The 136405-nt window shown below is 52.3% G+C and overlaps 11 protein-coding genes across 26 annotated transcripts in view; 6 read left to right on the top strand and 5 right to left on the bottom strand.

The window, feature by feature from the left end:
• CSAD (cysteine sulfinic acid decarboxylase) overlaps positions 1–3668 on the bottom strand; it is a 25203-nt gene extending 21535 nt beyond the window's left edge. Inside the window, exons 1-3 of one of the 6 annotated variants that reach the window (XM_061206342.1) lie at positions 3596–3668; positions 3442–3509; positions 3099–3236 (exon numbers count right to left, since the gene is read on the bottom strand). The gene's annotated coding sequence lies outside the window, so the exon portion shown is untranslated. Of the gene's footprint in view, positions 1–2764; positions 2967–3098; positions 3404–3441; positions 3510–3595 lie in introns of those variants that run through there. The other 5 variants (XM_061206340.1, XM_061206341.1, XM_061206335.1 and 2 more) reach the window with 5 other exon arrangements.
• Positions 3067–12329, top strand: ZNF740 (zinc finger protein 740). 2 transcript variants are annotated; one of them, XM_061206343.1, is made up of 7 exons: positions 3067–3204; positions 4037–4351; positions 6309–6458; positions 6821–6910; positions 7501–7624; positions 7932–8050; positions 9041–12329. In XM_061206343.1, exons 2-7 carry the CDS (start codon positions 4343–4345, stop codon positions 9128–9130), a joined length of 582 nt encoding a protein of 193 aa, XP_061062326.1. In that variant the 5' UTR covers positions 3067–3204; positions 4037–4342; the 3' UTR covers positions 9131–12329. The 2 variants fall into 2 exon arrangements, with proteins under 2 accessions (XP_061062326.1, XP_061062327.1); XM_061206344.1 differs by having other exon boundaries at positions 4037–4551.
• Positions 12330–12853: 524 nt separating this feature from the next.
• Positions 12854–22045, bottom strand: ITGB7 (integrin subunit beta 7). Of its 2 annotated transcripts, none has more exons than XM_061204385.1 (14): positions 21845–22045; positions 19786–19987; positions 19526–19696; positions 18353–18594; positions 17616–17774; positions 17209–17304; positions 16961–17050; positions 15767–15919; positions 15280–15473; positions 14706–14929; positions 14241–14460; positions 13899–14107; positions 13420–13580; positions 12854–13141 (listed from the first exon to the last, which is right to left on the bottom strand). In XM_061204385.1, the coding sequence occupies exons 1-14, from the start codon at positions 22043–22045 to the stop codon at positions 13061–13063; spliced, it is 2403 nt and encodes an 800-aa protein (XP_061060368.1). In that variant the 3' UTR covers positions 12854–13060. The 2 variants fall into 2 exon arrangements, with proteins under 2 accessions (XP_061060368.1, XP_061060369.1); XM_061204386.1 differs by lacking the exon at positions 21845–22045 and adding an exon at positions 20243–20274.
• A 6518-nt stretch (positions 22046–28563) lies between these two features.
• On the bottom strand, positions 28564–48871 carry RARG (retinoic acid receptor gamma). Of its 5 annotated transcripts, none has more exons than XM_061204756.1 (9): positions 48665–48871; positions 44271–44602; positions 33356–33504; positions 32997–33138; positions 32172–32332; positions 31794–31970; positions 31197–31401; positions 30644–30802; positions 28564–29865 (listed from the first exon to the last, which is right to left on the bottom strand). In XM_061204756.1, exons 2-9 carry the CDS (start codon positions 44452–44454, stop codon positions 29666–29668), a joined length of 1377 nt encoding a protein of 458 aa, XP_061060739.1. In that variant the 5' UTR covers positions 44455–44602; positions 48665–48871; the 3' UTR covers positions 28564–29665. The 5 variants fall into 5 exon arrangements, with proteins under 5 accessions (XP_061060739.1, XP_061060735.1, XP_061060736.1 ...); XM_061204752.1 differs by lacking the exon at positions 48665–48871 and adding an exon at positions 47847–47867; XM_061204753.1 differs by lacking the exons at positions 44271–44602; positions 48665–48871 and adding an exon at positions 37686–38111.
• An 8246-nt stretch (positions 48872–57117) lies between these two features.
• LOC133101569 (sperm mitochondrial-associated cysteine-rich protein) lies at positions 57118–57630 on the top strand. Its single transcript, XM_061206535.1, has one exon. The coding sequence runs from the start codon at positions 57118–57120 to the stop codon at positions 57628–57630; it is 513 nt and encodes a 170-aa protein (XP_061062518.1).
• Positions 57631–62920: 5290 nt separating this feature from the next.
• MFSD5 (major facilitator superfamily domain containing 5) lies at positions 62921–65275 on the top strand. Of its 3 annotated transcripts, none has more exons than XM_061205186.1 (2): positions 62921–63074; positions 63668–65275. In XM_061205186.1, the coding sequence occupies exon 2, from the start codon at positions 63686–63688 to the stop codon at positions 65036–65038; it is 1353 nt and encodes a 450-aa protein (XP_061061169.1). In that variant the 5' UTR covers positions 62921–63074; positions 63668–63685; the 3' UTR covers positions 65039–65275. The 3 variants fall into 3 exon arrangements, with proteins under 3 accessions (XP_061061169.1, XP_061061168.1, XP_061061170.1); XM_061205185.1 differs by having other exon boundaries at positions 62921–63082; XM_061205187.1 differs by having other exon boundaries at positions 62925–63001.
• Positions 65276–70863: 5588 nt separating this feature from the next.
• ESPL1 (extra spindle pole bodies like 1, separase) lies at positions 70864–91199 on the top strand. The gene is made up of 30 exons (XM_061204761.1): positions 70864–70944; positions 71127–72185; positions 72470–72574; positions 72733–72853; positions 74822–74958; positions 76010–76203; positions 76508–76747; positions 76971–77115; positions 77225–77363; positions 77557–77696; positions 78644–78778; positions 79856–79975; positions 80471–80642; positions 81044–81172; positions 81307–81463; positions 82687–82796; positions 84206–85194; positions 85629–85977; positions 86175–86336; positions 86702–86915; positions 87017–87207; positions 87783–87910; positions 88035–88157; positions 89058–89213; positions 89322–89492; positions 89618–89722; positions 89906–90021; positions 90183–90266; positions 90435–90599; positions 90905–91199. The coding sequence occupies exons 1-30, from the start codon at positions 70864–70866 to the stop codon at positions 91104–91106; spliced, it is 6339 nt and encodes a 2112-aa protein (XP_061060744.1). The 3' UTR covers positions 91107–91199.
• A 1055-nt stretch (positions 91200–92254) lies between these two features.
• PFDN5 (prefoldin subunit 5) lies at positions 92255–95594 on the top strand. The gene is made up of 6 exons (XM_061205067.1): positions 92255–92394; positions 92602–92704; positions 93018–93049; positions 94112–94186; positions 94285–94390; positions 95391–95594. The coding sequence occupies exons 1-6, from the start codon at positions 92323–92325 to the stop codon at positions 95465–95467; spliced, it is 465 nt and encodes a 154-aa protein (XP_061061050.1). The 5' UTR covers positions 92255–92322; the 3' UTR covers positions 95468–95594.
• Positions 95595–95633: 39 nt separating this feature from the next.
• MYG1 (MYG1 exonuclease) lies at positions 95634–104523 on the top strand. The gene is made up of 7 exons (XM_061204851.1): positions 95634–96099; positions 96276–96388; positions 100077–100236; positions 103439–103591; positions 103729–103851; positions 103969–104150; positions 104303–104523. Exons 1-7 carry the CDS (start codon positions 95881–95883, stop codon positions 104499–104501), a joined length of 1149 nt encoding a protein of 382 aa, XP_061060834.1. The 5' UTR covers positions 95634–95880; the 3' UTR covers positions 104502–104523.
• Positions 104524–104798: 275 nt separating this feature from the next.
• On the bottom strand, positions 104799–118404 carry AAAS (aladin WD repeat nucleoporin). Of its 3 annotated transcripts, none has more exons than XM_061204596.1 (16): positions 118160–118404; positions 115695–115822; positions 113242–113297; positions 112839–112930; positions 112597–112643; positions 112240–112338; positions 111774–111917; positions 107048–107168; positions 106580–106704; positions 106332–106392; positions 106089–106179; positions 105767–105860; positions 105612–105679; positions 105381–105462; positions 105188–105272; positions 104799–105057 (listed from the first exon to the last, which is right to left on the bottom strand). In XM_061204596.1, exons 1-16 carry the CDS (start codon positions 118280–118282, stop codon positions 104830–104832), a joined length of 1644 nt encoding a protein of 547 aa, XP_061060579.1. In that variant the 5' UTR covers positions 118283–118404; the 3' UTR covers positions 104799–104829. The 3 variants fall into 3 exon arrangements, with proteins under 3 accessions (XP_061060579.1, XP_061060580.1, XP_061060581.1); XM_061204597.1 differs by having other exon boundaries at positions 115695–115789; XM_061204598.1 differs by lacking the exon at positions 115695–115822 and having other exon boundaries at positions 118160–118284.
• A 4853-nt stretch (positions 118405–123257) lies between these two features.
• SP7 (Sp7 transcription factor) lies at positions 123258–129423 on the bottom strand. The gene is made up of 2 exons (XM_061205838.1): positions 129399–129423; positions 123258–124697 (listed from the first exon to the last, which is right to left on the bottom strand). The coding sequence occupies exons 1-2, from the start codon at positions 129417–129419 to the stop codon at positions 123423–123425; spliced, it is 1296 nt and encodes a 431-aa protein (XP_061061821.1). The 5' UTR covers positions 129420–129423; the 3' UTR covers positions 123258–123422.
• Positions 129424–136405: the final 6982 nt, after the last annotated feature.

The following is a 136405-nucleotide window of genomic DNA, read 5'->3' as shown; positions in this document are numbered from 1 at the left end:
AAATAAAATAAAAATTAAAAATTAAAAAAAAATAAACTGCAGCTGAGATAAAGACATAAAACTGAAAACATACAACCATAAAAATACCAGAAGTAAGTACAGGGAAATATTTCTATAATCATGAGGTAGCATATCACAAAAACCCAAAAGCCGCAGGCAGATCTGACTACGTAAAACTTTTAAAATTCTGTGTAAAAAAAGACACCATTAAAGTGGTTAGGGACTTCCCTGGTGGTCCAGTGGCTAAGACTCTGCGCTCCCAATGCAGGGGGCTGGGGTTCAAGCCCTGGTCAGGGAACTAGATCTCGCATACCGCAACTAAAGATCCCGCACGCGGCAACGAAGATCCCATGTGCCACAACTATGACCCAATGCAGCTACATAAATAAATTTTTTTTAAATAAATAAAGTGGTTAAAGATGATTTATGGCTTTATTTCCCCTCCCCCACCATTATTTTACCTACTCATTGCTTTCCAAAAATGGTTTTTGCTTTCCTTGCAATTTTTCCTTTCCATGCAGATTTAAAAGTCAGCTTAAGTTCCATGCAAAGTCCTGTTTTAATAAGAATTTAACCTAAAGTAAAAACTGTGTCTCTGCAATATTAAGTCTTCCTATTCGCGGACATGGTAAAACTCTCCATCTAATCAAGCCTTTTGGGAATTCTCTGGCAGTCCAGTGGTTAGGACTCAGTGCTTTCACTGCCGTGGCCCAGGTTCGATCCCCGGTCGGGGAACTAAGATCCCGCAAGCCACGTGGTGCGGCCAAAAATAATAATCAGCCCTTTTTTTCTTCCACTAAAATAATCTGATTTTCTTAATGCATAATTTGCAATTTCCTGTTAAATTTATGCCTATAATGTAACATTTTTATTGTGAATGAGACCTTTCTATGACATTTTTATGGTTGATTATTGTTCTCATATCTTATTTATATAATTTTTGTTTGTTAATCGTATATCTGGCGATGCTGCTGAACTCACTGGTTTTAGTATTTTGTCAACTGATTCTCTTTGTGGATGGATATATCATGTGAAAATGAGTATAAAAATATGAAAATAATAATGACTTTTGGGTGGCCAGTACCTCTAATAGAATATTAGTTTTGATTGTAAACATTCCTGTCTTGTTACTATTTTCATAGGAATGTTTCAAATATTTTCCCATAAAGCATAACTTTCACTCTAAAAAAAGTTCAAAGATAAATGAAAAACGAAGAGAAAATATTTTAAAAGCATATGACAAATGAAAAGTTAATATAACATAGAGATTACTATCAATCAATACGAAATAGACAAATAATCTTTTTTTCCTTAACAGGCAAAAGATGTGAACAGGCAGTTTACAAAAACAATTAAAATGGTCAAAAAGCAACAAGAGATGCTCAACTTCACTATTAACGACATGCAACTTAAAATAATGAAATTACTATTTTTCACCTATCAAGTTGGCAACTGTACAAAAATTCATAGCATCCAGTATTGCCAAGGTTGTAGGAAACGGGGACATTCACACATGGCTCTGAGTGTGTAAATTGTCACAAACTTCTGAAATTCAATTTCACAGAATCTATTAAAATTTGAAATGCACATATCCTACCTATGAATCTATCTAGAAAAACAAAAAGATAACTATATAAGGATGTTCATTACAGCATGGTTTATAAGACAAAAAAGCTATTAGTAACCTAAATGTTCATCAGGATGGGTCTAGACAAATTAAAATGGTTGGAATACTATGCAACAATTTTTAAAATGTGAAATGTCTAAAATACACTTGTGTGGTCCATTGTAGGTGCTCAAAAATATGTTTTGGATGAAATAACAAATTTATGAACATAGAAAAAAGCCTGGAGGTATATACACCAAACTTGTAAAAGTGACTACCTTCAGGAGCATGGAATAGTAAATGGCAAAATATTTTTTGCCTTTTAATTCTTTTCTGCCATGTGGACTTATTAAAATAAGCATGAGCTAATTTTTTTAAATTAAAGATTTATTTCTGATGATCTCGCTCCATTTTATCTGTTCTATGATGATCTTAAGAGCACAAGGATTTGCTGTCAATTACTCAAAAAATGGAGCGCTCAGGGAAATGAAATCTGTGTACAAAAAGTGGCTGGCAATTCTTCTTTCACAAATATTTTTTTTTCTTTTGGCAGCTCCGTTAATTCTCCTAAACTCACAGTCTGACACACCTAAATAGAATCGACATTTCCTTCCATCAAGTGCACTAAATGCATGGCCCATCTTTAGCAGAACCCCTCCCTAAAGTTGGGAATAGAATTTAAAGAAAGGCTCAAGTTTTCCTAATGTAGCCGGTCCCACGGGCCACCCTGCATCGCTAAGTCTCCAAAGAGATTACATTCTCCTACTGAGGGGAGTCCTATGGCTTTTTCCAGGCGAGGAGGCCAAGGTTAGATGCTGGACGGTCTGGAATAAAGGCGGAAGCGATATAAGAAAATCAGAGGCTTCGGGGTGCGCAGACCATGTCAGGGTATCCGTTCTCAGATTGGAGTCGAGTGTACTCGGCAGGAGCGTGCAAAAACAGTTAACTCCCCTCCCAGCTGACGCGGCGGCCCTCAGAATCTGCAGATCTGGGCCTGATGGAAAGGTCGGGTAAAGATGACCTCGACCGAATTACGTGAAAAACCCTGGGACAAAGTATTCTGGCTTTATTTGGGGCTCCAGGCTCAGAAGCAACAGGGAGACCATCTGGGAGGAAGGGAGAGTGATGGCGCTTCTTCAGGAGTACTAATCAGCTCACCTAGCAAAACCGCTCAACGAACATTCACCGTACCAACATTTCAGGGCCCTCGTTCCTTCCCTGAATCAAGATGGCCGCCGAGGCGCGCCCCCACCACGGCGCAAGCGCCGTACCTCCGGTCCTCCCTCTTCCCGTCCTTCCGCGCGCCGGCACCGCTCACTCGCCAGCTGCACTCCCTTGGTGAGCCCTCAGCCTCACCCCCTTTCTGTCTGCCCCCGCCCGTCCAGGGTCGCGAGCCCGGAAGTGGATAATGCTGCTCAGGGGGGAGAGGACGAGGGGGGAAGGGGAAGTGCTTCCGGGGAAACGGGTCCCGGGTTGGTGTTTGTAAACTTGCCTCGGTTCCGGCGGGGGCAGCGGTGGCCACAGGGTTGGCACGGCGTGCTGCGGCCTGGAGGAGGGGCCGCGCGGCGGGGGAGACAGCAGGAGGCCGCGCCTGGCAGGTAGGAGCACGCCCCAGGGAGCGCAGCGTCGTCTGGGCAGACGGCAGCGCTTCAGCAGTTCGCAGGCCGTGGGGCGCCGCGCGGGAAGGGGGAGGGGAGGGGAGGGGAGGAGGGGCGCGTGGCGAAGGGAGGGCGCTCCCGGGGAGGGGTAGGGGCCGCGCGCACACCACCGTCCGGCCGCGTCACCGGCTGGGCTGAGGGGGCTTGCTCGGAAGGGACGCGGGCGCGAGCACGCACCTTGCGCGCTCCTCGGCTCTCTCCGGGTGCGTGCGGCGGGCGCAGCGGCTGGCTGGCTGGCTGGCTGGCTGGCGCGAGAGAGGGAAGATGGGAGGGAATGCACAGAGTTGGGCTTCGCCTCCCTGCCTTCCACCTCCGCAGCGAGTTTACGTACCTTCGGGCGGACACGGAGAATGCGCACGTGTGGGCCGGCCCGGGCGCGTACTGCCGGTTCGGTTTCTGCCTGCTGCCCAAGCGCCCTGAGCTTTTCTCTACCCCACTTCTGGTCGCCTTAATAGAATGCGAGCTTCGCGGGCCGGCCCGCTGGACACAAAAGCCCCAGAGGACCTCCGCCCCCTTCTTCCAGTTCTAAGATGGCAAATCCAAGCAGTTGGCCTGCTGCAGTTCCTCCACCAGAGGCCCCAGTTACTTTTGCTCCTGTTGGCTGCCCGGAGACCAGTTTCAACTCATGACCTAGAAAGAAAACTCTGCTTGACTGATGTCTTCTTTTGGAGTTGCACAGAGAGTGCCTGGCAAAAAAAGAGTTCACCTCACTGCAGGTTGTATGGCCTGAGGATGTTGCACCTAACAGCCCCATCTCCCTTTCTGGTTTCAGGTTTCTGAAACAGATCGTGAACTTCATCCAGAGAATTCAGCTGGAAAACCAAGACTGGCAGACTCTTTCTTCAGACAGTAGGCAGGAGCCAGGCAGAGATCAAGGATTCTTGGAACATCTATCTTCCTTTTGGAGGACACTAAGTTCTGTTTGAAGACAAAGGCAGTTCAGTATGGCAGCAGGACTGAAGGGACACGAAGGAGTTGTTACAGTGATTTGGTGACAGTTCTTCAAACAACAGTGTCTTAAGGAAAGGTGGATCGAGAAACTCCTGAACTTTTGGGTTGCATTAAGTGAGAAATCAGCATGGCTCAGGTAAAAAGCTCTCGAGTCCTCCTCCTTCAAGATCACTGGGAAGCGTGTTTGCAATTTCACTCTTGAATGCTGCCTTAGTCAACATATTGACCAACCCAGTGAGCGAAGCTCTGTATTAAGCACCAGGGGGAGATCTAGAGGAAGGAAAGGAGACAGGCCACAGCCCCTGCCTTCAGGGAGCTTCCAGTCAAATGAAGGAGGTAGGCTATACTGCATCACAGGCCCTGATGGGACATTTGCAAAGCAACATGTACTCAGTTTACACTTGGTACATTAACTGCTGAGGGGTATGAGGGAGTGAACAGTCTGGTGAATGCTTCATTTATTTTTTTCAGCAGGAATTTAGTGAGCTCCTGTTACATGCAAGGCATTGTGCTGGGAATACAAAGATGAATAAAATTGTCCCTGTCCCCAGCAAGCTTCCAGGCTAGTTGGGTTGGGGCGGGGGGAGATGAAGAGACACTCTATTGTTTATCTTTATATTCACAACACCTTGCCTAGTGGCTGGCTAGTAGTAGAGACGTAGTGAATCTGTTGATTGAAGGAATGTGCAATAATAGAGGTATGTACACTGAAGAGGAAGGAATGATCCTTCTGCTTGGATGAAAAAAGTTGAAGCTGGAAGGATGCATAGGGTTTTGCTAGATAAACAAGCAGAACAGGGCATTCAGACAAGGAGAACTGCATGGGCAGAGGCTTAGAGACATGGAAGGATGTGATGACGTTAGGAGTACTGCAGGTAGTTTGCTAGTTAAGGAGGAAAGGATTTAAGTGGGGCATGGTTAGAGGAATATGGTAGATAGTGATAGATGGGAACGTTAGGGTAAGGGAGTTGTTTCCTGGAGAAACAGGCAGAGTGTGACTGAAGGGCCTTTTATGCCTTGCTGAGGAATTAGTCTTTATTCTGTAAGGAATGGGAACTCTCTGAAGAATGTTAAGCAGCAGAGTGACGTCACATCAGTGTATTTGGAAGGTAATTGTCATTGTGGGGATACAGGATGGGTAGGAGAGACAGGATGACTTGATAGGTTATTGTAGTTATTTGGGTAGAAAAGCTATATGCAGGCAACCCCAGAGCTGCTCCCAGCTTCCTTCCAGGGACCCTCCCCTACCAGTCTCACCAGGATGGCAGCCTGATTACAGTATATTTGGCTTTCTTCCAGCTGCATGCATAGCTTCCTCCTTTCCACGCAGAGTAGGAGCCCTTCAGTTTCTTCTTCCTTTGTTTGCAGCCCACTTCACAGCATCGTGTTCACTCTTGCTTAAGGCATTTTTAAACTGTATGTATAGCAGGGAATGTGAAAAAATATGGATATGTACACATATAAATGGTGGGCCGGGAGGGGGAGAGAAATTGTATATTCAACTCCAGAATCCTTCCAAGTGGTTTAATTTTTATATCTGTTGTAATTGGCAACATCTAGGGAATTTAAAATCTAAAGGGAGAAATTAATGTAACTTTACTGATAAACATGTTTGTAGGACCTGATAGAATGTACATTTGGCACCAGTGAGGTCTGCCAATCATAACTGGGCTCTGTGAAGCTGAGTGTCATCAAGAGTGGAAGAAGGAATTTCCCCTAGAAATCTCCCGTGTCAGTGGGTCAACAGGAGAGACCCTCATGCCCACACACAAGGCTTAGAAATACTTCAAAGTAATACATAGACACACGCTTTACCCAGCACAGTGCTAATGACAGAAGTGTCAGTGACATTTGATTATTCACTTGGTCTGTATCTAAATGCTGACAGATGACAAAATGAGTAGTTCCTGGTGAGATGAGTTAGGGAGGACTCTTGAAGGAAGCTGGGTTTTGTGGTGAGGAGGGACGCTCCCTAGAGAGAAGCAGCATGTTAGTAGCTGGGTGTGAAAGGTAGTTCTATAGAAGTTGGCAGTCTGTTTTTGCCTTGCCCTGCCCTGCCAGGTGACCTGACACCTCATCTCCTTTCAACTTAGGCAAGTCTCCTGGCTTGTGAAGGCCTAGCAGGTGTGAGTTTGGTTCCCACTGCAGCCAGCAAGAAGATGATGCTGAGCCAGATTGCCAGCAAGCAGGCCGAGAATGGAGAGCGGGCAGGTAGCCCTGATATGCTGAGGTGCTCGAGTCAGGTACAGCACTTGAGTCCATTGCGGCACCTGGGGGTCGGGTGGCCCGAGCTCTCTGCCAGAAGATGCCTAGCTTTGATTCCTTAGTGCTTCTATTTAGGGAAGTGGGAAAGGGGACCCAGCTGGGGAATGAATGAATGTGGGTATTTTAGAGGATACAGAAAAGGGTACAGAAAAGGAAGGTCTTTTCTGTACAACAGCTTCTTAAAACCAGGGTACTTGGAGAGGAAATGAATGCGTACTTTCTCTAAACCTTTGGGGCAGGTGATTTACTCTCATTTATAAGTTGTCTCAAAGCAGCTTTTTGGCCTCCTGTCTTGTGTTCTGAGATGGACTATGAATTTAGATTTGATTTGTATTCAAAGAGCCACCGAAAAGACAGCGATAAGTCCCGGAGCCGCAAAGACGACGACAGCTTGGCTGAGGCCTCTCATTCAAAAAAGACTGTTAAAAAGGCAGGTAATGGGGAATTCCCAGCGGTCCAGTGATTAGGACTGGGCGCTTTCACTGCTGAGGGCAGTCCCTGGTCGGAGACTAAGATCCCACAAGCCATGCAGCACGGCCAAAAAAAAAAAGAAAAAGGCAGGTAATGGGGTAACCCCCAAACTGGTCCAGTTTGGGAATAGGGCAGTCCTCCTCTTTGTTCCCTCTCTGGCTCAACCTGGAGCTCTCCCTAGATGTTTTGCTCCCTCATAGCCAGTGAGTGTGTCACCCTGATTCCATCCAGAGACGACTTTGGTATTTGATCTCTGCCCTCTCTGGAACATCCTTGGTAAGGGAAGGAGGGTCAGGGGAGCATGAAATTCTGTGGCAAAGGGGCAGGCAGACTCCCCCTCAGGTCAGTTCAGAGTGTTGGGTTTGACAAGGCAGATAGCTTGCCCACCCTACCTCCTTCCTTAGAAGGTCTTTTAACTCTAAGGAATATGGGAGGTGACAGCATCAGAGAGGTTACTTTGTCCAGCAGTTGGAAATAAACCCACAGCAGAATGGGGGCAAGAAGGGAACAGAGGGATAGCCTCATGACATACCTGACTCTTGCCCCCAGGTGGTGGTAGTGGAACAAAATGGTTCTTTTCAAGTAAAGATTCCCAAAAATTTTGTTTGTGAACACTGCTTTGGAGCCTTTAGGAGCAGTTACCACCTCAAGAGGCACATCCTTATTCATACTGGTAAGTCTCTTGCTCACATTCAAAGGGGGAGAATAGTCCATAGTTTGTATTATATTTGTGTGTAGCTATTGTTGAGTTTATTTTAAGGAGTAAGTATTAGGAATACTTACTAATAGAGAAAGAAGGTAAATGAATGAGGCAGAGAGATTGTATGTATCTGGTGTCACTGAGACCAGCAGCTTTGGGGAGCCTTCCCCATTAGGTGTCTGCACATTACTAAAAGTTAAAGATTTCTGGGAAAATACCTGGAATGAGGTCCCTGCCATGTATACCTCCTGATGTTCGCTTCTCTCTCCACCTGGGCTAGGTGAGAAGCCATTTGAGTGTGACATATGTGATATGCGCTTCATCCAGAAGTACCACCTGGAGCGTCACAAGCGTGTACACAGTGGGGAAAAGCCTTACCAGTGTGAACGGTGTCATCAGGTAAGCTCACGTGTCATCCATTCACGCCCACACACAAACTTTCTTCCCTAAGAACCAGGGCTTGCCGCCATTCGCTGCCTGACAAGGGGCCACCTAGCATTCCTGGCCATGATAGAGTTAGTACCTCAGGGTGATGTATATCTCTTTGGCCTTATGCAGCTGATCATGGGTAGGGGCCATTAGAATAATTGTAATAATAATAATAGCGTTTCTTGGGTACTTACTCTGTGCTAGGCACTGTGAGAACATATTTGACATTACTTTGTTTAACCTTCACATTAACTCCGTGAGGAAGCTGTGTTGTCCTGATTTCACCCATGGGGAAATTGAGATTTAGAGAGGTTGAGTTTCCCAAGGACACAGCAGATCCGGGACAAGAGACAAATTGAATCGAACTTCAGAGCAGGTGTGCTTTGGAGGAAGAGATAAAATCTCTGCCCTGGGAGGTCAATATCTGATCTGTAGAGAAGTAAGAGCCAGGACCAAAATAAGACAAGAACAAGAGATGAGAAACGATAACAACCAACACTTCCTGGATGCTTTGCTGGGTCTCAGGCTTTGCTCCGTGCTCTTAGGTTGAATCTGCAAAACACTAGAATGAAAGCTCCAGGAGGCAGAGACCTTGTCCCTCTGGTTCTCCACTCTGTCCTCAGCCCCAAGAACTGTACCTGCCTTGAGATAGATGCTCAATAAATGTGTGATAAATGAAGCAGCCACTCTGTGAGTAGGTACCTTTAGCCCCGTTTTACAGATGAGTGTACAGATTCAGGGCTGTTAGATAACTTGTCGAAGGTTGCACGGCTACTAAGCACTAGGCCAGAATTGAGACTTCAGAGATTGCGTTCTTAACCACTGTGCACTCATGCCGTCTGTGTATGTGCCAAGGGGGTGTAGAATGGGATGTGTGCCTCTCCCGTGTGGGGAAGGCAGCTCTAGCCAATAGTAACTGAGTTTCTCCTCTCAGGCACTTAACCCTCCCTTTCTTCTCAGTGTTTTTCTCGGACAGATCGATTACTCAGACACAAACGGATGTGCCAAGGGTGCCAGTCCAAGACTTCCGACGGGCAGTTTTCTCTATAGGCGCAAGGGGCCCCGGGTGGTGGGAGTGATCAGAAGATTCTACCGAAGAGCGCACCCCTCTGGTCTGATGGTCCCACCACCACCCCGTCTGTACCTGTCCCCCTCCTGGAGGAGTGGACCCAGGAGACCAGAAGAGTGCATCGGGGACAGCGGGCCCCAGAGCTTCAGCTCTGTAAATAATCTGAGACTATGAGTATCTCGGGGAAGTTCCTTCAGCATTCCTGGGTAGGGAAGCTAGTCCCTGGACCCTTGTCTGAGGTCATAGGTGGGGACTAAAGGTACAGGACCAAGACTGAAGTGTGGCTCCCACAACCTTGGACTCCAGCTGGCAGCTGAAGTGGAAAAGATCGGGGAGAGGGATTTGTTTGTTTGTTCTGTTCTTGTTTTTGTTTATCCAAAAACAATTTCAGCAGGTGCACTGTGGAAACAGGTAATATGGAGGTATAGAGTCCTGGTCAAAGTAGGGACTGTGGCTGGTCCAGCCCTCCCCCAAAATTGAGTTTTTAGTTGCAGTTGATCCTCAGTGTTCCACAGCCCTGTACCTCATCTCCTGTTTGAAGGAGAATAGGATCAGGGATGGCAGCTGAGCTTACTTTGGTCTCCTTATACACTGTAGGGACAAAAGGAAGAACAGTGACAGGAGCAGACAAGGGCTGGATCCAAGAAGAGTGGACAGGTACCTCTCATTTCCTTCGGGGAAGAGCAAGAGTTGTGGCCATGGCTGTTGTAATGGCCCATGCCACACTGGTACCTAATGGGGTCAGCTCAAGTGCCTTCTGGAGGAAACTTGGGTGAGAGTGGCCCGTGAAGCCCCTTTCCTTTCTCTCTTTGGGCAGTTGGTCTTGGAGATAGTTTTTGGCTACCTCGCTGATATTGACTCCTAAGCCAGACAGATGTTGAGCAGGAAGTCATGGATGTCAAAATGGGTTCTCTCTCCTTGTGCCCTCTTAGGAGCAACCCAAGACTAGCCCCAAGTTGGGTAACAGCTGTTGAAGAAACGAAAGGAATTTGGTGTCCCCTGACATGACTGTTGAGCAGTGTGAGCTGCTCTCCCTGCCCAAGTCCTATCACTGTATTCAGGTAGAGGAGATAGGGGTCTGGCCTTCAGTCCCAAAGAGCAAGGGCTTGGCTTCCTTCTTGATGGCCGTCCCTACCCAACCAAGAACTGCGGGGGGTGGGGATGCTGCGGAGAAAAAACTGAGGAGGAAACCTAACGTAGGTTTTACTCTTAACTGTACTCTTTGCTCCTCTCTGCTCCGACCCCACCACCCTGTCCACCCCGCAAAAAGCGATCAGGGGGGTGTGTGTGGGTGTGTGTGTGTGTGGTATGTGAGTGAGTGTTTTTGTATGCTTGGAGATGGCATATTATTGAGCCAAACCCTTCTCTAGCCCTCAGCTCGGGAGGATGAGCATAAAACAGCCTCTCCTGACCACCTCCCCCCCCACCAAACAAATCTGAAGGGTGCTTGAGGTCCCAAGAGAAGCTGAAGAACTCATCGTAGGGGACTGGAGGGCTTTGTTTTGGAGGGGTTTTTTTAAGATTGATTCAACAGACTGGTGGTTAGGATGTTTCTAACCCAAACCAGGGCTTGTGAATATGAATTTTCTAAAGTGAAATAAAAACCCTGTCTCTTCCTGCCAAGGAAAGGATCCTTATGGGAGGTTCTAGGGTTTGGTTGACTCCCAGGTTGTGGCCTGCCCTGACCTGTGGGGAGGAGGGGTGAGTAATTATGGAAGAATCATGGAGACTTGACTTGGTGAACCTGACCGAGCTGTCAGTGGGGATCTGAGATGGCAATCTCCAGGAAGTGGTTTCATTTCCCAGAAAAATGTAGGCAGTAGCAGCAGCAGACTCCTGGCTGTTACTTATTCTGGAGGAAATGGCGGGGTGGGGGTCTCCATACCTCTGAGATGTGAGGATTTCAGGGAAAAAGAAAGGAGGCGTGGCACCCTTTAGATCTTCCTTGACAGCATCTGAGATCCTGTGGGGGAGACGCTGGGGAATGTGTTTGCTACCTGTGCTCTTCTAGTTCTGTGCTGGCACTCCCATTTAATGTGGTCCAGAAACTAGACCGCGAGTCCTTGGACCTGCCCTTGGTCTCTGCAAGTAGGGCATCTTTCTGCATGTGATCCAGCCCCCTCCCTGTTAGAGGGCTCTGCTGGGGGCTGGGATTTGTCTAGGATACATTTAGAAAATTCTGTCCTTCCAAACGCGCTTTTGAAAGTGGGAGGCTTTGCTTCCTGTCACCTGCGGCTAATCTGTTTATGGTTGGGGTGAGTTGGCGTATGTGTGGAGAGAATCACACGAGTGATCTGTGTGAATGTGTGTTTACGTCCAGATGTGCCCTGGCTCTCTGCAGACCTTGGCTTCCTGCCTGGGTGGGCGGGAGAGAGGGAACTTCGAAGCGTATGTGCAAAGAGCCATACCAGAACCACCCCTGCCGAGGACTGGGTGAGGGGAAACAACAGGAGCAGGTGGTTAGCTCAGTTGTCCAGGTGCTGATGTTCTGGGGCCATGGATGTGTGAGGAGAGAGGAGCTGAGAGGCCAAAGGAGTGATTTAGCGCCCAGGGAGCCCAGGAGTCCCACTTACACCCCAGGGAAATCACAGACCAAGACCGCTGCAAAGGCTCCTGGGCCCAATGTTCCACCCCACTGCTGGGTGGGGTCTAGCACTGGAAAGCCGCCTCAGGTGTGTCTGGAGTGAAGGGAGAGGGAGGTAGGGCCGGCTCTTAAAGACCAGGACATGGGATTCAGGGACCTGGGAAAGAGTAGCGCCAGTTCCTAGGTGGGCTCCTGTACCAGGTCCCACCAGCCCTGCCCTTCCCAGCACCCCAAGTCTTTTCCGTCCACCCCCCCAATAGCCTCTTGTCATCACTTAGCTACTGATTGTGCCCCCATGGCTTGACATTGGAGGGTTAAATGAGGCGTGGAGTCCGCCACAACTTTTAACCCTCTCCCCAGATGTTCTTTGCCTCTGTGTGGCCCTGGGGCTTTTATCTTAATCCCTCCTACCCTACCCTTCCTCTCCATCCTCTTTTTTTTTTTTTTTTTTTTAATATACTTATTTTGCTATTGGGGGAGGGGAATATCAAATGAACAAGATCACTTTTAAATGGTAGTTTTTATAAAATGTTATAAACTTGTATCTTTTTACCATTAAAGTGCAGTGTATGTTCCTTCGTGATATATTTAGGATATTTAAATAAAAAGAAAATGGGGCTTTTGTACATACTATCTCCTCTTTGGGAAGAATATCCTTGGGAGAAGCTTTTTCACTGGGGCCAAAGTAGTTTTCTTTTTTTTCCACCAAGTGTAACCAACCACCCCACGACTTCCAGCACCCTGTAAGCTCCCCTTTGCAGAGAGCAACAAGTAGAATAAATACAGGATACCAATTCAGAATAAGGAAAAAAAACATGCACAGCAGGACAGAATGAGGCCAGACACCAGCAAAGGCAGTGTTTCTCCAAGCGTGGTCTGTAGTTCTCCTACGTCAGCATTACTCGAGGATTCACTAGCCCACCCCAGCCCACTGCTGCTGCTCCCCAGGCAGCCCATACTGTGCAGTCTGTTCTGCACTTTAAGTTTGAGAACCTCTCCTTGCCCTCAGGCGGCAGGAGGAGGAATGCACAAGAGCCTTCCTGAGGCCCAGGCTCTACAACCTGCTCTGGCCTTGGGGTAAAGCAAACTGACAGGTGTGCTCTGAGGTAAGACTCTTTATTGTATACATGGGGGGTAGCCCCCACTTCTGAGGTAGGGAAGCAAGGTTGCAGCAGAAGGTAGTCCTCTCCGGTGTCACTCTAAGAATGAAGTATGGGTGACCACTCAGCAGTGGATTAGCCCCCTACCAAGCTGCTGACTGACAGACCCCATGCCCCAATTCCCTCCATCCCAGAGAAGAGCCCTGCAGTGAGTGTCCCTCCCCACTTCAGAGAGGGGCGCTTTCTGCCTCTTGAAAGCAGGGGTTGACAGTGGTCGTGATGGCGCTCTTGTACAGAGGATTGTTGTCCTGGGGAAAGAAGTTGGAAATGATGAGGAAAAGTCCCAGGACTCCGCTTTTATCTAGTCCTAAGAGGCCAGCCTAGAACTTGAGCAGGAGGACCCCAAGAGCTGATGGAAATTAGCAGAGGAACCAGAGTAAGCCCACAGAGGAGGGCTAGGCCAGCGGGGGGGCGGCTAAGTAGACCGAGTCAGGGTGGAGGGTGAGACGGTGAAGCAGAAAGCAAAGCCCCCCTAACCAGGGGAAGCAAGGAAAACCTCACCCCGTGGGGTAGGCGGCAGCCTCACCTGCTTCCACTTGAGCTGCTGCTGCTCCTTTTCAAAACGACTGTATTCTCGGCGGTCGTAGATTTCCACCGAGAGCCGATAAGCCAGGACCAACCCCAGTCCCACTGCCACGATGCCCCCCACACAGCCCAGCACGATGATTTGGGTGTGGTCTGCCCCCTCTATGGGAAAGAAACGAGAGACTTCTGGGGGCCGGGGCCTAGGAATTGATCACCAGTTACCCACAGTGTGTCCAGCCTCATCCAGCTTCCCCAGGCCTGCCTGTTATTGAAAACAAAGGGAACCTCCACAGGGTCCAAGGTTATCCCAGTGCTCAGGGCCTTAGCCTTGTCTGTTTGGTCCAGCACCTGCACTTTTGCCTGGATTCATTAGCTCTGCTTCAACCCCCAGCCTGATTTCCCATTGTCTTTACCTCCAGAGTTCTGAGGTAAACTTCCAGGGCCCCATCTGGCATGTCCACAGCATCCCTGCCCACTTACTTTCCGGGGGCCTCACTGTCAGCATGACCCTGCCTCTGGCTTCATCCTCTGCCAGGAAGAAGAAGAGCTGGTTGTCGTGGGTCCTCTCTTTGCACCAGCCATCGTCCAGAATAGGGGCCAAAGCCAGAGTCACGTTGGCATGGGCACACGCCAGGCTGCAATTCTTGGCCAGAGGACCAGTCCCAAAGGCGCCACACTCTGCGCAGTCCCTGTCCAGCGGGTGCCAGTAGGTTACCAGCTGGACAGATGTCACCCAAACCACATGCAGAAAGAGCAGGTGGGTGGGAGGGGCTCAACGAGCCCTGTGCCCCTGTTCCCAAGGCGCAAGGCCTGAGGGCTCACCTGTGTCTCTCGCATGGCGTCTTGCAGCCTGAGCACTGATCACATAGGGCACCGTAGTAGCCGTCCAAGCACTGGCAGCGGTTGCAGGTGCAGTATCCACGCCCATTGCACAGCCCTCCCTCGGGACTGACACAGTTGTCTGTGTCCCCGCTGCATTCGCATGCTCTGCCCGTGCGATTGGCGTGACAGTGACACACTCCACATTGGCAGCGGCCAAAGCCTGAGGCAGAGCCACACGCAGGGTGACAACCGTCCTCCCCACAGGCATTGGATATCCCATGCCACCACAGGCTGCCTAGAGCTGACCTGTTCCTGTGCATCCACTTCCCTCTCAAGTGTGCCGGATATCCTCCAACCCCTACACCAGAATCTTTGATTCCTCCCCTTAGTGCAGAGAAGTTCCCAGAGCCTGAACACCCTTGGGGAAGCCACTCTGACCCCGTCCTCCCCAAAGTCTCCAGGTACCTCCACAGAGGATTCCCTCATGTCGCTCACAGCTGGCATCATCACATTCACACAGACGTCCAGAGCTCTGTCCGCTGCAGGTGCAGCGTCCACACTGGCACCGTCCCCTCCCACTGCACAGGGGCCCTGTGCCATTGGGGGCTCGACACCCAGATTCAAGATCCAGGGAGGACAGCTCAGCCTCAGAGCACTCACAGAGCCGACCCAGGTGGCCAGGGACACAGCTGGGAGGGGAAGGCAGGGGAGGGAAAGGGGAGTCATAGATTTTGACCATGCCTTGACCTGCCTTTCCCAGAATCCTCTAAACCCAAGATCTCAAGATAGTTGGAGAGCCACCAGCGGCTGACAGGAGGCCAGAATATAATGGAGCACCAAGGTGTATAGAGGGGGTGGGGGGGAGTTCTGGTGGAGGGGAGGGTTTGGCATTTCTGAGAAGCTTCAGGAGGTGAAAATCAGGGTGGAGTCTTGGGATGTCTACGAACAAGACGTCTAGAGACGCCACTGGGAGGAGGGAAGGCAAGGGAGGAGGAATACAGGGGAGCCATATAGGTGAAGGGAAGCAGGAGGCCCTCACCTGCACACCCCGCATTGTAGGTGCCCCTGGCCGTCACTGCAGTGAGGAGCCTGGAGCTGGGTGTCACTGCAGTTACAGTCACACAGTGTGTGCAACTCCACAGTCAGCTCCTCTGAGAAGCCACGGGCTCGGAACCTCAGCAGATGGGGTTCTGGGAGGCAGTGGGTAGCTTGGAGAGTAACCAGAAAATTCACCTGAGGACGGGGCAGGCGGAAATCAAACTAAGATCATGTGCGCTCCTGTATGTGCACGGACACACACCAAACACACTGGTCATCCAGAACCCTACTTCCTAGTAAACGAAGGGATAGGGTCGTGCTAACACCCATCTCCTAGAAACGCTCTTGAGGAGGCTGCTCGTTAAAGCTCCTCAGAAAGGATGAGTGGAAGGCTACCCCATGCTTCTTGCTTTGCTTCCTGGGCTTGTCTTCCATCTCTCCCTGCCTGCTCAATTTCCCACTCCCACCCCCACGCTCTTCCTTCTCACTGTCTGGTTGATTCGGACGTGGTTGCACTGGCCCCTGTCACCAGCCTCATCCTGTCTCTTCTCAGGACCCCCACACTGAGAATCGTAAGAGATGCGGACCCCAGGAGGGAGTAGAGAGCGTTCATGTTCAAGGGTCACAGTGGATGATAGGCTCTGTGGAAAGGGAGAAAGAGAGAGTAACTATGTGAAGGCAGGACTCCAACTCCACCTCATGCCCTCTCCAGCTGTTCCAAATCCTGCCAGAAGCCTGCCCTCAGCCCACCTGGGGACTCCTTCCATTCTGCCCAGTCAGGAGGAGTTTCTGCAGGAAGGACCTGTGATAACCTTGAGTGAGAACACAGAATCCAGAGGCTTCTAAAACAGCATTTCAGTGCAGCTGCAGCGAAGGCCTGCCGGGGGTCAGGGGCTGGCCAGCACTGTGAACGTGCAGTGGCTATGTTTTTCAAACCCCAGATCAGGACACATAACCGGTGTGCATACAAGGTCTAAAGGGCAGATTCTTTCAATTGAGTTTGTCCTGGGAAATTTGATGTTGTCTCAAATTTTCTGGCCATGGGTTTAGAACATGGTCCCTGTTATCAAGAAGGCTACAGTCTAGTTGCAGGGATAAGACCTAAACGCAAGAAACACAAATTTTTATGGTTCCTTCTACCTGTAAAATTCTATGGTTCCTGTGAAGAATATCTCCAAATTATTTAAAAGCTTAGTGAAGGCAGTCTCCAGATGTCACATTCTTTATGTACAGACTGACTGGGGGACAAGTGCCAGCCGTTCCATCTGTTATCTCTGTGACCTTGGGCAAGTCACTTAGCCTCCCTGTGTCTGTATCCCCATCGATAAAATTGGAACACTAGTTTCCAAGCAGGGGTTTTAGTGGGATAAATGAGACAGCAAACTGTGTGTGTACTCAGGACAGTGCTTGGCATGAAATAAAAGCTCAATCAATGTTAATTCCCCTCCTTGCCCAGAGCAGGGCTCCATGGTCTGCACAAATCAGGCACTTAAGATTTATGAATGCAAGACTGACTGAGTGAATGAGCTATTAATGACAGCCATATGCAAACTGTAGGTAGGAGCTGTGGAGTGTTACACAAAAAGTGATCGTCCCCTTTTAGTTCTGCCACCCCACCTGAGGGTCCCTTTCCACCTTTCCCCAGCGCCCACCCTCCCCCTCCCCCCACGCTGGCCCCTCACATTATAAGCATCCATGATGAGCTGGACCACATTGCTGGAGTCCTCACTCAGCTCCCCCACTGCGGACTTGGGAATCAGCTTACTCAGCTCCTGCGACGTGAGGAGTTGAGGGAAATGGTGGGTCACAGCTCTAGGGAAATAAGCTTCTGGGGGTCTGGAAGGAGGGCATATGGGGGAAGGAGAATGGGCCTGTGAGGGAAGTGAGAAAGGCTGGGAGTGGGAGGGTTTGGCATTCAGACAACTCTCACCTGGTAGACAGGCAGTGTGGCACCAGTGACAGCAAAGATGGGCTGGATGTTTGCCGCAGAGAGGGCCTGGGCTACCTGACCCACGGAGGGGTAGTCCTGGAGCAGGGAGTCACGACAAGGTGAGCGCCCCAAGTCCCCCTCACAACACGCAAGGTGCCCTCAACCCAGGAAATCCAGGGTTCCACCAGCTAGAAGAGCCCTGGAGGCTTGGCAAGAAGGAGGGAAGGGCCAGGGAGTGGAGTGACTTGGGTTTGTCTGAGCAGTGGGGGGACATGGAGAGGAGGAACTTCTGGGGAAGATGGCAGGGTGGTCATCACCCGTAAGGACAGTGAGGCTGGAGGGTGGGTTCCTGGGAGGAGAGGAGGTGTGGCTCTGATGGAGCGGGGCAGGTGAGGGTGGCGACTCACAAACTCTGGGCTGCGACTGTAGAGGCCATTGCTGTCCAAGTGGCAGTGCCCGTCGCTGGGCATGAAAATGCCACCCAACTTGCCATCCCCAGCTGTGTGGAATGTGTCATCTGAAGTGAACACCAGTAGCCGGGACACATTTCTCCAGCCAATCTGCTCCTGGGGTGGGATGGTGGGTAGGCTGTGCACTTGGGCATGGATGGCCCTTGAGCCACCCCCGCCTGCTCTAGGAGCAAGGATTTGGCCAGCCTTGTTCTGGTCAGTTTGTCCAGCCCCTTGTCTCCAGCTCCCTGCTTCTCCCCAGCCCCTCAAACAGGGTTGCTGCTAGTGGAGGCCTTCTTGTGAATTAGAAAAACACGCCTCGGGACTTCCCTGGCGGTCCAGTGGTTAAGACTTCGCCTTCCAGTGCAGGGGGGTGCAGGTTCCATCCCTGGTTGGGGAGCTAAGATCCCACATGCCTCGCGGCCAAAAAAACCAAAACATAAAACAGAAGCAGTATTGTAACAAATTCAATAAAGACTTTAAAAATGGTCCACATCAAAAAAAAAAAAAAAAAAACACACCTCTTCCTCAAGACATTTTACTCCAATCCACCAGCAAATTGTCAAAATAGATATGCAAACTACAGGGACTATAATACAAAGACCACCCCCTAGAATTGTGAACTGCATAACCATAGGTGGCCATCTTGGCCCCAAGCAGCCCTTCAGGCTCAGGGCCCCTCCCCGCCCCCTCACCTGGCAGAGGGCAGCCTGCAGAATGGCATCAAAGCCACCTTCAGGCGAGTCCAGGTTGCCGGACACGCTCTGGCGTCCCACCTCCCGTTCGAAGGCCTTAGCATCCCCGGTGAGGGATAGCACATGGTGAAAGCTGAAGGGCGGCTGGCAGCGCTCCAGCCGGGTGGGGCAGGGGTGGCGAAGCTTGGAGGGCACTGTGCTCACGAAGGGCAGCACCATTTTGTCCACGAAGGAACCAAAGCCTGGGAGGAGGAGTCATGAAGGCAGTGCCAGAAGTCACTGGACAGCAGCAGGATGCAGGGCGGGGTGGGGCACTGCTGAGGACTCAGGAGGGGAGTCCCTGGGAAGTGGGGGGGGGGGACAGTCATAGCGGAGGTGATGGGAGAGGGTGCTCCTAGAGGGCGGGGACCCAGGACCCAGCAGGGGCAAAGGGGTGAGAGCACAGGTTCAGGGAAGTGGAGGATGGAGATGAGGAGGAGGGCACAGCGGTGGGCAGGCAGGGGGTTGGTTAAAGCTGGGGAAGAATGCACGGGGGGGTGTGCGGTGTAGCAGCAGCATAAGATGAAGGAGGGGATCTTGAACGGGAGGGGTGAGTGCAGAATGTACAGCAGGGATAATGGCATTTAGACCTTGTCCAGGAGACACGGGGCCTGAGAAGTGGCATCAGGGCAGTGTCCAGGTGGGTGCATCTAGGGCACTGTCTGACCCTGGGAGCTGTCTGAACACAGTCTCTCCAAACTCAAGGCCTCAGTTACCCTTCCAGTAAAATGAGGGGTCCTACTGGACAGTCTCTTAAACCCCCTCTAGCTCTGACCTAGAAGATAGATGTCTTTGGGGAGAGATGTCAGGAACCCATGGCCTGGCCAGGTCCGTTAAACACGGGGAGAGGGCACAGTGAATATTCTGCCCCTTCATTTCTACACCCCACATAACTGGCTGGCAAAAAAAACTCAGGGCAGCTACTCACCTGAGTCTCCCTGCTCTTCCCTTGAGAGCATACTTTCACTTAAGTAAACCCTCGCTTTACTTTCCTGAAAAAAAACAAACAAAAAAAAAAAAACGGGAGAGGGCAGGTGGGGCCCTTGTGTGTCCTAGACATTGGCAGAAGCTAGGGTGGCGGCTGGTTAGAGGCAGAGGGCCAGCAGGTGCGGAGCAGGGCTCCGCTGGGCTCACCAATGCGCACGGAGTGGGTGACTTCCTGCAACCTCACCAGCAGCGCGTGCCCAAGCTGGCGCACGCGCTCCAGGTCGTCCTTCATGGAGTAGCTCAGGTCCATAAGGTAGTACAGGTCCACAGGGTATCCCTCGGCTCGAAGGAAGCGGACCCGGAGCTGCTGGGGCTCTCCTGGGGGTGGAGGTAGTGGGGAGGTCGGTGGGGCGCGGTGGAATCCCAGCCCAGCCCGGGGCCCGGCGGCCCACCACCCCCTAACTCACCCGGCCGCAGCGTGACCCGGACCCGCTGCGGTGCCAGCTGGGTGGCCCCCTCGCCGCGGGTGCCCTGGCTGAGCGGCTCGTCCTGCAGCACCTCCTGCCGGCCGCGGGGCTCCTCCAGCTCCCCCGGGGGGCAGCCCCGGGCCAGCAGCTCCTCTCGCAGGGCGCAGCGGCGCACCTCCGCCTCCCCGGACGCCGTGAAGTTCTGCGCCGCAAGGGGAGGCGCGTCGGGACCCTAGTCCCCTGGACCCCTCAGCCCTGCTCCCAGAACCACCCTGGCATCCCGGCCACTTCCAAGCCCTCCCCTGTCAGGCAACTCCCCGGGCCCCCCCGATTCCCTCCCCTCCCTTCCACAGCTACCCTTGAACGCCGTCCTTTCTTCCTTGTCAGAGCCCACTTCCTACAGCACCCCCCCTTCTCCTACCCTTATCTGGACGCCCCCTTTCCCCAGACACCCTACCTCTCCACTCCCCCAGTGCCACAGACTTCCTGTTGAGATCTCAGGGACCTCACTGCCATTAAAAAAGGAGGAGCCTGACCTCCTAGTCCAACCTCCCCTGAATGCTCAGGCCAAAATGGGAAGGGGGTCAGACTAAGACCCACAGTCCCTGGGAAGGGGAAGGATAGGGACAGGAGAGAACCCCCCGCTCCCCCTCAATGTGTCTGGTACCCCTGGCACTGGCTGGGAAGCCACAGGGGAAGGAAATGGTTAGAGTGGCTTCTCGGCTGACCCGGGTGCCAGCCTCTGGTCGGGGGATTGGAGGAGACAGACATACCCAGCTGTCCCAAGAGTCCCTGCCTGGCACCTCTGGCCTCTGCCTCCCACTGACTCTGAGTCTTCCCCCTCCCGGCCTCCCAGATTCACTATGTGCATTTCCCCTGGACCCACTCAGTTTTGTGGCTCTGCCTCCTAGTGAGTGTGCCCTCATTTCTTATCTCATCTAACTCTCCATCTTCCTGTGAGAGAGACAGTTCTGCCCACCCTCCAGTTCAGGCGCCCCTCATGCTCTGCTGCACCATGAGCCCTGTCTCTTTAAGGCATAAACAAAAGAACAGCCTGGGACTTCCCTGGTGGTCAAGACTCCCTGCTTCCAATGGAGGTGGGTGGCGCTGGTTTGATCCCTGGTCGGGGAGCTAAGATCCCACAAGCCATGCCGCATGGCATGGCCAAAAATTAATTAATTAATTAAAATTTCCCAAAAAATTAAAAAAAAACAACAGTCTTGTTTGACCAGCCAGGGAGACACCCTCTCCCCAGCATCCTTCTTGTCACTTAGGTAGCTCAAGCCTTTCCCCCAAAGCCCACAGGCTTCCAGCTCCTTCCTTTCTACCCTCCCAGTCACAGGCTGCTACATACCTAGGAACATGCCCCACCCCCAACACAGATCCAGAGACCCAATCACATACTTTCTGCAGTGGACTGACCCCCAACATGATGATATTTGGAGATGGGGCCTTTGAGAAGAAATTAGGGTTAGATGAGGTCATGAGGGTAGAACCCTTATGAGGGGATTAGATCCCTATAAGAAGAGACACCAGAGAGCTTGTCCGCAGCCCATCTGCAAGCCAGGAAGAGAGTTCTCACCAGGAACTGAATCAGCTACCACCTTGATCTTGGATTTCACATCCTCCAGAACTGTGAGAAATAAATTCCTGTTGCTTAAGCCCCCTAGTCTATGGTATTTTGCTATGACAGCCCAAGCTGACAAATACACTTTCTCACAGGTACACCCACAAAAGATCCCTCTCCCTATACACAAGCATGAGTTCCAGCAGGAACATGCTTCCTCCAAATTTATGGTCACAAGTCTTCTCCACATATACACAAATACACAGATACAGACATAAACATACATGCGCAGGAAACTTGAGTGCATGTATATGCACACACACATACACACTCATACAATCACAGACAGGAGTCCTATGTGCACAAACTCAGTCACACACAGAACTACAGAGTGCACCCAGAAAGTCACATACGTGCCCACACAATCACACTCGTATATCCAGGCTGTACACACACATACACTTGGTTCAAAGGCCACAGACCCATCTTTACCAGTTGCTTGCACCATGCACAGCTCGGGTGTGAGAGGATGCACTTTTGACAGGAGGGAGCTGGCTGGCAGGACCCTGGTAGGGACAGCCCAGGATCCCCCCATTCTGTGGTCTCCTGTGGGGATGAGATCTTGGTGTCCAGTTCACTTTCACCTCTGCTCAGGGCCAGCAGGAAAACAAGGACCATTGACAAAGCCACCATGGTCTGTAATAGGACATAAAGGGGGACATGTGGGTCCTCAGCGAGGGCCCCCAAGCTCTCAGCCCTCTAAACTTAGCCTGTGGTTGTCCCTCTCAAAACTCTACCCCAACTCTTTATCTCTCCCCATAGTTTCACTTCCCCCTGTGGATTCAGCAGTTTCTTCAAAATGGCAGGAAGGGGCAGATCCCAGGCTAGGGTAGGAGCCTTGGAAAAGACCCAACCCTCCTGCGTGCAGACTTCATGAGGCCAGAGTGGGCAAAATAGCCTAACTAAGAGTCTGGAGAGTGGACCTGGAGGCACTAAGGTCTGCACACAGGTCTATTCACCAAGATTCCAAGCCATAGTGGAAAGAGAACCAAACAGGAAACGGACCAGGTCTGGTCCTGCCTCAGTCACTCACTGGCTGGTGTCAAGTCAGATTTTCTCTCTGAGCCTTAGTTTCCACAACCGTAAAGTAAGGGAGTTGAAAAAATAATCTGACAGCCCTTCTAGCTTTCATAACCTTGGATTCTAAAGGAAGAGGGTCAGGGGCTCTAAATAAGGGGAAAAAGTCAGGGATTAGGAATGAGAGGAAATAAAGCTGGAGCAGATGAGGGAGTATGTGAAAGAGGCAGGGAAAGTCAGCTGTAATTGACTGACATGGTAGCAAGAGGAATAAAGATTAGACCATCAGAAGAACTGTCTAAAGGTCTGGGATAATGGAGGAAGGAAGGCCAGGTTTGGTAAAAATTTCTCTTTCCTGTACATTGCACAAAGGGGATCTAGATTAAAAATTTGAATAGGCAATTTATTACCATGCTTCAAAAATCAAAAAGTTAAATCCCAATGGCCGTTTTTATAGAAATGGAAAAGCTGATCCTAAAATTCACATGGAATTGCATGAATAGCCAAAACAATCTTGAAAAAGAAGAACAAAGTTGGAGGACTCACACTTCTCACTTTCAAAACTTACTACAGAGCCGCAGTAATCAAGACAGTGTGGTATTGGCATAAGGATAGGCAAATAGATCAATGGAATAGAATTGAGAGTTCAGAAATAAATCCATCCCTTATGGTCAGCTGATTTTCAACGAAGATGCCAAACCATTCAATACAGAAAGAATAGTCTTCAACAAATGGTACTGGGATGACTGGATATCCACATGTAAAAGAATGAAGTTGGACTCCTACCTCACAACATATACAAAAATTAACTGAAAATGGACCAAAGACCTAAGTATAAGTTCTTAAAACTATGAAACTCTTAGAAGAAAATATAGGGATAAATCATCATGATTTTGGACTTGACAATGGATTCTTAGCTATGACATCAAAAGCACAAGCAACGAAGGAAAAAATAGATAAATTGGACTTCATCAAAATTTAAAACTTTTATGCATTAAAGAACACTATCAAGAGAGTGATAAGACAGGCCACAGGATGGGAGAAAATATTTGCAAATCACGTATCTGTTAAGTATCCAGAATATATTAAAGAACTCTAACAACAACAAAGAGAAAAACAACCCAGTTTTAAAATGTGCAAAGGACTTTGACGTTTCTTTAAAGAAGATAGACAAGTGACTAACAACAGATAAAAAGATGCTCAACACGATTAGTCATCAGGGGAATGCAAATCAAAACCACAAGATACCACTTCACACCCACTAGAATGGCTGTAATCAAAAAAAAAAAAAAGAAAATAAGTGTTGATGAGGACGTGGAGAAAATGGAGCCTTCATACATTGCTGGTGGAAATGTAAAACGGTACAACAACTGTGGAAGACAGTTTGGTGATTCTTTAAGAAGTTAAAACACAGAATCACCCTAGCACTTGACAATTCCACCCCTAAGGATATCCCTAAAAGAATTGAAAACGGGTGTTTAAACAAACACAAACTTGTGCAATACTGTTCATCGCAGTACCATGCACAGTAGCTAAAAGGTAGAAACAACCCAAATGCCCATCACCTGATGAATGGATGAATAAAATGTGGTATATCCATACAAAGAAATATTATTTGGCCATAAAAAGGAATGAAGTACTGATACATGCTACAACGTTGATGAACCTTGAAAACATTATGTTAAATGAACAAAGCCAGTCATGAACAACCACATATTGTACAACTGCATTGATATGAAATAGCCCACCTAGACAACTCCATAGAAACAGAAAGTAGCTTAGTGGTTGCCAGGGGTTGGGGAGGATGGGGAGTGACTGCTTAATGGGCAGTTTCCTTTTGGAGTGAAGAAAAAGCTCTGGAACTAGATAGCGGTTATGGTTGCACAACACTGTGAATGTACTTAATGCCCCTGAACTGTACACTTAAAATGGTTAAAATTATAAATTTGATGTGTATTTTACCACAATTTAAAAAACCAAAAAGTTAAGATGATAGAAATCTCCCACTCCTATCCCCCATCCACACCAGTTTCCACACTTAACTTCAAATAAATAACCGTCATTTATTATTATCTTTTGTTGCCTATAATCTTTCTAGAGACTTTTAGTGTATATACAAACTAATATGAACACATATATACTCTTCAAATGATAGAATCAAACAATAGAATTCAACAAATGCTAGAATACTTTACACCCAGTTTTGCATCTTACTTGGTCAGACTAGTTTTCTTGGAGTTCCTGCCACCCAAGAAAATAAAGAACTCCCTTGTTCATTTTTACAGCTATATAGATTTCCACTGCATGGATATGTCATGTTGTATTTAGTCTCTTGTAATGGGAATTTATGTTGTTTCTAATTGTTCACTATTACAAACAACGCTGCAGTGAAAATTCATGGATTTATCATTTCACATGTGTGCATGTTGTAGGATAAACCCCTGGAAGAGGATTTGTAGGGTTAATAAATAGGTATCATTTGTAATACTGGTGAGTAGTGCCAACATAACTGACATGACCTCCTGAAGGGCTGCGCCAGTTCACGTCCCCATCAGCAGTGTATTTGAACTAACTCCTTGTCGGGAAGCATCTGCATCCTTCTCAGCCTGGGCCGAGACTCAGTACCAGATGATTTGCACGGGGTGTGGCGAAGGGGTGTGGTGCCAAGTCGCTGACCGCCCCGTCCTGCTTCCCACCACCTGTAACCTCAGGCGTAGTAGATATATATTTAACAGAGCCTCCACCCTCCTGTGAGAGGCTAGCCCAGGGCTCAGCCTCAGTGTAACCTCAGCCTCGTTGGCTCTGCACGCCTGTGGTCGGCGAGGCTGGGGATGCTGCAGCACGGAGCCCAGTTTTGACTCATCTCTCACAGGTGGGGCTCCGGGCCACACTGTCCCCCAGGATAGGACAGTCCCAGAGGGCTCAAAGGAGTCACTCATCTCCCCTAAAGGGGGCCCTTGGACTCTCCTCCCCAACCCCCTTCTCCCCTCCTCAGGATACATGACCTGCCACCTGCTTCTCTTAATCTGTCTCTCCCTTTCTCTGTCTCCCCTTCCTAGTCAGAAATCTGATTCCATCTCGCAGCTACTTTTCTCTTCTCCACTTCTTCACAGTTCTTTGTTTTACTTCCTTTCCCACTCTGATCCTAACCGTAGAACGGCAAAATCTTCTATTTCAACCCCCTCTTTTTGCAGATGGAAACCTGAATCCCAGAGTGGTGAGTGACTTGCCCAAGGTCCCCCAGCGAACTACAGCAGAGCAGGGACTGACACAGGCCAGGCCTCTCGCTTTGTTTGCTGCTTTCCTCCCCTCCAACCTGGGCACCATCTTCATGGAAAGTTGTGCCTTCTCCCCACCAGCCCCAATGGGCTCTATCTGATCCCCTTTCTCTTTCCTTCTGGCCTTCCTCTATCTTCGCTTCTCTCCCTCTGGGGTTGTCCATTTTCCTGAACTTAATTCTGACTCCAGTACGTACCCCACTGCCCCCTGAGCAGCTGAGAAAGAGAGCATCTCCCCAACCCATCCAGATCTCCCAAGTCAGGAGGAACCCTCTGCTGCCCACTCAGAGTCACAAGGAGGGGACAGAACTGAGCCGCTGAGCCACAGTCTTCCAGGAGTGTGGGATCTGTGGCCAAGGTACCAACCGGGAGGAGGCCTGAGCCGAGCACAAGGCATCAGGCAGCAGGGATGGCAGCTGGGGAGTAATATTGGGAGAACCTTACCTCGTCATAATCCGTAACACATAGCCGGCAAGCAAATGATAGCACTCATGCATCCCCTACCTCCTTTTTCTCTCTCCAGTTCCACTCTTGGGAAACCAACACAAGAGGGATGGGTGGGGGGAGGGAGGGCTTGTGCGACTGGAGGAGGGAACAGGAGATCTTGGGAATGCAGAGAGGTCTTCAGAGCCTTTCTCAAGACTCAGTTGAACCCTGGGTGTCTTCAGGTCAGAGCCCTCTTCCCAGGAGGTTAGGACCAGGTGGGGCCTGGGCGGGTAGGAGAGGAGGCAGGAGGGCTGCTGCCCTGGTACTCACAGGTGCGTGCGGAGCAGCCCTTCCTCCCTCCGGTGGTAGCAGCAGCCTTTGTGTACTGATCTGGGAGGCTGCAGAGGAGGAAGTGACACGCCCCAGGGTGGGGGAGACTTGGGGCTGGTGGTGGTGACTGACCTAGGAGAAGGTGGAGCAGATAAGGGTGAAATTGGGCCAAGGGAGTTGATGATACAGGGATCTGGAAGAAGGAAGCAAGGAAGCTCATCTGTTGAGCACCTATTATTGTACTGGGTGTATCATAATGTTACAGTTCATTCTCACAGCAGCAACCTCATGACATAGGTGTTAACCTCCCTCCAGCCCCCTAATTTTACAGATGTAGAGGCTTAGAAGTACAAAGTATTTTGCCCGAGGTCACATAGTTAGCAACTAGATGGTCTGGATTTAAATCCAGGTCTGCCTGCCTCCCAAATTGATGTTCTATTTCTTCATATAGGAACATGACAGGAAGGAAGAAATATGGAGGCAGTAAGTAGTGTCGGAGGGGGAAATTAGTGACTGTTGTTCATTCTGAAAACCTGGTGCCCACTGTCTTACAGTGTGTGCTTAACTACACGGGCTCTGGAGCCAAACTGCCCAAGTTCAAATCCTAGCTCTATCATTTACTAGTAGTGGGACCCTAGGTAAATTACTTACCCTTCCTGTGGCTGTTTTCTCATCTGTCAAGTGGAACTCATAGCATTATTGTGAGAATTAAATGAGATTATTCGTATCAATTGCTTAGAGGAGAACATGGCACTTACTAAGGGCTCGATAAGAGAGATAATCAGTGGATGAGAAGTAATGCAGGTGGGAGGCTTTGAAAAATTCAAGGACCAGACAGCTGGGAAGTTGGAGAGACAGGCACAGGGTCAGGCTCAGAGAATGAAGTTGGGGGGCCAAGGAGCCAAACGGTGCTGGGGCCTGGGACGTGGGTGGAGGAGGCGAACTGTGCAAAGCTGAGCACAGGCATGGCAGCTGGAGCCGGGCAAGGACGAGGCTGCAGGGAAAAGAGGCTGAGGCCCACACTTGACCACAGGGAGTTTTGAGAAGGAACTGGACGTGACGTCTGTTCACAGGTCTGTCTCCTCCACCGGCAAGGGACTGACTGAAGCCGCAGGGTCCGTCTCCTAGCAGGTGTTCAGTGAACATCAGATGGGTCGTAGGAGGAGCAACTGGAGAGAAGGGCATCCTCCTCTGGGTGGGCTTCAGCCACCGGCTCTCAGACCTCTTGTCCTTCCCCCACAACCAGGGTTGCCATGGCAATGACCCCTCCTTCCCCACAGGCCCTGTGGTTTCCTCTAGAGTTTCTTTCACTTTCTTCTTCTGCTTTCCCCCCTCTCCTCTCCTCCGCCACTCCCACATCCTCAACCTCTCTCTCCCACATGCACGGGTCATCGGTGAAGACAGCCAGGCGCAGGTAGGCAAGGCACTGTCCCAGGGAAGAAGGTGGGTGGGGGTGGGTGTTAATGGGGAGTCACAGGGGGCAGTGGCAGAGGCCAAAGTCAATGGGGCTGAGGTTGGGGTGTTGCAGAGGTTAAGGCATGCAGGGGCAGGGAGAGGTATTAGGACAGAAGGTAACAGTGGGGTCGTGGAGGGCAAGCAGGGTCACGGGGAGAAGGGTGGGGGCAGAAGGAGTGACTCAGAAGGTGATAGTGGGGTCGCAGGGTAGGCGGCTTATGGGGTGAGGGGCTGGCATAAAGCAGAAACACTGTAACTTAGATGTACACCGTGGTTCTTTTCTTCTGGGGCCAGGGACCCTCATGAGAACCAATTGAAACTGCATCGACCTCCTCCCCAGAGAAGGGCAGATGTGCATGTATACAGAACTGGGGGTGGGGATAGCCTAAAGACCTCTGAGGCCCAGGACCTTACTAGAGGTTCACAGAGTCCAATCAAAGCTCCAATACCTGGTGACCATGGAGGCCCAGACACTCAGGACAGGCCCCTGTGGACTCCCTTTCCGCCACCTTCCCACCACACCCAACCAGATACATTTCATCCTATTTCTTTAGTTCCCCTAAGAAAGCTGCAAAATCCACCCTCCCTACCCAGTCCCTCTGCAGATCAGCTCGTTGCTTACCCCCTAGAGGGAGCCACATCCCATGAGTTTCCATCACTTTATTTGCAAAAATAGAAAACTCAGCAATATGCGACACAGCGGGGTGGAGGGGAGATGTAAACAGGGGAGGGGACAGCACCCTGACCCCCCCAGAGAAAAAGGGGAGCCAGTGGGAATCTTATTTGGCAGCTAAATACAAACTGGGGATTGGAGGAAGAAGGGAGGGGTCACAGGGGCCCTGGGCTCCCCCTCCCAAGACCCCTGGAGGAAGGGGTCAATTCCAGGGTGTAAACAAAAGCTAATAAATAAATAGAGGCTTCCTCTGGGTAAGGGTGGGATCAGCTAAGCAGTGCCCACCCCCCCTCTCCCTGGGCCAAGCTGCTCTGGGGGTCACGGGGGGAAGGCACTAGGGGGAGAGGGATCCCCTGGCCCCTCTGTAGTGTAGGAGGGTTCCTGCCCCATGGCTGAGATGGGGGGCAGGGGGAGCCCAAGGCACATGACAGGACTGGGGGAGGGGCTTGTAACTGAGGGCACAAGGTAAACTCTGGGCCCAAGCAAAGAGGTGCAGAATGGACCTGCCTCTGTCCCTTTCACCCTCTGGCCCCCCACAGAAATGCAGGGCCCGACCTGCCCCACCCTGACCTGGCACGAGGATGGGGGCACAGCGGGCAGCATGCACCCGGCAGTTGCCTTACGCAGCATTAGGCACCAAGGACAGGGGCAAGAGGGTGGGCTCAGCCCTCCCCCTACGCTCCCCCCTTTTGGTCTCTAGTGTTCCTATTTGCTCCCAGAGGCCTAAGCACCCGGCAGAGGAAGGGGCTGTGGAATGGCAGGGTCTTCCTCCTGCCCTGGGGAGCCTGGGACCCTGGTGTCTTAGGGGCAGTGCTGAGATTTTAGAGTCCAAACCCAGGCTCACCCCTCTGCCCTCTCTCCTGGAGGGAACAGGGCAGGCTCCCAAGACTGGAGAGGGAGCCGGTTAGAGCAGGAAGGGGATGAACACGGAGGCACCCCTGGAAACTTTGGCAAAAACAAGGAGCTCAGTGGAAGGGGTGGGGAGAGGGCAGAGCAGGTCCTCCCCCAGTCACTGGCGGTGTCTGGGAGATGGTCAGTCTGCTGCCTGGAGCCCCCAACCCAAGACAGGGGAAGTCAGGGGCCCTGGTCAGGGTGGGGGCTGCGGCCCCCTCTGCCCTGGCCCCCAGGAACCTCATCCTCGCTGGAGGCCTTGGGGTGGGGGCCAGGCTGCGAGGAGTCGTCCTCAAACATTTCGGGGTTCTCCAGCATTTCTCGGATCAGGGGAGGCATCGGGCCCGGAATCTCCATCTTCAGGGTAATGGCCCTTTCCGCTCCTGCAATGGAGGGACAAGGAGGTTCGGGGGGGCTGAGGTACAGCCCCTAAGGCTGACACCTTAACCTTGCTGGACTGCCCTCTAACTCCCCTCTGGGGGCTCCCAGCACAGGCCTGCCACCTCTGTCACCCTCTCCCTATTCTAGGGTTCCTGGGGACTGCTCCTCTGCCTGGAGCCTCTGCCTGTCTTCTCTGCCAAGCCTGCTGCCCATCCGTCCCATCCTTTCAGGCTGTCTCCTCAAAAATCACGTGGTGCCCAATTCCAGCCCCACTCCCTGGACCCCCCCCCCAATGTCCATAGCTTGCCAGTTGTTCCTAGGGCTGTTCTTAATAACATTTATAATTAGAACTAATATTTATCAAACACTATCTGCCAGGCATCCTCCTAAACCAGTATTGTCCAATAGAACTTTCTGTGATGAGGGAAATATCTCCTCTGTCCAGCGCAGTAATAACTGGCTGCACAGGGTTACTGAGCACTGGAAATGTGGCTACTGCAACGGAGGAACTGAATTTGTAACTCAGTGCAGTTCTAAGCCCATCGTGTGTTAACTCGTTTCATCCTCACAAAACTTAGGAGGTAGGTGTAAGTCTAGCCCAGTTTACAAGCAGAAAAACAATAAAAGAAAGGCACTTGCCCAAGTGTCCCCACTAGCATGTGGCAGAGCTAGGATGCTCGCGTAGGCTGCCTGGTTCTCACCCACTCTGTTCTTGTCTCTGCCTGACCCAGGAGACCAGCAGCTCCGGGAAGAGAGAGGGGAGGCTCGCTCCCGACTAACCCTTGGTGCTGATGCCCCGGAGGTCAGTGATCTTCATGAGCATCCTCGGGAACATGTAGGGCTGGCTGGGCCGTCGCCGCCGGGCATAGAGCCTCAGGGCTTCCAGCAGCGGCTCCTGAAGCTTGTCCACTTTCTCAGGCTCCTCCAGGTCCATGCGGTCTGTGGGGAAAAGCACAGGGGAGTGAGAGAGGAAGAGATGGGGAAGACAGTGACAAGTGGCCCTGCCCTATGGCCCTCCAGGCCCCAAACTTTGACCATGAGCCCCACCCAGGACATCTCCCCTGTTCCAATCCCTTCCCCTCCTCTGGCAAGAGGTTTTCTCTGGTAAATCGCTCCTGCCCAGACCTCTATGTCAGCACTAGTATCGGGGGTCTCCTCAGCTCCCCCTGGCTCTTCCCCTCTTCTTGTCCTTTGTTCCAGGCTGCCAGGGAGTCTGTACTGGAGCTGAGGAGTCCGTGGATGGGACCAAGGTCTCCCGCCAGGTGGGAGATCAATCAGGTGTAGGGTGTGGTGGGAAAGTAGTCCGAGCAAACGCCAGGGGGCGCCCCCGCACCTCCGCAGATGAGGCAGATGGCACTGAGCAGCCCTGTCTCTGTATCATCCATCTCCAGTGGCAGGAGCTGCCCAGCAAAGGCAAAGACGAGGTCTGTGAGGGGCCCGAAGCCAGCATTGTGCATCTGGGTCCGGTTCAGGGTCAGCCCGTCAGAGAAGGTCATGGTGTCCTGCTCTGGGGTGTACCTTGTGCAGATCCGTAGCATCTGGAGGTAGGCAGGGGGCAGGGTTAGTGCTGTCTCTGGGAAGGAGCGCTATGGGGGTGGGGAAAAGAGGGAATGAGGTGCAGGTGGAAAGTGAGGAGGTTAGGTCCTAAAGGAGGGCCACCTGAAGCAGGCAGGGGGAGCAAGGCAGAGAGATGGAGGGTCTGAAGTTGGGGGAGGGAAGAGAAGTCAGAAGGAGGCAGGGCACCCAGAAGTCTAGGATCAGATCTCAGGGGCAGAGATGAAGACAAAAAGAGCTTGGGTTTCGAGGAGATCTGGGGAGTCCCAGATTGGAGGGGGGGAAGAGTGATAATGAAATCTCTGTGTGGACCAACTCCTTGGTCTCATATGAGGGTCAGGCTGTGGCAGAAGACAGGCCATGGGTCTTAACTTACTAGGATGTCCAGGCAGGCAGCCTTGAGCAGAGTGATCTGGTCAGCAATGCTAAGCCCTGTAAAGCCGGGCAGCCGTTTGGCAAACTCCACAATCTTGATGATGCACTTGGTGGCTAGCTCGCTGAACTTATCCCACAGCCCCAGATCCAGCTGCACCCGGTGGTCTGCACTGGAGTTCTGCAGGAAGGTCCGGTTAGAACACAAACGAAGGCCTATCCTGGGGGCTGTCTTCTTTCTGCCAATACCCCAGGCTCTCCCTTCTGCATTCGGATGCCCTCCTTGTTTGTCAGCACCGGACCATGGCCTCCAACACAACCCCTACCCATTCTCCAAAGTCAATGGTCCCCTGCCCTCACTGGGGCCCTGCCCACTCCTCACCGTGGTGTATTTGCCCAGCTGGCAGAGCGAGGGGAAGGTCTCCTGATGGGCTTTGCTGACCTTGGTGATGAGCTCTTCTAACTGGGGGCTCAGCTCATAGCTGTCAAGTGACCCTTCTTCCTTCACCTCTTTCTTCTTCTTGTTCCGATCATTCCGCACAGCTTGGGGGTGGAGGCGCAAGGAGATCAAGACCCTCAGAACCTCCCTCTCGGTATCCCCTCTTACCCTAATTTAATGTGCTCCTGAGCATCCCTTCCCTGGGACCCTGGGCAGGGCCTCAGTTTCCCTATCTCCTACACTAGCTCCCATTCCCAGGCTGGCTCTCCCCAGCCCCACCCAGGGCCTGCAGGCCCTGCTCCCTCCCCAGGCCCTTCGGCTCCATCCTGCCCTTCCTGTCACCCTGCAGGAGCTGGGGAGGGGGGGCAGGATATGCAGGCAGCAGGATATCCACTTATAGCCTTGGCAGCACAATGGTGCAGGGGAGGGGGGGCACCCCAGATCCACCTCAGGCTCAGTCCTGGGAGCAGGGGAGGGGACTGGCAAGCCCCCCTAACTTCCCCATGAAACAGGGAATGTGCACTGGTAACCCCCATTCACTCATTCAGAGGAAGGGTTAAGCTCTGAGAAGGGAGAATGGGAAGGGGTGGGGTCTCCTGGGTGAATGGAGCTAATCAAATAGGACTGGCCAGGGAGGAGGCACAGCACTCCAGGGCGGCTGGAGGCTGGACTGCAGAGGTCTGGAAAGTGGGGGTGGCCAGTGGGAAGAGGGTGGCAACCACAGGCTGGGACAGGAGCACTCCTGCCCAGGCAGGCCTAAGGGCCTACCTTCCTTGGACATGCCGACTTCAAAGCACTTCTGTAGCCGGCAGTACTGGCAACGATTCCGGGTCACCTTGTTGATGATACAGTTTTTGTCGCGGTGACATGTGTACACCATGTTCTTCTGGATGCTGCGGCGGAAGAAGCCCTGGAGTTGGGGGTAAGGGAGGAGGGTCAGTGAAGCAGGATGTTGGGAGTACCAGCCTCTCACAGGCCTTGCAGGCCTGAGCCAATCTATTAACCACCTCTGTGCAAAGCAGCCAGTCCCCTCCCACCTCAGAGGGATACCCACCCACACACAGTGAGTCTCTGATCTCACGCAGGTAACTGGGTGCCCAGTGCGCCCGCCTCCACCACGTACACACCTTGCAGCCTTCACAAGAGCTGACCCCGTAGTGGTAGCCAGAGGACTTGTCATTGCACACGAAGCACGGCTTGTAGACCCGGGGAGGTGGAGGGGGTGAGGGCGAGCTGGGCACCATCTCCTCTGAGCTAGTGCTCTGCGTCTCCACCGCTGCGGGGAAGCAGTGATGTGAGGGTCAGGGAAAAAGGACCCCTCAGATCTCTAGGCATCCTCATCAGATACACACTGCCCCCCCATTCCCACTTCTTCCTCTGGCTCAGCGGTGACAACACCATCGCCACCACAGTGATTTAAAGTCCCAACAACCCATATACAGCCCCATAGTAAACATGTCCAGAAACCCCTAAACGACCACTATTACCTCCCAGTCTGGCCATCTCCCCCTACAATAATGCCCTACGGGACACTGCTCAATTCTCCAAATTCTAGGTCGAGGCCATCCCAGAAGTTAAATTCTCTGGGCCTCAGTTTCCCCAGCTACAAAGTAGGTGTGTTACGTCCCGTGGCTCTGAACTCTCTAGTCACTCCCTCTCACATCGGGTCCCTGCCGGGTAGCCTCCCTCCTACCCTTCTCCTCCTCATGAGGCCATAGATCTGGGTGTGAGGAGGCAAATTCCAGACCACCTGTGGCTAGCACCTGGCTAAAGGACCTGCCGGGAGGCTCAGGAGGTAGAACAGAACCTCATTTTCTCTCAAGCAGTACAGGGTAGACAATCCTTGAGCTTCTCCCCCTCATATCACCCCCCAAATAATCGCCGGTGTCCTTTTCCCCAGAAACCACTGAGACAGTGGAGGAAATGGGACACAGGTATTGGGAAGGTAGGTTAGGGCATATGCAACAGCCTTATTTTACACCCGAAGAAACTGAGGCCAAGAGAGAGAAGCGATCAGCCCAGTGCCACACTGCCAGTTATGGTGGAGCCAAGGCTCTCAGGTCTTCTAACTAGATCTACGTGACCTGGCCAGGAGTTAGAGAAGTTGGGAAAGGGAGACAGGTATTTCCTCAGATTCTCAGGTCTAGAAGCTGCTGGGGGTGTAGCAAAGCAGAGAAGTCAGGCGACAGTGGGTAAACAGGGCTGATGGGGGAGGGGAGCTATCTCTGGACCCTCTGTGAGCCGTGTCTTCACTCCTAAACTTCCCCTGCAAATACCCAAACACAGCTCAAAAGAGATCTCCACCCATGCCACGCACAGTGTGCCGGGGAGGATGCCCTCTGTTTGGGAGGCTGCTGAGTAAACCTCTTTTGGGTGTGTGGCTGATCTTCAGAGGCTTGAAAAAAAATCTGTAAATTAAATTATTCAAACTGTAGGACCAGTTGCCCAAACCTGGAGGGCCTAAGTTAATGCAAGAAAACCCTAAGACCCTCCCTAAGGAGTGTCCCTTGCTTGCACCCACCTCATGAACACCTTCTTCCTTCTAACCTGCTGTAGCCCACCTGGTCAGAAGTCCACCCAGGCCACCAGAAGGACAGAAGGAAGGCCCGGACGCCGGGGTTCGGGCTAGCTCCACCCTCCCCACAGGAGGAAAGCCCTCCCCACCCCCCGACACACACAGACACTCAATTAGCATAAGAATCCAGCTGGAGTGAGATTCCCCAATGAGAAAGGAGAGAGGAGGGGAGGAAAGGAGGGTGCCTGGAGTCTATTCAGGACCTGGTGGGAAATGGGGGGGGGCGGCTGGTGCTGAGAGATGGGGGGCGGGCTGGAATGCCTTTCAGGATGGTCCCGGTGTCCTCTGAGGGCACATGTGCTGCCCACAGTCCAGTGCGTGGGGTGGTGCTCACTCGGCGCTGACGCGCTCCCTGCCCGCAGAGCGCTGCCTCATTTCCTCTCTTGCAAAAGGGCCTGGGTGTGGTCAGACTGGCATGGGCCAGTGCCAGCCAATTATTATGAGACTGGGGGTGGCAGGGAGACTGGCCCAGGGGCAGCTTTTCTCACATGCGTGGTACTGTCGCCCCTTCTCCGAACCCCTCTGGCACACTCCCGTCCCTGAACCCTAAAGCGCAGCCCAGTAGCTCTGGTCAGTCTGGGAGCGAAGGGCGCAGGAAGGCTAATCATTGTCACTCCACTGAGATTCCCTTCTCAGCCCTGGGCAGAGACCCCAGCACCAGGGGGATGCTGCTCCTGGCTAAGCAGGGGCCCCTGCAGGGGAGGAGGGGGGTGGCTCTGGGGTTTTCTCCTTTTAAAGCCCAAATTGCTGAAATTGAGGAAATTCCTGGCCAGGCTGAGCGGAGCTTCAAACAAACTCTTTATAACCGGCTGTAAACACTCCCAGCTGCGAGGCCCAGGGCCGAGAAGCCTGGACTCACAATCTGACACACACCTCCTTGGAGACACTCTCACACGTCAACAACACACGGGGCACAAAAGCAGGCACTTTACCAATGGGCTCCTATACCCCAACGGGACCCTGGCACAGAAGAACACCCAGGCGGGCACAGAGGCACACTCACTCCAGCCACACCGTGGAGCTGGATGCACAAGTCATAAGGAGGACACACAACACCCAGCGCTCGCTTCACAGTTGCAAGCGAGAAGCTCTGCCCCCAGACAAACACCCACGGCCTGCCAACGCAGCACCAGGACACCTACGGTGCCAAATACAAACACACCAAAGGACCTCTTTCCTTCCCTGGTTTAGACACACAGGTCTAAACTACTTTCTCTCTGAAAGTGTGTGGAGCAGGCCTGAGGCCCACCAAGACCCTAGAGGCCAAAATTGTTGGTCCAAACCGAACTGCAAAAACATACTGCCAGCCAAGTCCCACGGGCTTCCCTGGGCCTGAAAAAGACGGGGTTCCTGCCCAGCCCCCACAAAAACCCTTCCTGGGAGATTCTCTCCATCTCAGCACCCCTCCCAACATACCCCATGTCCCCATCCCATTGGGCCATGAGAGAAGGTTAAGAATTCACAAGGATTTGGTGCAAGGCAATAGTTCATGCTTTCCCCGCCCTTTAAATGCTACGCTTTTCATTCTTGCCCCACCCCACCTCACAGTACGGTCTCCTGTTTGCCACCTCCCTCTTCCAGTCTCCCAGTTGTTAAATCTGAGCAGCTCTGCCCTGCAACCAAAAGACCAAAAAAAAAAAAAAAAAAAAGCCGATCTCGTAAACAGCGCTGCCGAGTGCCAAGGAGCGAGGCGCGTTGGCGGGGTCTCAGTGACCCCGCGCGCGCACTCCCCGGGCGCCCGCCGCCCGCCCCTTCCCAGCGTGCCCCCCAGCCCCGCGTCCCCGGGCTCCGAGCGCCGTCCCAGCCCCGGGGAAATTCGGGGGTGTTCCAGGCTCCCCTCCCCAACCCCCCACCCCCGGCAGGCACTTCAGCCCGGGCTTCAAAGCCGCCTCTCATCTGGACTTCATTTTTACTGCCTCTCAATCCCCGGCTTTTTATTACCGCTCTGGAAAGGGGTTCCAGGGCCCCAGGCCTGGCATCTCCCATTTCACAGAGAGGGGAAGATGGATATTTGGGGACCCAGGAGTCCCGCTCCCCCGGCCGCTGCCACCTCCAGGCCACTCCTCACCGTAACACCAACTTTTCTTGAAACTTTTCGCTTCCTACTGAAGTTGTGGGCTCGAGCCATAGGAAAAAGTGCACACAACCCTATACACATTTCCTAAAATTTGTTTTCTCAATGGGGGAGGGGGACGCCAGAACCCAGCCTGGCCCCGCTTGCGTGCACAACCCCTTACACCCCGCACGCAGCACACACAGAGGGTGCACGCTCGAACACAGCACTTTCCGAAACCGCCCCCGCAGCCACGCAGGGCACACGCCCTCCCGGCCTCAAGTCACAAACATCCCCACACGGGGCCGTGAGGACCTGCCAACGCTGGCGGAGGGCGACGCTGCGTGGAGAGACCCTTACGCCCACACCCGCACCGCCTAAGCGAGGCGCTGCACACTCCAGGGATGCACACGCTCTGCAAATAATATTTTTACACTCGCGACTTCCCACATGGACTTTACAAACGCCACTCACGGTCCTGGGTGCCATAACCCTCCCGGGCCACGGACCTGCCGGCACAAACTACCAACGCACCTCGGCCTCTCCCTATCCCCGGGAACTCTGGAGGGTCACCAACCACAGGTCCTAGCTATACACCCACCATAAAAAACACACACACACTCCAAACACTACTGCACACACCCAAAGGAGTCGCTGAGGCCCCCACGTTTAAAGGGCCAGTACCTCTTTCCTACACACCCGGTCCTCACATGGAAAGGGTCAGAATCTCCGCTTGCAACCCAAGTCCACCTTTTACACACGAAACGAGAGAGCCGCTGCCTGTCCTGCACCCCGCACCCCACCCCCAATGTAGGGCTCGGGTACCTACATTGCAGACTGGCGGGTTGCGGCCAGGCAAAAGACTCGAGTCCGGCGAAACAGGAGCTGCCGGTGGCTCTGCGCAGCAAGCCGGCCCCGGGTCCGGCCGCCCCGTACAGCCGTCGCGGACCCGGGGCAAACGTTTCCATGCAGTCGTACATCGCGACCCGGCTTGGAGGGAAGCTGGGTGCTAGGAACACCGAGGACCCGCAGCCGATTCCCCCTCCTCCCCCGGCGGCGCCCCGCTCCTGGAGGGGGGGAGGGGGAGGGCTAGCGTAGGGCGCCGGGCTGCATGGGGGGTAAGGGGTGGGCGGGGAAGAGGGGGATCCCCAGCAGGGGAAAGGGACTGGGCGGGGCGCAGAGCCGGGGCTGCAGCTCCAGCCGCGGTCCGCCTCACTCTGGGCGCCTCGGCGGCTAGCACTGGGGAGACGTTTTGTAAAAGCGAAGCCCGGCGGGGTGGGGGTGGGGCTTGGAGAGCTAAGGGGGCCGGGCACCAAGATGAGCAGAGGTGGGAGTGGAACACACGCACTCGCACCGTGGCGCGCTTGCTTGCTTAGACGCACATCCGTGCATGCATTTATCTTGGCAGGCACCACGCATTTGCAAATATGCAGTAGTGCACATGCATGTCTGCACGCGCATAAAATTAGAGGTGCACACACGTTTTTGCAAACACACCTGGCTCAGGAGAACACTTGCAAGGATTCTCTCTCCACAGCTCGGAGGCTTTGCAAGCTTTTGCACTTAGGCGCGTGCCAAGGTCGGGGATGGGGGAAGGAGTGGAGAAACCGAGCACACGCATTTCCTTTCGAGTTTCCCCCTCCCCCCAGCGCTCCTTTTTTTTACACAAGTCAGTACAGGCAGGGGTGTCAAGGAGGATTGGGGAGAGGGAACATGGAAGTTCCCTGCGCGCAGCACTTCTCCAGAGCCCAGGGACCTGCACTACCTCCACCCGCTCATTCCCAGGCCTGGCTCCTCCCTTTCCCTCCGCGCGCGCGCTGCAGGGCCGAACATTACATTCCTGCGGCTCGGCGCGCGCGGCCTGCTCCTTCCTTCCCGTCCTCCCACCCCCGGTCGGAGGGCCGGAGCGCGCTCCCGCCGTGAACTCTCCGGGAACCCCCCTCGGGGCGGGTGGCCGGGCGCGCTCACCTCCTCCTGACCCGGCCCCGCCCCACCCCGCCCAGGCCGTAGCCCGCGCCGCCGCGGAGTCCCCCCGCCCCTCTTGCGCAGCCGGAGTCTACCCTTCTTAGGCCGAGGAGTCCTCCCTCCGCCGCGGCCGGGGCTGCCTCCCTCCGAGTCCCCCAAGCCCCATCCCGCGGCCGACACTCCCGGAGCTCCTCCAATGCCCCTTCCTCGAACCTGACTTCAGCACAAGACTCCCACCCCAAACTGCTCCCGCCGTGCCAGCTGCGCCTCGGACGACACTGCCTTCCTGAGTGCCAGCTCCCCTCCCCCCGAGTCGCTACCGTGCCAGTCGCCCCCAAGTGCCAAGTGCCTTTTCGGCAATAACTGCGCGTCTGGTCGGTAACTGTTCTCAGAGTCATTAAATACCCCCACCAGTGGCAAACTGCCCCTTCTCCCCTTCAGCGCCACACTTGGTGCCCTTCGGATCTCCGAGGGCCGCCCCACTCCTCCCTCGCGGGCCCCTTCCGGGCACTGAGTGCCCTCGACCGGCGGAGAAGGGGGTGGGGGGGGGCGGGAGTTTGGCCACGTCAAGAGTTTGCCCTCGCCGAGCCGGGCCGAGTCGGGGACCCTGGCCCCGGGACAGCGCCAGCGGCGGCGACTCCCGGAAACCGCCCCTTTCCCCGCGCCCCGCCCGCCGCCCGGCCGCCCGGCCGCCCGGCGGGCCGGCCCAGCCGGCTCTGTCAGCGCCGCTCACAAGGGGAGTGCCGGGGGAGCGGGAGCGGCGCCCGGCCCGGCCCCTTCCCCCTCCCGGCGGCGGTGGCTGGGCCAGGGCGGGGCGCGCTTTTCTAAGAATCTGTTGTACCGGGTGGGGGGCGCACCGGGGTGCCGCAGGAGTGGGGCGCCAGTTTGGAAGAATAAAGAGCAGGAAGGGGTGCCAGAGTAGAAGAGGGAAGGGAAGGCAAGCGCGGAGGAGGGGCCGGGGTGGCTGCCGGGGACTGAAGGGGGCAGGGCTGGGAAGGAGGGCCTGGTTGGCGGATGGGGGGCCGCGGGGTGGCAGGGTCGACTCGGGGGACTCGTAGCAGGGATGAAGAGGGAATGCATTGCTCTTTCCAGTCCAGCCTGAGCTCCCTGCTCTTGCCCCAACCCCAAATACCCCATTTCTGACTCCAGCCATCCCCCACAAAAAGAAAAAAGGGGTGGCAGACTTCTGAATCAGAACCTGGCCAGTGGCAAAAAAAAGTCAATTAAGTGCAAAATGGGGAGTACCCCCAAAACAAGGGGAGAAGAGAGCCCTGATTAGTCAACTCTAGGCTGTCAGTCCCCCCCACCCTTCCCCCTCCGAAATCTGAAAGGTCCCAATTAAGTCAGGCCTGCCTGGTTGGTAATTAGAACCAGAAGTGGCCAGGCCACAGGGAGGGGGGTTGGGAGTGGGGCACAGGAGGAGTGGGGGGAGGGCTCCAGGAAGTCATGAGTTCTCAGTAGCCCCCTTTTCTCTCCACCAGATGCACCCCACTCCTCATCACCCCATCTGTGTGTGCTTCCCAGGCATTGCAGGGAGAGGGGGCCTTAGAAGGGACCAGGCATTGGGGTGTCAGGCCCACCCTAACCTCCAACCCCAACCCCCCATTCTAGACAGTCTTAGCCTTGAGGAGAAGGTAAGAGGATGGGGGAATCTAGTGCCCCCTCTTTTCCCCAAAGTCCCCCCAGCCCTTATTGCAGCAATTAGACCCATTAGCCTTCTAGCATTTCATGGGAACCAGATGTTCTCCACCAGCCTGGTGGGAGTATGAGGGGGGGCTGCTGCCTGACTCACCCCCTTCCCTATGATCCCCACCACCAAGGCGCACCCCTCCCAGCTAGAGCCCCACAAAGTCATGGCCCCAGAGGCAAGGAGAAGTGTACCCCTCCCCCATTAATGAAGCTGTTCGCACTGAATCTGGCGTGGTCACCCCTCAGAGCCTCTACCACCCTGGCAAGGATGAATTTGGCCAACGAGAGGCTCTGCGGGGAGGAAGAGCTAACCCCTTCATCCCTCCTTTCCTCCCCTCCTGCCACCTTCTGGAAGGGGCTTGAGGATAACTGGCTCTGAATTCCTCATGCTAAATTCTCCTTTTCTTCCAGAACCTTCCCTCAAAAAACTGAAGTGGGGGCATTTCAAAGCAAAGAAGGCCCCACCCCAAGGGTAAGTCCTAACTTAGGAGTCCCACCTGAAGGGCAATAGGAGGGGTCTCTGGAGGAGGGGGCAGCAGTGGAGCGAAGGAATAGGGAGGTGTGAATGAGGGACGGGCCCCAAAGCAGGAGTGCTGGGCAGGATGGGGGCTGGGACCGGGGAGGGGGCCAGGAGAGGGGGGTGCAGCCTGGGCCCCAGCGGCGGCGGCTTGCCCAGCTCCCCCCGCCAGAGAGGTTTCCTGTTGCAATCAAAGCCCCGTTTGTGTCGGCCTGGAGCTGGAGCCCTGAGCCTGAGCAGGAGAGACCAGGGAGGGGAGGGGAAGGAGGCAGTCGGCTGGGTTTTTTTCCTGGAGGAGGCCTCGCTGCCGCCTGCTCACCACCGGTACCGCCCGCTTAACAAGGCCCCTTGCCTCTCCCGGAGTCTGGGTTCTCTCTGTGTCTGCGCCTTTCAGCCTGTGTTATTTCCCTCTCATCTGGTTTAGGTCTCTGAGTCTCTCTTTTTCAGTTTCTTTTAAGTAGAACTCTTTTTCTTCCTGTGCCAGCCTGCCCTCAGTTTCTCCATGTGACTTAGTATGGTGCAGCCTGGGCTCCTTTGCCCAGAGACACTGTCACCAAGTTCAGAGGACAAGCAGGGCTAGGTCCTCAGGACACCAGCTATCTCCTCAAGAGGGGGAGGAGGGCAAGGCTTCCCTTCCCTCCCATCACACTCTGTTCCCTGCAGTCTTGATAAAACAAACATACAACACACCAGTGTTCATAAACATGGAGATACACGAGGACACAGACACCAGGGTTTTATGCATGTGTGTGAGCAAGCACACCCAAACCTGTGTGCGTGTGTGTACACACACACACACACAGACACACACACACACCCCTCCGCTTTCCCACGCACACAGGCCTGTGCTGCCCCGGCGGCACGTGCTCCCCTTCCCACTGCCCTCCTCCACCACGAGGTTCTGAGACACCTGCCTTAACCACTCAGGCCCCTAGAGCACCCCAAGAGATGGAGCAAGACTGCCCTTCTCAACATGGATGTCTCCAAGGTGCTAGGGACCCCGCAGTAGGATTCAGGAGCCAGCCCCAGGGAGAAGTTCCAGACTCCTTCAGCGACCACCCCGCCTCCCTCCCACAGACCAGGGGAGAGAGGCTGAAGAGAGAGACCCAGACTCCAGGTGAGTGTGGCTTTGGCATCAGACTTAGGCCTCCAATCCCCCTCCATTAGATGTCCCAGCCAAAAAGGGACAGCAGGGCAGAGAAGTGAGAGAATACACTTTCCCCCTTCAGCCACTGTCCCACCGCGGGAGGTCTCCCAGATTCCGGGTTCTCCTCCTCTCCCCACTGCTCCCTCTCATTCACCACTAGGTGCGTGCCCCACTCCCATGCAAGCTGTCTGGACCCAGGCCTTCCCCTCCTCCCCACCCCACTGCCCCCTCTCTGCCCAGGCCTGTCCCCCTGCTGCCAGCCGCACCCTCCCCAGCTACCTGCCCTGGTTCTGGCTCCTCCCTGGGATTTCTTCTTTCAGCCCCTCCTCCTGCAGGGCAACCTTTGGGGATACAGCCTAGTCTGACCCCTTCCCCTACCTTGACCTCACTTTGAACCCTGACCTTGGTCTCAGTGTGTCCAGGGCACAGGGGCACATGGAGAACTTCACTGGGGACTGGCTACTGGCTCTCAGCATTCTCCCCGCCACCATTCTCTCTACTCTGCCTCCTCACTCACGCTCCCTTAGCTGCCTCAGGAACTCGGGAAAATCAAGTCCCAAGATACTGAGTTTTACTGCCCTCTGCAAGAAGTACATTCATGTGGGGAGGGTGGTTCCCTCCCACCCCCCAGACCCTGGGACAGATTCATGGGGTGCAAATGAGGTAGGGGAAGCCCAGCTGAGGTTTCCAAAAAGGGGGGCTTTGTGCTCTCTCGTTCACCTGCGTGCCACCCAAATAACCCCTGTTGGACTACAGACAGGCCACCAGCAGGCCTCACCAAACCCCAGACACACCGTCAGCAGCCCTATGAAATACTGCCTCACTCTTCACACTGACTCTTTGTTGCAACCCTGGAATTCTGTATGTGAGCAGCGTCTCAGGGCCATGCTGTGCACACACAACTGCATATGGCCTCTCACACACGCACACGCCTTCTCTAGATGAGCAAGCTCTTTCCAGCAGAGCTGCCAGCCAGGCCTAGTCACCCCTTCACACACACACACACACACACACACAACTCTCTGAGTGCCTGCTCCTAAAGGCAGGCCCCTTCTCTCCACCTCTCTCTCTCTCTCAGCTTGTGGAGCTATAAAGGATGTGTCTTTATCTTTTGGTCTTTTCTTTTCCCCCTGTCTTTCTCTCTCTCTGGAACTGCCCCTCTCTATCACCTCCCCTTCTATCCAGGTGGGGGCTTCTCTATGCCAGCTCCCGCACTGACCCTCTACCCCACAGAGGCCAGCATCCCAGCCTTCCGGCTCACGGGCACGCACGCCTGTAATGGCCTAGCGATGAGGAACAACTACCAAGTGGAAGGAGAGGGGATCCAGAGGGACGAAGAGAGGCCTAAGGCTTGCTGCTGTCAGCACTCAAAGGCTTCACCCAAAGAGGGCAGGCCTGAGGGACAAGTAGGGATCTGCACAGCATGTGGGCACCGTGCCAGACCTAGAGAGAGGGGAGGAGTCCACAACCCACATGGCTGGAGGAGAGGATGCTTCTGGAACACCCCCTGCACCTCCCCGGATTACTTAATGGTACAAGAGCTACCTTCTTTGCGGCTGTTTCCACCCTCCCCAGAACCAAGAGGGAAGTTTCCTGTCCCTACACATCTTTGGGCACCTGGCACTAGGTTCCTTTCCTCTTTCTGCAGCCTCCCCCTAATTCAGAACAATTTTACCTCTTGATCACAGAGTTGGGGTATTGGCCTCCCAGACTCCTCTGTTTCGCAGCCTGGCTCCCCACACCCCGCACTGCAGGCAGGCAGCAGCCTCAGACTTCACCAGACCCACCTTTGGCTGCCCATACAAAGGAGTTCTCCCTGCTAGTTGAGTCATTGAGAAGACAACTGCAGAGCCCCAAATTTTAGGTGTGCTACTTTCCCATTCTAGTTGCACAGGAGAACTCTCATTTGCAAGCATGTCCATTTGCTCCACATCCAAACCCCCTCGTGGCTACCCCTGTCACCTCCTCCATTAGATCAAACCCCCAGCCCTGCCTGCCTTCCTTCCTAACTGGGGCACCAATTTTCTCTATCATCCACCCACCAAATGCCCTCCTGTTTCCACTTGCCGTCATCCCCCAAGATCCCTGAGACTCACACAGAGAGGCCATCTCCTTGGGGAGGTCAGGCTGGCCCAAGCCCCGGAAGCTAGGACTCAGCATCTCGAAAGGTGGAGACCCCCTGAGTGCCCCCGGGAAGGCGAAGGGGAAGCCAGCCCCCGGGTAGCCAGAGCCAGGCCCCAGGGCACCAGGCGTAAAGAGTCGCTCCTTATTGGTGGCCATGGCCGCTGCAGTGTGGGAGGCTGAATCCCCTGGGGTCTGCAGTGGGCGGGGGACTTCTTCAGCCACAGCCCCCGCCCATGCCCACTGCCCTGGCCTGGGAGGCTCCGTGCCCGCCCTGCTTGGCCTGCTCACTGGGTCTCCAGGACTCCTAAGGAGAAAGAAAGGAAAAGGAGGAATGAGAGAATGATCACTCTGAGGTTCCAAGCCCCATGGCCCTCTCCCAGCTGGAGTCTTTTCCCTCCTTGCCGCCCTCTGCCACACAGTAGGGGAGGCAGGGCAGGTGCTGATGCAGGCTCAGAGAAGCTCTCCTGGAAGGGTAAATTGAGTTTCCAAGGTGAATGATGGTCTTCAGACTCCTGGCAGAGAGGACTCCTAGGCTAAGAAATGACCATTAACACTACCATGGGCTGGACACTTGATTTAACCCTCACATCAATCCTGTGAAGTAGGAATTATGATTCCCATTTCACAGATGAGGAAACTGAGGTTAAGGGACTAGTTTAAGGTCACATGGCTGTAAATAGTAGAGCCAAGATTCAAACTCTCTACCATCCTGGAGAAAGCAAACATATCTGTTTTAACATTTTTGTTAAAAAATGTTACACCTCTCTGGAACACAGACTCTGGAGCCAGACTACTTGAATTGATGCCCACCACTTGCCAGCTGCAGGACCTTGGATGTATTAGTGTTACTTAATCTCTCTGGGCCTCAGTTCCCTCCTTTGTCAATTGAGAATCATAATAAGCCTCACTTCATAAGGTTATTAGGAGGCTTAAATAATTTACCATATGTAAAGTGTCTAGAATAATATAGGGCACATACTAAATGCTATATAAATGTCTCCTGTTCTTTCTCTTTGTACCTTCTTTTCCTCCATACCTCTCTTTTAATTTGCATTTCCTTTCTTTCCACCTTCCTCAATACTCCCTCTCCCGGTTTCCCCTCCCAATTCTGTCTCTGTCTCCAATTATCCCTCACTCCCTAACCTCTCTTCAGATCCACAGAGGTTAATGGAAGCCCCGCTGTGTGCCAGGTATGATGCTAAGAAGCTCCTCTCCCTGTCCTTAGTTTACTTTGCTTCTCCCTCTCTTCTCTCTCTTTTCTGAGCCCTCTGCTTATAGGAAGCCCTCCCTACATCCTCCCCTCTCTCAAATGTAACCTGACCTCAGAGGTTTTAAACCTGAGCCCAAGGGAGGGGGAGGGGAAGGAGGGAAAGAGGAAGCGGGAATCCTAGGGCCAGGCAGGTGGTTCCTCTCCTGATGCTCTGACAAGGGAAAGGTAGGCTTTCCCAGGAGCCTCAGAACCACCCACCTGTCTAGGGAGTTAGGGGCTAGGGAAGGAGAGTCACCCCAGCCTGGGTGCCTCCTCTACCAGCCAGAACCATAATGGACTAGATGAAGAAGGACAGAGAAGGACCGAGAGAGAGTGAAACACAGAGTCCTCGGGGTGGGCAGGCCCAGAGGTAGGTGATGGGTATTTTGCATCTCTTTCCATCAGTCTTTGCTTCTAAGATCAATATCGCTCCGTCTTTGTACCTCTGCTTTTTTTCTTCCTTCCTTTTCTATCTCTCATCTGCCTTGGCCTTCAAGCTCCTGAGGGTAAACTGTCATGGAGGTTACAGGACCTCAGACCCCAATCCACGACCCTTCACTCAGTCCCAATGCATAAAGCAGCCACTGTCCCTCACTAGCCACCACCCAGATCCCCAGCACCCTGACTCTTCAGCCCAGTGTCTCCCCAAGCCCTAAAAGTCTGAGCTATGAGCCCCCAGGGTCCATCTCCTTTACCTTCCCCTATTCCCTGAAGTCCTTGTCCCAGGTTAAGCCCAGGTAGAGCCAGGAGTCCGGGCCCCTGAGGCCCCTGGGCCATAGCTCAACAGGCTGGGCCACATTCCAGGTGGATTAACCCCTCCAATGCTAAGGATGAGAAGCTACTAGAGGTCCCCCCGCCCCCACCCCATCTTCCCCAGACTGGCTTAGACTGAGAACCCGGCTCTGGGCTCCAGCACTCACTATCTTTGCTTCTCACCTGTGGGTGGGAAACAGAGACCTGGGGGTGGGGCAGGAGGACTTCGAGGGTCCCAGAGAGGGATGCTCAGGCCCCTGGTGCTTACGGAGGAATGAAGCTGTGAGTGAGCCAAGCTCTCCCTGGCCTTCCTCTTATTTTGCCTCCGAGAAGGAACTTGAGAGTTGAGTGAAGAGAGGAAGGGGACAGAGATGCATCCCAGTTCTGAGCCTTGGTTTCTCTGCCTTGGCTGGGAAGGGAAGGGGAGGGTCCTAAGTCCTGGGTAGAGGAAGGGACCAAGGAATTGAAGACAGTGGTACACAGCATAAAAGGAAATCCTAAACTAGGGACCCAGAGGCCTTGGTACTTTGGGGGACCTGAGGAAGGGAGAATGTACTTCTTTCCTCCCAAGATGCCACCTCAGACTGAGGGGGGCTGACCAGGGGAAAGGGGCCCTTGCGAAGTTGCTTCTCTTCGAGCTGAGGTGGAGCTGAGGGGAGGGCATGGGTGAAGGGGGCTGCTGGATGGAGGGGGGGTGGGGGCGTCTCTCTGCCATCCTGCCCGCTCCAGAGCCTGGAACAAAGCTGCTCTTGTCGGCTGCACTCCACCCGCTGCCCCCCTCCCCTCTGTATAAACACGACCACCTTTTTCCATGACCCTATCCCCAGCCTGGGCAGAGAACCCGGGCATCCTCTGCTCTAGCCTGGGCCCCCAGCCTGCTCCCCAGGAGGCAACAGTGGGCTGGGTTTCCCTGGCCTCGTGCCACCCTTGGGGGAGTCCAGACCCTTGAGTCGCCACCTCCCATTACCAGGTGCCTTCCCTCTACCTCACTGGCCCCAGGGAGGGGCAGTACCCAGGAGGCAGGCAGGCAAGGCCGGTGGAATGTGTGTGGGCATCAGAGGGCATGGGTAGGGTGGGGCAGAGGGGGGAACTGGAGGTGCCAGTTGGGTGGCTTTCTGAGCCAGGGGTGGGGGTGTGCCGGGATGGGGGGGTGTGCCCTGTGCTGCCTACTAGGCTCTAAGCCACGGCGTGTGTGTGCATGTGTGTGTGAGTGTGTGTTTCCCTATTTGGGATACCCAAGCTCCAGGCACCCTTCACACACTGCCTCCTGCCCCCTCCCCTGTCCTCTCTTTTCTCGCCTCCAGGATATGGGACACTGCCTGTGGTCCTCAACCCCCAGTCAGCATCTGAGGAGTGATGGTAAGGGGTAAGGGCAGGAGCCTCAGACCTGAGGACTCGGATGGTAGCTGCCCTGGATGTGGGCCCTGAAGGGGCACAGTCGTCTCAGGTTCTTGCCCTACAGGCCCCTCCTCGGGCTCCCCTGCCCACCCCCCCACCTCACCCCCCCCACCCCCCCCCCCCCCCGCCCAACCCTGTGTACTCTTACTCTCTGGCCACCTGCAGAGATTCTCTCCTACAAACTGGGTCAGGTTGAGGGAACTGGGCTGTAAGTGCTAGAGACAGTGAGGCAGCGTCAGTGAGGCTCCAGGACTGGAACTCCCAGGTCCCTGCCCCAGTCTCCCTGTTCTTCCTTTGTACCATTCGGGCTCCCCTCAAGAATACTTCTGAGGAGCCCCCGACCTTGGCTGGAGGGAGCCCGGACTCACACCCAAGGTTGCGGATATGAGAGAGGGAATCCTGCACTGCGGTTCAAGGCAACTTCATAGACCCCTATCCTATCCACTTGTCTCTCCAAACTGCTGGACCCAAACGGCCAGAATCACTTGCCTCTGGACCTTTTCCTCGCCCTTCTGTTGTCCAAGCTGTGCCATTCCACTAGGGAAGGATCAGCGTGGACCAAAAATCCTCCCCTCAGATTCCCCAGGGAAAGCCTCAGGGGAGGCGGATGGTGGACCTCCCACGCAGGAGGGGACCCTATCTCCCCTCACACTCCAGGCACAAACATAGGATAGAAGGCCCTTGGCTGAAGACTCTTCCCGCAAAGCTCTCCCCGACTACTCACCGCAGTGAAGGGTGGATAAAGCCCAGCCCAGCCCAGCCTGTCTAAAATCTTCCCCATTCCCTTCCCACATCAGGGCTGACCCCCAAGTCGGGGCAGGAAGCCCCCCTCCACCCCTGCGGACAGCCGGACCAGCGCGGGGAGGAACTGAGCCGGCGTGGCTCCCGGCGCCCCCGCCCCCGGCCCACCTCGCCGGAGGACCCGGGCGTCCGCGGCGGCCGAGCCTGCTTCCCCGCCTGACTCACCTGGAGGGGGAGGGAGGGGGAAGGGAGGCCGCCGAGCCCCGAGGTCCCGGCGTCGGGCGGTCGCGGGGATAGAGCGTCGCAGTGGCAGGGGCTCTCGGTGATGGGGGGCTCTGGGGGGGGCACAGACTCTAGGCTGGGACGGTCCCGGGGCCTCTCGGAGCCCGCCCGCCCACGTGACCGCCCCAAAATATCCGACACATTTTCTCCCAAACCGCACACTGACTCTGCAGGCGGGGACACGGAAAATATTTTCTTTCTTTTTCTCCCTCCCCACCCCCCCACATCCCTCCCAGCCTGGCTCCCTCCTCCCCCTCCCGCCCTCGCTCCTCCCTCCCCTGCCGCCTGCCCCTGCCCGGCTCCCTCCTCGGTGCCCTGGGGCTGGGGGGCGGGGGGTGGGGGGGAGGGGGGCTGGGCGGGGCGGGCCAGGACGCCTGGGTCTCTGCCCCGCCCATTTGCTGGGCTTCCGTGGCTCCGTCCCCGGGAGGCCGGGCAAGGCTGGCAGAAGAGGTCAGTGTCCTGGGCCCATGATGCCACCCTTTCTCTCTGGCACTTTTCCCCTTCCTGCCATTTGGGGGGACTGGTTGAGTCCTCTGGCCGGGCTGTGGTTCACGGAGGCCAGTTTCCGTACCTCCTCAGGGTAGGCAGTGGGGGGCTGTATCCACGTCCCCCCAAGGCGTGGAGTGACCGCGCAGGGATATGCCAGAGCAGATGCCACTGTCTTTACCCTTTGCTTAGCCTTCACCTGCAGGTCAAAGTAGGCTCCACTTCCGCTTGCCTACCCCAGCCTGTCCTTTGGTCCCAAGAGCAAACTGGTTGAACTAGTGGAGGTTGTGCGGATGCTAAGTCCAGGGCTTCAAGACCTCTTCCCTGTCACCCTGCCTTGAGTAAGCTTGGGCTAGGGCTCCTGGGTCCCTGGCTGCCTACCTTTAGGCTGGGGTGGAGGGCAAGGGGAACTGTAGCTGGGAGTGGGAGGAGCCTGGGGCTGGGTGTGAGGGGGAAAGCCCAAGCCGAGGGTGTGTGTCTGCCTTACCTAGAGCCTGCCTGCCTGCCTGCCTGGTGGATGCGCCACGGACGTTGTTGACTCTAGCCCTGTGTGTGTGTGTGTGTGTGTGTGTGTGTGCAGGCACGCGCACCCAGTGTCAGTGTCAGGGTCTGATGGGGACATTTCTCTGACTTCAATGTGACCACCACAGACTCTCAGTCCTAGAGTAGGAACCCCGGGGTGTCAGCGTCCATTCTACTGAGGACAGAGCAAGAGGAGAGTCCAAGCTCTGTACATGGAGCTCCAACACTCCTACAGGAACTAGGTGGGAGAGAGAAAGTGGAGAAGGGCAGCAGCAGCAGTGGGGGCTGGACTCGGCCGGAGAGATGCACCCAAGGGACCTTCCCCCAGCAACAGTTCTGGGGTGGCCAGCACTGGGGACACTGACTCTTGGTCACGTCACATCTCCCATACCGGAATTACTTTGCTCTGTCCTCACTGCCACCCTAGGGACCAGGTATCCTCCCTCTGGGGAAAGGGAAAGGCCACTTTTGGTAGCCAGAGTCAGGCGAAGGGGAGAGGAAAGAGGGGGCCTGCTGTGGCTCTCTCAGGAGAACAGGAGCCGTTGATGGGGTGCAGACAAGGCCCTCCCTTTCACTCTGGGGGTGGGAAGAGCCGGGAATAGGTACTCCAGGGTCCCGTCCCCAGGTGGCCTGGCTGCTGTTGACTTTGCTTGGTTACCCTGGGAGCAGCTCTCAGCAGTGTGAGAGGGGCGGGTGTCAGAGAGTTGGACCCAGGCGTCCAGGCTGGGGTGGGATGGCACTCAGCCTTTGTGGCAGGGATCCTGTCAGGAGCCTGCAAAGTTAACCCCTCCTGCCCTGGTGGTGGTGGTAGCTGGCGGAAGGAGGGCGGGCCCAGCTGCGGTTTGTGAGTGTGGCCCTAATTCCCCTTCCCTCTCCCAGCACATCTGCACTTGGTTTACAGTGAATGAGTCTCCTGTCCTCATGAACCGGCTGAGGGCACCACTCCCTCCCTGGGCCCTGGCCGGGCATCCTGACACAGAACCAGCCACCACCCACCCCTGGTACGCTCTCCCTGCTGGGTAGCCCTTTCTCAACTCTTCCCCTTCTCCTTCTTAGAGGGGCTCAGGGTCTGGTCCCCCAGAGCTAGAGCTCTGAGACTGTGCAGCCGGGGTAGCAAACGGGGCCAGGGAAGCTAACAGGGGACAAAACTCTTGGGTAGCCTGGAAAGAGAGAGCGGGTCTGGAATTCCATCTGTCTCTGCCTTCCTCTTTGTCTTGGTTTGTCTGTCTGTCTGCCTCTGTCTTTGTCTCTGGTGGGTGTTTGTCTGTCCATCTGTCTTGGTAACTGTGGCTCCGCCCTTCTGGCAGCCTCTACGGTCCCCAGCCAACGACAGCAGCCAGGGGGCGATGCCCAGGAAGACCCGCCCTGTGCCGGCCCCTCCCCTCGGGATTGCCTCGCCTCCGCCCCCGCCTCTCCACAGGACCCAATGACTGGGGTCTGTGGGCTGCAGCGGTTTGGAAGTCAAACCAAACAGGCAGACTGGGGAGCAGAGAAGAGGGGCATTGTGAGGGGTTCAGATTCTTCTCTCCATCTTGCATTGCCGCCTGTGCTCTGTCCAAGGATTCTCGGAGGAAGCTGGAGAAGAGGGTCTCCCACTCTGGAAACTGGTAGAAGGAGCTCCCCTCATTTCTCTTTCTCTTGGGTCATCCCTAGTTCTAGGCTTTGCTCTGTTTGTGGTTGCTCCACTTGGTCACCCTGGCAACTTGGAGAAAATGATATCTTGGGGGCCCTAGGACCAGGCCTCCTTTGCTCCCTTCATCACAAAAACCAAAAGGAGAGATTGTGAGGAGAGGAAAAGGATCCACACATCTGTCCCACCTGCCCTGATTTACCATATTGCCCGCCCCTAATTTTCACCCTTGCCTGCTCCCCATCAGCATCAGGACACTGAACAGGCAATTTCCCCATGCCCAGTCTGGTACTGGGGCGATGTCCTAGGCCACGCTCAGAGGTGGCTGGCAGATGTCTTTGGGAGGTGGGGGGAGCTATGTTACAACCCCCAAGGACATCATTAAGGCACAGAAGTGCCATCGGGGCTTGGAGACCAGGGCACCCAGGGAGAGCGTGATGAAAACATGTACAACATGTGTCTTCTTTCCCTTCCTCCCCTCCTCTCCCACCTCCTCCCCCTAGGCCTGCTCTGTGCCGAGGCTGGTGCCAGCCTTGCCCTGGGTGCTTGCTCAGTTCCACCCCTTGTATCAGGCCTATGTTGCTGCTTGCCAGTTTGTTGGTTCTCCTGGTGAGTGAGTTTGTGCGTGGAAGATCCTTACCAGCCTCAGAGCTGCCCAGATCCCCACATAGAATAAGGCCTTGATTTTGAAACACAGGATTTTAGGACTGGCCTAAACAACTCTAGGAATTTCTTCCCTGAACATGCACCATTCATTAATTCAACAAATCTTTATTAAGCATCCGCTATATGCCAAGCACTGTGCTAGGCCCTGGGTATGGTCTCTGCCCTTGCGGGCTTATAGTCTGACAGAGGAGTCAGACATGAAACAAATCACCCACAAAATTGCAAGTGACAACCAGCGTGGAGAGGTATAAGGTGCTCTGAGAATGGATAGTAGAAGGGTTTTTTTCCCCAGCCAAGGAGATCAGAAAAGACTTTTGCGGGGGGGTGGGGGGGGGTGGAGAGAAGGGAGGGCAGCAGAAGAGTATGTGCAAAGGCCCTGGGATCAGGGTCCTGGCTCCCAGCCACCCTGCTCCCCCAGAAAGAAGAGGGTCCCTCCATACCTGCTCCTCACCTGGATTTTGATATGCTACAGGGGAAGGATGGTAAGCACCTCCTAATGGCCAAAGCAGGACCCTGGGACACCTGGTGATCCTGCCCTGGAATGATTCCACCCATTCCTTCATCTCTTCCTCCAGAAAGGGAAACAGAGGCACAGATAGGGAGGAGGAATCCACAGGCTTAGGCCCGAGATTGCATAGAGAAAACAAGGCTGCACATTGTTGGCAAATCCCTCAGGGTGAGGGATTCCTGAGTTTGCCTGGCTGGAGCCTCACCAGATAGAAAACCCTTCTACTCTGATCTGTTTGACCGTGCACCCTCCCCCTCCGGGATCCAGCCCTGACCTGTTCCGCTCCCTGGAATGAGGAGCATGTCTGCTTCCCCAGTCGCCCGCAGCTCGTGAGCCAGTGCTCCAGGTGGCTGCCAGTCCCGGTGTGGGGGGGTGGGGCAGTCTGTTTGGTACAGAGCCTCCATCCCGGGTTATGGGATGATCTCTCCTCTGTCCACTGGGGGGCTTCCAGCTCCTCCTGCCTAGACACCAAGGTTCCAAGCTTCTTCCTTTCTGAAGAAAAGGGACGGAGGGTCCTTTGGAGGAGGGAGCAGGCTTCTTGGGGCCATGCCTTCTCCGGAGCTGGCAAAGAGGTCATGGGACCAATGGGGTTAAGTTCCAGCCCTGCTCTGACCCATTTTCCTCCCTGTGCCCACATGCCCTGGGGCCAGGGTGTTGGGTGGGGTGGGCCTGGCACCCCTGCACCCACACCTGGGACTTCCCCTGGATGGAAACTCCCAGAACCCTGGTGTCCTACCTCCTCTGCCAGCTCCCACCAACGGCCTGGGTTCTGTTCACTTACAGTGGGATCTCCCTGTCTGCCAGCTCTCCTCCGGACTACATCTCCGCCTTAGCCCTGAGGGGCCCTGAGGATGTGGGCCCACTTTCTGGGACCATATTTGATGTCTGGCTGCCCTTTCTAGTGAACCCCTTTGAAGAAAAGATGTGGGGCTGGGGGGAGGGCGTTGGGAAGCTATCCTTCGTTGACCATCTCTATGTGCCAGGCGTTGTGCTAGGCACGTACATTACTCATTTAATCCACAAAGCAGTCCAGAGAAGTAGCAGTTATTATCAACCCCATCACAGGGAAGGGAGCTGAGAACCAGAGAGGTTAAGCAGCTTGCCCAATATCACACAGCTAGCACATAGCAGAGCTAAGATGGGAACCTAGGTCTTGGTGGTCCTGAGCTCTCTTCACCACAACAGGCTTCCTCCTCTTCTGCAGCTGCCCACCTCTCCGTGAGATGAGAGACTTGGAAAAATCAGTTCAGTCCAGTCCAATTCAGAAAACAGTTATTGAGCATCTGCTCTATGCCAGGCCCGGACAGGTGCCAGACCAGTGGCAGGGAAGGTTGCTGACTCAAGGTCTGGTGGGAAAGATAGGTGTGTGAACTAGGCAGTATCTAACTTCAGCATAATGATTTGAACGAGGCGGCATGGAGTAGAGAAAGAAACAGTACTTCTATTTTCTCTTTCTGAAAGAGTAAAGAAATATATTATGAACAGTGTACAGAATAAATTAGAATAAAGTGAATACCTACTCAGCTGCCATCCAGGTCAAGAAATAGAGTACTTCCTGCTCCAGAAGTTCCCATGTGACTCTCCCATCATCCCCTCCCTCCCTTAAGAAGTAACCACCGTCCTGACTTTTGTGATAATTATTTCCTTCTTTTTCTTTATAGTATTAGCACCTATGTATGCATCCCTAATCAATATTACTTAATTTTGCCTGTTTTTGAGGTTTATATAAACGGAATGACACTGTATTACCCTTTTGTGTCTTACTTATTTTGCTCAACTTCTTGTTTGTGAGAGAGATCCAAACTGTTGCACATAACTGTCTTTTTTTTTTTTTATAAATTTATTTATTTATTTTATGTATTTACTTTTGGCTGCGTTGGGTCTTCGTTGCTGTGCACGGGCTTTCTCTAGTTGCGGTGAGCCGGGGCTACTCTTCATCGCAGTGCGTGGGCTTCTCATTGCCGTGGCTTCTCTTGCTGCGGAGCATGGGCTCTAGGTGCGCAGGCTTCAGTAGTTGTGGCACGTGGGCTCAGTAGTTGTGGCACGTGGGCTCAGTAGTTGTGGCTTGCGGGCTCTAGAGCTCAGGCTCAGTAGTTGTGGCACACGAGCTTAGTTGCTCCGCAGCATGTGGGATCTTCCCGGGCCAGGGCTCGAACCCGTGTCCCCTGTATCGGCAGGCGGATTCTTAACCACTGCGCCACCAGGGAAGCCCCATAACTGTCTTTTTTATTGTTACAGAGTATTCAGTTGCTTGAATATACCACAATTAATTTTTTTATTCTACTGTTGGTGAAAGTTTGAGTTGTTTCCAGTTTGGGCTATCATAATGCCACTAAGAACATTCTTGTGTGTGTTTCCCAGTACATACATGCAAGAGTTTTTCTAGCCTATAAAACTAAGAGTCAAAGTGTATGTACAGGAAATCTCAGTTTCTACCAGATAATGCCAAACTGTTTTCCAAAATGGTTGTATCAGTTACACAGGAAGCAGAACATTCTAACCAGGGGCAGGTGTAGGATCAAGAAGACCCATACACCTTTCTTACCTAAAACTCTCAGTGGTTTTCTCTTTTCCTTGGAATAAGATCCAAGTCACTGCCGTGGCTCCCAGGGCCTCTACCTGGCTCTCTGCCTGTGCCATATGACTCTCCTCTTTGCTCTTTGTGCTTGCTGTCCCCCCTCTCTGGAATGTTCTTCCACTAGCTATCTCCATGGCTCTCTCCCTCACTTTCTTCAGGTCCTTGCTAAAATGTCACTTCTCACTGGCACTTTCCCTGACCACTGAATTTTCTATTGCAACCTCCAGCCCTCCTTATACCCTTCTCAGCTTTAGTTTTCTTCGTAGTCCAGCCACCTGGGTTCCATTCAGCCTCAAGCAGCTCTCCCCCTGGTCGGCCAGCGCTTTTTTTTTTTTTTTTTTTTTTTTGGCCACGTGGCATGCAGGATGGAAACTCAGAGTCTTAACCACTGGACCACCAGGGAAGTTCCTGCCAGTGCTTTTGTCTCCTCCCAAACCCTTAAGGGCCATCATAGCTGACTGTTTGGGGGCTGTCTAGCTGCCCCTCCTGAAGGATCCACCTCTCTGAGTCACTTTTTATCACATCACCCTGGTTTTTTTCATAGCCATTTCCATGCTCTGAAATAAGCTAATGTATTTGTTTGTTTACCTGTTTGGTTTTTGTCTCCACCCTGCCCCACCCCTCACTTTAAAGTAAGCTGTCTTGCTCTGTCCCATGGCCAGTGCCTGCTGCATGACAGGCCCTCAAATAATAATTGTCCAGGCTGGTTGTCAGGCTCCCAGAGACAGCCAGCCCCTCCCCCAACCCTCACACCTGGGACTTGCCCTGTCTGGAAACTCCCAGAACCTAGGCTTCCTCCCTCCCCTGCCAGCTCCCGCCAACATCCCTGGCTCAGTCTCAGAGTCTCAGAGCACCTGCTGGTGCTGTTGCTGCTTCCCTACGTCTCCTTAGGGACCATATGGGAGCCTGAAGCAGCCGTTCTGGCCTTCAGGGCTGGAGAGTGATGGGCAGTTGTCAGGTGCCTGGAGCTCAAGAAATACTTTTTTTTAAAAATTTTATTTATTTATTTTTGGCTGCATTGGGTCTTCGTTGCAGTGCGCGGGCTTCTCATTGTGGTGGCTTCTCTTGTTGCAGAGCATGGGCTCTATGCGCGCGGGCTTCAGTAGTTGTGGTACGCGGACTCAGTAGTTGTGGCGCACAGGCTTGGTTGCTCCGCGGCATGTGGGATCTTCCTGGACCAGGGCTCGAACCCGTGTCCCCTGCGTTGGCAGGCGGATTCTTTTTTTTTTTTTTTTTTTTAAGATTGTACTAGTTTGTATTCCACCAAGAGAATATGAGAATGCCTTTATCTTTTTTTTTTTAAATTAATTAATTAATTAATTTATGGCTGTGTTGGGTCTTCGTTTCTGTGCGAGGGCTTTCTCTAGCTGCGGCGAGCGGGGGCCACTCTTCATCGCGGTGCGCGGGCCTCTCATTATCGCAGCCTCTCTTGTTGCGGAGCACAGGCTCCAGATGCGCAGGCTCAGTAATTGTGGCTCACGGGCCCAGTTGCTCCGCGGCATGTGGGATCCCCCCAGACCAGGGCTCGAACCCGTGTCCCCTGCATTGGCAGGCAGATTCTCAACCACTGTGCCACCAGGGAAGCCCGGCAGGCGGATTCTTAACCACTGTGCCACCAGGGAAGTCCCCAAGAAATACTTTTTGATTGAATAAAGGGGAAGACTTCAGAGATGATGGGACCTCGCCAGGTGGAGAAAAGAGAAAGGGCACTGGGGGCAGAAGGAAGAGTGTACACAAAGGACTGGAGGCATGAAAGTGCACATGATATTTGGAGGACGGGTTCTGGTCTGGTGCCCTTGGTGGGTTCTCAGTGGAGGGGAGGGGAGCAGGCAGGCCAGGAAGGGGAGGGCTAGCTGGGGAGGTCTGAGCTCCTGCAGGCTCAGAGAGGCTCAGCAGTGTCTTAGGTTTAATCCTGCCCACACCCCTGCTCCCCACAGTCCCCCCTCTGACCCCACCCCTGCCCTCCCCTTCACCCAACCCCCCAGCCTGGCCGCTCCTGCAGCTGAATGGACTTCTCTCTGGGCCTACGTTTGGGGCCTCGGAACAAGAAGGCCAGCCACCAACAGCCCCCTCCACCCTCCGGGCACGGCCCACCAGCTGCCTCCCCTTGTCTGTCCTGCCCCCCCTCCGCCTGTGCCTGCCCCTGCCCTGGCTGTCCCCCTCCCAGCTGCTCCGGCACTGCCTATCCCTATTACGCAGCTCCCTGCCCCTCCTGTCCCGGCCTCCCTGGCCCACCCTGTACCTGCCCCTGCCCACCCTGCCCTGCCTGTCCCCCCTTGACTTGTCCCCTCAGTTCCTGCAGCCCCTGCTCTGCTCCGCATTTGACCTGCTGCCACCCCTCTCCCTGCCCCATGTACCCTTGCTCCAGGGGTCAAGCCGCCTGTTCCAGCTCCTGCTTGGGCTGCAGTGACAGCTGCGGCCGTGGCCGGGGGGCTGCCCGGGGACCTCCAGGCTCCGCCGGCCGCTGCAGCTGCTGCTTCAGGGGACACCGCACCTCTCGACACTGTCTGATAGTCTAGCTGGGCTGTTGCCCCTTGCGAGATTGCCAGTCTTCCAGGGCACTTCTGCAGCTGCTTCCTCAGGGAGGAGGCAGAAGCTCTGGAGGACGGAGAAGGATCAGCTGGACCCCTCACCCAGGCAGGGAGAGGAGGCTGGCTGCTCAGATCCCCCGGCCTCCTCCTCAGTCCCGGGAGTGAGAGCGGGACATCTGCTTTGAAGCTAGTTTCTGGGCATGCTCTCACTGGTTCCAGAGCCTCCTCTTCGGCAACTTCTGGAATGGAAAGTGTTCTTCTCAGAGCCTCTCCCACAGCCCCTGAAGGTGAGCAAGTTGGCCATTTTCCCCTCTAGTCAGCCTCCCCTGGAGACCCTTCCTGGCTCATCTTCTCTGCAGTTTGCATGGATAAGATGGATTCTTCCTCTAGAGGCGACAGGGGCTCCTTTGTCCAGGGACCACTTTTCTTGCCCTGTGGACCTCCACCCATATCCCTAAATGACCCAAGAATCTCTGAATCCCTTACCTCTCATCATGAGCCTAGTAAGGAAGGTCAATGGCTCTTGGACCAGAAGAAGAGGCTGAGCAGAGAATTCTTGGTTCCTCCCTCCCCTTGGATATCATGACATCCTTCATGGTCCTTTGCTTCTAGGAACCTGGCGCTCTCTACCTGGATGTCTTATCTCTCAAATCTCTGAGTGCTCGCCCAGCCGCATGACCTCAATCTTCCAGCAATAATCCCATCTGTTACATCCATGCTCATCTGGCAGGGGGGTGATGGAAGCTGGGAACCCTTGACTCAGGTTCCCAATGATCCCATCCACACATAGCTAGTCATAAGTCCCCTGTCCCTGGGGGTGGGGCTGGGGCTGGGGGTTTGGAGAAGCCACCAAGAGGAAGCTGGAAGTGATAGACCCTGGCATCTGCGTGGGACTGGATCTTAAGCTGAGAGCCCCTAAGCACCCCTCCTCATTCCCCAAGTTCTCTGACACTGGTCTGCTTCAATCTTCTCTTTCTCAACCTCCTTCTCTGGAACCCTTTGTTCTTTCCTTTCTATCTCTGTTTATCCTTCTGCTTATCCTTCCCTCTAGCTTTCTACACCACTCTCTCCACTTCTGTTTCCTTTTTTCTGTCACCTGGACTTTCTGCCTTCACCTAACTTGTGTCTCTACATCTGTTTCCCCCACTCATCTCTCCCATTCCCCATCTAATTTAAAATCTTGTTTCCTTCCTTTTTTTTTTTTAAATAAATTTATTTATTTATTTTTGGCTGCGTTGGGTCTTCGTTGTGGGCTTTCTCTAGTTGCGGAGAGCGGGGGCTACTCTTCGTTGCGGTGCGTGGGCTCTAGGCACGGGGACTTCAGTAGCTGTGGCTCGGGCTCTAGAGCGCAGGCTCAATAGTTGAGCTCAGGCTCTAGAGCGCAGGCTCAGTAGTTTCAGCACATGGGCTTAGTTGCTCCACCGCATGTGGGATCTTCCTGGACTAGGGATCAAACCCACGTCCCCTGCATTGGCAGGTGGATTCTTAACCACTGCGCCACCAGGGAAGTCCCTCTTCCTTGGTCTTTTGATTCACCTCCTGCCTCTCTCCTTTTCTGTCCTATTCTGCTTCTGGGTGCAAGTCATTCTCGATCTCTTTCATTTCTATTTCCCTTTCTGTCTTTGTTCCTGTCTTCTGGGTCCAGCTGTTTTTCAATTCCTATCTCTCTTTCTGCCTCCCCAATATCTGGTTTTCTCTCTCTCTCTCTTTGGGTCCTGCAGCTGCCTGCACACCAGGCCTATGTCATGCCAATCTCATTGCTGCCCAAGGGCCAGGACACCAAGTCCTCCATTGTCTATCTGTCCCCCAAACACCCCATGCCCTGGAGTGAGTGAGGGCTGGACAGAGCTACCAGAATAGACCCTTCTTCCCCTGCCCACTGTCCAGGCCATCCATCCCTACTCAGCTCTAAGCCCAAAACTTTTTAAAAATGAAGTTTTTCTCCCAACTTCATATTCTGAAAATTGGCAACTAAAAAGAAAAAGAATTATGCATTTATGCTGCCTGTCCTGTGTAAATTATATTTCAGGGTGGCCAAATAGCTCTAAGTGGTGGAGAAAACTTATTTACAGAAGAACTCCAGCTAATGTAGAAGGAATATGCAATTAGAAAAATCACCATTTTGCAACCCCTAATGAAATAATTGATCAAAGCAAGAATCGTCAATGGATGAAACCAAGGATGGTGGTTGATGGAGAACTTTACAATGGAGGAATAAGGCTGTCACTACCTGACCCCACTGATGAATCTTAGCATCGCTAAAAACAGCACAACCACATGCCGTGTACCTCCTGATATGATGCAGTCTGAAGCACTCAGCACCACCTGTGAAGGACTCTTGCCAAACAAAGAAACAAACAAAAAAACTGAACATGATTCTAATCAAACCTCTAGAGCTAACCTCCATTTAATGAGAAATATGGGGGGTGGAGGAACAAATTAAATGACACAACAAGGAAGTAAGAAAACATATCCAGAACGTGGGACATTCTAAAGGAGATCTGACTGGATTTCTTCAACTAGTCAATGGCTGGTGGTGGGGGGGGGGGGGTGGAGACCTTGTTTGGTTCCTGATTGGGACCACCCAATTGTAAAGAGACATTTTTAGACTGTTGGAAACATTTAATTATGAACTGAGTACTTACAATGCCAAGGAATCTGTGTTGATTTTGTTAAATGTGAAAATGGCTTTGAGGTTATGTAAGAAAAGGTCCGTATTTCCTAGAGATGCACACTGAAGTATGGAGTGAAGTGATGTATTTAAAAGTATTTTGGCAAACAAAAAAAGAAAGAAAGGAGAAGGAACAAAGGGACAAAAATCAATATTGTTGAATTAAGTATATAGGGTTTCATAGAACTATGCTCTCTACCTTTATGTATGTTTGAACATTTTCATAATAGAAGTTTTAAATGATGCTCCTCTGGTAAGCATGGTTCCTAGTAATTCCCAGAGCATCCTCCCCACCTGCCCTGAAAGCCAGACTTCCCCTGTGACTCCCCACACACAGACCCCAGCCCTCCTTGCCCTCTACTAGAAGTGTGTCCTAGAGATGGAACTGCCCTCCCAGGCTGTCCTTTATCCCCTTCAGTCCCCCTGCTGCTCAGCTGGCACATTTCCCACGTGTAGGATCTTTCCCAGCTGTGCTTCACAGCTTCGAGGGGCCAGGGGAACCTTAAAGAGTTAACATATTTTGAATAGGTCCTACAATAAAAGTAATCCAAAATAATGTAATCTTCCTTAAAGTCTCTCTTTGTCAGGTGCTTCTGAGCAAAATGCAACTCAATAATGGAGAGCACTGGCCTCCATCCTGGAAAACAGAAGACAAAGCACGTAAGGCCATCCTGTCCCACTCCCTGCCTTCATTCAGGATGACCTCCTCCCTCAAAGAAAAGACCACCAGGAACTGAGAGACTGGGTGTCAGGAGTTCAAGGGGTTTCAGTCCAGGATCAGAATGGAAGGCCATTTGGATCCCTCATGCCCTCACTCACTGAATGACCTTGGGAAATCATGATTTTTGAGTCTTCGTGTTTCTAGACAAATGCATGGGAACCAATACCTTTTCTACTCTCTAGAGGTTTGCCAGTTAGGGATAAAGGCACCTTGGAACTTGCAGGATATAAATCTCAGCTGTTTACTTTATCATAAGAAAGTATTTCTCAAGTTATAATTCCAGATTCTCCCACCCTCTACCCTCCAAGCTTTAGTATAAAGAAAACCAACATTTGCTAATCACCTGTGCAGGTGGGTGAACCCATTTAATCTTCTTAGAAATCATGAGTGTGGAACTGGAAAGATCTGGGTCCCAGTTCTGACTCTACCTCTTACCATGTGACTCTAGTCATGTTACTTAACCTTTCCAATTCTGAAGGATAATCATAGTAACTACCTAAAGGGTTGTTGTGACAGTTAAACAATTCATCTACAGCAGTTGGCCCAGGACTTCTTAAGACAGAACTTAGGTACATAATAACTGTTTGATAAGTGTTACCAGCTAATAAAGACCAGCACTTTTTAGAGTATTTTACACGTATTAACTTATTCATTCATTTATTCATCAAATATTTATTGAATGTTTTTATGTACCATTAACCATTTTAAGTACTGGGAATACAAGTGAACAAAACAGATAAAAATCTGTAGGGAGAAGAAATAGTAAATAAGCAAAATATATAGTGTGCCAGATGGTGTTAAGTGCTATGGAGAAAATGCAGCAAAGGAGAATAGAGAGTTGGTAGGGAAGCAGGTAGATTACTGTAGCAGAGGTGGTGGTGTTTTTTCAAACAGGTTGGCCAAGGAAGGCCTCTCTGATAAGGTGACACTTGAAGACAGAACTGGAGGGGCTGAAGGAGGGAACTATGTGGATATCTGGGAGAAGAACCAGAACTTTACAGGGCACAGTGTGCAAAGGCCCTGGTGGTAGCCAGTATAGATGGAGAAGGCGTAGGAAGGAGAATGGTAGGAGATAAGGTCAGAGATGTAGCAGTGGAACAGAGGACAGAGGGTTTTGTAGGCCATTATAATGATTTTGGCTTTTATGCTTTGTGAGATGGGAAGCCATTGGAGGGTTTTGAGGAGATAATACTAGGGCTGGAAAGAGGTTAAATAACGTTTCCAAGGTAACACAGCTGGTAAGTGGCAGAGGGTGGGCATCCGGCTCCAAGACTGAAATTCTTAACCCTTAACTGCCACTGAACTTTAGCCTTTTTTATTTGGGCGCTGCTCTCCTGTGACTGCCGACCAAGAAACTGGGACACTGAGAAGTCATATGGCTTGCCCGAGGCCACAGAGCTGGTAAGTGACAGGGCTGGGATTTGAGCCTTGGCCGTCTGCAAACCGAAGTCCAAGTCCTTTACACCACACTGCCTCCCTCAGGTGTCTGGGCCATACTGACTTCTGGCCTGGAGGTCACTACTCTGGGAGAGGAGGGAAGCGAGGAGCCCGTCTCGGCTTGGGGCGGCGATGTTCCTTAAGAAGCTCAAGCCCCGGCTCTGCGGGACTGCTGGCATTTTCCCAGGCACAGCTGCGCTCCCTAACCCACGGCACGGAGGAAGAGACAGAAAATGTGTCTTTACTTCCAGGGGGCCCCGTAGGTATCCCGGAGTCGAAGGAACGGGTGTCACGGGAGGGCAGCGGACAGGGCCAAACCCGGAGCAGCGACCACCACCGACTCCTGTTGGGCCCCAGCAGGCTTCCGGAGCTCAGCGACCTGGTTGGGGCAAGAGGGCGGAGTAGGGGCGCGGTTTGAGCGCCGCGCCCCCGTCACGTGACGGGACCCATCATGGCTGCGGCCAGAGGGCTCCCAGGCTCCCGGAAGCAGGCTGTGAGGGGCGGGCGCGCTGGTGGAACCCGAGCCGGAGGTAGAGCGGGCAGGGCGGCCGGGCGGCCTGGAGCCGGGTGTGTCCGGAGCGTCCCCGCAGACCGGGGCAGCAGGTGAAATGGTGTCTGGGCGAGGCGCGAGCGGATGTGGCGGCGCTGGGCCGGGGCTAGGGGGTGCTTTGGCGGGGGTGTGCCCTGACCTGGAGGAGGGGGAATCTGAGATGCACGCGCGTGACCCAGAAGCAACTCGAGAGGCCCGCGCGGGCGGTAGGGATGCCCGGGACAGATGACGAGACATTGAGGGCAAAAACGGGCTCCCCAAAGAGGATGGGAGGTAACAGAAGGAAGTATTGTATGCAGAAGCTACTGTGGGAGAGGGCAGCAGCCCCTTAACTGCAGGGCTGGGATTAGTGAAGGAACTTCCTCTCTGCTATACCAGGCAAGGATGGGGCGAATGCTCAATCTTCTCCCCTCTCCCACCCCTTCCCTGCCGCACAGTGTCCTTGAAGACCGCTCTGGCGGGCCACTCCTGCCACCCACCCAACTGGTCCCTCTGGTCTGAGCTCCGGGGGAGTGGAGTTGAGGGGGTGGGGAAGTGCAGGTGGCAGCGGGGGGTTGGGTGGAGCTGCCTTCTGCTTAGACACCCAGCCCCTTGACAGCGCTATCCAGGCAATGGATGTGACTCTGAAGCCCCCTTCTCTCCCCAGGTCGTCCGGGGGCCGGCCATGCTGGTGACTGCCTACCTTGCCTTTGTGGTCCTCCTGGCCTCCTGCCTGGGGTTGGAGCTGTCAAGATGCCGGGCTAAGCCCTCTGGAAGAGCCTGCAGCAACCCCTCCTTCCTTCGGTTTCAACTGGACTTCTATCAGGTCTACTTCCTGGCCCTGGCAGCTGACTGGCTCCAGGCCCCCTACCTCTATAAACTCTATCAGCATTACCACTTCCTGGAGGGACAAATTGCCATCCTCTATGTCTGCGGCCTTGCCTCCACAGTCCTCTTTGGACTGGTGGCCTCCTCCCTTGTGGATTGGCTGGGTCGCAAGAAGTCTTGTGTCCTCTTCTCCCTCACTTACTCTCTCTGCTGCTTAACCAAACTCTCTCGGGACTACTTTGTGCTGCTGGTGGGCCGAGCACTTGGTGGGCTATCCACAGCCCTGCTCTTCTCGGCCTTTGAGGCCTGGTACATCCATGAGCACGTGGAACGGCATGACTTCCCCGCAGAGTGGATCCCGGCTACCTTTGCCCGAGCTGCCTTCTGGAATCATGTGCTGGCTGTAGTGGCAGGTGTGGCAGCTGAGGCCGTGGCCTGCTGGATGGGCCTGGGGCCTGTAGCGCCCTTTGTGGCTGCCATCCCTCTCTTGGCTCTGGCTGGGGCCTTGGCCCTTCATAACTGGGGAGAGAACTATGATCGGCAGCGTGCCTTCTCAAGGACCTGTGCTGGGGGCCTGCGCTGCCTCCTGTCGGACCGTCGTGTGCTGCTGCTAGGCACCATCCAGGCCCTGTTTGAGAGTGTCATCTTCATCTTTGTCTTCCTCTGGACGCCTGTGCTGGACCCACATGGGGCCCCGCTGGGCATCATCTTCTCCAGCTTCATGGCAGCCAGCCTGCTCGGCTCTTCTCTGTACCGCATCGCTACCTCCAAGAGGTACCACCTTCAGCCTATGCACCTAGTCTCCCTCGCTGTCCTCATCGTCGTCTTCTCCCTCTTCATGTTGACTTTCTCTACCAGCCCAGGCCAGGAGAGTCCAGTGGAGTCCTTTATAGCCTTCCTCCTTATCGAATTGGCCTGTGGGCTGTACTTTCCCAGCATGAGCTTCCTGCGGAGAAAGGTGATCCCTGAGACAGAGCAAGCTGGTGTCCTCAACTGGTTCCGGGTGCCCCTGCACTTACTGGCCTGCCTGGGGCTTCTGGTCCTCCATGACAGCGATCGCAAAACGGGCACTCGGAACATGTTCAGCATCTGCTCCGCCGTTATGGTGATGGCTTTGCTGGCGGTGGTGGGGCTCTTCACCGTGGTCAGGCATGATGCTGAGCTGCGGGTGCCCTCACCCACTGGGGAGCCCTATGCCCCTGAGCTCTAATCCTGTTCCAGGATGAGGGAGCTGGGATGGACCCTTGAATCCCACCTCTCCAGGGCTGTACAGATCTCTCTGTGACTTTGCGACTGTCTGGCCCCTCATCCTGTCCTGGGGCCCCTCCTGCCAGTGCTTTGGGTTGGGAAGCACATGGGGGTGATGGCCTGGAAAGAAGATGCCAAAAGTTGCCTCTGTGTCACTCCCTTCCCCCTTTCTACTTAAAAATAAACACTTTTAATTGATCATCGATTTGATTTACTCATCCTCACCTGTACCCACCTCAGTAGTTCTGGTGAGAGGGCAGCTGGAGGTTGTGAGGAGAGAGGTGGGGTTACCAGCAGAAGGTTTGTACTTCTAGCCTCTCTAAGACTGCCTCCAGCTTAAACTGAGAGCTGTGGAATTGCCTCTCAACAGAAATGGGTGGGAAATGCCTGAGGCCCCTAGATCCTCCGTATCTTGTTACTCTGGGGTCAGGCACCCTCCCCGGTTGCCAAGCAAAAACCTTGCTCCACATCCAGGGTGGGGCAGTCTCTGGAGCATATGGGGTGGATGTCCATGCCACTGAGCAAAGATTCCAGGGGCTTGAGCTGCGTCTGTGACCACCCCTTGGGGCAAATACGGAGCCTTCCTGCAGGAACAAGCTTGCAGCTCAGCACGTGTGTGCTGTCTGCCTTCTGCCTCTGTGGCTGTGGATGCACCATTTGCCCAGCATCACCGGGGTCCACCAGGTCCTGTATCCTTGCAGGAAACCCAAGTGAAGGGCTGCCGAGGAGAGAGAGCAGTGAATGGATGAGGGACTGGGATCTTGTCTGTACCTGACTCTTCCCCACCCAGAGTGAGTGAGGGTGAGGGAGCCATCAGGGCAGGAAACAGTACCAGTAGGAACACCAGTTCTGTGAGCCCCTCCCTGCCTCACCTCCGATTGTATCTGCCTTTCCTTCTCCCACCCAAACCTGGGCTTCTCAGGGGAAGCAGAGCCAGCAGTTAAGAAGGGTGGGGATGGAGGGAGGTTAGGCCCAAGGGTGTGTCCTGGAATGTGCTTGAGGTGGGCATGAGGGACCTACCTGTTCTGGAAAAGAGGTTGATGACCTTTCCGTGGGTCCCAGACTACTTCCCAGACAGGAAGATGCAAGACTTTCCAAGAGCTGCAGGTCCAAACCTGTGTGGGGAGATAGCATCACCTGGTGTGGGAGGAATGTGGGGTGGATGCGCTCCTGCAGGGTGAGGCCAAGGGGGAGGGAAGAGTGGTGGTCTCAGGTCCCTAGTCAGACAAGGGAAAAAACACATTCCCCCACCCAGCCTGCAGGGAATAGAAGTTGAGGTTAAGTATGAAAAAAACAGATATCTTTTCCTTCCCCCATCTTGAGGCTAAAACAGAGTCTGTTGCAGTAACTCCACTTCCCCTTTCTGCCCTGTGGAGCTGGACCTCGATGTATTTTAGTTATTTGCAGACTTTCCGTCTCTCTCTACCACAGTATGATCTCCTTGAAGACAGGAGGAAATTGTGTCCTATTTGCCCTTGTCTCCCCCATATATACACACAAGTGGGGGCTTGGCCCGTGGCTGTGCTCAGTAAATGTCTGGAGAGGAGACAGGCTAGCTCACACGTGGCTTTTCAAGAGCCACCCATTTGGGAAATCTATTAGACTAGAATCCAGAGCCTAGTTAATGATTTGTTGTTTTGGATGACAGTAATTGTTTACTAATGGAAGCATGAGGGGGCCCCATATTCCTAAGTGATAAAGAAATGGGGGGGTAGGGGAGACAGACTAATGAGTTTCCCTTAGCTTTGTCCCTGCTGAGCTTTCTTCAAAGGAGCTGGTAGCAGGTAGAGTGGGGAGGGTTCTTCCTGTCAAGACTCATCGGGTGTGAAGAGCTCACAGGCATCTTAGAGATTGTCCAGTCAGCCTTAAACATATTTTTATTGAGCACCTACTGTATGCCATGCACTGTATTACTAGGTGCTGGTGAAAATTTTTACCCAAGAGGAAAATCCACTTAAGGGGCATGTAGCAAGTGGATGGCAAAGCCAAGGCTAAACCTTGCCTCCTGCTGCCTGCCCAGTGTCCCTTCTATATAGCATGTACTGACTCTGTCCCCTGGGCCTCCACCTACCTGCCTTTCCCCCTGTAGCCCTCTTCCCTCCTCCCGAGCCCTGTCCCTGGAGAAGGGCAAGAGAGTGGGAGCACTTAGCCGTGGCCACCTGGCCCACCTTGGGATATTTACCCATATGGGGCAAATGAGGGATTGCTTCACCAGGCGCATGCTACCTGCAAAACGCTGCTTGTGATGCCTTGCTGAGAGGCAGCGGAGGGAACTGGTGAAGAGCATGGAGTCAGAGCCTGACTGCCTGGGTTCAAATTTGTGCCTCAGTTTCCTCATCTATAAAATGGGGATGATGGTATAGTTTCTACTCCTAGGGCTCGTGTGAGGATTAAATTAAGCACTTAGAGCAGCAGTTGGCCCCCAGTGTAAGTACTACATAAGTGTTTGCTTTCATATTTTATTGTTTAACTTTTTCAATCCAGCTGAGCCTAGCCAGATTTGGGTGTGAGAATGAGTGGATGGGGCTGTAATGGGGTGTAGAACTTTCCAACCTATCCCAGTGGTTGGGTGATTCCCAGCAGTGTTTATCCTTGGTCCTGGCCCAGAGAGCAGGATCAAGCTATCTGAGAAGCCTTCTACTTTGGGGTATGTGAGCAGCTGAGGAGGGTGTCAGTGTGTTCCACTTGAACTCATTTCCTCTTCCTCAAGTGGGAAGGTCAGCTTGGTGTCAGACTTGATACACACCACCATCTTTCACTAAGAGAGGCTCCTGATTTTCTGACTTTCCATCCAGCTGGATATATAATTATTTTATTTGGAGCATTTAAGCGATCCTGAGGAGAACAGAAACAGCCCAAGGAACCAGGAGCCAATGGACAAGAAGGCAGGAGGACTGGGTCATGAGGACAGTACTGCGTTCTGAGGCTGGAGAATGACCTCTTCCTGGAAATTCAGTCCCTGCTCAGGGAGGGGAATGGCTGCCCCCAGTTAATAGCCATGACCCTTTGGCTGGGTCTAGGTTCCACTCCCCAACACACTTTCCCTAACCCCAATCCTGTGGTTCTCCTTGTTGCTTTTATTATTTTTTGCCACCACTTCCCCACAGAACCACAGAATAGAATTATTAGACAAACAAAAGTTTGTCATGCTTGGGATCAGACCTAATGTTATAAAAATATGTCACATCTGCTTTAATAATTTTTTTAACAATAAAGTAATAACAATAAATAATAACAGTAACAATAAAGTAAAAGAGTCAAATGCAAATACAGAAATATATATTTAATATAAATATATGAATGTAAATCATGTTTATATAATGTTACATTAAAATACATATATTTATATTGATATATAAATATAGTACAAATATAAATACATATAGAAATATAGAAATATAAAATGTAAAAAATGATAGGCTCCCTTAAGCCTGCTCTTCATACCACTGTTAAATGTTTATAGTCTAGTGCATAGATTTAGTATTTTTTTAATAAAAATGAATCATACCTTTCATGCTGCAACTTGTTTGTTTTTTACATAAACGTATATCTTGGTTTTCTCTTTTTAAAACGATTGAAATCCACAGGAAGACTATAACAATCATTCATGTATCTCTGACATCTTCATATGTCATTATATATAAGACACGCCTTTTAACAGCTGCGAAGCCTTGTTGAGCCTTTGGAAAGCATTTCATATCTGTTCTAGTCGAGGCTGGCAGAACCCCTGGCAGGGAGTGAGGCTAGATGTTACTACCCCATTTCACAGATTAATAATAAATTGAGCTGGGACTAGAACCTGGCTCCTCTGTCCAGACTCAAGTTGAAAGCTCTTTTCACTGTCCCATACTGTCTCTTTGTAAACATCAGGGATTCAAGTGAGGGACTGAATTATGTGACTCAAATTCACATTGGTCAGCACTTTTTTTTTTTTCAGTTTTATCATAGTTTTTTTCTTTTTTTTTTGATGTGGACCATTTAATTAATTAATTAATTAATTTTGGCTGCACTGGGTCTTAGTTGTGGCACATCTTTGCTGCCGCATGTGGGATCTTTAGTTGCCTTATGCAGACTCTTAGTCGCAGCATGCATGCAGGATCTAGTTCCCCCACCAGGGATCGAACCTGGGCACCCTGCATTGGGAGTGGGGAGTCTTACCCACTGGTCCACCAGGGAAGTCCCTGGTCAGCACTTTTTGATCTCTAAAGAACTTCCTTCTTGTTAGAAGTAGAAGACGCATAAAAAAAGGATGTTTTCTGCCCTTGAGGAGAATCAAGTAGATATACATAGGGAAAAAGTCCTAGAACACTGTCAAAGCACTGACTGCTAAGGTGTAAGCAAGATGAAGTGAGTACTGAGAGAACTGATGTATCATACACATTTAGCCCCTGCAGCAATATTACCATTACAACGCTGAGATTCTTCGTCATTGTTTTTTTTGTTGTTTGTTTTTAAATAGTTTTCCCTGCTAGATTCTCAGCTCCTAAAAGAGGTTGATGATGATGAAGAAAACCAATAATAGAGAAGGATGAGTTAATAGAGTTCATCAGGAAAAAGCTAACTGGAAGACCCAAAGTTGTGAACTGAATTCTTTGGAGGAAGGGAAGAGAAGCAGAGCCAAGTGAACGTGTATGTTTGGGGAAGTAGTTAGTACTTACCGAATATAAGCCATTAAAAACTGCGAAATATCCCAGTGAATGAGTTTTCCTAGTTCTTCCCATCGTCACTCACAGCTTCCACCCCACCCCTCTACCCTCCATCCCCCATCAAGAAGATCCTCGTGTCTTCCTCAAACAATCCAACTGATGCAAGGAGCAAGGCTGGAAGGCAGCGAGAGCTGTAAGTCGCCACAGTACTCATGTCAGTGGCCCCGGAAAACTATATTTTTAAAGAATTCCATGAAAGGCTATACCCTTTTTTCCTAGTAACCCAAACCGCGAGTTTCCAAGTAAGTTCTTTTTGTTGTCTAACCTATTTCTCTTCTCTGCAAATTTAAACTCTTTCCGAGCTCTGAAGATAAAGGGGAGGAGAAGGAGGCAGGGGGCTGGCCTTCACAATAGCATTTAAGCCACACGTAGCTGAAGAAGTCGGCCCCGACTAGAAAATGTGGGAAAACCCGCTCTCCCAAAAGGCTTTAGCCCTCAGAGCGGCGGGACCCCCGCCGGCCGGCGTCACGTGAGGACGCAGCGCGGCGAGTAAACTACAACTCCCAGCGCGCCTCGCGGCCCGCCGGCGTTACGCAGCTCTCGCTGATTGGTCGCTGGGGATATTTGAAAGGAGGGGCTGGCGCGGAAAACGAAGGTTACATTTTGGATCCTTGCGGAGTACTCAGTCTAGTGGGTAAGTCCTGCCCCTGGGAAGAAGAACGGGCTCTGGGACCGGAAGGCCTGAGGTACTCGTGAACGTATGTATGCGCCGAGGTGAATGGGGCCCCAGCGCTGACTTGAGGAAGAGGCCGGGCGTCTCTACGAGGGAGGGTCGGGAGACCTCGGGACGTCCTGGTGGTGCTGAAGAGCTCGGTGGAGGCCTCCGGTGTGGGGCGTTGGTTAGTGGGACAGGTAGTGAGGCTGGGGATAGGCTGGGAGGAAGGAATAGCAGAAGCGTCGGTTTATAACGGGAGGCCGGCGTCTTGGCATGTACGTTTTTCCGGTAGGATTTCTGATGGGATTTTTTGCCCCCCCCCGCCTTCCGCGGCCTTCAGGCCCTTCTCCCGCCCTTTATTTAGCTCCTTTACAAATCTTCTCCGCCTTCCCTAATCCGTTTTCTTTCCCCTAGTCCCGCGGCACCATGAGGAGCTTCAAAGGAGTCAACTTTGGGACTCTGCTAAGAAGTCCAAAGGAGGCTGAAGAGCTGCTGCCTGACTTGAAGGTGGGAGTGCTGTCTGGCTGTGGATACACCCGGCTTACCAAGCTGAGCTGTTTTGTTTTTTGACTTATTTGAAGAGACAGATTAGTAGGAGATCCACTCTTGAGCAATCTCATTTCTAGTTCCTTACCCTGTCTTTTTTTTTCTCCTTTGGTAGCCTCATTCACATTTTCCTCTCCTCCTAGGAGTTCCTGTCCCAGCTTCCAGCTGATTTTCCCAGCTGCCGATCTGATGCCGAGAGGAGGCAAGCTTGTGATGCTATCCTGAGGGCTTGCAACCAGCAGCTGACTGTCAAGCTGGCTTGCCCTAGGCACCTGGGGAGCCTGCTGGAGCTGGCAGAGGTGGCTTGCGATGGCTACTTGATGTCTACACCCCAGCGCCCACCCCTCTACCTGGAACGAATTCTCTTCATCTTTCTGCGGAACACTGCTGCACAGGGAATCCCAGAGGCCACACTCCGAGTCGCTCAGCCCCTCCATACCTGCTTGGTGCAGTGTTCTCGACAAGCTGCTCCCCAGGACTATGACGCTGTGGCTCGGGGCAGCTTTTCTCTGCTTTGGAAGGGGGCAGAAGCCCTGGTGGAGCGGCAAGCTGCATTGTCAGCTCGGCTAAAGGCCTTGAGCTTTCTAGTACTCTTGGAGGATGAAAGTACCCCTTGTGAGGTTCCCCACTTTGCTTCTCTGACAGCCTGTCGAGTTGTAGCTGCCAATCAGCTATTTGATGCCAGTGGGCATGGTCTGAATGAAGCAGATGCTGATTTCCTAGATGACCTGCTCTCCAGGCATGTGATCAGAGCTTTGGTGGGAGAGGGAGAGGGCTCTCCTGGTCCTCTTTCCCCGCAGAGGGCCCTCTGTCTCTTGGAGCTCACCCTGGAACACTGCCGTCGCCTCTGCTGGGGCCACCACCACGCCAGAGCCACCAGGGCAGTGGAGAAGGCCTACAATTACCTAAGGAACACCAGTCTGGCCCCCAGCCTCCAGCTTTGCCAGCTGGCAGTTGAACTGCTGCAGGTTGGCGAGGGAGGACCCCAGGCAGTGGCCAAGCTTCTGATCAAGGCATCAGCTGTCCTGAAAAACAGCATGGAAGCACCGTCACCCGCACTGCGGGCATTGTGTGACAGCTGCCAGTTCTTCCTCTCAGTCCTGGAGCGAGGCACCAAGGGGCACTATGGACCTGATGCCATTCTGGGCCTCTTTGCTTTTCTTGGCAGCTACTGTTGCCTCATCCGGCAGCTGCAGGATGGTGTGAGTTAAGGACCTAGGGGTAGGGTGGGAATGTGGTTCTGTGGACTCTCCACTGGGCTAGGGTCTTTGGTAAGATCTGGAAGCCCTGGCTCCCGCCTTGGTAAGTTGCTCTCTGGACCATGCCTGCCAGCCAGCAAGCAGCCTAGTATACGCTGAGAGGGCAGTGGCCCATCCTGATGTCCTTCTTCCTACTCCCCGGGCTGTCTCAGCTCTCCAGGGCTCTGGGCCAGTCTTCAGCTTGGAGCTCCCTGTCCCTCAAACCAAGCTTCCCCTTCCTTCCTCAGGTCTGTGGGGACTCCTCCAAGCAACTGCAGGCTTTGGTTCAGATGCACTTTCAGGGACTTCACCTCTACACTACGGTGGTTTATGACTTTGCCCAAGGCTGTCAGGTACCATCTGGAATCAAAAAACCTGGACAGGTCCTAGGGTCTGGAGTTGCTTGACTGCCCTCAGCAGAGCTTTGGGGTTGCTTTGGCTTTGGGCCTGAGGTGGGGTGGACATCACCTTAGACCTATTACGTTTCCTCTCACCTTTTTTGTCCCTTCAGGAAGGTGATTTGGCTGACCTGGCCCAGCTAGTGGAAAGTTGCAAATCTACTGTTGTCTGGATGATGGAGGCCTTACAGGGCCTGTCAGGCCGAGAGCTGACTGACTACCTGGGGATGACTGGTTAGTGCCCTAGGGCCCAGATACAGGGTTCTTGGGAGGGTCATCGCTTGTTAGGCAGGCAAGTAACACTAGCTGGATAGTTCTGTGGGGCCTCCCTATGGCTTAGGGAGGCAGTGAGAAAGATATTTATGAGGATCTCTGTATTTAACAGGAGGAGAGAAGTGATGAGGCTCATTTATCCTAGCAGATGTGAATATTTTTCTCATTGACTTTGAAATCTGACTTGGTATTTGTTTCATGAAAATGTAGAACATTTATAACTTAAATTTTTTAAAACCAGGTAGAACATTCACATGATTCAAAATTCAAGTTGCACAAAAGGGCATACAGTGAGAAGTCCCTCTGCTGCTCCGAATCGTAGTCACCCAAGTCCCACTCTGCAGAGGCGGCTAATATAGTCAATTTCTTATGTATCCCTCTAGAGATATACTGTGTATAGCTACTATCTGTATATATACTATGTATATGTATATATTAACCAACAGGCATATATATTTCTTCCCACCCTTTTTATTGAAATATACATACAGGAAAATACTAAGATCATAAGCAGACAGCTTGATGGATTTTTACAAAGTGAGCATGGTTTGTAACCAACATCTAGGTCAAGTAACAGAGCATGACATAGACCCCTGAAAACCCCTGTTTGTGCCCGCTTCTGGTCCCCACACCCCAGCAGTAACCACTAACTATCCTAACAGCATCAATTAGTTTTACCTGTTTTGTATTTCATAATAAATTTTCCCCTCAGTTTTACAAAAAGCATACATAGCCCTTTAGTTTGAATTATATAAACCTAATGAGTTCAGTCACTAGAAGGTTTTGGAGAGTTTTTCATATTCATATTTTCAGGTTGAACCTGGCCACAGAGGTGAAAATGTCATCAGGAGTCACACAAATTAATAGTATGAAAATTCTTCCCACAGAGTATTGAAGACCAACTTTATTTTCTCCCAGCCATCTACATCGATAGCCAAGAAGCTGCCTAAACTAGAATTTAGGAAAATTGTATTCATTCAGTGAATATTTATTGAGTACCTACTATGTGCTAAGCACTGTTCTGAGTACTTAGATATGTCAGTAAATAAAACAAAGATCTTTGCTCTCATGGAGCCACATTCTGGTTGGGGGAGAAAGATCATAAACAGTAGAATAATTGAAGTACAACATGTTAGAAAGTGATCAGAAATATGGAGGGAAAGGAAAAGTAGAGCAGGATAAGAAAGGGAATTAGGAGGTCAGGGTAGGTGAGGGGGGGCAAATTACCATTTAAACAGGTGGTCAGGGACTTCCCTGGCGGTCCAGTGGTTGGAACTCCACGCTTCCAATGCAGGGGGTGCGGGTTCAAATCCCTAGTTGGGGAACTAAGATCCCACATGCCACGTGGCCAAAAAAAAAAAAAAAAATAGTGGTCAGGGTAGGCCTTTTGGAGAGGGTGACATGAGCACAGCCTGGAGGGTGTGAGGGAATTGACCATGTGGAAACCTGGGAAAGGACGTCCCCTGGCAGAGGAAACAGCCAGTGCCAAGGCCCTACAGCAGGAGAGGGGCTGGCGTGTTCAAGGACTAGCAGGGAGGCTAGTGTGGCTTCAGTGGAATGAGGGAAGGAGAGGGAAGTAAGGGATAGGCCAGAGCGTTTCCCCCAAAATGCTGACCTTTGGAGCAAGATGAAGACAGAGATTAGCATGTGAGGAGAGACGGGCCCTGTGTGGGAATGAGGACTTGGCTCTTGTAAACAAGTGCAGAGAGGCTGGCTGGTGTGGGGTTGCCTTCCTGGAGTGGAGGGCATGGGCTGACTTGGAGCATGAAGGAGAGAGCTGTCCCGTTCTCATTCCCTAGCGATGGGGGTTCCTGGCTGATCTGGGGACTGCTGAGCTGACCACAGGTTTAGCATCTCTCTGCTGCCCCTCCAACAGCAGAGGGCAGTGGAACCATTCCTGCAGTCAGCTGTCCTCTCTCTCCCCTGCAGCCTCTTACACCAGTAACCTGGCCTACAACTTCTATAGTCACAAGCTGTATGCCGAGGCCTGTGCCATCTCCGAGCCCCTCTGTCAGCACCTGGGCTTGGCAAAGCCAGACACCTATCCTGAGGTGCCTCCTGAGAAGGTATGAGGGCAGGAGGGAGGTTATATTGAAGGGAGGAGGGGGCTCAAGTAGCATGAAAGGGCCTGGCCAGGACCTTGCCTTGGAGTAGAGAGTTAGGAGCTGCATGTTGGCAGCAGTACCTGGGGTGGTGTTTCCCAGACCTCACTTGTACTGTTATTTACTTAATTTTTTTGATTGATTCACTTTTTTTTTTTTTTAAATCTCACCATGCCTTCATATTTACTTTTTTTTTTTTTTTTTTTGATTCACTTTTTATATTTAGCCTTGTCCTGGGCCAGTGGTTTTCAACTTGGCTAGACATTTAGAATCACCTGAGTGAACTAAAAAAAAAAAAATTCTAAAGCCTGTCCTAAGCTAATTGCTTCAGAATCTCTGGTGCTGGAGCCCAGGCATCTGGATTATTTTTTTAAAGTTCCTCTACGTGGTCCTTTGGGCAACCAGAGTGAGAACCACTGTCATAAAGCAAGAATACCCATGAAATGATGGGTTGGCTGGATTGGCAGGCAAGACGGGTCATAGAGGGCCTTGGGTTTCATTTGATGAGCCTCTCGATTTAAGTGGAGGCCTGGTATCGGATTGGTATCTTGGGCTTCTCGGCATCACTGTGGCGAATAAACAGAAGGAAAGGACAACACCAGGCACCCAGGTGGCTCTAGCAGCCCAGGCAGGAAAGGGTGGGCGTCTGAACTGAAACAGCTTCCCAAGGGATGGAAAGAAGTGGGTGCGTGCAAGAAGTCAAGGATTAACCTGGAAAGTGACTGGTGTGAGGGAGGGAGAAGGAAGAGGCCAAGATGGTCTCGCCTTTCCAACTCGGAGAAGGTGGTGATTTGCTGAGAAGCGTCAGGAGGAGGAGCAGTTTGCAGGGGTATGGGTGATGGGTATATGGGTGGGGTGGGTCGAAGCCTCAGGTTGAGAGCACCCAGATATTTAGTTCTTAGGTGTCTGCAGGGCGGGGTTGGGGGCAGGAGGACCCTGAGCACACACATCCGCCCCCATGGTACAGACTCCTTGCTTCCTTCTCCAGTTTGGTCTGTTTTCTTCCTCTGGTCAGTTGCACAGATGCTTCCGGCTGCACGTAGAGAGTTTGAAGAAACTGGGTAAACAGGCCCAGGGCTGCAAGATGGTGACTTTGTGGCTGGCAGCCCTGCAGCCCTGTGGCCCCAAACACATGACTGAGCCAGTCACCTTCTGGGTCCGGGTCAAGATGGATGCAGCCAGAGCTGGAGACAAGGAGCTACAGCTGAAGTGAGTTGGTGGGGAGGGGGACAACCATTTTTATCCCCTGGATAGGGCTGCTTTTGGCACTCATGGTCACATTCATCCTCATGTCTGAAAAAGGCACTGTTTCCTCCATTCATCATTATTGATTGAGTGCCGACTGTGTGCCAGCCACTGTGCTGGGTAGTGGGGGGACAGCGGCGACAGGCAATTGTTCTTGCTTTCACCACCGGAAACTGAGCTCTCAGCAAGCTGAGGCGGGGACTCCTTGGCCTGGGGCAGAGGCGCAGTGCTTCATGGGCTCCCCGGTGCTGAGCCTGCCCTCTCTCAGGACGCTGCGAGACAGCCTGAGTGGCTGGGACCCGGAGACCCTGGCCCTCCTGCTCAGGGAGGAGCTGCGGACCTACAAGGCGGTGCGGGCCGACACGGGGCAGGAACGTTTCAACGTCATCTGCGACCTGTTGGAGCTGAGCCCCGAGGAAACACCAGCCGGGGCCTGGGCCCGGGCCACCCACCTGGTGGAACTGGCTCAGGTGCTCTGCTATCACGACTTTGCCCAGCAGACCGACTGGTGAGGAGGAAGGTCTGGGAAGGCCACTCTTGCTTCTTGCCCTAGCTCCTCTTACCCTTCCTGGAGCCCGTTTCCCTCTCCACGTCCCTGAGCACTCCCTTTAGTTTGTGGTCATGGGAACTCAATTCAAAGGATGAGGCCAGCTGTGCTGCAGAAGGCCCTTCCCAGGACAGCGTGGCAGGTACTCACAGCAGCCTGGCTTAAGTGCGTCTTCTCCCTATAGCTCTGCCTTGGATGCCATCCGGGAAGCCCTGCAGCTTCTGGAGTCTGTGAGGCCCGAGGCCCAGGCCAAGGATCGGCTTCTGGATGATAAAGCACAGGCCCTGCTGTGGCTCTACATCTGTACCCTGGAGGCCAAGATGCAGGAGGTGAGCATGGTTGCTGTGGGGTTGAGCAGGACTGGATACAGGGTTTATTTTCCCTGGACCCCAGTAAGCTCGTGACAACCCTGTTTTTCACCCTGATCACCCCATCCAGGGTATTGAGCGGGATCGGAGAGCCCAGGCCCCTAGTAACCTGGAGGAGTTTGAAGTTAATGACCTGAACTATGAAGATAAACTCCAGGAAGATCGTTTCCTATGCAGTAACATTGCCTTCAACCTGGCTGCAGATGCTGGTGAGGGCCGTGAACGTAGTGTGGTGGGATAGGGCCTCCTCTGTGGCTTCCTACGGGTACCCCAGGTGTGAGAGAGGCTGCCCTGTGGAGTGGAAGGCGGGCACAAGGGCAGAGGCTGTTATGGGGAAGAGGACCATATTTCCCCAGATGCCCACACTGAGAGAATGGCTGGTCCCTTTCTTCTGACTTACAGCTCAGTCCACATGCCTGGACCAAGCCCTGGCCCTGTGGAAAGAGGTGCTTACAAAGGGGCAGGCCCCCGCTGTGCGGTGTCTTCAGCAGACAGCAGCCTCCCTGCAAATCCTAGCGGCCCTCTATCAGCTGGTGGCAAAGGTAACGGGGCAGGGTATTGACACAGGCCAGAAACTCAGCTCCTTCACCTTCTTTGGCCTGTGTCCCTGCTGAGAAGTCATGTCATCCAGTGTGGGCTCTGTCACCAATCTCCCTGAGTTAAATCCAGGCTCCAGCGTTTACTAGTACATGGCCTTAAGCAAGTTGCTTAACCTTCCAAGCCCATTTCCTTGTTTCTAAAATGAGGATAATAATAATACTAACTCATAGCCTTGTTAGCATTCAGTGAGATAATGCATGAAAGATGGTGTGTATAAACGGAATACTCAAACGTTAGCCATAATTATTAGTAATTATCAGATAATTTGAGACCTGTATACTCAGAAAAAGTACATAAATGCCTACAGATACAATTTAAAATTTTTACATGCAATGTCAGGTTTCAAGGACTCCCTGAAGCTCTTCCCTGGACCCCATATTAGGAACCTCTGGAAAAGGACATTGCACATAGAGGATCTTTGTTACTGTGGGCATTAGGTCATATTTCTAGCAGGAGGAGCCTGGGAATCTGCCTGAGCCCTTGATTTGAGTCTCGGCTCTACCACATACGTGTTATGTGAATTTAGACAAGCAGCTTAACATATGTTAACCTATTAGTTTCCTCATCTGTAAAATTAGGATTAGAGTTGCTATGAAAATAAAGTGAGCTGGCACAGTGCCTGGCACATAGCAAACGCTCAGGAAATCCTGGCTATTGAAGACAACTGGCGTGTGGGCTTTAAAACAAGTGAGGGGGTAGGAGGGTTTGCAGACGCCCTAGCTGCTCTCCTCTCTGGCTCCCTGAGGATGGCCAGTGGTTGCTCTGTCTGGGTGTCCACATTCCAACCAGGCCCTCAGGTCAGACCAAGGTCCCAAAGGGCTGGAGAGGAGCGGGTAGAAATGAAGGCTTGAGCGTGAGCTGGATAAATATGCTGCTCCTGGCCTCCCAGCCCCTGCAAGCTGTGGAGGTCCTCCTGCTCATACGGATCGTCTCCCAGAGACTGGAGGACCACGCAAAGGCAGCCGGCTCCTCCTGCCATGTCACCCAGCTCCTCCTGACACTCGGCTGTCCCAGCTATGCCCAGGTGAGTGCCCAGCCGCGCTAGCCTGGGGCTGCAGGGGGACCTGGCTTCGGTGACCCAGCTCTCCTCTGAGAAGATAGTCTACTGAAGGAGTGGCTTCTCTGCCTTCTGCGCCACATTTGGCTGAAGGATGGTGAAGTGTGGAGTGGTTGGGACGCAGCTGGGGGAGAGGAGGCATCTTTCTCCGTCTCACTGCCAAACCAACCATTCATTCAGTCTTACCTAGTCTGCACTGGCAATACGCTGCTAATCCTGGGTTTCCCAGCAATTTCTGTTGTCCTAGTTGATGCTTCTTGTTCACTTAGGGCTGTGACAATGTAACCTAACTGGTCTCCTGGCCTCCAGTTCCTCCCTTTTCCACTTCCGCTACTAGCAGGATCATGTTAGGCACAGATCTGATCTTATCTCTTTCCTGCTTAAAGGATTACATTGGCTTCTCCGCTACCTGAGGGATACTATCCAGATCCTTTACTCTGGATTGCACACCTTCTATATTCTGGTTCACTCTTTGTCTTGCCGCTCCACACCATGAACTTTATGCTAATCTGTACCACTTACTTTATATTCCTCGTACGTACCTCGCTGTCTTTGGTTGTGGTAGACCCTCCACCCTAAATGCACCCTCTCCCCAACTTTTTTTTCCTTCAGCAAACCCGTACTTTCTTTCCAAGGCCTAGCTCAATTGTCTCCTCCTTCATAAAGCATTTTGTATGTCCCCTTCTTCAAGGGCAAAATCAACCACTTTCCCTGGGTCCCCAACCACTAATGGCATTGTATCATGATTACGTAGGTATGCCCACGCCCCCCCGCCCCCTGCATTGCAAGCTATTGGATGGAAGGGCCTGCTTACTGCTTATCCAGCTTTGTCTCTCTAGCCTAGTGGTTAATGGAAAGGTACTAAATGAGCATTTTAGTGAGTGAGAGAATAATTACTACGTAGACTATAATATTTGAAATAATTTAATATTTAATGGGACAAGGTCAACATTTTGCTTGCGAATGCTTTAATCCGCTTTAATTTGAAGAGTCTGGCTGCCTCTCCTCACCAGCATGCTCACGCACCCCCAATTGCTTCCTCAGTTGTACCTGGAAGAGGCAGAATCAAGTCTGAAGCTTCTGGATCGCACCACAGATACATGCCTGCTCCTTTCCCTGACCTGTGACCTCCTGCGAAGTCGACTCTACTGTGCTTGCCAGAAGGTGCTTCTCACTTTCTTGATCCCCGAAGGTCTTGGGTACGGGAAGGATTTTAGGATTCTCCAGAGAGTCTGTCTGGCTCCTGAGGCTTCCCTGGAGCTGGGGAGAATGTTCGTGGCCCTGAGGAGCAGAACCATCTCGCCTTGCCCTCTCCCGTGGATTGTCCACCTGTGCTTCTCTAGGAGCCATTCCATCCTTTTCGTCCTCTTCCAGCTCCCTCTGGGGCAAGGGGGAAAGTCTGTCCCGTGACTAGAAACTGGGATGACACTGGCGCCCTCGACTGGAAATCCAGTGGGATCCAAAAGACTGGGCTTTCTCACACACTAGCTGTGTGACTTGGCTGAGTCTTATGCCCTTTCAGGCTCTGGTTTTCTCTCCAGCTTTTATCATCTGAAAAGCAGGGGGTTGGGCTACGTGATCTATGGAGGCACCTTGAGCTCTGAATTGCTGATCCTACCTCACTCACTGCTCTCCTCCGCCCCTTCCCCCTCCCCCCAGGTGGCTGAGGGTGCCTCTCTGCTGCTGTCTGTGCTTCAGGACCCTGCCCTCCAGAGGTCATCCAAGGCCTGGTACCTGCTGCGCGTCCAGGCCTTGCAGCTTGTGGCAGTCTACCTTAGCCTCTCATCAGACAGCCTCTCGGCCTCCCTGTGGGAGCAGCTCTGTGCCCAAGGTGAAAGAAGAGGGTGGATGGCCCTCCTTGTGTGGTTTGTGTGTTGTGTCCGCTGTCAGCTCTTCTCTGCCCTCGTCCCCTCTGCTGTGCAGCTGCGTGGATGAGCCTACCTAGAAGCTGCCCAGAGCAGGCCTGGGATAGCAAATGAGTTTCAGTTTGCTTGCTGACTCTAACTGACTGCTTAGTGACTGCCCTGAACACTACACTGACAAGGATTCTGAGACTCCATGTAGCCTCGGGGGAGAGAGTTCTGTGATTGATTAGCTCTATCTGCCTTAAGCGTGGAGGGAGAGGGTGAGAGCATGCTTTGCATTTGCTTTCTTAGTATTTGAAGGTGGTGGAAGTTCTGGCCATATCATCTCCCTTCTTGTCCCTCCCACCTTCCCCCTACACTTGCACAGGCTGGCAGACACCTGAGATAGCGCTCATCGACGCCCATAAGCTCCTCCGAAGCATCATCCTCCTGCTCATGGGCAGCGATGTGCTCTCGGTTCAAAAAACAGCTGTGGAGACACCATTTCTGGACTATGGTAAGTCCGAGGAGGAGAGCTAACATGGGAAGGAACAGGCTAGATGGCGGGGCTGGCAGTTTTGTCTGCAGAGGATCCAGGCTACAGGTCCTGGTTCCACATGATGATGGTCTCGTCTCTCTCCTTTGCTACAGGTGAAAATCTGGTACAAAAATGGCAGGTTCTTACTGAGGTGCTAAGCTGCTCGGAGAAGCTGGTCTCCCGCCTGGTCCACCTGGGTAGTGTGAGCGAAGCCAAAGCCTTTTGCTTGGAGGCCCTGAAACTTACAACAAAGCTGCAGATACCGCGCTGGTGAGTACAGGGCCCAAGAGGATGCCGATTCCCAAACCTGAGTGCCTACGACCTTGACCGTGGGTTCCCAAACTATTCCAAAGATTGACATGTTATATTTGGATGGGTTGGTGGAAGAATGCATTCCATGGCAAATAAGTGGGAAATGCTGAGTTAATCAAGATTAGATGTTTTTATTTCCTATAGGATTTATCATGTCCTCCAGTATGCTAACACACATTATCAATCTCCAGAAGGGAGATCTAGTATACAATGTTTCCCTAAATCTCTTTGCCCGGAGGATCCTTTTGGTGAGGAGGTTTGGGAAATCCTGTCCTCAGGCACAAGGGTGAGTTGGTTTGAGAGATGAGTGTAGAGGGTTTTCCTCAGTGCTTGAAGTCAGCCTTAGGAATTAAAGGCCTTCTGGACACTGGAAAAGACTGTGATGGCTCTGCCTGGGAAAGGGGCAGAAAGAAAGACTCTCCAGGAGGGCTTCCTTGGTGGCACAGTGGTTAAGAATCTGCCTGCCACTGCAAGGGACATGGGTTCGAGCCCTGGTCCAGGAAGATCCCACATGCTGCAGAGCAACTAAGCCCGTGCGCCACAACTACTGAGCCTGCGCTCTAGAGCCCGCAAGCCACAACCACTGAGCCCATGTGCCAAAAGTACTGAAGCCTGCGTGCCTAGAGCCTGTGCTCCGCAACAAGAGAAGCCATGACAATGAGAAGCCCGTGCACTGCAACGAAGAGTAGCCCCCGCTCACCGCAACTAGAGAAAGCCGGCGCACAGCAACAAAGACCCAACACAGCCAAAAATACAAACAAACAAATAAATAAATAAATTTATTTTTAAAAAAAAAGACGGGACTTCCCTTGTGGCGCAGTGGTTAAGAATCCGCCTGCCAGTGCAGGGGACACGGGTTCGAGCCCTGGTCCGGGATGATCCCACATGCCGCAGAGCAACAAAGCCCATGCGCCGCAACTACTGAGCCCGCGTGCCACAACTACCGATGCCCGTGCACCTAGAGCCCGTGCTCCGCAACAAGAGAAGCCACCGCAATGAGAAGCCCGCGCACCGCAACGAAGAGTAGCCCCCGTTCACTGCAACTGGAGAAAGCCCATGCGCAGCAACGAAGACCCAATGCAGCCAAAAATAAATAAATAAATTTATTTAAAAAAAAAAAAAAGACTCTCCAGGAAAACAAAGGATTCCACTAATGGGGCGTCATCTTCTCTCCCAACCAGGTGTGCCCTGTTCCTGGTGCTGAAGGGGGAGCTGGAGCTGGCGCGCAATGACATCGACCTCTGTCAGTCGGACCTGCAGCGGGTTCTGTTCTTGCTCGAGTCTTGCACAGGTGAGCAGCCAGGCCCCTACGCCCGTGGGCGGTGGTGAGAGTGATGCACGCACTGCAACACAGCTTTACATGTCAAGGTTAGGTTCTGTTCTAAATCAGACTTATTTCTGTCCCAGGGCAAAGCTCCCTTCACTTCAGTCAGACCATTGGTGTCCCTCCTTCAGATGGGCTGTCCAGGACTAACCTTACCTGCTTCTAGTTTTCAGTGCTAATATATATATATACACACACACACACATATATACGTATATATGTGTGTATATATATGTATATACACACACACATGTATAGACACATACTATATATATATATATATATATATATATATATATGTTTTTTTGTTTTTCTGTTTTTGTTTTTGTTTTTTTTTTTGCCTATGCCGTGCAGCTTGCGGGATCTTAGTTCCTGGAGCAGGGATTGAAGCCGGGCCCCTGCAGTGAAAGCACTGAGTCCTAACCACTGGACTGCCAGGGAATTCCCAGCACTAATATATTTTAATTTAAATAAAATTGAATATTCAGTGCCTTAGGTACTCGCCACACTTCCTGTGTTCAGTAGCCGCACGTGTGGCTACTGTATGGGGCAGCACAAATGTCGCATCCTCAGAAGGGTTTAAGCTAATAATAAAATATTGTATTTATGGTACTTTTTTTTTTTCCTTATCAACCACTTTTACCTGTAGTATTTCATTGGACCCACACAAAACCCTGGAAAGTTGAGTGGGAACGTAGAGTTTTTTCATTTGTAAACTTAGATAATTGAGAAATTCAATGTTGAGACCGGGATCACGGGGCTAGTCAGGGGCCAGAGACAGGATTAAGACTTGGGCCTCTGGGTGCCGGCCTTCTGGCCTGAGTCATGCAGCCTTCTGAGCTGCAGATATGGGGGCTCGGTGGTCTGTGCTGATGCATTGTTAGAAGGGAAGAAAATGTGGGCTTCCCTGGTGGCGCAGTGGTTGAGAATCTGCCTGCTAATGCAGGGGACACGGGTTCGAGCCCTGGTCTGGGAAGATCCCACATGCCGTGGAGCAACTAGGCCCGTGAGCCACAACTACTGAGCCTGCGCGTCTGGAGCCTGTGCTCCGCAAAAAGAGAGGCCACGATAGTGAGAGGCCCGCGCACCGCGATGAAGAGTGGCCCCCTCTTGCCGCAACTAGAGAAAGCCCTCGCACAGAAACGAAGACCCAACACAGCCAAAAATAAATTAATTTAAAAAAAAAAAAGAAGGGAAGAAAATGTTAGGATTTTATCAAAAAAATAGTAAGGATGCTAATATTTAGTATGTTAGTACAGTAATATATATGAAAAGTTAGTAAGTAAATAACATAGGTCGTTGGCCGCTGAGGTAGCTCAGGACACACTGGTATCATTTCTCCCAGTTTTGCAATTCTTCTTCCACTCTTTCCTCAGAGTTTGTCGGACTAGCGCAACACCCAGACTCTGTGAAGAAGGTCCATTTGCAGAAGGGGAAGCAGCGGGCCTGGGTGCCCCATCCTCCAGAGCTTCCAGAGGATGAGCTTGTTCTAAGAGGCCCTGCCCTGGAGCTGGTGGCCACTGTGGCCAAGGAGCCTGGCCCTGTAGCACCTTCTACTAACTCCTCCCCGATCCTGAAAACAAAGCCCCAGCCCAGCCCTGGCTTCCTGACCCATTTGCCCACTTGTGACTGCTCGCTCTGCGCCAGCCCTGTCCTCTCAGCAGTCTGTCTGCGCTGGGCGTTGATCACAGCGGGGGCGAGGCTGGCCATAGGCCATCAGGCCCAGGGCCTGGATCTGCTGCAGGTTGTCCTGAAGTGTTGTGCCGCAGCCAGTGAGCGCCTCACCCAAGCTCTACAAGCTTCCCTGAATCACAAAGCACCCCCCTCTCCTGTCCTGGGCCTCTTCGATGAGATCTCAGCTCAGGCATATGCACAGCTGGCACTGGAGGGACTGAGCCAGCTGTCAAACAAGAGCCTGGGGAAGGTCCTGGAGTCGGGGCTAAAGTTTGTGGCGGCTCGGATACCCCACCTGGAGCCCTGGCGAGCCAACCTGCTCTTGGTTCGGGCCCTTGCAAAGCTGGCTGGCCTCAGCTGCTGCACTCCCCGACTTTTTGCGAGCTCCTGGGGCTGGCAGCCACCATCAGTAAAGACCCCTGCAGGCTCAGAACCCTCTAAGCCTTGGAGCCAGAAACATTGCAGACAAAGACGCCAGCAAGAGGTCTCTGCTACCCTGCCGCTCTCAAATACCTCTATGAAAGGTCTGGAAGGTGGAGGACCACCCTGTACACCTAAGCCCCCAGGCCGGGTCAGGCAGGCTGGCCCTCATGTCCCCTTCACCGTGTTTGAGGAAGTCTTCCTTACAAAGAGCAAGCCTGAGGTTCCCAAGGCCCCCAGGGTACAACAGAGGGTCCAGACACGCCTCAAGGTGAGATGGGACTGTGGCTAGGTGGTACTGGTGTTGAGTGGGGGTGATCCTGGAGAAGAGTTCTGCAGAGCAGGTGTCTCTGGAATAGCTTCCTAGGGCTGGGGGGGGACCTTAAGCTCTCCTGTTACTGCAGGACCCCTACATCTTCCACAGCAAGACCTAGTTCAAGTCCATCTTTGTTTCAGACAGAAGGGACTTTTCTTCACTCTATACGGTTCCTTTCCCTTTTCATCCTTCCTCCTTATCTTCTGTTCCTTCCTCCTCTCCCTCCTTCCACACCCCAGAGTTACTGCCCCTGATTGAGTGTGGCCTAATACCTGGGAGGTTGATTCTTAAATCTTCCCCAAGGGCCTCTGTGATGGCGCCTCCACAGCGCCACCTGCTGGTGGACAATGTCTTGTCACTTGGCCCTTCTCCCTTTCCCACCATCCTAGGTGAACTTCAGTGATGACAGTGACCTGGAAGACCCTGTCTCAGTTGAGGCACGGCTTGCAGAGGGGCCCAAGGGACGGGGCACTGCTTCCCGGGGCTGGGGCCGGGGCCGGGGCCGGGCCAGGAAGGGCCCGAGCATGAAGACAAACGCGGTGGCCGCCCCAGGCAGTGCCCCTGGGCACCCTGGCCTCAGTGGCAGAAGCCGGAGGGTCAAGAAGCTGGCATCAGGACATTGTGAGGAGCTGGGCCCCGAGATGATGAGGACCATCCTTGAGGAGGAACTGACTGACAAGCAGATGGAAATGAGCTTTGAGATCCTCAGGGGCTCTGATGGGGAAGACTCAGCCTCAGGTGTGATGGCAAGGGTGGAAGATAGAGGTCCATGTTTTTTCGGGGTTGCCCTGGGGCCAAAACGTGAGAAATAACTGGTGCCAAAGATGGAACAGGAAGAAATTCTTTTGCTGGCTCTGGGACCAGACCCTAGAAGGGAGAGCAAAGGGGATGGCAGGAAGAGGGAACTCTACAGAAAAGTCGTGTTGTCTGCCCAGGTGGGAAGACCCCAGCTCCAGGGCTCGATTCAGCCATAGGAGAATGTGAGGTGTTGAGACGGGATGCCAGCAAAGAGGAGCTGCCCGTCCGGGGCCCAGACAAGGAGAGAGACAAGGATCTTGGTCCTCGGCTCCGACTCCCCTCGGCCCCCGTAGCCGTCAGTAAGTATGCTGACCACAAAGGTGTGATCACTTGATCCCAGTGCCTTTCCATACTGTCCTTGGTTCTGGTTTTGGACCATCTGGATCTGGTAGCCTTTGAACCTGGGTTTGAATCCCAGCACTCTCTCTGCTAGCTGAACTCTAGTCACTCCACCTCTCTGAGCTTCAGTTTACTTAACTGTAAGGTGGAATTTGGGGAGGATGGAGAGAGTTGATGCATGTAAACTGCATAGCTCCCCACTTGGCACACTGCCCTTCATAAATGGTAGCTGCTGTTTTCCACATGGGAGAATAGATAGACACTCATTCTTGGAAAGTTCCTATCAGGAAGTTGGGGATTCATCTGTGTCTTGACCTTCCTCTAGGTCTGTCTATCCTGGATTCCATCTGTGACTCACTAAGCATTGCTTTCCGTGGGGTCAGTCACTGCCCTCCTAGTGGGCTCTACGCTCACCTCTGCCGCCTCCTGGCCTTGTGCCTGGGCCACCGGGATCCCTATGCCACTGCCTGCCTTGTCACCGAGTCTGTCTCCATCACCTGTCGCCACCAGCTGCTCATCCACCTCCACAGGCAGCTCAGGTGAGTGCCCACCATCCCTAAGGCTTGTGCTGGGACAGACTGGGGGGAGTGGTCCAGACTTTGAAGGAGGCAGAACTCACCCCCGCTTGTGTTGCCTGCAGCAAGGCCCAGAAGCGCCGAGGATCGCTTGAAATAGCAGACCAGCTGCAGGGGCTGAACCTCCAGGAGAGGCCTGGAGACATACCCCTGGCCCGCATCCAGCGCCTCTTTTCCTTCAGAGCGTTGGGATCTAGCCACTTCCCCCAGCCTGAGGAGGAGAGTTTCCGGGAGCGCCTGGCTCTGATCCCCAGTGGTATGGCGGCAGGCATCAGTGCCTCTGCTGTTCTTTTATTCATCTTCTTAGGGAAGAGTTGGGTGAAGGAGTTTAAGGCATTAGTTAGTTCACACACAGATTTATGATCCTTATGGAAGGCCATGTCATACTTTTCCATTGATTAGACATTTTGTAACTCTCACCAAACAGACATACCTTAAATCTAGAAGTCTTTCTTTTTTTTTTTTTTTAATCTCAATTTGAGTTACCAGCAAATTCAGTGTCTTTCTTTCTTTAGGGGTAAGTAAGTTCAGGTGTCCAGGGTCTTCCCATGCTAACATGAAACATGTTCACGGATGATTTGAGTGCCTCACTGTATGTGGGGGGCGGTGGCGGGGAGAGGCTGTTAGTTTCTGTAGGGACACAAATAAATACAAAACATGGTCTCTGTCTACAGGGAGCTGTTAGGGTAAGGGAGAGCACCTTTGAACTCCAGTGGCCAGGGAAGTCTTCTAGGAGTTGTCTTGAGTGATGGACAGGGATTGCATGCAGAAGACAGGGAAAGGAATTCTTGGTAACAGCTGAAATAACTCTGGGCACGTCCTGTGTGTCAGGGGTGACCGTGTGTGTGTTGGCCCTGGCCACCCTGCAGCCTGGAACCATGGGTAACACCCTCCTGCTGACCCGGCTGGAAAAAGACAATCCCCCAGTCACCGTGCAGATCCCCACTGCCCAGAACAAGGTAGGTTTTCTGGGCTGGGGAGCAAAGTTGGGCTGGGGCAGGCTTCTGGTCAAGCTGTGGCTGGGGGATGGAGAGATGGTGGTCACGTGGACAAGCAGAACTCTTACAACCCCATCGCCCTCAGCTTTCTGTGAGTTCGGCCCTGAAAGAGTTTGACGCCATCCAGAAGGAACAGAAAGAGAACAGCAGCTGTACTGACAAGCGAGAATGGTGGACGGGGCGGCTGGAACTGGACCGTAGGATGGAGGTGTGTGTCCCCAGCGTGGGGTGGGGTCTGGCCTGCCCTAGGAATATCTTCTCTCTCAGGGGTCCCAGGTTCTTGCTGAGCCACCTCAAGTCCTTTCTGGAAGTGTAGGCCTAAATAAAAAATTCTGTCACTTGGGAAGCACTTTAAACAAGAGTCTGAGACTGGAAGGGGTTATGGCAACGGAATGTTTAAAGATAAGTACAAAAAAAGAAGTTAAGCCCAAGTATCAGCCTCCCGACCACAGCTTTCATTTCATTTTCTGGCTTTAGCTTTTGCCCACCTGTTCGTATTTGTCAAAACCTAGTGATTTATTACAAATCATCTTTTTTTTTTAAAGATATATATATATATATTATTTATTTTTATTTTTATTTTTTGGCTGTGTTGGGTCTTCATTGCTGCATGCGGGCCTTCTGTAGTTGTGGAGAGCGGGGGCTACTCTTCGTTGTGCTGCACGGGCTTCTCGTTGCAGTGGCTTCTCGTTGCGGAGCACGGGCTCTAGGCGTGTGGGCTTCAGTAGTTGTGGCACGCGGGCTCAGTAGTTTTGGCTCGCGGGCTCTGGAGCGCAGGCTCAGTAGTTGTGGTGCACGGGCTTAGTTGCTCCGCGGCATGTGGGATCTTCCCGGACCAGGGCTCGAACCCGTGTCCCCTGCATTGGCAGGCAGATTCTTAACCGCTGCGCCACCAGGGAAGTCCCCCTACAAATCCTCTTATCTGTACTCCCCCAGAGTCTCAGCAAATGAAAAATGTTTCTCGCTTCTTGCCTTTTTTGACTGGCAGTAGGATAAGTAAGACACATCCACTTACTGGAAGACCCATCTCCTCGTCTCCAAAATGTCGGTGCCTGTGGGGAAAGAAACTCCGCTTCCTCTCTGACTGACAGTTCTGTTCTGCATTCAGGTTCTCACCACTTCCCTAGAGAAGTATGTGCTGGGCTGCTGGCGGGGGCTGTTGCTGCCATCCAGTGAGGACCCCGGCCCTGCCCAGGAGGCCTCCTGTCTACAAGAATTGCTGCAGGAATGTGGCTGGAAATATCCTGACCCCACTCTGCTGAAAGTGAGTTGAGCAATCAGGGAAGGGGAAGAAGGTAGCCTTAACTTTCCCACCTGCCACTGAGGGTGGAGATGGGAGCTATGGTACTCAGTGACCACTGTTCCCCCGCAGATCATGCTCAGCGGTGCCAGTACCCTCACCCCACAGGACGTTCAGGCCCTGGCTTATGGGCTGTGCCCAGCCCGGCCAGAACGAGCCCAGGAGCTCCTGAGTGAGGCAGTAGAGCGTCTACAGGGTCAGACGGTACCAAGCAGTAGGCATCTTGTCTTGGTGCTGGACAAGGTAAGGAGCCAGGGGCCGGAGGGGCAGCACCTGGTGGGCAGTGGGCAGCTACTCGCCGCCATGCCCCTTCTGACTCCTGTGTACCCCTGGCTCAGGACAGTAACCTCTGAGTGCTCTTTGCCCAGGACCTACAGAAGCTCCCGTGGGAGAGCATGCCCAGCCTCCGGGCCCTGCCTGTCACTCGGCTGCCCTCCTTCCGATTCCTACTCAGCTACTCCATCATCAAAGAGGTGCGGGGTTCAGGGAGTGGGGACTGGGGGTGATTGGTGATGGGGCAAGAAAAGGTAGAGAAACCTGGGAAGAGAAGAAGGAGGTCTTAGGAATGGATCAGCTGTGGAAAGGGGCTTGGGGTTTGTGGGAGCTTGGGCCCTTGGGCCAGACCAGGATCCTGATGACCACTGTCTCCCCATCAGTCCGGGGCCTCGTCGGTGCTGAGCCAAGGGGTGGATCCTCGCAGTGCCTTCTACGTCCTGAATCCCCACAATAACCTGTCAAGCACAGAGGAGCAATTCCGAGCCCATTTTAGCAGGTCAGGGGGAGAAGAGTAAGAAGTGGGGTGGGGAAGGGTAGCACAACACAGGGGCAAATGTCCTTTTCTCCAGAATCAAATGTTGCAGCCCACGTTCTCCCTAGTGTTCCTTCTGCCCTCTTTGCCCCATAACCCTTCTTACTCCTACCTTTTCCCTGTAGTGAAGCTGGCTGGAAAGGGGTGGTCGGGGAGGTGCCGAGCCCGGAACAGGTGCAGGCGGCCCTAACGGAGCATGACTTGTACATGTGAGTGCTCAGGGCAGGGAGGTGGGGAGAGGGACAGTCCCAGAGGGTGGGTATCACCACGGTTTGCTCTGGGGCTTTGGAGCCCCTGACTGACTCAGGACACCTCTGGAGACACAGCAGAGGCCTGGCCCTGCTAGGTCAGGCTCATCTCGCCTCCTTCTGCCACAGCTATGCAGGGCATGGGGCCGGTGCCCGCTTCCTGGACGGGCAGGCTGTCCTGCGGCTGAGCTGCCGGGCGGTGGCCCTGCTGTTTGGCTGCAGCAGTGCAGCCCTGGCTGTGCATGGAAACCTGGAGGGTGCTGGCATCGTGCTCAAGTATATCATGGCTGGCTGGTGAGTCTTGAGGGGCAAAGTCCATCCTAGGTCCCCATCCCAAGTGCTTTCCCAGGTCTGAACCCTAAATCCTTCCTCTTTTGTGCCCCACCTCCTTCCTCCCACCCTACTTCCCTGGCATACCTGGGCCCTTAACCCTTTGCCATCCTCTATCCTCCTCCTGGAACTATGGGTCAAGGGACTTCCTCACTGGCTCAATCCCTCTCAACTCACTCACCACCACCACCACCACCACCACCAGTCGTGTTTTCCTAGGTGTTCTGTTTTAGACCCTTACTTTGTATTTCTTCCTTCTCTTTTCCCAGCCCCCTGTTTGTAGGTAACCTCTGGGATGTGACTGACCGTGACATTGACCGCTACACAGAGGCTTTGCTGCAGGGCTGGCTTGGAGCAGGCCCAGGAGCCCCACTTCTGTACTACGTCAGCCAGGCCCGCCAGGCTCCCCGACTCAAGTATCTTATTGGGGCTGCACCTGTAGCCTATGGCTTGCCTGTCTCCCTGCAGTGACCCCTTGGAGCTCTCCTGTTGCTGATAGAAGCCATGTGACTGTTCTACCTCCAAACTTAGATTTGGCCCTTACGATAAATATTTTAAATGATTTTCCCCAGTGTTTTATATGAAACATTTCCTTTTGATTTAATTTTTAATATAATAAAGATACATCACTTAAACTCTGTTTTGTGTAGTTCCTCTGACAACATTTAAAGATAAGACTATTGCCGGCTTCCTACTGTGTGGTACTATAAATAGATAAGAATAGCTTGCAGGAGTTCAAGTCTGAGAGTGTTGGGAAGAAAGGCAAAACCAACAGACAAAGCTGGGCCTGTCTTGGTCTCAGCAGACAAAGCTGAAGGAGAGAGGGGCATCAGAATGCTCTAAGTGGGGACAAAGGCCCAAGGAAAGGTAGAGATAGATCCATTGAGAGTGTCTTGGCCAGGTACCCTCATGTCTATCCTGTCTTCCTGCCCTCAGGTATCCTAGGAGTGACACAAGTTTAATGCCTCAGTTGCTTTGCCCCCCTCCTAAGTGGATGTTATAGGCTGCTGTCCTTTCCCCACAAACAGCTGTTACACTTGTTAGTGCCATGCACTTTAGCAGCAGATTCTGGGGGGTTCTGATGCTGATGTACGGTTTTTCTCTCTCCAACTAGATTAAGTTCAGAAGTACGTATCTTAACACTCTTATGTATCCCTCACTTCTAGCACATGGTAAAACACTGCACTGATTAATAAACCCACTGCTGTACTTTTTAGTTGATAACGGGCCTCCTTTGTGTTCTCTCCACCGCCAGACTCCCGCTTCATGTGCCCAAAGCATTCCTTTCGCAGTGCTACTCCCCCCGACCCGGAGAACTTCACAGGCTTCCCCCTTGCCTGTTGTCACTAGGTTTATACCACCTACGTGGAGTAGCATACATTGCTTTACAACGCTGTAGTTATGGCCTGAGTACTTTTAAGATTAAGTTCCTTGAGCGTAGGAATTCTGTTTGCTACAACTTGACTACGCTAGGCTTGGGACGTTGTGAGAAAATAAAGTGCCTCTACCCTTTCTCTTCCAATGGGAGTCACCGAGACTAACCAGCCTTTCCTTCCCTTCCGGGACGGAGGACCATAGAGACGTCTGGCGCAGCGAGGCCTCCCGGCGCAGCCATCGAGATGCACAGAGGATGGCTAGAGCGTTGCTCGCCCGGCCGGCTTCTGCTTCATAAGTCTTCCTTCCCAACATGGCGCAGTCGGTTAATATCACCGAGCTGAATCTGCCGCAGCTAGAAATGCTCAAGAACCAGCTGGACCAGGTGGGGATGGGCCCCAGAGACACCCCTTTGCCGCCTCACATCCCTCCCCACCACGCGTACTCCCTCGCCCCACTCCATTGCTCCCCAGCTGGGGAGGCTTCCCTTCCCAGGCGAAACCGCCACGCGGTCCCAGGACCCGCCCCTTCTCCGGCTGTGCCCCCTTCTCCCGCCAGCCCTCACACTGACCCTCATTCCCATCCTCTGTAGGAAGTGGAGTTCTTGTCCACGTCCATTGCCCAGCTCAAGGTGGTACAGACCAAGTATGTGGAAGCCAAGGACTGTCTGAACGTGCTGAACAAAAGCAACGAGGGTACGGGGTAGGCGTGTGAAGGCACCCTGGGGGATGTGGCGAGCCGGCTTCTCCTCTCTTCCCGCCTCCTAATTCAGTTTTCCTTACCTGAGACGAGAGAGCAGTCCATTATGTATTGTATACCGCTACAGGAGCCCTTTGCATGTTGCTTACCTAGAATTGAAATGTCCAGGACATTCTTCTGCTCCCGTTGTCCCTATCTCCGTCCTTTGCATACAGTCTCTAGGTGCTGTGCAGTGTTGAAACTCCCTTTAATGTCTAAACGTTGGAGCTGCCAATCTCCCCCACTTGTTTGTCTTAATTGCTTTCACAGGGAAAGAATTACTGGTTCCACTGACGAGTTCTGTATCCTTTCCGCAGGAACTGCTACCCTGCCCTCGCCTTTTCTCCACACACCTAACCTGCAAAGAAGGACGGGAGGTTTTAATTACTCCAGAGTGCTCGGATGGTTCTGAGAATACTATTATACACGCTTCCTAGCTCTGCTCTCCATCCTGGGGCCAACATCCAGCTAATGCTTTGTGAGCACCCAGGTGTATGTAGAATTGAGGTGTGATTATTTCCCTTTGCTGTTTGAGGATATAACCTAATAGGGAGATAAAACTGGTGGTTTACAGTTCTACTAATAACTTAGAAAACATAAGCAATAGAAGAATAGAGGATACAGAAACAAGGGGGTTGGTTCTGTTTATTAATCCTCAATTTCAGTTCAACTGTGGCTCTTATTCCTAAACTGTTGTTACTAAGAAACCTGGATTGTGTCTACCTGTTGAGTGTTTTACTTGAGTGAGCAAGTTATGACAATAAGGCACCTGTAAACTGTACCAGAGAACTGACAGGCTGAAAGGGAAACACAGGAATAGCACCGTAGTAGGGATTGCTTAAATAACGAACATTAAATTCATCAGGAATTAGCTAATTCATGTTTGGGAGTGTTAAAGGGAAAGTGAGGCTGCCTTTTCACTCAACTACTCAACAGCAATGGGAAAAAAATCACTCTGGTCTTTCTGGAAGGGCTAATGGGAAGAACTGTAAGAACTGCTTGGAAGGTGGCAGATGGGATGAGGGCAAGATCAGCATATGTGATTTTCTCCATAAGGAACCAACTTCCCTGTCTCTCTGCATTTGGAGTTTGTAGGCCTCCAGATTATTTGTTCCTTGGGCCTTATAGCTTTTTATTTTTTAATTTTTGTGGCTGCACCCCGAGGCTTGCCGGATCTTAGTTCCCCAACCAGGAATCAAACCCCGGCCCCGGCTGTGAAAGTGCCAAGTCCTAACCACTGGACCGCCAGGGAATTCCTGCCTTATAGCTTTTTAGAAAGAAGGGTCTTAGGAGGTCAAGCACACTAGCTGACAGCGAATCATGACTCATGCTGGGCTAGTTTTCCCTTAATCCTTGCTTCTCAGATGTATGTCCCTGGGAAGCTGCATGATGTGGAACATGTGCTCATCGATGTGGGAACTGGCTACTATGTAGAGAAGGTGAGTGGAAGGAAGCATATGGATGCCCCTCTGAGGGGGAGATCTAGAGTGCAGAATGGGATCTCCTCTTAACCCCTCATTCACCTCTGACCTTGCAGACGGCTGAGGATGCTAAGGACTTCTTCAAGAGGAAGATAGACTTCCTCACCAAGCAAATGGAGAAAATCCAGCCAGCTCTGCAGGAGAAGCATGCCATGAAACAGGGTAAGCTTGGCCTTGGGCACCTCTTTGAACCCTTTCTACAGCCATAATAACAAACAGGGATTGCACTGTGATCCATGAGGATGTCCCCTTTGCTGGATTAAAACCATGGTTTTCTCTTTGCTGTCTTGATGTGTTATTCTTTAGATTCTGTGCATTACATACCCACTATTTATAGATTCCTGGGTTCGGTGCTTGAGAAATTTAGAGAAAGGAAATCATGTCTTTGTTTTTGTGTTTGAGTTCCTATTTATTGTGGATGGAATGAGGGAGAAGATGCATGTAAATGAACACCCGGCAAAGAAATATAGCCCTAACTAGCTAACTGCTAGCAATTACAGCCCTGGCTGCACATTAGAATCACCCAGAGAGTTTAAAAAGAGAACCTGGGCCCACTCCAAACCAACTGCAGTTGACCCTTGAACAGTGTGCGGGTTAGGGGTGCCAACCCTTGGTGAAGTAGAAGAAAATCTGCATATAACTTTACAGTCTGCCCTCCATATCCTCGGTTCCGCATTGCACATTCAACCAATCGTGGATCATGTAGTACTGTAGAATTTACCATTGAAAAAAAAACCCCGAATAAGTGGACCTGCACAGTTCAAACCCCTGTTGTTCAAGGATCAACCGTAAGTCAACGGGGGGGGGGGGGGGGTGGCAGGGATTCCAGGGAACAATGTTTTTTTAAAAGCTCCCTAGGTGATTCTGTTACACAGTCAGGATTGAGAACCACTGTTCTAAAGGCAAACATCTTTTCCACGGTATCATTTTCTGGTTATATCTGACTCATTTGAATACTGTATTTTGTTCGTTTTTATATCCCAGTGGTTCTCATATTTACTGACACATTTTAGACTCTAAATTTGTGTTGTGTGTGCCCTCCACAGTGGATCACTGTGTTAAAAGTTTTATTAACTGTAGTTGGTTGTCTGTCACTTTTCCTTAACTCTGGGTTCTCCCCTTTAGCTCCTGACCAGGGTCTGACTCTTCTTTTTTCCCACAGCTGTCATGGAGATGATGAGCCAGAAAATTCAGCATCTCACAGCCCTGGGAGCACCTCAGGCTACTGCCAAGGCCTGAGAGCTTGTTTCAGAAATCGGACAGAGGGCGCCTGCTTCAGGGGCCTGGGACTTTGTGGGCGTGGTTTCCTGCATTCCGGGAAGAGGAGGGTCTTGTGTTTAATGCTAATAAATCCGCCAGCTGGGCAGAGTGTTGGTCTTTTCTTGCATTAGGCAAGGGACTGGTGATGAGATGGGAGGGCGGTGGTGAGAGGGTGTGCCCCTCCCGGAGCCTGATAAGCAGGGGTGATACAGTGCTCGTCTTGAAGGCTCCACCCGGGGCCCTTCGAGGAGCGGGGGTCGAAATTCTGCGCGGGGCGGCGCGCCCTCCCTGCGCGGCCGGTTGTCCTGGAAACGGCCGGCAAGAGGAAGTGGGGGCTGCCCGGGCGCTTCCTCTTCCGGGTCGGCGCCCTGCCGCCCCATAGGGGAAGCTGCATGGGCCACCGCTTCCTGCGCGGTTCTCTATCTCTGTTGCTGCTGCTGCCGCCACCCCGCCGAAGCCCGCATCTCAGGCGCAGCCTGGAGTCCGTCCCACTCTCCAAACGACCCCGCAGCCACCTCATGGCCTCGCCCCGAATCGGGACGCATAACGGCACTTTCCACTGCGATGAGGCGCTGGCGTGCGCGTTGCTGCGCCTCCTGCCCGAGTACCGGGTACGGGCAGCGCAAACTGACCCGGGGGCTGCCGGCGAGTCTCCGGGGCAGATCGCGTCCCCCTAACGGGTCCCGCCCGAGCACCCCTCCTCCCCTCCCCGGCTCCTTGGAAGCCCAACATTAATCCCCTACCCGTGCGACCCCGGCAGCCTCTTCACTTCCTGTGTGCCCTGCAGGATGCAGAGATTGTGCGGACCCGGGACCCCGAGAAACTGGCTTCTTGTGACATCGTGGTAGACGTAGGTGGCGAGTATGACCCTCAGAGACACCGATATGACCATCACCAGAGGTGGGTTCCCACTACCATTTCTTTAACTTTCCTTGACTTCAACTCTTGTCAGTGCTCCAGTCCACTGCCGTGGTCCGCGTCAGCGAAGGGAACCGCCTCATCCTGGAAAGCAAACTCTTGAGCCCCGTGGGACTACCGTCTTCCGTGCTTCCAGCTCTCCACCTGCTCTGCACCCATCTAGCTGGCTTTGGGCCTCCCTTGGCCCGGGTCAGTCCCTGGGCCCCTTCCAACTCACCTCCTTATTTGGCTCAGTCAGGCTTTTCTCCCACCAGCCCCATCGTCACCCCAGTGAATACCCCAGCTGGGATTAATCCAGTCATGTGCCCTTGCTGCCCCACCTCAGACTGCTGGGCCCACACGATTGTGGTGGGTGGTGATAGTTTAGGTGTGTTGTCTTCCTTTGTCATTGACACTCTTCCACTGGGAAATCAATCTTATCCGAGGGTAGCCCATTATCCACAGTACCATTCCAGTCCTTTTCCCCTCTCCTCAAGCCCCTGCCTCATCAAACTACCTTAGTGAGTGACCCTGTCTCTTCCCTTTAAAGGAAGTTGAGCTTTTCCTGCATGGACAGCCTCAGTTTCTCACTCCTGAACAGCTCCCTTCTTCCAACTCAGGAGACATTGTTTCCTTCTGCTTGCCCCTTTTCCAGTGTATCATTTTCTGCTCTGGGACTTCACATGGCAGGGTTTCTAGTTCTTGCCTACAGCAAGGAACTCTGCTTAAGCATCTCCCATCTTGAAAACAAAGGAGTGAAAAAAACCCAAACCCTCCCTCATATACACCACACTGTATAAAGTGGTTATCTCTGACGGGTCATGAGGAGGTTTTATTTTGTTTTAAGTCTGTTTCTCTCCCTCTCTCTCTCCTTCCCTCGCTACTTCTCTCCATTTTTTTCTAAATACACGTATTACTTTCATAAATGATGCCAGGAGGGAATGCTCCCGGTATTTACAGCCTAATCTCTCACCCTCACTTCTCAGCCACTCTTCAAAAGAAGAGCTGACCCTGGCTGCACATTCCATTCATCCATCCTTTCATTTATTCATTCATTCAGCCAGTTCTCTCCCAATCTCTCTACTGGAAATGCTTGTGGAAAGGGCACCAGTGACCTCAACACCAAGCTCAGGTTGCTGGTTGAGGGTCTCACCTTAACTGACCTCTTTGTGGCACTTGACATTATTTATTTATTATTATTTTTATTTATTATTATTATTATTTTTTGGCTGCGTTGGGTCTTCGTTGCTGCGCGCGGGCTTTCTCTGGTTGCGGCGAGCGGGGTCTACTCTTCGTTGTGGTGCGTGGGCTTCTCATTGCGGTGGCTTCTCTTGTTGAGCACGGGCTCTAGGCGCGTGGGCTTCAGTAGTTGTGGCTCGAAGGCTCTAGAGCGCAGGCTCAGTAGTTGTGGCGCACGGGCTTAGTTGCTCCACGGCATGTGAGATCTTCCCGGACCACGGCTCGAACCCGTGTCTCTTGCATTGGCAGGCGGATTCTTAACCACTGCGCCACCAGGGAAGCCCGGCACTTGACATTATTGACTACTTCCTTTTTCCTAATGATTTTATATATGTATGTATGTATGTATGTATTTGGCTGCGCCGGGTCTTAGTTGCAGCACTGGGGATCTTTTTTAGTTGCAGCATGTGGGATCTAGTTCCCTGACGAGGGATTGAACCCAGGCCCCCAGTGCTGGGAGTGTGGAGTCTTAGCCAGTGGACCTTAGCCAAGGAAGTCCCGATTTTATATACTTTTTTCTTTTTTTAAAAAAATAAATTTATTTATTTATTTATTTTTGGCTAGGTTGGGTCTTCGTTGCTGTGTGCGGGCTTTTCTCTAGTTGCGGCGAGTGGGGGCTACTCTTAGTTGCGGTGCGTGGGCTTCTCATTGCGGTGGCTTCTCTTGTTGCAGAGCACGGGCTCTAGGCACGCGGGCTTCAGTAGTTGTAGCACACAGGCTCAGTAGTTGTGGCTCGCGGGCTCTAGAGCACAGGCTCAGTAGTTGTGGCGCACAGCCCTACTTGCTCTGCGGCATGTGGGATCTTCCCGGACCAGGGCTCGAACCGGTGTCCCCTGCATTGGCAGGAGGACTCTCAACCACTGCGCCACCAGGGAAGCCCGGCACTTGAGATTATTCACTACTTCCTTTTTCCTAATGATTTTATATATTTATGTATGTATGTATGTATGTATTTAGCTGCGCCGGGTCTTAGTTGCAGCATTGGGGATCTTTTTTTAGTTGCAGCATGTGGGATCTAGTTCCCTGACGAGGGACTGAACCCAGGCCCCCAGCACTGGGAGTGTGGAGTCTTAGCCAGTGGGCCTTAGCCAAGGAAATCCCGATTTTATATACTTTTTAAAAAAAATTATGCAGTGTTTGACACATAAAAGAATATATTTAACATTTCTGGAATATAAAACATAAAATGAATATCCATGGGGCTTCCCTCGTGGAGCAGTGGTTAAGAATCCGCCTGCCAGTGCAGGGGACACGGGTTCGAGCCCTGCTCCAGGAAGATCCCACATGCCGCGGAGCAACTAAGCCCGTGCGCCACAACTACTGAGCCTGCGAGCCACAACTACTGAAGCCCGCGCGCCTAGAGCCTGTGCTCTGCAACAAGAGAAGCCACCCAATGAGAAGCCCGTGCACTGCAACAAACAGTAGCCCCCGCTCGCCGCAACTAGAGAAAAGCCCGCGCACATTAACAAAGACCCAATGCTGCCAAAAATGAAAATAAATTAAAATTTAATAAAAAGAAAATGAACACCCATGAACTGATCTCCCTAAGCAATAGAACATTAATCATTAGAACCAAAAAATGAGCTCCCTAGGTGATTCTGATGGACTGGTATTTAGAAATTACAGCTGTAGTTTCTACTGCCCTAACAACTTTCATACCTTTTTTGTGTCCTCTCTTGCACTGCTATTCAAAACCCTGCCTTCCTTACTCACCCGGACCACTGCAGGTAATCTCCTTGCATCGCTTCTCCATGCTGGCTGGCACAGCGCTCTTTCTGACATGCACTGCCCTGCTTACACTCTCTCAGTGGCTCCGCGTTACCTACAGATGAAGTCCAAACTCTGAAGTGTAGCATACAAGGCCTACCCTGGTCCGGCCCCTGCTTTATCTCTTGCCACTCATTCCTCAAGCCAAGCTGCTTTCTTGCAGTTCCATGGAGGAATCTTTCTCTTAGCTGTTGTATATGTTGTTCCCTCTACCTGCAGTGCCTTTTCTCCTTCACCCTTTGTCTGTCTGGGAAACACCCACTAATTCATCTTTCAGAAGTGACCTGAATGCTCTCCTCCTGAACCCTTTCCTCCGTCTTGCCTTTTCCTTGTTTATAACTAGCTAGAGCATTCCCTTGGTTGTTTGTGTGTGTGTGTCCACCTTAGGCGGATGAACTTGAAGGCAGGGACAGGTCTTAGTTTTTTCATCTCTAATGTCTACAACACAAAGCCTGGCATGTGGTAAGCATTTAGTTAACCATTGTCGAATGAATGCATGAATGGAGACTCCAAACTCAAGTCCATGTTGACCCCTGAGGACAAGCCAAAGCCTCCCCACCTGGGCTTTCTCCCAACTCCCATAGTATTCCCCAGCCGCCCCACCCCACTGTGCCTGCACATGCACACGACCCTGTGGGTGAACCGGGGCAGCTCTGCCTCAGCCCCACCTCCCTGTGCTCCTCAGGTCTTTCACGGAGACCATGAGCTCCCTGTCCCCTGGGAAGCCGTGGCAGACCAAGCTGAGCAGTGCGGGACTCATCTATCTGCACTTCGGGCACAAGCTGCTGGCCCAGTTGCTGGTTACTAGCGAAGAGGACAGCATGGTGGGCACCCTCTATGACAAGGTGGGGACTCGAGGACAGAGATGCCCCCCACATGCATCTCCACCAGGCACTCAGGATTGGGCTCAGGTCGGGGTTCCTGACCCGTGCTGGCCCACTGCTCTCTCCCTCAGTCCGGCCCATCTTCTCACAGGGAAATGGTTAGTCTCTCTCCTGCCTCCATCCTGGGGTGCTTGTGAGAAGTGGATGAGGTAGTGTATGGGGAAGGGCTTTGAAAACTATAAAGCATGACCTGACATACGTAAGTTGTTCAACAACTTGGTAATAGAGGAGGCTGCTTATGTTTGGAAGCATATGGCTGAGGTTCTGGCTGCCCCGAAGGTGGAGGGCAGCATATCTCGGGCACCACTGTATTCACTGGAGGCACACTGAGTTGGGACCTGGGAAGGGTTTGATTATGAAAACCTCTTCAGGTTCCACCAGCGCCCCCTGCAGGCAGCTCAGCAGGTGCCTGTGATTGGGGAAGGAACAGGGCTAGCGTCCCTGGTGTGCATGTTGGATCGATGATTCTGAGGACACCTACTTGACCCCACTAATGTGAAGTTCACAGCAAGTCAAACTGCAGGTGCAGTCAACTCTGTTTTTTGCAGATAGGCTGTTGAGTTCAGTTCTCTGATCCAAAAATGAAGAAATATGAACGGTAAATTGGAGCTTTTGGAATATTAAGGTTTTAGACTGCCTGGGTCAATTTTCCCTTCTACTGCTAAGGGGTTTCTAAGCAATTGAACTAAATTATGCCCAAGGTTTTTTTATTTTATTTTATTTATTTTTATTGAGGATAGTTGATGTACAATATTATATGTTTCAGGTGTAACTACATAGTGATTCACAATTTTTAAAGATTGTACTCCATTTATAGTTATTATAAAATATTGGCTGTATTCCCTGTGCCATACAGTATATTCTTGTAGCTTATTTATTTTTTACATAGTAGTTTGTACCTCTTAACCCTGTCCGTATCTTGTCCCTCCTCCCTTCCCTCTCCCCACTGGTAGCCACTAATTTGTTCTCTATATCTGTGAGTCTGTTTCTTTTTTGTTCTATTCACTAGTTTTTCTTTTTTAGATTCCACGTATAAGTGATATCATACAGTATTTGTCTTTCTCTTATTTCACTAAGCATAATACCCTCCAAGTCCATCCATGTTGTTGCAATTGGTAAAATTTCATTTTTTGTTTTATGGCTAAGTACTATTCTATTGTATACCACATCTTTATCCATTCATCCATCAATGGACACTTAGGTTCCTTCCATATCTTGGCTATTGTAAATAATGCTGCTGTGAACATTGGGGTGCATGTATCTTTTCGAATTAGTGTTTTTTTTTTTTTTTTTTGCGAGGGCTTTCTCTAGTTGTGGCAAGTGGGGGCCACTCTTCATCACGGTGCGCGGGCCTCTCACCATCGCGGCCTCTCCTGTTGCGGAGCACAGGCTCCAGACGCGCAGGCTCAGCAGTTGTGGCTCACGGGCCTAGTTGCTCCGCGGCATGTGGGATCTTCCCAGACCAGGGCTCGAACCCACGTCCCCTGCATTGGCAGGCAGACTCCCAACCACTGCGCCACCAGGGAAGCCCCTAGTGTTTGTTTTTTTCGGATATATACCCAGGAGTAGAATTGCTGGGTCATATGGTAGTTCTATTTTTAACTTTTTGAGGGACCTCCATACTGCTTTCCACAGTGGCTGCACCAATTTACATTCCCACCAACAGTGCACAAATGTTCCCTTTTCTCCACATCCTCACCAACATTTACTTGTGGTATTTTTGATGCTAGCCATTCTGACAGGTGTGAGGTGATATCTCATTGTGGTTTTAATCTGCATTTCTCTGATAATTAGTGATGTTGATGGCCTGTTGGCCAACTGTATGTCTTCTTTGGGAAAATATCTATTCAATTCTTCTGCCCATTTTTTAATTGGGTTTTTTTTTTTTTTGATGTTGTTATATGAGCTGTTTATATCTTTCAGTTATTAGAATTACACCCAGTTTTGTTGTTTTTTGTTTTGGCTGTGCTGCGCAGCTTGTGGGATCTTAGTTCGCCAACCAGGGATTGAACCCAGGCCCTCGGCAGTGAAAGCATGGAGTCCTAACCACTGGACTGCCAGGGAATTCCCTTACACCCAAGTTGTAACTGTGCCTCAGGTTGGGGTCCAGACCTAGAGGTGCTGGAAGGAGTTTCTTTTCCAACTCTCCCTGAGAGTAGCAGTTTTTCTACACACCACAGATGTGTTGCTATGTAGGCCTATTTTGGGGGGCAGTTTTGCATTAAACAGTGATATCCCATATCGTTTTCTGCCCCCAGATTCTTGAGGCATCATCCTACCATTTCTTTAGGCTCAGGAGATGCAGCAACTGCTGATGCCACGTGGCACATCATGGGCTTCCCTGGGACCACATCCCAGCCCTGATGTCTAGTCCAGTACTCATCTTCTCCCACCTGATTGGTGTGCTTGGCCAGACCCTCCTGTACCTCTTTTTTTTTTTTTTTTGGCTGCGTTGGGTCTTTGTTGCTGCACGCAGGCTTTCTCTAGTTGCGGCGAGCGGGCTTCTCATTGTGGTGGCTTCTCTTGTTGTGGAGCACGGGCTCTAGGCACACGGGCTTCAGTAGTTGTGGCACGTGGGCTCAGTAGTTGTGGCTCGCGGGCTCTAGAGCGCAGGCTCAGTAGTTGTGGATCGTGGGCTTAGTTGCTCCGCGGCATGTGGGATCTTCCTGGACCAGGGCTTAAACCTTGTCCCCTGCACTGGCAGGCAGATTCTTAACCACTGCACCACCAGGAAAGCCCCTCTTCTGTACCTCTTAACTGGATCAGTGAATAGCCTGCTCAGCCCACCTGGAGATTTACGCCCCCAGGCCATGAGGATCCACTCCCACAGAACCCCTCATGGAACTCTAGGCTTTTCCTTGTTCAGAAGGCAGCAGCCCCCTCCCCACACATGCTGGCCTTGGCTCAGGCTTTGAGTGGTACTAGAGTGAGCACTGGATTAGAAATCAGGTGATCTGAATTCCAGCCCCAGCACTGTATGCTCTCTGACCTTTAGCCAGCTGCTGAACTCCCCAATTCCCCCCTTCCTCATCCAGTTAATGTTGGGAGATCCTTGCAGGGCTGTAGTAAAGATTAAAGACTGTGTATGCACAAACTTTGAGACCTATAAAGCTTTATGCAAATGGTAGGCGCCCTCCAGAGCACTTCTCCTATGCTGCCTTAGATGTACGAGAACTTCGTGGAGGAGGTGGATGCGGTGGACAATGGGATCTCTCAGTGGGAGGAGGGAGAGCCTCGGTACGCGCTGACCACTACGCTGAGCGCCCGGGTTGCTCGGCTTAATCCCACCTGGAACCAGCCCAACCAAGACACTGAGGTGAGGAGGACCGTGGGGAAGAGACCGTGAGGCATGTGAGAACCTCAGGGGAAAATGAGAGAGGCTGCCCCGTCAAGCCCTAGCAGAGTTAGCAGTTTGGGCCAGCACTGTGGTTCTAATTCCCATGTGATTCCCAGGCCGGGTTCAAGCGTGCAATGGACCTGGTTCGAGAGGAGTTCCTGCAGAGACTAGACTTCTACCAGCACAGCTGGCTGCCAGCCCGGGCCCTGGTGGAAGAGGCCCTGGCCCAGCGGTTCCAGGTACTGGCCTGGGAGGAGGCACTGTGGCTCAGGTTAGTGATTCCTGGCGGGCTGCTGGCCAACAGGGGCTCCCACTCCTACCCTAAACCTTCTATCCCTGCTCCACTTCCTTTTCAGGTGGACCCAAGTGGGGAGATAATAGAACTGGTGAAGGGTGGATGCCCCTGGAAGGAGCACCTCTACCACCTGGAATCGGGGCTGTCCTCCCCGGGGACCATCGCCTTTGTTATCTACACGGACCAGGCTGGACAGTGGCGGGTACAGTGTGTGCCTAAGGAGCCCCATTCATTCCAGAGCAGGTGAGGCCCTAGGGGACCGCCCTGCAGCCCTTCAGGCCTGTTTCAACCCTATCAGAGGAGGAGGCCACTAACCTAGGCTTCTGCTCCCCCTCTCCCAGTTCCTCAAGGCCTCCGTTTGCTCCCACCAACTCCCTCTTTCTGCTTACTCATAGGCTGCCCCTGCCAGAGCCATGGCGGGGTCTTCGGGATGAGGCCCTGGACCAGATCAGTGGGATTCCTGGCTGTGTCTTTGTCCACGCCAGTGGCTTCATTGGTGGGCACCATACCCGAGAGGGTGCCCTGAGCATGGCCCGTGCCACCTTGGCCCAGCGCCCAGCACCTATGCCTCCCACAAATTCCTTAGTCCAATAAAATCTCTTCTGTCTCATACTGACGAAGTATTGCTCCATTACTGCCCTGCATCATTCTGGGAGCTTGCTGAAACTTGGGAAAAGTGGAACATCTATTATGTGCCAGAGCCTGTGCTAGGTATTTTCTCAGCTTTGCTTTCCAAATCATTTGAAAACTATCCAGTTTCTAAGGGTAAATAACTTGACCAAATTCACAAGAAATGACTAAAAAGTAAAAGAGCCAAGATCTTAACCCAAAGTCCATGCCTTTTTCTTCTTCAGTATACCCCAATGCTGGGTAAAGATAAGAGTCTCATAATTGAGTGGAAAACAAAAAAGGACACTTTTTATTATTGAATGCGGGAGTGAGGGGAGTGGGGCCGACCAGGGGGTGGCCCTGGGAGAGGGTCCCAAGGGGCAGAGGTTAGGGACGTCTCAGTAAAGAGGGGCAGATCATGAATAGAGCCTCCGCCCCCAGCTGGGGGCTCTTGAGTTCGGCCAAGCACTGGGCTAAAACGTGGAAACTGGGCATTGACAAAGTACAGAGGGATGTGGGCGATCCGGCCCGTGGACCAGCACTGCAGAGAGAGGGGAAAGCAAGGTCTGACCAGTCTGAGCCCAAAGAAGGCCATACAGCAGAGACACATGGCAGCTGCAGCCCTCAGCTCCTCAGCCCACTTCCGCAACCGCAGCCGCTGGCCTACTCACCACACTGAGCAGAGCTCCTTTGTTGAAGGAAGGATGGAAAGTGATGAGCTGGGCCTGGGCTCCTGGCTCCCCCTGGACAGTGCCACTAGGGGCAGAAGGAAAGGTGAGCAGGCTGCCGGAGGCAGAAGGCAGGTGTAGAGGCTATGGGTTTGGTATGGGAGGCCGGGGGGAACCACACCTGCCCAGCACCTACCAAGGAAGTAGCTCGAACACAGGGCTGTTTCGAGTGCGAAAAAGGAGGATGACTGGTTTACCATTCTGGACCCGTGGATTTCCTGTAAGAAGTGGATGCAGGGATAGGAAGGAACTCTGGAGGCAGAATCCCAGGGCAGGGGCAGAGAAGAACTGCAGCCAGGGCCTGGAAACAGTCAATTAATGGGAAGATGGTGCGGCCTGAGCCAAGGCCTCCCTCCCCTCCTCTTACCTTTCATGAGCACAGCCAGCCGCTCCCCACTTGGGTCCCAGACCATGGAGTGAGCCTCTCCCCCAAGCCTATGGGTCAGAACAGCAGATTGGGAGGGCTCAGCGTGGTCCCTCCCAGCTTCGTCTCACTGCCCCTCCCTCGCCCACCCAGCTCACCTTTCCTCTCCATCCGGTGTCTGTATTGCTGTCTCAGACAGATCTGCCACAATTGTAGCTGACTTCGCGCCTCCAACGCACCCCTTTCGCTCACCTGTGGATCAGGGCAGAGGCTCCTAAGGACAAGGGGCCTCCCACTGGCCCCTGCCTCCTCTCCATCACAGGCATCAACACCTCTCAAGGCTCCCAAGCTTATTCCTTTTTTTTTTCCCCAAGCTTCTTTACTTCCCTTTATCCTTCACAGCAGCATATTCCAGATGGTTCCTGTCTCCCTCCGACTACCCCAGATGTTGTGCATCCAGAAGTGTTTCCCTGGACTCACCACAACGTTCTGGGAACGACAAGGAGTAAATCAGCGGTTCCCCCAACACAGTGAACAGCAGGCGGTTTCCATCAGGACTCCAGCAGCCAGTCTGGGGTCAGGGAGCAAAAGGCAGGGAAAGGGTGGTCTATGGGAATACAGGAGGGAAGCACAGGAGGAAGAGAAGTAGAGGAGGTGGGGGACACGCCTGGGGGAGCAGGGCCCACCTCCGCCCCCGCTCCTGAGACGCACAGTCCCTCCTACCTGACATCGCCCTGACAGGGTAGGCCACCGCTCACAAGTCCACATCTGGGCTTCCCAGACTCTGTGCCAAAGAGAGGCAGGTCACAGCTTAGGAACTCTAGGTGTCACAGCCTGGACTTCCCTTCCTGTCAGTCCCACGTGCAGGTGAATGGGAACGTGGACGGAAGGTTGTGGCACTAGCAGTTCCAGGAGCCTAGCGCCTTTCTCTAGGTCGTTCCTGCCCCCCTCCCCGCCCTCCCCCTACTCACCGAAAGACAGCTGAAGGAGTGGTAGCCAGGACTTTGCTGCCATCCGGGGACCAGAGCAGGTTGGTAACCCCACCTCCCCGAAACCAGGGAAGGGGAACACAGGTCTCTGTTGAGACATCCCATACCTAGGAGAAAGGGGAAGAGAGTGAGACAGGGGAGACTCAAGCATCCCTACCATCCCACGGGGGGCCGCCCTTCCTTAAGGTACAAAGAACCAGAGGGGAGGATGCGGGAAAGGGACTGTTAAAACAGGAGGAAATAGGGTTATGTTTATACTGACAGCAGGCAGAAATCTACATCTGAGGAGTCAGGCTGGTGCAGCGCCTTCCCCTGGATATGTTTAAGATTGAATGGACAGCTATTCCTCTCCTTCCCCCAGGGTATTTCCCACCACCAGGCAAAGAAAGCTCTCTCCTCAAGTCTGAGGGGTGGCTGAAGTGACCGAAAGAGGCATGGGGACCAACTCACCAGGATGGCAGCATCCACAGGTGAAGCTGAGAGTAGCCGACCCCCACTGGGGGCCCAGGCCAAGCTGGTGACAGGTGTGTGCCCGGGGTGAGAGAGCACTTGGGCACAGCCAGAAGAGGGTCTGCCGAGGGGAAACGGGGTGTGGGGTCAGAAGACAACAGGAAGAAAGCCCCACGATTCTATTCCCTTGCCTCCTCCTGCTAAAACTTCCCAATCCCAATGGCCCCTCTGAGTTCAAATCCAGGTTGGGGAAAATGAATAAGGATCATGGAAGTTAAAGAAAAAGAAAAAAAAAGAAGGAAGGAAGGGCAGTCACTATCAGGAGGTCCAGAAAGGAAAATGGGTGAAAGGGACAAAAGAGCCTGAAAGAGACAAAAACTTTTGACCAGTAAAGCTAGAAGAGGTACTGGGCTGGGGAGATGCATGTTCTGCTCTAGATGAGAGCCCTCTCCCCACAGGACCATCCTGCCTGGAGCATGGGATAATCCATGCCATCACTTCAAGGTTCCAATCTCTTCTCTTCCTACAGTTATCTGCCACTCTCCAGAATTCATCCTGTGCTCCTAAATCTGTCTTTCTGCCTTTCCTTGTCAGAATTAGCTTCCCTCCTCAATGCTCCCACATCATTTTCTCCTCATCAAAGATGGCGCACGTGGCAACCTCCCTAACTAGACTGGGAACTAGTTGAGGGCCCCGGCTGTGTCCGTCGGCTCTGTATCTCCAGAGCCACATACTTGGCCTGACAGGTACAGGCTACTAGCCAAATTAATGCCACCTTTTCCTTTTTCCTCCCAACTATACCCACCTTAAGCCTAATGAGGTCTTAGGTCACCAGTCTACAACTAACTCTCTTAACTTTACAATACATCAGTTTACAGAGATCCATCTCATTCTTTTCAGTGGCCCCACTGTATTCCACTGAATAGATGAACTATAATTTATTCAGTCATGCCACCACAAACGGATATTTCAGTGGTTTATAATGTTTTATTACAAACGGTACTGCAAAAAATATTCCCTATATCTTTATGTACTCTTGTCATTATTTGTGTAGAGTATTAAAATGGAATTGCAGGTAAAAAAAGGCTTGAACCTTTCAAAAGATAAATATGCCAACAAATATTTTCTGAAAAGTTCGTACCACAATATACTCTAGTAGTAGTTTTCCTAGTCTTGCTAATATTGGATATTATCAAACATTTCAACTTTAATAATACTAGCATACTGGGAACTCCCTGGCGGTCCAGTGGTTAGGACTCCACGCTCTCACTGCTGAGGGCCAGGGTTCAATCCCCAGTCAGGGAACTAAGACCCCACAAGCCTCACGGTGAGGCCAAAAAAATAATAATAATAATTATAATACTATAATTCTGAATGGGCCAAAAAGCATTCTATACATTCTTCTAGTCCTTTTATTTATTTATTTTTACATTTAGTTCTTTTGTCTGCTTGGAATTTATTTGTATATAAAGTGTGGGGCTTCCCTGGTGGCGCAGTGGTTGAGAATCTGCCTGCCAATGCAGGGGACACGGGTTCGAGCCCTGGTCTGGGAAGATCCCACATGCCGCGGAGCAACTAGGCCCGTGAGCCACAACTACTGAGCCTGCGCGTCTGGAGCCTGTGCTCCACAACAGGAGAGGCCGCGATAGTGAGAGGCCCACGCACCGCGATGAAGAGTGGCCCCCGCTTGCTGCAACTGGAGAAAGCCCTCGCACAGAGGCGAAGACCCAACACAGCCAAAAATAAAATAAATTAAAAAAAAAAAAAAAATCTACCATTGCCTTCTATTCATCTTTTAAAAAAATAAAAATAAAGTGTGAAGCAAGGACGAACTGTATTATTTTCCAAATGGATAGCCAATTATGCCAAAACCACTAAAAAACAAAAAACAAAAACCAAAAATCTAAACTTCTCTATTGCAATGCAAATCCAAATTCATCATATATTAAATTTCCATAAATTCCTAGATCTGTTCCTGAATGTTGTTCTGTTACACTGATCTGTTTGATCTTATGCCAATAACTTTCTATTACTATAACTTCATGAAATATTTCAGTACCTGGTAGGGCAAATCTCCTCTCAATATGCTTCCTTTTCAAACTTTTCTTGGCAATCCTTCCACATTTATTCTTTCATAAAAACTCTATTATTTTGTCCAGTTCACAAAAACAAACAAAAACCAGCAAAATTCTGATGGGAAATACACTTAATTTGACATCTTCATGATTAAATTTTCCTACCCAGGAATATAGCACGTCCCTCCATTAATTCAGCTCTTGTTTAATATTCTTCAACCACTTTTTTCAAATGTCTAACAGATTAAATAAATTTAACAATTTATTCCTAGTAATCTATAGTAATTGTACCTATTGTAAATAGAACATATTTTCCATTGAAATTTCTCAACTGATTATTGTTGGTACAAAGGGAAGCTATTACATTTTCAGTTTCTTGGATCCAGTTACTTTACTACTTAAATTTCTTATTAGATTAAATAGGTTTTTTTGGTTGAATCTCTTGTCTTATCTAGGTTTAAAATCATATCATCATCAAATAAAAATAATTTTCTCTTCTTTCACAAGACTTTACCATGTTTCTTTTTCTTGTCTTACTGCCCTCAAAAGAACCTCCACAAATAATGTTGGTTGATAATGGTGATAATGACATCTCTGTCTTTATCTTGACATTACTGGAAATACCTTTAGTATTTCCTATTTCACTGTTCAATATGGTAGCCACTGATTTTGCATATATACTCTTTATGTTTAGGTTGTCTCTTTGTATTCCTATTTATGTATTCAGCTGAATGCTTATTGAGAAGGGCATTTATTTATATAAACACTTTTCTCCTTTAATTTGCTAATGTAACAAATCATTTTAATAGATTTCCTAATGGTGAATAGTTTTTAATTTCCGGAATATTCCACTTGGTTAAGATTTTTTTTTAAATATGCTTTTGGACTCTATTTGCTAATATTTTATTAAGCATTTTAAAATCTACGCTCAGGGGAATTCCCTGACAGTCCAGTGGTTAGGACTCCATGCTTTCACTGCCAAGGGCGCAGGTTCAATCCCTGGTCAGTATATCAAATACATAACTAAGGATCTATTGTATAGCACAGGGAACTCTACTCAATACTCTGTAATGGCCTATATGGAAAAGAATCTAAAAAAAGAGTGGATATATGTATATGTATAACTGATTCACTTTGCTGTACAGCAGAAACTAACACAACATTGTAAATCGACTATACTCCAATAAAAATTTAAAACAAAAAAAAACCCTGGTCGGGGAACTAAGATCCCGCAAGCCGCGAGGCATGGTAAGGAAGTAAAGTAAGGAAGGAGGGAAGGAGGGAAGTAAGTAAATAAATAAATAAAATCTATGCTCAAATATTTTCTTTCTTATACCACCTATTGTCAGGTTTAGGCTACATTAGCTTTATGGAAGTAAATCAGGATGGGGACTTCCCTGATGGTCCAGTGGTTAAGAATACACCTTCCAACTCAGGGGACATGGGTTTGAGCCCTGGTCAGGGAACTAAGATCCCACATGCCGCGGGGCAACCAAGCCCGTGTGCTCTAGAGCCTGCGTGCCACAACTAGAGAGCCCATGCGCCGCAATGAAAGATCTCGCATGCCACAACAAAGAACCCGAGTGCCACAACTAAAGACCCATGCAGCCAAATAAATAAATAAATAAAATATTTTTTTAAAAAAGATTTGTATAAAAAGAAATAAATCAGGATTGATCCTGGGACAGAAAGAGGACATTAATGAGAAAACTGGTGAAATCGGAACAAAGTTTGGAGTTTAGTTAATAACAATGTACAAATGTCAGTTTCTTAGTTTTGACAAATCTAACATGGTAATATCTGACGTTAACAATGGTGTGAAGGGTATACCAAAACTCTACTATCTTTGCAGCTTTTCTAAAAATCTAAAATTATGCACAAAGTTTATTAAAAGGAAAATAAAACAAATCAGGAGGCTTTCCAAATTTTTCTATGATCTGGATTAGTTCAGATAACATGGAGATTATCTTTTCTTTGACAATTAGATAGAACTCTCATAAAACCATCTCAGCCTGGCATCTTTTTTTAGGGGTAGAGATCATCCATTTTAATTGCTTCTACAGTCCACTTTGATAACATATATTTTGCTAGACAAACATTTCCTTTAGGTTTTCAAATTTGTTAGTCTAAACATATATAATATGCTCTAATAATTCTTCTATTTTCTTCCATATTTGTGGTTCTCTCTCCTTTCCCATTTTGAAAATAGTATACTTTGATTTTCTATTTTACCTTAATAAGGCTGGCCAAAAGGTTTTCTTCTTTATTAATAATTTAAAGAACCAGTTTCTGGTTTTATATTTAGTTAGTCCTCATGGGGATTTTTTCCAATTTCATCGGTTTCAGCTTTTATCCATATTAATGCCCTTCCCCCTTTCCTTTAAACCTACATCTGGCAGTCCTCTGAAAGAGACAGTCTTTCCAATCCATGATCCATAGGTACAAACTCCCCACAATCCCAGAAGCCCCCAGTTCTGTCCCTTTCTCTAGATTAGATCTTCTCAGCACCTCCACCTTGGCCTTAGGTCTGCTTCTCCCGTAGCCCTGGGAAGTGCTGTGAGGAAAAAGAACTTCTCCTTCCAGACCTCCTCACCACCCCAGCATGGCCACGACCCTCAGGCCAAGGTAAGAGAGAGACTGCTGGGACTCACCGGGTAGACAAGGACGTGGGGTCCAGGGTCCAGATGAGAATGCAGCTCTGGCAGGCCACAGCCAAGACGGAGGCACTGAGGGGCTTCCAGGCCAGGGCCGCCACATTACGCTGCAGCCGGTGCTTCAGGGAGGGGACTATAGTGCTGGGGTGAAAGGGGAGGCGATGGGGTCAAAGCAGGGACACTAAGGCGCAGGGGACCTGAGTTGTGGTTGAGGAGGGAAATCCAGAGAGAAAGCTGATCACCCAGGGCCTGGGGGTATTGTGGGACAGAGGACAGGATAAAGACTGGATCTGGAAAGAGGACGCATCCAGTTGTGGGGCCTCCCTGACCCCAGTTCTGGAAGGAGCCATGGACCAGGCCCAGGAACTGCAGGACTCCCTGGGCACCAAGGCTGGAGAAGGAAGTGGGGACCGACCGATGGAGACTAAAGACTCCGAGTCCGCACAGCGTGCCCCCCACATACCTGTTGGCATTGTACACACGGATGGAGTCATCTAGCAGGGCCACCGCAAACTTGTTGGTGTGTGGGTGCCACGCAAAGACCCTCAAGCAGCAGCTGGACCTGGGGCAGGAGTGAGAGTGAGGAGTCCCGACCTGCACCTCGCCATACCTGGCCCAGAGCTCAGGTTCCCTTCCATGTGAGGACATTATTATTTTTCACTGTTTCTTTTCTTTCTTTTTGGGGGAGGTAGGAGGGAGAATGTGGGGAGCAGTCAGGAAAGGGGTGTGAGGAGTCTCTGCCTTGATTTCCCTCTCCCCAGAAGAAGTTCCAGGGTTCAGGACTTGCTTCCCACAAAAGCTCCAGAGCTTGTACACTCACCAGTTTGTGACGTGAGCAAATTCAGCAATCAGATCTTCACTCCTGAGCTGTAATAACAAAGCAGATAGAGGTGGCACTGGGAAAAGGAGCTTATCCCCTCAGTGCTCCCACAGGGGAGCTGGACCATTCACACCCTCTGCAGTCTTCTCATCACACCCTGACCCTAAGACATAGGAAGTGGAGAGGGGGTGGGAGTGGGGGAGCAGCAGCCAGGGAGGGCCAGGGGAGGAAGCCAAACTTACAGACAGATGGGGAAACAGAGACCCATGGAGGGAGGAGGCCCATCGACAGAGTGCCAGGGCCCAGCTGGATGCCGTCTTCACCCACTCAAACACTGTGGGGTTGAGAAAGCAGCTGTGATTAAACCATTCACAGGGTTCTCACTGGCACCCTCCTAGGTGAGGGACGAGCAAGGGCAAGCACTCCCCAGATCCTTCCACCCAACAAGTGCTCTGGACACCCACTCTATGGTATGGGGGTAGGTAGAGGGGAAGAGAAGATGGCACCAGCAGAGTCAAATGGGCTGGGAAATACAGGGCTAAAGGGAAAGGTGCTGGGCCAACAGGTATTGGGATGAATTAGGGAGAATATGGAGGGGAGATGGCAACCATAAAACTAGAGAAGGCTGGAGGTAAACACACTTACCCTCCTCCTCTGAGTCTGCAATTTCATTCAGCACACCAAAAAGGCCCACATCGCGCCTGAAGAGGAGAGGGAGCTGTGAGTCAGTTAGTCTGATCCCTTCAGTCTCCCCTCTAAGTTCATCTATTCATTCACTAAATAAACATGTATTAAAAATAAGAACACTCACATTTAATGAGTGACAACTATGTGACATGTACTTTATATAGTCCTTTCATTGTACCAATGAAAGGACAATATATAAATTGTCCACCAGTGAGGCAACTAAGGCTCAGAGGTCTTTCAGGGCTTTGTGCACAGATCAAGGAGTCAAGACTTGCCCTAAGAGACTTCCTTGGTGGCGCAGTGGTTAAGAATCCATCTGCCAATGCAGGGGACACGGGTTCAAGCCCTGGTCCGGGAAGATCCCACATGCCGTGGAGCAACTAAGCCCGTGCACCACAACCACTGAGCCTGTGCTCTAGACCCTGCGAGCCACACACTGAGCCCGAGTGCCACAATTACTGAAGCCTGCGCGCCTAGAGCCCCTGCTCCGCAACAAGAGAAGCCACCGCAATGAGAAGCCTGTGCACTGCAACGAAGAGTTGCCCCCGCTCGCTGCAACTAGAGAAAGCTCACATGCAGCAACAAAGACCCAACGCAGCCAAAAATAAATTTTATAGATTTAGAAAAAATAGATCGATTGATAAATAATAGATTTATAAATAGGTAGATTTATAAAAAATAATAATAATAAAATAAATTTAAGAAACAAATTATTAAAAAAAAAAAAAGACTTGCCCTAAGATAGTGAATGGAAAGCCACAGAAGGAGTTTAAGCTGAGGAATAAATTGATCACATTGGTATTTTAGAAAGATCAGTTTGGCTGCAGATTAGAGGGGGAAAAGAATGGAGAGAAAGAAATGGGTTAAGAGTCTACTTCAGGAATCTAGAAGAAAGGCCAAAGTGGCCTGAACCACTGGGGATGGAGAAAAGAAGACAGATTTGAGTGCTCGAGGAAGTAGAATGGACAGGATTTGAGGACTAATTAGACATTAGCAAGGGAAAGAGCAATATCAAGGGAAACACCCAGGTGATAATGATAGCATCTAATACTGCTTACACTGTGCCAGGGCTGGGCTAGATGCATCACATGCATCATCTAATTCAGCCTTTACCACAACCCTACAAAATAGGTATTGCTATCATCAGCATTTTTAGATGAGAGAACAGAGAGTGTGAAGAGGTTAATTATCAAAGGTGAACTAAGTAGGAAATAGCAGAGTCAGGATTCAACCTGTCTGCCTGCCCCAGAGCCTACATTCAAACCACTTGCTTCTATATGACTAGGAAGGCCATTCCTTGAGATGAAAAACACACGGAAGAAGCCGGCTTAGAGAGGAAAATGAAGAGATTGATTTTGAACATGCTGAGTGTATGAAGCCTGTGGAATATCTGACTGAGGGTGTTGGGCAGAGAAGTGAACACCCAGGTGTGGAGCATCAATCACAAGTCCAGCCTAGGGACACCAACATTTAAAAGAGAGCAGGAAGAGAAGCAGCAGTTAGAGAGGCAGAAAGTGAGAAAGCACCCAGGACTGAATGGCTTTTCAGACCATGACTTGATGTTTAGCTTCACTCAAGGAGACATGCAAATTAAACTGTAATGCAATATCAAATATCAAAGCTTGATAGCACATGTGTTAGGAAACAGGCACTCTCATACACTGTGTTTGTTTTGTTGTTTTGTTTTCTAATTTTTATTGGAGTATAGTTGTCTCATACACTGTTGGTAGGTCTGTAAATATGTACAACTTAAACAGAGGACTATATGGCAATAGCTCATGAAATTACAAATGAACATACCCTTTGAACCCAGCTACTTCATTTGTAGGAATTCATCCTACATATGATGATGATGATGATGATAATAATAATAATAATAGCTAACTCTTGATGGGATTAACATGGGCCAGGCACTGTTCTAAGTGTTTTACTCATTTAATCATCACTACAACCTTGTAAGATAGGCTCCCTTTTACAGATGAAGAAATTGAGGGACAGAGTGATTAAGTAACTTGACCAAGGTCACACAGCTAAAAAGTGGCACAGCCAGGAATTCAATCCAGGCTTCACTCCTACATGTGCAAAATCAATGACCTATGTATGAGATTATTCCCTGCAACCTTATACCTAATCTTGCTGAACTTCAGGTAAAGGCTCAGAAAGTAATATTGACATAAGGAAGGAACAGGTTCACAGAATTAAACCAAAAAGGAAAGCAAGTCACTGGAGATGAAATGGAACTACTGTTGCACAGCCTTGAGTTCCACAAAAAGGACTGATAATTTGATATGCTGAGTGATACACAGCTCTGAGCTAGAGAGGGCCGGGAAGCCCAAGGCAGAGGGGTGGTGACCTCATTGCCTCCAGGGTCTGCAGACCACTGGCCCAGGAGACCCTTTGCCATATCTCACCAAATGTTGATGCATCTCTTCCACACTTGTTCCCGGTAGTGGATGAAGGCCGTTCTTGTGCCATGGTCCAACCTCCCAGGGGTCTTCAGGGGATCCTTAGTAAGGTTTAGGACAGGAAGATTGATCCACTAGAGCCAGAAATGAGGTATGACAGTGAGTCAGTCTCTTCCCTAGATCTCTACTGAACTTCCTGCCATCTCCAACCCTTGGCAGGGCTGAGGGTAAGAGGCTCCAGAGACCTGTTTCCCATTTCCACAAATATAACACTTGTGGAGAGGGGCGGAGTCAAGATGGCATACTAGAAGGACGTGGAGTTCGTGTCTCCTCACAACTAGGGCACCTACCAGGCACCGGTGGGGAACCATGGACACCTAAGGGGACGGGAGGAACCCCCAGCAACCAGTTGCTTCAATTATAGTTTTATTTTTCCTATTATATTTTTTATCTTTCTATTTTGTTTTTTATTCTTTGATATTGTACTGCTCCTTTTTCTCTTTCTTTCTTTCTTTTTTTTTTTTTTTACCACGCCACGAAGCTCACAAGACCTTGGTTCCCAGGCCAGAGGTCGGGCCCGAGCTCCTGTGGTGGGAGCTCCGAGTCCAAACCCCTGGACTAACAGAGAACCTCAGACCCCAGGGAATATTAGTAAGAGTGAGGCCTCCCAGAGGTCCTCATGTCAGCACCAAGACCCGGCTCTATCCAACTGCCTGCAAACTCCAGTGCTGGACGTCTCAGGCCAAACAACCAGTAAGACAGGAATACAGCACCACCCATCAAAAAGAGAAAAAAAAAAGAAACGACAAAAAAAATATGTTACAAAGGAGCAAGGTAAAAACCTACAAGACCAAATAAATGAAGACGAAATACGCAACCTACGTGAAAAAGAATTCAGAGTAACGATAGTAAAGATGATCCAAAATCTCAGAAACAGAATGGAGAAAATACAAGAAACATTTAACAAGGATCTAGAAGAACTAAAGAGCAAACAAACAGTCATGAACAACACAATCACTGAAATTAAAAATACTCTAGGGGCTGGACTTCCCTGGTGGCGCAGTGGTTAAGAATCCGCCTGCCAATGCAGGGGACACGGGTTCTAGCCCTGGCCTGGGAAGATCCCACATGCCGCGAAGCAACTAAGCCCGTGTGCCACAACTGCTGAGCCTGCGCTCTAGAGCCCACGAGCCACAACTACTGAAGCCCACGTGCCACAACTACTGAAGTCCGTGCACCTAGAGCCTGTGCTCCACAACAAGAGAAGCCACTGCAATGAGAAGCCCGTGCACCGCAACGAAGAGTGACTCCCGCTCGCCACAACTAGAGAAAGCCCATGCACAGCAACGAAGACCCAATGCAGCCAAAAATAAAATAATAAATAAAATAAATTAAAAATAATAATAATAAAGAGGTGGCATATATATATATATATATATATATTTGTATTTGTAGTGAGGTGGATGGACCCAGAGTCTGTCATACAGAGTGAAGTAAGTCAGAAAGAGAAAAACAAATACCGTATGCTAACACATATATATAGAATCTAAAAAAAGAAAAAAATGATTCTGATGAACCTAGGGGCAGGACAGGAATAAAGACACAGACGTAGAGAATGGACTTGAGGACACAGGGAAAGGGAAGGGTAAGCTGGGACGAAGTGAGAGAGCAACATTGACATATATACACTACCAAATGTAAAACAGATAGCTAGTGGGAAGCAGCTGCATAGCACAGGGAGATCAGCTTGGCGCTTTGCAACCACCTAGAGGGGTGGGATAAGGAGGGTGGGAGGGAGACGCAAGAGGGAGGGGATATGGGGATATATGTATGCATATAGCTGATTCACTTCGTTATACAGCAGAAACTAACACAACATTGTAAAGCAATTATACTCCAATAAGGATGTTAAAGGAAAAAAAAAAAAAATATATATATATATATAACACTTGTGGGGCAGGGAAACAGGTCTTAACTCCCTTATCTGTAAAACTAGAATAACATTTCATAGGGTTGCTGTGATTATTAAATCACATTATTAAAACATTTGTGAAGAACACCTGACTCAGAGCCTCTTTCTTCCAAGCAAACGCTCAATAAACTTAAGTTTCTCTTCCTTTCCCTTCCCAGAAACACCACAGGAAAAAACTCCCCAGGTTGTGCCTTCCCAGTTCTCCCAGATACTGTACCAACTTTTCAGAAGTCCTCCTGCACCCTCACATCCCCTAGATTCGCCCTCACTCTCCGTTCCCACTAGGCCCGCACCACAGCCCCTCAGCATCCCTCATCCTCCAACCCCAGCTCTTAAATACATCCCAGCCTTTCTATTCTCCTCCAGCCTGGGCCAGGCTGTTTCCAATACTCCAGTATGGGGACCTCGACCCCGCCCCTATCACGTTGCCTCTGCTCCCCCATTCTCTCCGACTCTGCCCCCCATGCCTGTAGGTCTCCTCCCTCCTCGCCCTGACCACCTGGCCCCGGAAGTCGGGAGGCGGACTCTCATAGCTACTGCCCGTCACCAGCTCGTTATTGTGCTCGTATAGGGTGACTTGTCCCCTAGGCGGCGGCGGAGGGAACAACCCCAGGGAGCACATCCTGCCGGTCCCGAAGACGTCCGGACTGAGCAAACTCCCGGATCCCGCTCCGCCGACTCTTAGTTCCCGGGCTAGATTAGGATGCGTACGGGTAGTCGCCCGGGACAAACGGCTATGCAAAGCTCAACGGAAGTGAATGGAAGAGTAACGGAGAAGAAGGACGCATGCGCAGTCCCGGGACAGCCTTCCGGCGTCCTCGCGCGCCGCCTGGCGGCCGGAGGGGGCCGGTGCAGACACGTCGGTAGGGCAGACCACTAGTTAAGGGTCGGAGCGTTTTTTTGTTTTCTTTTGTTTTGTTCCCTGTCAGACTGCTGTTTTTCCCAGTTCCGAATTCCCCAACACACTCTCCCACTCACTCTCAGCACTCGAAAAGTCCAAAATAAGCCACGTTCAGGGCAGTACCTAATTAAACTCTCCCAGGATTGTGTCACGGGCAGCAAGCTGGAAAGTTGAGGGAAAGCCTCTGGGAGGCGCAAAGTCAGGCGGGAGGCCTTGGGAGGGAGAGTGCAGGGCCCGCCGGAACCTAGAGCCCACAGGGTTAGGCCTCCTGGAAGGAAAAGTGGGAACAGTTGGGAAATTAACATTTCCTGAGCACTTATTATGATAAGTGCTTGTATAATCTTTACAACAACTCCATGAGGTGGGTACTGTTATGTCACCATAAGGAAAGTGAGGCACAGGGAGATCGGACCTAAAAATACCAAAACCTGTATAAGGCATTCTGACTGCAGAATGAAAGTGAGATTGAGAGGAGAGGGGCAAAAATAGGTGAAGAGGATTAAGAGGTACAAACTACAAGGTATGAAATAAATAAATTACAACGATGTAATGTACAGCACGGAAATATTGCCAATATTTTATTATAACTTTGTGTGGAGTATAATCTATAAAAATATCAAATCACTATGTTGTACACCTGGAACTAATATAATATTGTAAATCAATTTTGTAAAACAAGTGAGATTGATCTTATTCTAACTCCAAAGGATGGAACTAGAACTGGAATCTAATGCAGAATGGGGGCTCCTCTTCTTACAGCTGTGTGGCTTTGGGAAAATCGTTGAATTCTTTGAGACTCAGCTCCCTCACTTGCAGTGTCCTAACTGTTATACATGGCTGTTTCCCATACAAAATAATGGAAAGAAAGCCATTTAATAAACTGTAAAGTGCTAAGCAGATATTGGAGATGAATAACCCTAACTCTGCCATGAACTAGGTGACCCTGGGCATTGGTTCATTCATTTAACAAATGTTAATGAGCAATTCCAAGGACCAAGCTCTGGGGACCCAGAACTGTATAAGGCATACAGTTCCCCATTCCCAAGAGCAGCCAGTCTTATTGGAGACTCTAGGAGGCATTCTGGTTTAACATTCTTGGATTCTATATCTGCCCCTCCTTTCTACATGAAAAGTTCCCCCCAAGAGTTATTCCCGGGTCAGAAAACCAGGGGCTCCAAAATGTTAATGGACATAGGACTCATCTGAGGATCTTGTTAAAATGCAAATTCTGGGGTGGAGCTCTGAAGTTGTAGTTCCAAAAAGCCCGCAGGTGATACTGCACAGACAACGCTTTGAGTAGCCCCTCCCCCCATTTAATTAGTTCACTGTCACTTGGGAAGTCACAGAAAACTTAAAGAGCAGATTATTAAAACTGGGGGTAGTTTGGAGAAATTGGCTGGGAAAGCTCTCCTTGAGACGGGGAAGCAGGACAGGTTTGAAGGAAAAGTGGGAGTCCGTGACCCTGACAGACTGGTGGAGAGCAGTGAGAAGCCACCCACAAATTTTTTGTTTGTATCATCCAACCCCAGATACCCCAAGAACTCACTACAGCCTGGGCCTACAACTTCCACCTTCCCTTGAATGAAGCCTGATTTTCACCAACAGACTGTGTTATAATTATCAGTTAGGTGCCTGCCTCTTACCCTGTAATGTGACCTGGAGAGAAGGAACAGTGCTCTGTGTCTTCATACTCCACCACCGCCTCCCCCATACAGCTTATTTAAGGTTTGCTGAACGGTTTTTCACAATTTGCAGATTCTTGGGAGGGTGAAGTCCAGGCCTAGCGCACTCCCCACTAACTTCACCAGGGGGCGCGGCGGCCCTGGCGACACAGTGACTGCGACCCACCGCCCCAGGGGCTCAGAGCGCTCAGCGGGCAGTCTCCACCGGGGCCCCTCCCTACGACCTGGGCGGGAAACCGAGGCAGCGTCCTGGCCACTGCCCGAAACTTCTAAAATGGGCCCCCCACTTTGGGAGGCGGGAGGCATCGCGGGAGCCTGGGTGCCTGGACCTCGGCCCGCCGCCCCTTCCCGGGCGCGCCGAAGCCCGGCGCCCCGGCCCGGGGCCGGTAACCAGGCGCACATGGCCCGCCCGGCCCTGTTTGTCCTGGCAGCGCGCCGCCGCTATTTGAGGCAGTTTTTATCTCCCAGAAACCAGCAAAACCCCAAGCGGAGTCTAAGGAAGATGAAAGGGGCCGAGGGACCGGGGCGGGGAGGACCGCGAGGCTGCGGCGGGCGGGAGCTGGCACCGGACAGGCGGAGACCGGGAGGCGAGAGGGCCAGGCCCTGGGGGGTCCCGAGGAGCCGGCCCCGCAGGGTGGGCGCCGAGCCCGGGGGGTCCACTTCGGGCCGCCCACTCTCGCGGCCCCGCGCCCAGGCGTCCCCCGCCCCTCTCAGCCGCTCTTCCGCCGCGGCCCCCGGCCGGCCGGAGGGTCCTTGGAACTCGGATCCTTCTTCAAAGCGCCTTTGAAGCCCGGAGCCCCGCCCTAGGGCAGGAGATTTCGCACCTGGACGGGGGCGGGGTGGGGAGGGGACCGGCAGCCCGAGCACCGCCTGGGACCCGCCGACCCCTCCCCCGCTCTAGCGCGGAGCGCCTCTCGCGAGCCCGCAAGGGGCACCGGCGGACGGGGGCGCCGCCCGCAGTCGGGCCCAGGCTGGGGGAGCGGCTCGTGCGCCCCTCCGCCCGGCGGGGGAGCCGTAGGGGGCGGAGGCCGCACAAAGCCCTATTGTGGCTGGGGTCTGGCCGCGACAGAGTGGCTTTTGTTCCTCCGCTGAGTACGTGGCGGGCACGACTGATTGCAGGCCCGGGGCCGGGGGCGGGTTACGTGCCAGGCGGGTCCACCCGCGGGAGCCGCACCTTGCCCGGCCCGGGCCGCGCCGTAGTCCGCACGGCGACCGCGGGGCCGGTGCGCGGCCCGGCTGCTGTCCAGGCCGTGTCCGCTGGTGCCGAGCCCGAGAAAGAGCCGGGTGAAGAAAACCTCTTCGCCTTCCCAACCCCGCAGAGAGCTCTGGGCGGTCAAAAACTGACCTCCGCCGCAGGGCCGGGCCGCCGAAGTATTCTACCCCGGGCGTAACGTGCAAACGGGCACGACAATGCCCGCAGGGACTCCCCAGTTTGCCAAAGAGAAATCCTGTGGCTCACTCTTCTCCCCTCCTCTCCCTCTTTTCTCACCAGGACAAAATTTTAAATCGAACTTTTATTTATTAAATTAAAAAAAAAAAAAAAAAAAGACTCCATGAGGGCATGATCCCTTCCCTTCCACAATATTACCCTCTCCCCAAGCTCCGGCGGCTTTAAACCTTTAACTTGGGGCCTTGAGGGAGAAAGAGATAGAAAAGGAGGATCCAAAGTCACAGGAAAGGCATTCAAAGGCACGAAGCGGCTTTAAAAGTCACTGGAGGTGGAGTTGGGAGCATCGGAAGTCCCAGGTTGGGGGCCTGTGGACGCACCCCCAAGTCAGCTTGGGGACCTCTGTCCTCCTAGCTCTATAAATTCTTCTTTCTCATGGCTTCTAGGCACCAGCCTAGCACAGTGCCTTGCACAGAGTAGACACTCAATAAATACTTGATTTTCTTGATCTGATCCCAGAGAAAGCCTTCCCCACCTATTCTTCTAGAGAGACACCTCCAAACCAGTGTCCTCCTCCAGTTAGGTGGGCTTCCCCAAAGAGCATGTCTAAGATGGCAGCTGCAAGCTCTCTGTTACCATGGCAACAAGGGATTAGCCTGATGGGGTCATGGTGTCAGGGGAGGGGCAGTGGAAGAACCTGCTCTGGGGTCAAGGGAGCTGGGGTAAATTCCAGTCCTCCCCTCCATAGGACTTGAGGTTTCACAGCTTCTGGCCGGGGCTGGAAATATTAGGGATCCCCTAATTGTGAGATACCCCATTAACTCTTTTAACGGAGATCTAGCTAATCAACCCTATTAGCAGAGATTCCATTACAAGAAACACCATTAACTGAGACCCTGATGATAGAAATTCTATTAACAAGACCTCACCATCACTTTTTCTAGACAGAGATGCATTTGGCTAAAATTTCCATAACAGAAATGGACCCCCTTCCCTCCCCAGCTCACTCTACCTGACCTGTCATCATAACTTAGATAAATAGAATTATTATTATTACTATTCATTTCTCTTGGAACATAGGGGTTAAATATACAGGCCTGGGGGCAGCCTCCCTGACCCTGGGGTCACCCCATCTTTGGGATCAGATCCCCACTGGTCTGCCCCCCTCTTGGCACCCTGCTCCCTGCCAGGTCACTTACCCCAATCCCCCAACTCTGGTCCCTAATGAAGAGGCCACCAGGGGGCAATAAATTATCATCATCATCATCATCATCATCATCATCATCATCATTGTGTTTGTAAAAAGGAAGAATGCTCTGGAGCATGGAAGGCAATGGACTACAAAGTCCACTGAGGAGACTGGAGCCTGGAAGCTAAGGGATAGTGGTAAATAAGCTTGGGAAGCAGAAAAGATGCATGTCAAGGAGTTAGTGAGATGGAGAAATAAAGTGTTGGGAGCCCAAATGGAGAGAAAGTGAGTTGGTGTGGTAAGAGCAGAGGAGAGAGAAACTGAGCAGTGGTGAGGAAAGAGCTTCAGAAGCCCGAGAGCAGAAATCAGGCAAGAGGTGAGGGCCTAAGATGAGAGTTTGCAGAAGGGGCCCATGGCAAGGGGGAGGAAGTGAGATGAGGAGGCATGCAAGGAGATACCCAGGCCCAAAATGATGGGGGGAAGAGATGGAGCGAGTCCCAAAGGGCAGCATGCATGGGGCAAAGGGAGTGAGGGGCAAGCAGTGGTCCACAGAGCCAGGAGAGACTGGCAAGGCAGCCCAGGGGCTGGAAACCTCCACCCGGCTCAGATCTCCAGCAGTTTGCTCTGCTCTGGGCTGCCTTCAGGGGCTTTTTCTGCGGGTGCCGGTGAGGCCGGAGGTCGGGGCGTCTGACTGGCCTCTTCTTCCCCGGCGCTGCGGCCCTCCCCCAGCTCCTTGGGGCCGCTGGGCGGGGGTCCTGGGCCTGGCTCGCCGTGGGTGCGTTGGTGTTTGCTCAGGTGGTCGCTTCGGGTAAAGCGCTTGGAGCAGAGCAGGCAGGTGAACTTCTTCTCCCGGGTGTGAGTGCGCACGTGGCGCTCCAGCTCGTCCGAACGGGTGAACCTCTTGCCGCAGAAGAGCCAGTTGCAGACGAAGGGCCTCTCGCCCGTGTGCCAGCGCAAGTGGGCCTTCAGATGGGAGGCCTTGCCATACACTTTGCCGCAGCCCGGAATGTGGCAGCTGTGGATCGGCTTCTTCCGCAGCCCGGCCGCTGCGGCGCCCAGGCGCTCTAGCTCCTGGCAGTTGGGGCAGTCACAGGAGGAGCGCCCTGCTCCACTGCCCCCGTAGCCAGCACTGCCCCCTGTGCCTGCACCCCGAGGGGGTTTGGCTCCACCACTCCCCTCCAGCTGCCCGCTGTTGCCCACCGCCTTGGGTTTATAGACATCTTGGGGCAAGACATGCTGGGGCCCTGGCTGCAGGAGGTGGGGAGATGGGTAGGGGGCAGGATTAAGGGGGGCAAAGTCGGACGGGTAGGTGGGCAGCTGGGGGTTCAGTGGGGGCTGAGCAGGGCCTGTGGGTAGTGTCCCTTGCAGCCCATCACCCTGGCCCTGCCCGCCACCTAGCCAGTTGCCCCCAGGGTGCATGTCCCACCAAGGAGTAGGAGCATTGCCAGGGCCTGGTGAGATGCCTGCGTGGATGCCTGCCTTGTACCAGGAGCCATAGGGGTGTGCCATGTCCAGAGAGGTGTAGACACTGGGCAGGCAGTCAGAAGAGCTGTGCCCCTTGGGCACTAGTAGCCCAGGGTCCTGGGTGCCTGTGGGCCCAGGGAATGAGTGGGAAAAGGGAGGGTAGTCATTGGCATAGCCCGAGGTGGGTGCTGGAGGACTGCCTGCAGGTGAGAGGAGCCCATTGGTGCTTGAAAAGGGGGCTGGGTAGGCATCGCCCATGGTTTTGGGGGCCGAAAGGTCACTGCCCACAGAGTATGGCTTCTTTGTGCCTGCTTTGCCCAGTGTCGCTGAGTCCCGCAGAGGGCTGGAGCCACCAAATTTGCTGCACGCCGCGGTCAGCATGGCCAGGGGACTGGAGCCATAGTGAGCTTCCTCCTGTGGAGAGAGGGAAGCACTGTTTAGGGGCAGAGGAGGACACGCGCAGAAGGACTGTGCACCCCAGAGACTTGGACAACAGAAGAAAGGGGTTGAGGAAGAGTTGAAGAGGATGGGGAATCAGAGGTGGTGAGGGGCGGCACTGAGGACTGGGACCCAGGGCAGAGCTCAGATGGAGTCTGGAAAAAGAGCAAAGGACCAAGACAGCGGCCTAACACCCAACCCAGCAGGCAGGAAACAGAGCTCCCTGTGGTGCTGGGGGTGTGTGCAAGGGCCTCTGAGGAATGGGAGACGCTTCTTAAATAGCCATGAGAAGAGCTGGGGATAGAGGCAGCACTAGGGTGCGGTGAGAATTAGGGATCCTGACCCCTGGAAATGGGTTGGGAGCAGAGGCCGTGGTCGGGGACTTGGAGAGGAAAGATGAGGCTGAAAGGGCAGCCTGGGAAGAAGGTGAAGTCGTAGGGGAGTGTAGCTTCCCGCGTTCCAGATTTTCCCAGCTTGACCCCTTATTCACTTCCTGTCTCTGCTTCGTCTCCTGACTAAGGCAGTGGCCTGGTCTCCCTGAAGCGGCGTCCTCATGTCCTTGGTAAGGAATCTCTTTCTCTTGGCAGGGACCCTGGGGCTGGGGAGCAAGAGGAAGCGAGGGCAGAGACACTGGGACATTGAGAGGGAACAGGGCTGCCGCCAAGCCAGGACTGTGGCTGAGGCAAGAATGTCTTTCAAGCGGGCATTGGGCACCTCCTGCTTTGTGGAGCCAGCTGGTACCCCTTTGGGAGGGCTGGGAGAGCTGAAGTCCTCACGCCCCTGCAGGGCAGGGAACTGGGGTGGCTAAGATACTGGCTCACAGCCACACACCCCCACGCCTCAGTGTACCCTAACACACAGAAGCCACATAGCTCGTCTCTCTTCACCCCTCCAGCGCAGGGAGTGAAGGAAGATGCATGTAGATACGGGGCATGGGGGTCTTTTAGAAACACACAATGCCCTTCGTGCCCATCGTGCTGCTGCTACCAGGCCAAACCACTCTGAGATCACCATCTCTCAGGAGCTCATGGTACCCCCTCCCTGAGTCAGCCTTGGGACGCCCTCCTGGGCGATGGATGCCCTCCTGGATCCCAGGCTGGCATAGATAGGCGTCCATTACTGAGAATCCCACCAAAAAAAAGATGCCCTCAAAAGCTGACCCTGTACAGTTCCTTGACTGGGGCCCTCAAAAACTGAAAAAGAACCCAAGAATCCAGGGTTCCCAGACCTGCCTGCTAGCTCCTAGCATGTGGTATGTGCGGTATGTGCCCGTAACACTGATCCTAGAGGTAGATCTGGGGTCTAAAGGTTGCAGTGAGGGGTGTGTGTAGTCGCCAGTCTTGCACTGCTCCGCAGATGCAAACCTGCTGCTCCCCCTGTCCAGTTACCTCTCTCTGAGGTCCTGTTGACCCCATGGACTCCCAAATTTGAGCCACTGAAAGCATCCTCAAATCTGGCAAAAGCCCTGCGTCCTGCCCAGCCAGGATTTCCCTGGAGCCTCTCATCTCCCAAGCAGAGGGTAGGTAAGGCAGGGTAGCTGATAGGGCAGGAGGCAAAGCCTAGCAGAAAGGAGAGGTAAAAACGTGGAGTTCAAAGGAGAGAGGCAGAGACCCAGAGACACCGGAGCAGAGGACCCTGCAGGGTGAAGAGCTGCCATAAAAGCCCCCAGGGGGGAAAGTGAAAACAGAGGGGCAGCTGGCCCTCAGGGGCAGAAATGGGCAGGGACCCAAAAGAGAAGAAAGCAAAAAAACGACAAAAAGGACGGAGGGAGAAGAAAGCAGCAAAATAAACAAAGACAGAGAGGTGATGGAAAAAGACTGGGCAAGGAAGGCACAGGAAAACAGAGGAAAAGAAAGGAGGGAGAAAAAAGAAAAGGGGGAGGGGGAGGAGGAAGGCAGATTTCCTACCTAAGAGAAAATCCCCACGGTGCTGGGCCCCAGAAAACCCCCAGACCAGGCCACTCCTCCCTCCTTCTCCCCCTGACCACCCCCTCCCCCTCTGCCTGCCCGGCCCGGCTCCGTTGGTTTCCCTGCGGTCGGTTTATTTTTAAAAACGCCGACGCCGTCCCCCCCGCCCGGCCCTCACACTGTGGCCACAGGGGCCTCAGCCAAGCCCAGGGACCCCACCCAGCCGTGGGGAGGGAAGGAGGGGTGAAAGAAGGCCAGCAGCCCCAGGCCAACAGGAGACCCCAGCACTGGGGAGCGAAGGCCCCCAGGGCCCCTGAGGGCAGGGAAGGGGGAGCAAGGCACCAGACCACTCAGGCGGTTCTGGAGCTCCTGGAGGCCAAGAGCTGGGCACCTGGCTAAGTTTCACCACAGCCTCGGTTTCCTTCTCCTGCTGCTCGGGCTCTTCTAAGAACTGGGGACAGGGTCCTGGTTAAAGATTCTAAATACTTGTCCACGACCTCACACCGGGGGCCCAGGAGCCCACCTTCCAGTTGCTTTTCCTCTCACTCCCACCCACCATCCATTGAAAACAATGACAACCACAACAAAACAGGCTTCAAGTACTGAAGGGAGAGTCTGTGGAGAAGGAACTAGATAAGGAGCTGTCCCAGCTCTCTCACTCACACAGGGAGGAGAGCCCCCTCTTTCCACTGACCTCCCACGGGAATGTTCACTGGACATCTGAGCGTTGACTGGCCATAGGTTCTGGGCACCCAAGGTCCCAGTTTCCACTTCTCCACTCTCCGCCTCCTCCCAAGTTGTTTAGCTTTCCCACCTTCCAAGTGTCCATCCCCACCTAGCCCCCACCCCCATTTCTCCCTCCACCCTGTTCCTCTGCATCTCACTCAGCCCAGGTGAGCCTTCCATCAAGCTCCCCTCTCTGAAATCCCAAGTTCTTCCCACTGCCAAAGAGGACTTCCGGATGGGGGTGGGAGAAGAAGGTTGAGGGCCCAGGCACCCCCCAGAATAGGTGAAAGAGACAGAGGCTAGAAGCCTTGGTGTTGGGGGCATCTCCAGCTCATGGGGAGCGAGGGACATGAAAGCCCAGTTTCCAGGACACACTGCTCTTGCCAAGTGCTACCCCAATCCCGTGTCTTTTCAACAGGCCTTTGGCCCAGCTGCTCCTGCAGGCACCAGTGCCACGCTGGCAACTCTGACATGAAGCCCACGCCCACTGACACTGCCCCTGCCTTGGGTGGACCCAGGATTTCCATGCACCTTAGTCCTCCGGCTTCCTCAAGACCAACCCCAGTGTTTCAATGATATGGTTCAATTGAGAGTGTCCTGGGGGTGAGCGATCTGCCTCCTTGCAGCAGAGGGTAGAGCACAGCACCTGAGGCCCCCTGACTGGGTTATGGTGTCCACCCCATTGCCTTGCATGCCATTCCCTCAGACTCAGTCACAAACTCGCTATCCACCAGACTTACACACACCATTCCCCACTTGGACTAACAGACACTCAGGTGCCCCAGCTTATACGCACACACCCCTGTGCGCTCACAAAGCCAGCCACACGTGCAGGTGTGCTGCTTTACATTCTGACACTTACATGCAGGCCAGTGAACACAGGTGTTAAAAGACTCCCAGTTCATCTCACACACACCTCTCCTGCAGGCTGCATGAGTCGGCTTCCTGTTTGGCCCATCACCCCTTGGACCTGAGCTAGTGCACCGGGAGCAGAGATGGGGCCTTCAGAGGGGCCCAAGAATACAGAAGGTCAAGGCTACTGCTGGGAGTTGATCTTTGGGGAGGGCTCTCTGGTCCCAAATTCCTGCGGAGGGACCCAGAAAGCAGAGGTGGTGACAGAGACACAGAGTCAGAGACTCAGAAGCTAGGAGAACTCAGGACATTCAAACAGGCTCTGAGTGACCCTGAGTCCCCCTTTCCAACTATGTGCCATGAGTCTCCCAGAAGCCCTGACAGAGTCAGACATTTCTCAAGCCCCCAACCCCTGACCCCCATGGTACCCTAGTTCCCTCCATCCCCAGTGCCAGAGGCAAGGGATGCTGGGGTCCCGGCCTGGAGGGGAAGTGGCTCAGTCCGCCCTGGAGCCTCCCACTCCCAAAATAGAGCTGAGTTTGTCTTTGGCTGAAAGCTAAATATTTGTGAGCCGGGCAGGCGGCCTCAGACCCTGGCCCTCCTCCTTGGTTGCCTCTCAGGCCTGGGCCCAGTTCCTCTGGTCAGCCCCCCACATGCAGGGACTGCCCTCTCCCTTCTCTCATTGCCCACCTCCTCTCCTACGAGCCCAGAAGCCCAGCCCCCTCCCCACCTACAAACCAGACAGGACACTGCCTAGGCTAAGAGTCCCGAGATCCAGGACCCCCAAGGAACCGTGTACTCACTGCTACTCTGTGCCCACTCTCAGCCAGTCCTCTGGCCTTCTTTCTCTCCCCCATCTGCTACCAGCTTATCTCTCTCCCACTCCTCTCTCCTCATCCCCCCACTCCTTTCTCCATCCCGTTTCCACTCCTCAGAGTTGGTGTGCTTGGCTGACCTTAGGGGTCCATGCCTTCTTCTAAGCTAATCCCCTCTCATCCTCCTTTGACTGTCCTCTGACCCCTGGCCCTGCTCTCTCCTCCCTTCTCCTGCCCCCTGCTCCCCCCTCCTCTGACCCCTGGAAGTGACAAGCACCACAGCAACTGTCTGTGTGAGTTGGGAGGTGGGAAGTGGACAGGGATTAGGGACCATTAAGATCATGGCTGGTGTCCTGGGGGACGGAGGGGGCAGTTACCTCAAGCAGGGAGGACGCCATCCTGAGGCTGGGGAACGGGTCCCAAGGAGCCAGGCAGATGGAGAGAGCTGAGCCGGAGACAGAGGGAGAGGGAGAGGGAGGGAGAATGGGAGAATGGGAGAGAAGAGATCTAAAGTTAGAAGGGACTGGGGGGTAGGGGCTGGGGGGGGGCTGCTCTCTGTCTGTAGGGATCCACCCTCTAATTACAGCTTTCCCAGCGGAGAAGGCTCCGGATCCAATGAGCAGGGCGAGAGAGGGAGGCAGAGGGTCCAAATTTCCTGCTCCAGTTGCTGAGCTCCCCAAAGAAGGGATCTGGGCGGGAGAGGAGAAACGGGGCTCCCAGAGAAGGGCCGGAAGCAGGAGCGGGTAGGGACAGGGCAAGTTGTCAGGGCGTGCTGGGGGGCGCTGAGGGCAAAGCGGAGGGACGGTGGGCCCAGGTGTCCCACACCCTGCCCCCAGCGATCCCATCAGCATCTGTGGGAACCCCTCCCGGACAGAGCTCCCCAGTGTCCTGTACCTGGGGGATCTGGGGCTGGGTGTCCTGGGTCTCTCCTCCCTGGAGGTCTGGCACTGGGAGTGCTGGCAAGGGGTCGCCTGAGGGTCCTGGGAGGGCTTCGCTCCTCTCCTAGGCCAGCTCCACTCCTGTTCCCACTCAGGCTCTGATCCTAGAATCCTACTCTGACTCCAGAGTCCTGGCTGCTGGTCGGCGGTGGCGACGGCTGCTCCTGCTGCTCCTGCTGCTCCTGCTGCTGCCGCCGCTGCTGCCGCCGCCGCTGCCGCTGAGGGAAGGAACAGGAGGGAAAAGGAACAAACCCCAAACCACTAATTAGAGATCCAGGGGGGGGATGGGGGATTGGGGACGACACTCACACAGAGAGACTGGAGCACACTGACACACACGCTCATGGACAAACACAGGATGATACGTGTGCACGTCCACACGCACAGTGCTATCCACACGGGCACAGCCACCGTCATGAATGAACAGAGACAAACTCACACACAAATGATCACAGTGACATGGCTGGAGGCACACAAGCCACACACACACCCGAGCTGACCACAGAGATGCTTGCTTCCTCAGTCACCCACCTCGAGATCAGGAGTGCAGTGTGTATGTGTGTTGTGAAAGCCAGGAGGGGAAGCGTGCTCTGGGGTGGAGGCTTCTGCTGCCCAGGCGTTTAGGGTCACTGAGGTAGGTTCCAGAGCAAGGCCTGGAGGGGGCGGGGGAGAGCTTGGCACAGGTTTGGGGGTCGCCAATCTTCCTCCCAACGCCTGAGTTTCACTCTTGGGAAGTGGCACCTAGGCCTGCCTCACTTTGTGGGGCAGAAGCTAGATCTTCTGGTTCTGAGAAAATTTAAGGCAGGCAGGAGTGAGGGTAAGGGCAGGAGGTCACTGGGTCAACTCATCCAAGCCTGAGCCTAGCCTCTTTGGATTAACCCCCCCGCAAAGGGAGGCCCTAGCCTCCATTGCTCCTTGCCAGTTACCATCCCTAGGCCCTTCTTGGCCACACATCAAATCTCCATCCTTTGATGGAGTGATCAAAGTGATCACTCATGATCTTCTCATGAGTGATCATGCTTTCCAGGAGGGAGTGCCTTGTTCCCTTTCTCATTGTCATGCATCAGTTCCCTCTGCAGCAGGAAGAATTGAAGTTAGAGCTTAGGCAGGACTTCCCAACTTTGACTTCTCATCAAAATGGGGAAGAAAAGAAAGTCAACCAGTTGGAAGAGGGAAATTCAAAAAGTCTATTAACTGAAACCTGGGCCCTAAGGTAAGTTTATGGGAGAGAGAGGACTGGGCAGCCAAGTGGTAGAGCCAGCATCTCTCCCACGGAGGCGCCCAGCCAGCTGGGGTTGTTTTGCAACTTATTCCCCAACACACCCCTCTCCTGCTCTCAGCCCTGCCCATCAGAGGAATGGAGCCTGGTCCTTCCCCCACTTCCCTCACTCGCCAACCAGTCCCCTCACTTTCTCTTCCTGGGTGCCCACTTCCGGGCTCCTTTTACCCTCCCAGCTCAGTTCCTCAAGGCAAAGGTGGAGAGGGGGCAGGAGCAGCTGGAAGTCCAGGGAGGGTTAACTGCAGCTTAACCAGCAGGCAGGATCAAAGTTCAGGGGAGGAGGGGGTCGGGGGGTGAGGGGAGAAGTTCGGGATTCCAGCCCCATGATTTGATTTCCCCCAAGGAAGCCTATGGGCCCAACTTTTGAGGAGAGAGTTAGGGAACCAGGGTGACTGGCAGACACTAGTCTCCCAGGAAAAGAAGCAAAAGAAGAAACACAGAAAGACTGAGGGACATACAGAGCAAATGAAACAATCCAAGAAAATCAGAAGAGAAGCGAGGGATATAACAGGGAGAGAAGAGAGGAAAACAGAAGACCAGTATGTGGCTTAAAAAAAACAGAGGGCAGAAAAAATGAAAAAAAGGAAAAGAAATAGGCCCAGAGGAACAAAGATGAGGAGACAATGGCTTCAGAAGGACAGGACAGGGAAAATAGCCGGACGCCTGGCCAGGTCCAGCGGAGGCAGAGGGTCAAAGCGGCCAGGCAGGTGGGGGGCAGGGATGGAGTATAAATAGTGCATAATTGTGTCCGATGATTACACGGGCCACCCCACCCGTCTGCCCAAGAGGAAGTGCCCGTGGTGGGGTGTCCCATGACCTTGCAGTCTCCCCCTGGTGGGGGGTGCTTCTGAGCCTGAGGTGTCAGATGGATTTCTGGGCGCCCACGCAAGCCGGCTCAGAAGTTGGGGAGGAAAAGGGGAAGCTTTGGAGGAATTACTGCACCGCCAGCGGAAAGCCAGACGCTTTCAGATCAGGCAGGCAACTGAGGCAGAGGAGCAAAGTCTAGACTCCAGAGAAGAGATGGCAGGTGAGAGAGGGGTTGGGGAGGAAAGGAAGAAACTGAAGGGGAAAAGGAGGCAGGATGAAAGGAGGTGGGGGTTGAGGAGAGGAGATGGGGGCAGGGATGGTCAGCCTTCTCCACTTCCTTTGGGGATCTGGATCCCTAATCCTACCTGGAAAGGAGCAGGAGTGCTAGGGAAGGACAAGGAAGGAGCAGGGTCCCCAGCAAGATGTGAGCCAGGGCCCCTGATGTGCCGACCGCAGTAGGAGAGTCCCTGGACCCAGCGCCCCCTCCCAAAGGTCTGCGCCAAAGCCAGGCAGAGGGGCTGCCTGAAGCCCCCAGCTGCCTCCCTCAGGACCCTGGGTTCTGACTTCTTCCAACCCAGGGTTGGACTGACTTCTTCTGACTTCTTCCACACCCTTGTTTAAGATAGTCCTGCAGCCCAGCTGAGGCCCTGCTATTCCTGGGCCCAGACCCCCGTCCCCTTCCCAGTGCCCCCAGAGGCTGGGGTCAACAACTGGGAGCCCTGACCAAGGACCTGCCTCCACCCTCGCAGGCCTCCCTCAGCCCAGCCTCCCAGGGGGTGGGGCAGCCAGGCAGAGGCGCCATGTGGCAGGGGCGGGTAGAGGCTGCGGCTCTGGTCCTTCCAGTATAAACCCCCTAGGCATCTGGTTTCTATCCACCACCCCCCACCACCCTGGGGGCCCCTCAGCCTCCGCCCATGGCCACCCAGACGCTGAGCTCCAGAGATGGACGCCCCTGAAGGAAGGGGTGGGATGGTGCCTTTCTGATCTTTCAACCCCAGGACTGGGCTGAACCACAGGGACCGCTCCCTTCCCTCCCTCCCTCCCCTAGAAGAATCGGGGTGGGATTTCTAGGTTAGAGGGGGTTGAATCTGGAACCTGCCTCAGTTCTCTTTAGCTGTTTTTGGAAAGGTCAGTGAGGGTGGAGAGAGAGTGAACACTGGGGAGAGTGGGAGACGTCTACCTCCCTTCTCCTCAGGGAAGCCGCCTCCTTCCACCCCACTGCCCTCCGCCCACCATCCTAGGCTGGGCTTCCTCTTAGAGCCCCAATCCAAAGGGACTCGTAACTCTTCCTTTGTTTTTATGAGTTTGGCTACCCTAGAGAGAGTCACCAGCAAACAGCGAACAAAGCGCTGAGATACAGATCGACACGTTCTCTAATACGTACCTAATGAGTGACACACTTTCAGATACACTCTTGCACACATGCTGAGTTATGAACATACATACACTCTGCAGGCATCCACACTGACACACACGGATATAAATACATACGTTATACAGATGATGCTTACACCAAGACACTGACCCTAACCTCCAATCACAAAAATGCACACACCAGCACACATACATGCAGATGGACTCACAGTTAGCTACAATACCCCTGCAGGGACTCACACAGACTCACATCAATACATACATTTACATACATGGCAAATATCACAGACATACACACAGGTCTAACATCACAAGCTTACAGCTCTAGAAATCCCGGAGGTCTCCTAGAGGGGATTTAGGAACTCCTTCCTACAAGAATCTGGGCATAAGGGTAATGTGACGGGCACTGCCAGTCCTACAAATTGTTGCCTGCAATTCCTACTAGTGTAGTGTACCTTTGGGGACTCGCTGATCCTTTATTCTCCATATCCACCAGAGTTCAGAGACCCAGATGGTCCTAGCAAACTCCCTGGCCCTGGGGAACCCCGGCATCCCCACCCCCACCCAGACCCCCCCTGCTCTGCGGCCCCGCTGACTCATCTCTCCCTCTGTGGAGCTCCCCAACCACAGGGGCCTGGAAGAGAAGCTTGGAAAGTTGCGCTCATGTCCCGGGCCCCTGGTCTGGCCACTACCCCCCCATGCACCCAGGCCCAACCCTTGTCTCCAGTGGAGACACTAGTGACAGAGAACACAGAGGGGACAGTAAAGAAGGCACCCAGAGTCAGGGAAACAGAAAGGCAAAGGGAGAGACACAGGGGGAAACAGAGATGGTGGGACTACAGATAAGAGACCTTGAGGGACAGCTGCTAATCTGAGAGGGTTCTCCAAAAGTAACAGGGCTGGTGACCAGGGAAACTTGCTCCTTGGGTGGGGGGAAGATCCACTCATGACCTTGGGATTTGGACACTGCCCAGTGCCTTGACATTCTGAGACTAGGCTCAGGGAGCTTGGGGAAGACAATCCCATTCTGGGAGGCAAAGCTGAGGACACAGGGAAGAAAGGAAGCTTTTAGGAGGCCAGCAACCTCTGTATAGGACAGCTTGAAAAAGGAGCTCCCCACCCTAATGCTCACATAAGCACATTTACATATGTGTGGTACCTCAGCTCCCTCCCTCTCTGCTGCGTCTCCCCTTCGCCTCTTCCAGTGCCTGGCCTAAAAGGCAGGACTCCTGGTGCTGGCCCTGGTTCCCCTCTGCTCTGAGCCTCAGTCTCCTTAGTTGACATTTGAGCCCTGAGATAATATAGCAGTTCCAGGGGAGGCAGATCAAGAATCAGAAAAAGTGCTCTGGGAGGGGGAGGAAGAAGCAAGGATGGCCGGGGACAAAGAGGGAAATGGAGGGAAGGGTAACACTGAGAGGCCTGATCCTGGAACAGAGGAACCTGCACTGGGTAGGCGTTTCAAAAGGATCAGCATGGAATTAAGACTCTGGTCATCTCGGTCATCTCCAGCAAGTGCCTCTTTGTAAGAATGATACCCTGGAATCTGATGCATGAAATATATTACTGTCTTTAAACAAAGAGAACTTGGGGTGTTAGGGTCCTCATCACATTTTTTATCCTTAGCAATGGGGCTAAACAACCCAAGGCAACGGTCCTTCAAAGTCTTAGATATACTCCGCCCCAATCCCCTGATTTCTCTGACCTGCTTAGATTCTTCTTAGGAGAACAGTTTCTTAAGATGTAGACTAGACCCGAGGAACATTCTTTCATTCAACAAATGCTCAGCAAGCACCTACTTTGTGCCACGCATGCAGGGCTAGGCTCAGGCTTGCAACCACGAACAATACAGACCCAGTCCTTTGCCTCACAAACCAGCAACCAACGTAGAGTGGAAAGTATCTTAAGAGAGTAAGTACTAGATGTTACTGGAGACAAAAAAATGAAACTAAGCCAGTGTTGGGAGAATCAAGGAAGGCTTCCTGGAAGCAGGGATGACTAGGTAAAGAAACTGAAGGATGAATAGGAGTCAGCCAGGTGAAGAGAGGAAGAGTGTTACATGCAGGGGGAAGAGTGTATGCAAAGGCCCAGAGGTCTGAGGGATTAATGACATTTTAAGGTGCTGAGAGTTGAGTGTGACTAGAGCACAGACAGTAGGGGCTGATGGGGAAAGTCTGATCAGCAGTGCAAGGAATCTGGACTAGATGCTCAGGGCAACATATGGGAATATTTGTATTTCAGAAAGATGACCCTGGCTGCATAGAAGAGAATGGAATAGGGATTTAGAGCCCGGCAGTTCTGGGCAAATCAGCTGTTTACTATGGTGTAAGGTTGGGCAAGCTGTTTAACCTTTGATGCCTTGGATTCTTCTTCTTTAGAATGGGGAAACATAATACAGCAACCTCCCAGGGTTGTTATAAGGATTAGGAATAATACATGTGGAACTCTTACCACAGGGTTTGGCACTTAGTAGTTGTTCCATAAATGGTGCCTAATAGTATTGTCAGAGTTTGGAGGAGGGTAAAATCAGAGGCAAGACCAGTTTACAGTGGCAACCCAGGCAAGAGGTGAGAAGGTGTGGCCTGTAGCAGCAAAGGGGATGAGGAAAAGTCAATGGAAAGGAGATATATAGGAGGTGGTATAGACAAGACTTGGTGATTGATTGGATGTGAGAAGTGAGGGAGACCAAGCAGTCAAGGATGACTTCTCTTGATAAGTGTGTTGGTGTGGGCACGAGCACACAGGACGTATGGGCATGTGAGAGGTATCTATTCAGTTCTGAAAATGGCCCCTTGACAGCCAGCTGCTGGGTCTGGTCAACAGAGTGAAGGGCCATGCTGCATTTGAGGACCTGGCCTCCAGCCTCCCAGGAGAACCCCCAACACACACACTCTGCCTTAACCCCCTTTAACTATTTCCTTTTCCCTTCTTCACCCATCCCTCCCTCCCTACCCTACCCTCCCACGCCCCCTTCTCCTCTCCTACGAAG

The sequence above is a fragment of the Eubalaena glacialis genome, chromosome 11 (genome assembly GCF_028564815.1).
Source record: "Eubalaena glacialis isolate mEubGla1 chromosome 11, mEubGla1.1.hap2.+ XY, whole genome shotgun sequence".
Classification (NCBI taxonomy): domain Eukaryota; kingdom Metazoa; phylum Chordata; class Mammalia; order Artiodactyla; family Balaenidae; genus Eubalaena; species Eubalaena glacialis.
Note: the sequence above shows the minus strand (reverse complement) of the source record. Positions and strands in the feature narration are given on the sequence as shown.

Excerpts from the sequence above, each read along its gene's own strand:
- MYG1 (XM_061204851.1), top strand. The coding sequence starts at position 95,881 with ATGGGCCACCGCTTCCTGCGCGGTTCTCTATCTCTGTTGCTGCTGCTG. Across the intron at positions 96,389-100,076 it reads CGATATGACCATCACCAGAG|GTCTTTCACGGAGACCATGA; the intron begins GTGGGTTCCCAC and ends TGTGCTCCTCAG. Across the intron at positions 104,151-104,302 it reads CCCCATTCATTCCAGAGCAG|GCTGCCCCTGCCAGAGCCAT; the intron begins GTGAGGCCCTAG and ends GCTTACTCATAG.
- ZNF740 (XM_061206343.1), top strand. Across the intron at positions 6,911-7,500 it reads CAAAAAAGACTGTTAAAAAG|GTGGTGGTAGTGGAACAAAA; the intron begins GCAGGTAATGGG and ends TCTTGCCCCCAG. Across the intron at positions 7,625-7,931 it reads GCACATCCTTATTCATACTG|GTGAGAAGCCATTTGAGTGT; the intron begins GTAAGTCTCTTG and ends CACCTGGGCTAG.
- PFDN5 (XM_061205067.1), top strand. The coding sequence starts at position 92,323 with ATGGCGCAGTCGGTTAATATCACCGAGCTGAATCTGCCGCAGCTAGAA. Across the intron at positions 93,050-94,111 it reads TGGTTCCACTGACGAGTTCT|ATGTATGTCCCTGGGAAGCT; the intron begins GTATCCTTTCCG and ends CTTGCTTCTCAG. Across the intron at positions 94,187-94,284 it reads CTGGCTACTATGTAGAGAAG|ACGGCTGAGGATGCTAAGGA; the intron begins GTGAGTGGAAGG and ends CTGACCTTGCAG.
- AAAS (XM_061204596.1), bottom strand. The coding sequence starts at position 118,282 with ATGTGCTCCCTGGGGTTGTTCCCTCCGCCGCCGCCTAGGGGACAAGTC. Across the intron at positions 115,823-118,159 it reads CTCCCGACTTCCGGGGCCAG|TGGATCAATCTTCCTGTCCT; the intron begins GTGGTCAGGGCG and ends TTCTGGCTCTAG. Across the intron at positions 105,861-106,088 it reads GTCGTTCCCAGAACGTTGTG|GTGAGCGAAAGGGGTGCGTT; the intron begins GTGAGTCCAGGG and ends CCTGATCCACAG.
- LOC133101569 (XM_061206535.1), top strand. The coding sequence starts at position 57,118 with ATGGACTTCTCTCTGGGCCTACGTTTGGGGCCTCGGAACAAGAAGGCC.
- ESPL1 (XM_061204761.1), top strand. The coding sequence starts at position 70,864 with ATGAGGAGCTTCAAAGGAGTCAACTTTGGGACTCTGCTAAGAAGTCCA. Across the intron at positions 86,337-86,701 it reads CTCGGCCCCCGTAGCCGTCA|GTCTGTCTATCCTGGATTCC; the intron begins GTAAGTATGCTG and ends ACCTTCCTCTAG. Across the intron at positions 87,208-87,782 it reads CCTGGCTCTGATCCCCAGTG|GGGTGACCGTGTGTGTGTTG; the intron begins GTATGGCGGCAG and ends CCTGTGTGTCAG.
- ITGB7 (XM_061204385.1), bottom strand. The coding sequence starts at position 22,045 with ATGGTGGCTTTGTCAATGGTCCTTGTTTTCCTGCTGGCCCTGAGCAGA. Across the intron at positions 19,988-21,844 it reads GTGCATGGTGCAAGCAACTG|AACTTCACGGCGTCCGGGGA; the intron begins GTAAAGATGGGT and ends CTTGCGGCGCAG. Across the intron at positions 15,474-15,766 it reads ACGTCCGAATCAACCAGACA|GTGAATTTTCTGGTTACTCT; the intron begins GTGAGAAGGAAG and ends CCCCGTCCTCAG.
- SP7 (XM_061205838.1), bottom strand. The coding sequence starts at position 129,419 with ATGGCGTCCTCCCTGCTTGAG. Across the intron at positions 124,698-129,398 it reads TGGCGTCCTCCCTGCTTGAG|GAGGAAGCTCACTATGGCTC; the intron begins GTAACTGCCCCC and ends CTCTCTCCACAG.
- RARG (XM_061204756.1), bottom strand. The coding sequence starts at position 44,454 with ATGGCCACCAATAAGGAGCGACTCTTTACGCCTGGTGCCCTGGGGCCT. Across the intron at positions 31,971-32,171 it reads AGCTGGGCAAATACACCACG|AACTCCAGTGCAGACCACCG; the intron begins GTGAGGAGTGGG and ends ACCTTCCTGCAG. Across the intron at positions 31,402-31,793 it reads CTGCCTGCCTGGACATCCTA|ATGCTACGGATCTGCACAAG; the intron begins GTAAGTTAAGAC and ends GCCTACCTCCAG.